General features: G+C 40.9%; 1 protein-coding gene, 1 non-coding gene and 1 pseudogene across 11 annotated transcripts; 1 reads left to right on the top strand and 2 right to left on the bottom strand.

The window, feature by feature from the left end:
• Nucleotides 1-24,810: 24,810 nt before the first annotated feature.
• SAP130 (Sin3A associated protein 130) lies at nucleotides 24,811-106,696 on the top strand. 10 transcript variants are annotated; one of them, XM_047871773.1, is made up of 21 exons: nucleotides 24,811-24,961; nucleotides 26,606-26,723; nucleotides 35,169-35,404; nucleotides 36,122-36,280; nucleotides 37,548-37,659; nucleotides 38,700-38,824; nucleotides 40,478-40,602; nucleotides 54,114-54,261; nucleotides 54,427-54,517; nucleotides 54,723-54,827; nucleotides 59,386-59,527; nucleotides 62,046-62,167; nucleotides 67,724-68,026; nucleotides 68,949-69,126; nucleotides 75,880-75,984; nucleotides 88,717-89,075; nucleotides 92,444-92,692; nucleotides 92,858-92,983; nucleotides 104,171-104,274; nucleotides 105,379-105,492; nucleotides 105,750-106,696. In XM_047871773.1, exons 2-21 carry the CDS (start codon nucleotides 26,612-26,614, stop codon nucleotides 105,906-105,908), a joined length of 3,174 nt encoding a protein of 1,057 aa, XP_047727729.1. In that variant the 5' UTR covers nucleotides 24,811-24,961; nucleotides 26,606-26,611; the 3' UTR covers nucleotides 105,909-106,696. The 10 variants fall into 10 exon arrangements, with proteins under 10 accessions (XP_047727729.1, XP_047727728.1, XP_047727735.1 ...); XM_047871772.1 differs by lacking the exon at nucleotides 24,811-24,961 and adding an exon at nucleotides 25,091-25,194; XM_047871770.1 differs by lacking the exon at nucleotides 24,811-24,961 and adding an exon at nucleotides 25,653-25,807 and having other exon boundaries at nucleotides 68,952-69,126.
• Nucleotides 82,019-82,172, bottom strand: LOC125174248 (small nucleolar RNA SNORA62/SNORA6 family). The gene has a single exon (XR_007155363.1). It is a non-coding gene; the product is annotated as a small nucleolar RNA SNORA62/SNORA6 family (small nucleolar RNA).
• Nucleotides 106,697-114,588: 7,892 nt separating the features above from the next.
• LOC125171665 (archaemetzincin-2-like) lies at nucleotides 114,589-116,485 on the bottom strand (annotated as a pseudogene).
• Nucleotides 116,486-144,179: the final 27,694 nt, after the last annotated feature.

Raw genomic sequence — 144,179 nt, 5'->3', positions numbered from 1 at the left:
GAACCAAAATAAATAGTATCAGTAATGAAAGAGGAGAAATTACAACTAACACTACACAAATACAAAGTTTTATAAGATATTACTAGGATAAATTGTATGCCAATAAATAAAAGCCTAGAAGAAATGGATAAATTCCTAGAAACACACAATCTTCCAAGACTAAATCAGGAAGAAATAGAAAATCTGGGGGCACCTGGGTGGCTCAGTCAGTTGGGCGTCCGACTTCAGCTCAGGTCATGATCTCGCAGTCCGTGAGTTCGAGCCCCACGTCGGGCTCTGGGCTGATGGCTCAGAGCCTGGAGCCTGCTTCCGATTCTGTGTCTCCCTCTCTCTCTTCCTCTCCCCCGTTCATGCTCTGTCTCTCTCTGTCTCAAAAATAAATAAACGTTAAAAAAAAAAAAAGAAAGAAAATCTGAACAGATTGCTACCGACAAAATTGAATCAAAATTGAATCAAAATTGAATCAAAAAACTCCCAACAAACAAGAGTTCAGTGGGGCACCTGGGTGGCTCAGTCGGTTAAGCGTCTGCCTTCAGCTCAGGTCATGATCTCACAGTTCATGGGTGCGAGCCCCACATTGGGCTCTGTGCTGACAGCTCAGAGCCTGGAGCCTGCTTTGAATTCTTTCTGCCCCTCCCCCACTCATGCTCTGTCTCTCTCTGTCTCACAAAAATGAATAAATGTTAAAAAAAATTTTTAAATAAAAAAACAAACAAAAATAAGAGTTCAGGACCAGATGGCTTCACATCTGAATTCTACTAAACATTTAAAGATTAGTTAATACCTTTCCTTCTCAAACTATTCCAAAAAATAGGAGAGTAAGGAAAACTTCCAAATTCATTCTAGGAGGCCAGCATTACCCTGATACCAAAACCAGACAAGGACACTACAAAAACAAAACAAAACAAAACAAAAAACTACAAGCCAATATCCCTGATGAGCACAGGTGCAAAAATCCTCAACAAAATATTAACAAATAAAATTCAACAATACATTTTAAAAATTCATCCACCACAATCAAGTGGGATCCATTCCAGAGATGCAAGGATGGTTCAGCATCAGCAAATCAATTAACAAATGAAGGATAGAAATCATATAATCATCTCAACAGATGCAGAAAAAGCTTTTGACAAAATTCAACATCTGTTCATGATAAAAAGTAAACTCGGGACAGCTGGGTGGCTCAGATGGTTAAGCGTCCGACTTCAGCTCAGTTCATGATCTCGGGTTTGTGAATTCGAGCCCCACCTCAGGCTCTGTGCTGACAGCTCAGAGTCTGGAGCCTGCTTCAGATTCTGTGTCTCCCCCTCTCTCTGACCCTCCCCTGCTCACGCTCTGTGTCTCTCTGTCTCTCAATAATAAATAATGTTTTAAAAAAATAATAAATAATAAAAAATTCAAAAATTCTCAACAAAGCACATTTAGAGGGAACAAGCTCAACATAATAAAGGTCATATATGACAAACCCACAACTAAAATCAGTGAAAAACTGAAAGCTTTTCCCCTAAGGTCAGGGACAAGACAAGGATGTCCCCTCTCACCACTTTTATTCAACATACTACTGAAAGTCCTAGTCACAGCAGTCAGACAAGAAAAAGAAATAAAAGTATCCAAATTGTTAAGGAAGAAATAAAACTGTCAGTATTTGTATGTGACACACTAGTATAAGTAGAAAACCTTAGAGACTCCACCAAAGAAAATTATTAAAACTAATAAAGTCATATGATACAAAATTAATCTATAAAAATCTGTTGCATTTCCAAATGCTAATAACAAAGTAGCAGAAAAGAAATTGAGAAAAAAAAATCCCAATAAGCCTAGTCAGAGAGGAAAATGGTGACAGACAAGGAGGACCCTAGGCTCACCTCATCCCACCAATGTAACTAGGTAACTATCAAATCATCCTAAATACCCCAGAAATCAGCCTGAAGACTGACAGAACAAGCTCCAGAACTAAAGGGAGACAAGAGTCCACATTGAAGAAGGTAGAAAGTATGGTGAAGCAGCTTAGAGAGGAGATGGATCCTGGCTGCTGTTGAGGGAGGGGAGCTGTGGTCACATAGAAGGGCGAGAGTGAGAAGCACACAGGCGAATACACAGGGAGAATATTTCCCCATAGCGATTGGCTTGGAAAGCAAGAGGGGCTGAATTTCATGCCTCCTTGCAAATAGGGCAGCTTAAAGCCTGAAGAAGTAAAGGTCCCCAGACTTGGCTGGGATTGAGCCCTGCAGGCACTGCACTGCTCTTACAGAGAAGGCAGGCAAACAACCCTGGAGGATGGGTGACAACAGCATGGAAACGTCCATCTGAAGAACACATGGGACACACAGTGGAGAGATTATTCATTCTTCTCTTCTTGGAGAGTGTCCCTGAGAGGCAGTGCTCACAGAGGCACCTCTCTGGGAACAAGGGAGCTGAATAGTGCCATTCTTCTCTGATGGCCCTCAACAGAAACGCAAATCCACCTGCAGGAAACAACACAGTGTAGACATTGGCTACCTAATGTGCTTACACCAAGTCCCACTGCCTTGGGCTCTGATAGAACTGCCCTGCTCAGTCCCAGCAAGGCAGGCCCCTCCTGTAGAAGACCACACAAACTCCTGCCCACAACACGTCTTCTAACAACAGAGTTTTGCAGGTCCTCAGTTCCAGGAGAGGTGGTAACAGGTCTCATTTCATAAGCAGACCATAGCATACCTAGTTAAAACTCACTACATCCAGGCCAGGAACAAGCATTGCCCACAGCAGGCAGGGAGAGACTCTGCAGATGACTGGCCTGGAGGACAGAGCAGCCAGAACACAACAGCAGAGCCCATGTAACACATGCTAGAGGCATTCCCTGAAGTGCCAGACCCTGCACACTACAGGCTCTCTTCTTCATAAGGCCATTACTTTCAGGAAGAGGAGACATAACTGGGATTTCTAACACAGAGAAGATGGCAGAGACTTAGACAAAATGAGAAGACAGAGGAATTTATTCCAAATGAAAAAACACTATAAGGTCACAGCCAGAGATCCAAGCAAAACAGATATAAATAACATAACTGATAGAGAATTTATTTATTTATTTTTCAAATGTGACATTTTAATTTGCCTGGTCAAACATTAGTTTACAGCCACAGGAGTAAAATTGCATTTACAACTCAAATTTGGTCACATTTAATGCTAGATATTGTGGAGCTAATATTTGGACATCAGTCTTTTGTTAAACATTAGCCAAAATAGGGGAGCCTGGGTGGCTCAGTTGGTTGAGCGTCCGACTTCGGGTCAGGTCATGATCTCGCGGTCTGTGAGTTTGAGCCCCGCGTCGGGCTCTGTGCGGACAGCTCAGAGCCTGGAGCCTGCTTCAGATTCTTTGTCTCCCTCTCTCTCTGACCATCCCCCGTTCATGCTCTGTCTCTCTCTGTCTCAAAAATAAATAAACATTAAAAAAATTTTTTTAACATTAGCCAAAATGATGCCTTATTATTTTTTAATTAATAGACCTTATTATTTAGTATAGATTTATTTTTAATATATTTTGTTATCTATTTATTGTTTAATTTACAGCCAAGTTAGCATACAGTGTAACGATGATTTCAGGAGTAGATTCCTTAATGCCCCTTACCCATTTAGATCATCACCCCTCCTAAAACCCCTCCAGCAACCATCAGTTTGTTCTTTATATTTAAGAAACTTTTATGTTTTGTCCCCCTCCCTGTGTTTATATTATTTTTGCTTCCCTTCCCTTATGTTCATCTGTTTTGTATCTTAAAGTCCTCATATAAATGGACTCATACGATATTGGTCTTTCTCTGACTGACTAATTTCACTTAGCCTAATACTCTCCACTTCCATCCATGTAGTTGCAAATGGCAAGATTTCATTCTTTTTGATTGTCGAGTAATACTCCATTGTGTAGATATACCACTTCTTCTTTATCCATTCATCCATTGGTGGACACTTGGGCTCTTTCCATACTTTGGCTATTGTCAATTGCGTTGCTATAAACATTGGGGTGCATGCGCCCCTTCGAAACAGCACACCTGTATCCCTTGGATAAATACCTAGTAGTGCAATTGCTGGGTCATAGGGTAGTTCTATTTTTAATCTTTTAAGGAACCTCCATACTGTTTTCCAGAGTGGCTGCACCAGTTTGCATTCCCACCAACAGTGCAAAAGAGACATGCTTTCTCCACATCCTCGCCAACATCTGTTGTTGCCTGAGTTGTTAATGTTAGCCATTCTGACAGGTGTGAGGTGATATCTCATTGTGGTTTTGATTTGTATTTCCCTGATGATGAGTGATGTTGAACATTTTTTCATGTGTCTGTCGGCCATCAGGATGTCTTCTTGGAGAAGTGTCTATTTATGTCTTTTGCCCATTTCCTCACGGGATTATTTGTTTTTGGGGTGTTGAGTTTGATAACTTCTTTATAGATTTTGGACACTAACCCTTCATCTGAAATGTCATTTGTAAATATCTTCTCCCATTCCATCTGTTGCTTTTTACTTTTGCTGATTGTTTCCTTTGCTATGCAGAAGCTTTTCATTTTGACGAGGTCTCAATAGTTCATTTTTGCTTTTGTTTCCCTTGCCTCCAGAGACATGTTGAGTAAGAAGTCAAGCCTAGGTCAAAGAGGTTTTTGCCTGCTTTCTCCTCTAGGATTTTGACAGCTTCCTGTCTGACGTTTAGGTCTTTCATCCATTTTGAGTTTATTTTTGTGTATGGTGTAAGAAAGTGGTCCAGGTTCATTTTTCTGCATGTCACTGTCCAGTTTTCCCAACATCATTTGCTAAAGAAACTGTCTTTATTCCATTGCATATTCTTTCCTGCTTTATCAAAGATTAGTTGGCCATATATTTGTGGGTCCCTATCTGGGTTCTCTATTCTGTTCCTTTAGATAGAGTTTTTGTGTCAGTACCATACTGTCTTGATGATTGCAGCTTTATAATACATCTTGAAGCCTGGGATTGTGATGCCTCCAGCTTTGGTTTCCTTTTTCAAGGTTTCTTTGGCTATTCAGGGTCTTTTCTGGTTCCATACAAATTTCAGGATCGTTTGCTCTAGCTCTGTGAAGAATGCTGGTGTTATTTCCAGGATATGTTTTTATGCGAAAAAAGAAAAAAAGCACAAAGTGCAACCTCAGAGCTGAGAGCATGGAGCCTGCTTTGGATTCTGTGTCTCATTCTCTCTTTGCCCCTCCCCCACTTGTGCTCTGTCTTTCTCTGTCTCCCAAAAATAAATAAATGTAAAAATAATTTTTAATTAAAAAAAAAGACTATCACAAGAGACAGAGAAGGGCACTATATAATTATAAAGGAGACAACCCAACAAAAACATGTAACAATTGTAAACATTTATGCACCCAACAGGAGAGCCCTCAAATATATAAAACAATTAATAGCAAACATAAAGGAACTAATTGATATTAACACAATAATAGTAGGGGGATTTAATACACCACTTATATCAATGGACATGTCATCTAAACAAAAAATCAGGGGTACCTAGCTGCCTCAGTTGATAAAGCATTCGACTCTTGATCTTCAGGTTGTAAGTTAAAGCCCCATGTTGGGTGCAGAGATTACTTAAAGTAAAATCTTTTGGGGCACCTGGGTGGCTCAGCCATTGGGCATCCAACTTCAGCTCAGGTCATGGTCTCGCGGTCCATGAGTTTGAGCCCCGCGTGGGGCTCTGTGCTGTCAGTTAGGAGCCTGGAGCCTGTTTCAGATTCTATGTCTCCCTCTCTCTCTGCCTCTCCCCCACTCGTGCTCTGTCTCTCTGTATCAAAAAATGAATAAACGTTTAAAAAAAAATTTAGAGGGGCGCCTGGGTGGCTCAGTTGGTTGAGCGTCCGACTTCACCTCAGGTCTTGATCTTGCAGTCCGTGAGTTCGAACCCCGTGTCAGCGTCTGTGCTGACATCTCAGAGCCTGGGGCCTGCTTCAGATTCTGTGTCTCCCTCTCTCTGCCCCTCCCCCCACACTCATGCTCTGTCTCTCTCTCTCTCTCTCTCTCTCTCTCTCTCTGTCAAAAATAAATGAACATTAAAAAAAATTTTAATAAAAAAATAAAAATAAAAAATTTAGAAAGGAAAATCTTTAAACCGAAAATCAGCAAGGAAACAATGGCTTTGAATGACACACTGGATCAGATAGACTTAACAGATACATTCAGAACTTCCTATCCCAAAACAGCAGAATGCACATTCTTTTCAAGTGCACATGCAATATTCTCCAGAATAGATCATATATTGGGTCACAAAACAGGCCTTAGGCAATATAAGAAGATTGAAGTTCTACCATGTTCCTTTTCTGACCACAATGCTATGAAACTAGATGTCAACCACAAGAAAAAATCCAGAAAGAACACAAATACATGGAAGTTCAATAACATGCTACTAAACAATGAATGGGTAAGCCAGGAAATAAGAGAAGAAATGAAAAAATACATGGAAACAAATGAAAATAAAAACACAACAATCCAAAATGTTTTGGATGCAGCAAAAGCAGCCCTAAGAGGGAATTATAGAGCAATACAGGACTACTTCAAGGAGCAAGAAAAGTCTCAACCTAACTTTACACCTAAAGGAGCTGGAAAAAGAAAAACAAAATCTAAAGCCAGAAGAAGGAAGGAAATAATAAATATTAGAGAAGACACAAATGATACAGAAACTAAAAAACAATAAAACAGATCAATGAAACAAGGGGTTGTTCTTTGAAAAAATTAATAAAGTTGATAGCCCTCTAGCCAAACTTATCAAAAAGGAAAGAGAAAGGAACCAACAGAAGAGAGAAAAGAAATAACAACCAACACCACAGAAATACAAACAATTATAAGAGAATATTATGAAATACCATATGCCAACAAATTGGACAAACTAGAAGAAATGGGTAAATTTCTAGAAACATATAACTTCCCAAAACTGAAACAGTAAGAAATAGAAAACTTGAACAGAATAATAACTAGCAAGAAATTGAGTTAGTAATCAAAAAACACCTAACAAACAAAAGTCCAGGACCAGTTAGCTTCACAGAAGAATTTTACCAAACATTTGAAAAGTCAGGGGCTCCTGGCTGGCTCAGTGGGTTAAGTGTCCAACTCTTGATTTCGGTTCAGGTAATGCTCTCATTGTCATGAGATCAATCCCTGCATCAGGCTCTGTGCTGTCAATGCAGAGACTGCTTGGGATTCTCTATTCGCCTCTCTTTCTGTCCCTCCCCCACTTGCATGTTCTCTCTCTCTCTCAAAATAAACAAATAAAAGCATAAAAAACAAAGAAGAGTTAATATCTTTTCTTCTCAAACTATTCCAAAAGATAGAAAAGGAAGGAAAACTTCCAAATTCATTCTATGAGGCCAGAATTACCCTGATACCAAAACCAGATAAAGACACACACACACATAAAAGAGAACTATAGGCCAATAACTCTGATGAATATGAATGCAAAAATCCTCAACAAAATACTAGCAAACAGAACCCAACGATACATTAAAAAAAATCATTCACCATGATCGTGTGGGATTTATTCCTGGGTTGCCATTGAGGTTCAATATTTGCTAATCAATCAATGTGATACATCACATTAATACAAGAAAGAATAAGAACTATATGATCATTTCAATAGATGCAAAAAAAAAACATTTGACAAAGGACAACATTCATTCATGATAAAAAAACACAATAAAGTAGGTTTAGAGGGAACATATCTCAACATAATAAAGGCCATATATGAAAAACCCACAGGTAACATCATACTAAATGGAGGAAAACTGAGAGCTTTTCCTCTATGGTCAGGAACAAGACAGGAATGATGTCCATTCTCACCACTTTTATTCAACATAGTGCTGGACGTCCTACCCACAAGAGACAACAAAAGAAATCAAAGATAGGGGCTTTTGCCACGATGGCAAGGATGGATGAAGCAGAGCAGCGAGTAAGTGACATAGAAGACAAAATTATGGAGAATAATGAAGCAGAAAAAAGAGGGAAACTAAGGCAAAAGAACATGATACAAGAATTAGAGAACTCAGTGACTTATTAAAAAGGAATAACATCCAAATCATAAGAGTCCCAGAAGATGAAGACAGAGAAAAAAGGGGAGAAGGTTTATGTGAACAAATTACAGCTGAAAACTTTTCTAGTCTGGGGAAAGACACAGACATCAAAATCCAAGAAGCACTGAGAACTCCCATTAGATTCAACAAAAAACAACCATCAACAAGGCATATCATAGTCAAATTCACAAAATAAACAGACAAGGAAAGAATTATGAAAGCAACAAAGAAAAAAAGGTCCTTACCATACAAGGGAAGACAGATCAGGTTCACAGCAGACCTATCCACAGAAACTTGGCAGGACAGCAAGGAGTGCAGGATATATTCAACTTGCTGAATCAGAAAAATATGCAGCCAAGAATTCTTTATCAAGCAAGGCTATAATTCAAAATAGAAGGAGGGATAAAGAGTTTCCCAGACAAGGGGTGCCTGAGTGGTTCAGTTGGTTAAGCATCTGACTTTGGCTCAGGTCATGATCTTAGTTTGTGAGTTTCAGCCCTGCATTAGGCCCTATGCTGACAGCTCGGAGCCTGCTTCAGATTCTATATCTCCCTCTCTTTCTGCTCCTCCCTGCTCATGTTCTCTCTCTCTCTCTCTCTCTCTCTCTCTCTCTCTCTCAAAAATAAATAAATTAACTAACAAACTTTTTAAAAAAATTTAATGAAAAAAAGAGATTTTCAAACAAAAAATAAAGGAGTTTGTGACCAAGAAATTTTAAGGAGGACTCTCTGAGGGAAGAAAAGATGAAACAAAACAAAACAAAAAGACCAAAAGCAACAAAGACTAGAAAGAACAAGAGAATACCACCAGAAACTCCAACTCTACAGGCAACACAATGGCAATAAATTCATATCTTTCAGTACTCACTCTAAATGTCAATGGACTAAACACTCCAATCAAAAGAGATAGAGTATCAGAATGGATAAGAAAACAAGATTCATCTATATGCTGTTTACAAGAGACCTATTTTAGACCTTAAGTCACCTTCAGATTGAAATTAAGGAGACAGAGAACCATCTATCATGCTAATGGTCGCCAAAAGAAAACTGGAGTAGACATACTTACTTATATCAGACAAACTAGATTTTTAAATAAAGACTGTAACAAGAGATGAAGAAGGGCATTATATCATAATTAAGGGGTCTATCCACCAAGATCTAACATTGTAAACATCTATGTCCCCAACATGAAGACACCCAAATATATAAACCAATTAATTATGAAACTCAAAATCAATGACAAGAAAAAATTCGGAAAAACCACAAATACTTGGAGATTAAAGAACATCCTACTAAAGAATATATGAGTTAACCAAGAACTTAAAGAGAAAATTAAAAAGTACATGGAATAAAATGACAATGATAACACCACAGCCCAAAACCTCTGGGATGCAGCAACGGCAATCATAAGAAGGAAGTATATGGCAATCCAGGCCTTCCTAAAGAGGAAAGAAAGGTCTCAGACACACAACAAAACTTTACACCTTAAAGAGCTGAAAAAAGAACAGCAAATAAAACCCAAAACCATCAGAGGATGGGAAATAATAGAAATTAGAGCAGAAATCAATGATATCAAAATCAAAAGATCAATAGAACAAATCAATGAAATCAAGAGCTGGTTCTTTGAAAGAATTAACAAAATTGACAAACCTCTAGCCAGATTGATCAAGAAGAAAAAGAAAAGGACCCAAATAAATAAAATCAAGAATGAAAGAGGAGAGGTCACAACCAACACTGTAGAAACACAAACAATAATGAGATATTATGAGCCAATATGCCAATAAATTGGGCAATCTGGAAGAAATGGGGTGCCTGGGTGGTGCAGTCGGTTAAGCGTCCGACTTCAGCCAGGTCACAATCTCGTGGTCGGGAGTTCGAGCCCCGCGTCGGGCTCTGGGCTGATGGCTCAGAGCCTGGAGCCTGTTTCTGATTCTGTGTCTCCCTCTCTCTGCCCTCCCCCTTTCATGCTCTGTCTCTCTCTGTCCCAAAAATAAGATAAAAAAACGTTGAAAAAAAATAAAAAAAAAAAAACAAAAGAAAAGATGTTCAACATCACTTTCATCAGGGAAATACAAATCAAAACCACAATAAGATATCACCTCACATCTGTCTGGATGGCTAAAATCAACAACACAAGAAACAGAGTGTTGGTGAGGATGTGGAGAAAGGGGAACCCTCATACACTGTTGGTGGAAACGTAATTTGCTTCAGCCACTACGAAAAACAGTATGGAGGTCCCTCAAAAAATTAAAAGCAGGGGCGCCTGGGTGGCTCAGTCGGTTAGGCATCCAACTTTTGATTTTGGCTCAGGTCACGATCTCATGGTTTGTAAGTTCCAGCCCTGCATCAGGCTCTGTGCTGGCAGTGTAGAGCCTGCTTGAGATTCTCCCTGTCTCTCTCTGCCCCTACCGTGCTCTCTCTCTGTCTCAAAATAAATAAATAAACTTTTAAAATATTAAAAATAGGGGCACCTGGGTGGCTCAGTCAGTTGAGGGTCTGACTTCAGCTCATGATCTCATGGTTTGTGAGTTCAAGACCCACGTTGGGCTCTGTAATGACAGCTCAGAGCCTAGAGCCTGCTTCAGATTCTGTATCTCCCTCTCTCTCTGCCCCTCTCCAGCTCATGCTCTGTCTCTCAAAAATAAATAAACATTAAAAAAATTTTAATAAAAAATTAAAAATAGAATATCTTATGACCCAGAAATTCTACTTCTGGGTATTTATCAGAAGAAAATGAAAACACTAACTCAAAAAGATACTTGCAACCCTATGTTCATTGCAGCATTATTTATAAGAGTCAATATATGGAAGCAACGTATGTGCCCATCAACAGATGAATAGATAAAGAAGATATGGTGTATATACACAATGGAATATTACTCAGCCATAAAAATGAATGAAATCTTGTCATTCATGACAACCTGGATGGACCTAGAAGGTATTATGCTAAGTGAAACAAATAAGACTGTAAAAGACAAATATCAGATTATTTCACCTGTATGTGGGAACCAAAAAACAAAATCACCACCGCCACCACCACCAAAACAGAAAAGAGATTCATAAATACAGAAAACAAACTGATGGTTGCCAAATGGGCAATAGGTGTATAGGTGAAGTAGGTAAAGGGTACAAACTTCTAGTTACAAAAATAAATAAATCTCAAAGATGAAAAGTATGGTATAGGGAATATAGTCAATAATATTGTAATAACTTTGTATGATGACAGATGGTAACTATATTGTGGTGACCATTTTGTAGTATACATAATTATAGCATCACTATATTGTATGCCTGAAACTAATATACTATATGTCAACTACACTGTAATTAAAAACTACGACATATTCTATATCCATGCATGATAGGTGAGTATTTCTTAAATGTCTTCTTCTTTGACACACAATATGCCATTAAATATGACACTGAGGCATTTTCACTAATATTTATATAACAACCAAGACATTGGAATAATAGTTTTATTTCATTTTTATTTCTTTGAACACATTTAAGGGGATTTTTTGTAAGTTCAGCATGAGTTAATTCTTACATGTACTTTCAGGTAAAAGTGAACATTCTTCTTCTTTCCATTCAAATATGCAACTGCTCTCACAACAGTTATTGAAAAGATAATTATATTCCCATTGAATTACCTTTGCACAATTTGGAAATGCAATTTATTGTGCAGAAGGGGGATTTGTTTCTACATTTTCTATTCTGTTCCATTGGATGACATAGCTATCCTTACTGCAATACTTCGTTGTCCTGATGACTGTAGCTTTACACTAAGTCTTGAAAGACTTGAAATCAGGTAGTATAGGTCTTCTGACTTTATCCTTTGTTTTTAAGATTGTTTTAGGTCTTGGGGACCCTGTGTGGCTCAATTGGTTAAGCATCTAAGTTTGGCCCAAGTCATGATTTTATGGTTTGCAAGTATAAGCCCTACATAGGCTCTCTGCTGTCAGCATGAAGCCCACTTTGGATCCTCTGTCCCCCTTTTTCTGCCCCTCCCCAGCTTGCACATGTGCATGTGCATGCTCTTTCTCCCTCTCTCTCTCTCTCAAAAATGCATATTTAAAAAAAAAAGATTGTTTTAGGTCCTTTGCATCTCCTGATTCTAAAATGTGTATATCCATTACATGTGTATACAAACATATGTATCTCTTTGTACACTTTACAACCAGCTTGTCAATTTCTGCAAGAGCTTGCTGGGATTTTGATTGGGATTATGTTGAATCCATAGATTGATGTGGGCAAAATTGTCCCTTTAACATTTAATCTACTAATCCAAACTCATGGCATGTATCTCCACTTATTTCATTTTTCAGTTTCTATCAGCAATCTTTGGAGATTTTTTATATACAGTGTTTTGTAAATACATATTTTGTTAAGTTTACCCATAAGTATTTTATTTTTGTTGCTATCATAAATGGTATTATTTCTAAATTTCATTTTCTTAAAGTTCATCACTATTATATAGACACAGAATTGATGTTAATATATTGACCATATATTCTATGACCTTGCTACATTCACTAACTTGGTTGTTGTTGTTCTCTGGTTCTCTAGCTTTCCAGGATATAGGCCCATTTGACTTTCCTTCGCTGTCCAAAGATACCTGAAAGAGGCAGATTCCTAGTCCCATTTGTGCTGACTTTACAGGCATCTCAGCTATTCAAGGCTGTAGTGGTAAAGTGGTTGCAATAGTGGAACAAGATGACAAGTCCAGTATTGTCACTTTTATTTGGGATCAGACAGGAATACCTGTGTTAGAACTGTTTAACTGCACAGAATTCATAAAATAAGAAAAAAATTTAATATCAACACTTGGAAATATGTTTAAATGTCTCTCTGACCCCTCTGGAATTTTCTATTTCCTTTTACTTCAGCTTCTCTATCCAGGAGACCCTGGGGAGCTGTGACTTCTGGTGTCCAGAGGTCTTCTCTGCCTCTCCCTCTGTGATTCCCTTGGTGCCACACTACCTCAGGGTGGCAACTCCAATCTGGCCAAGGACAAAACTGAAGTAATTTCCATTTCTTTCTCGCCAACATGGGACATATTCTCGCTCGTGATTATTCTGATAATTCTTCTTGCACAGAAGACTTGTCTGTCAGGTCCCTGCTCAGCTTTTGGGGGAGGGGTGGTGGAGTAAGGGCATAGTAGATGGGAGGGCCTGGGACATTGTCAGAGCTGCGGGAAAAAGAGGAATCAGAAGAGCATCAGGGATAATGAAGGAACAGTGAAGAAAGGAGAGACTAAGTCAAGAAGGGTAAACAGAACAGCTGACCAATGCCTGAATTAGCTGTTTATATCCACAAAAATGCTCTTATTGACATAGATTAAAATGTCATGATAAAATTTCAGACTTCCAGACAAAACTATAGTAGTTAAAACAAAATAGTATTGGCACAAAAAAAATAGATGCATAGATCAATGGAACATAATAATAGAAAGCTCAGAAATAAACCTACAGTTATGTGGCCAATTAATTTTCAACACAGCAAGAAAGAATATGCAGTGGGGGGAAAGGCAGTGTCTTTGGTAAATAGTGTTGAGAAAACTGGACAGCAACATGCAGAAGAATGAAACTGGACCACTTTCTTACACCATACACAAGAGTAAACTCAAAATGGATTAAGGGCCAAATGTGAGGCCTGAAACCACAAAAATCCTAGAGGAGAACACAAGCAGTAACCTCTTTGACATGGGCCATAGCAACTTCTCCCTAGATATGTCTTCTGGGGGAAGGGAAACAAAAGCAAAACAAACTATTGGGACTACATCAAAATAAAAAGTTCCTGCACAGCAAATAGTATCCCAAATATATTTTAAAGTTATACAACCCAACATCCATAAAACAAAGAATCCGATTAAAAAATAGGTGGGAGACATGAAGAGACATTTCCCCAAAGAAAACATCCAGATGGCCAACCGACACATGAAAAAATATTCAACATCACTCATCATCAGGGAAATGCAAATCAAAACTACAATGAGATTTCACCTCACACCTGTCAGAATAGCTAAAATCAACAACACAAGAAACACAAGTGTTGGTGAGGATGTGGAGAAATAGAACCCTCATGCATTGTTGATGGGAATGTAAACTGATGCAGCCACTATGGAAGATATTATAGAGGTTTCTCAAAAAATAAAAAAAAAAAGAACTACCCGGTGACCCAGTAATCATACTACTGGGTATGCACTCAAAGAATACAAAAACACTAACTCAAAGGGATACATGGATCCCTGTATTTATTGCAGCATTGTTTACGATAGCCAAATTATGGGAGCAACCTAAGTGCCCACCAATAGATGAATGGATAAAGAAGATATAGTATATATATGCAGTGTAGTATAATTCAGCCATAAAAAAGAAGGAAATCTTGCCATTTGCAACAACATGGATGGATCTAGAGAGTATAATGCTAAGTGAAACAAGCCATTCAAGAGAAAGACAAATACCATATGATTTCACTCATATATGGAATTTTAAGAAACAAAACAAATGAACAAAGGAACAAAAAGAGAGACAAACCAACACAGACTCTTACTGTAGAGAACAAACTGAGGGTTATCAGAGGGGAGGTGGGTAGGGGGATGGGTGAAATAAGTGAAGGAGATCAAGAATACACTTATCTTGAAAAGCTCTGAGTAATGTATGGACTGGTTGAATCACTATACTGCATACCTGAAACCAATATAACACTATATATTATCTATGGTGGAATTAAAATTTTCAACTTTAAATGATTAAAAGCAAATAGGGAAGTATACTCAAATGCTGAAAAGCAGGACTGCCAGCTCTAGAGCCATCTGAGGACTCTTCACAAGGATGCTAGACTCCAGAGAGTCAGGCCTCCAAAGGTGACCTCTATGGTGAAGAGTTCCTTTTCCCAAAGCAGATAGTTTTTCTCAAGGCCAGCTTGCTGGAAAAAGAGGCTCTAGAACAGAGGTCTTTGAGCTAGATGGCTCAATCTAGTGTGACAGAAAGCCAGGTGATTTCGAGATGTGTGGATCAGGAAGGAAAAAAGGGCCCAGACAGGTCTGGCAAGCCACCTGTGCTTTTCCCTATTCCAGATCCAAGAGAGGCTGCGGTGGCCCAGTAGATTTTGTGGATCACCTCCTTCCTGAAGGGGCTGGACTCCAACTGGCTTAGCTGATCAAAGGTATTATCAGTGGAAGTAGTTAAGCAGTGGGGACTCCAGGGGATTTGCCAAACAAAGCTTTGTAGAAGGGGCAGGAGGCGGGCCTGGAGCAAGTCTCCGCACCTGGAGAGAGTGCCCACTGGACTTTTTTATATGGCCCATGGCTTCTGTGTGGCAGGTGAAAGAGGCGGTAGGGAATGTGTCCAGGAATGGAATCATATGCCAACTTTTCAGAGGGTCTGAGGCCACCAAGAGTCAAAAGGGTCCAGACTGAGCATCTGAAAAAAAGGCCCATGGAGTCCACAAGAGGCCTTAGGGAGAGGGAGTAGGTATGAGATCTGATTCTGCAGCCTGTCAGGATGGCTATGCCCTGATACTGCTTGACTTCCCACTAACATTGTACTGGCACTCAGCATAGTAGCCTAGCATCTTTTTTTTTTTTTTTATTGAGATGCTCACTTTATTGAAGTGGTCTGGGACCAAACCCACAATGTCTCTAAGGTATGTTCCTATATGTATTTGTGAATTTGGTTTTTAAAAAATTTATTGGGTTATCATTGCCAATAGATATCAAACTAAAGTCGTTTTATAGCTTACTTTTTTAAAATTTAATTTATTCTTTAATTTACATCCAAGTGAGTGAGCATATGGTGCAACAATGATTTCAGGAGTAGATTCCTTAATGCCTCTTCCCCATTTAGCCCATCCCCCCTCCCACAACCCCTCCAGTAACCCTCTTTTTGTTCTCTATATTTAAGAGTCTCTTATGTTTCTTCCCTCTCCCTGTTTTTATATTATTTTTGCTTCCCTTCCCTTATGTTCATCTTTTTTGTATCTTAAAGTTCTCATTATGAGTGAAGTCATATGATATTTGTATTTCTCTGACTGACTAATTTTGCTTAGCATAATACCCTCCAGTTCCATCCACATAGTTGCAAATGGCAAGATTTCATTCTTTTTGATTGCCGAGTAATACTCCATTGTCTATATGTACCACATCTTCTTTATCCATTCATCCATCGATGGACATTTGGGCTCTTTCCATACTTTGGCTATTGTTGATAGTACTGCTCTAAGCATTGGGGTGCATGTGTCCATTCAAAACAACACACTTGTATCCTTTAGATAAATACCTAGTAGTGCAATTGCTGGGTCATAGGGTAGTTCTATTTTTAATTTTTTGAGGAACCTCCATACTGTTTTCCAGAGTGGCTACCCCAGTTTGCACTCCCACCAACAGTGCAAAAGAGATCCACTTTCTCTGTATCCTCGCCAACATCTGTTGTTGCCTGAGTTGTTAATGTCAGCCATTCTGACAGGCATGAGGTGGTATCTCATTGTGCTTTTGATTTGTATTTCCCTGATGATGAGTGATGTTGAGCATTTTTTCATGTGTCTGTCAGCCATCAGGATGTCTTCTTGGAGAAGTGTCTATTCATGTCTTTTGCCCATTTCTTCACTGGATTATTTGTTTTTTGGGTGTTGAGTTTGATAACTTCTTTATAGATTTTGGATACTAACCCTTTATCTGATATGTCGTTTGCAAATATCTTCTCCCATTCCGTCGGTTGCTTTTTACTTTTGCTGATTGTTTTCTTCTCTATGCAGAAGCTTTTCATTTTGATGAGGTCCCAATAGTTCATTTCTGCTTTTGTTTCCCTTGCCTCCAGAGACATGTTCAGGAAGAAGTTGCTGCGGCCTAAGTCAAAGAGGTTTTTGCCTGCTATCTCCTCGAGGATTTTGATGGCTTCCTGTCTTACATTTAGGTCTTTTGTCCATTTTGAGTTTATTTTTGTGTATGGTGTAAGAAAGTGGTCCAGGTTCATTTTTCTGCATGTCACTGTCCAGTTTTCCCAGCACCACTTGCTGAAGAGATTGTGTTTATTTCATTCGATATTATCTCCTGCTTTGTCAAAAATTAGTTGGCCATATATTTGTGGGTCCATTTCTGGGTTCTCTATTCTGTTCCATCGATCTGAGTGTCTGTTTTTGTGCCAGTACCATACTGTCTTGATGATTACAGGTTTGTAATACAGCTTGAAGTCCGGGATTGTGATGCCTCCTGCTTTGGTTTTCTTTTTCCAGATTGCTTTGGCTATTCGGGGTCTTTTTTGCTTCTATACAAATTGTAGGATTATTTGTTCTAGCTCTGTGAAGAATGCTGGTGTTATTTTGATAGGGATTGCATTGAATATGTAGATTGCTTTGGGTAGTGTTGACATTTTGACAATCTTTGTTCTTCCTATCCAGGAGCATGGAATATTTTTCCTTTTTTTATGTGTGTCTTCTTCAATTTCTTTCATAAGCTTTCTATAATTTTCAGTGTATAGATTTTTCACCACTTTGGTTGGATTTATTCCTAGGTATTTTATGGTTTTTGGTGTACCCCAGCTTCTTCCTTCCTCCATGGAGATGTCCCAGCTCCAATGCTTCTGCTCCTCTCTGGCTTTTCCAGTTGCCCCCATGGCTCCTCGGGAGCAACTCTGCTTTTACCCTCATAGTCAATGTACCCTGATTCCTCCAGGGAGCTGACCTGTTCCATCTGCCCTGTGTCAGCCTGTATGGCAGGTCTGCCAACATGGCTTACCAGAACATGAACTCCTGGTGTGACCTGAGAGCATAAAGATAGGAAATGTCTTGTCTGGTGTTGGACAGCTGACTAGAAGCAGAGTCAGGGTAGAAATCAGATCCCCAAACCCCAGGACTTAATTAGACATGTAGCGTGGTACATAGAATAATGGCCTACCAAAGATGCCCACCCTCCGATCCCTAGAACCTTACATGGCAAAAGGGGATTTGCAGATGTAATTAAAGGTATAAATCCTGAGATGGGGAGATTATCCTGCATTATTCTGGTGGGTACAGTTTAATCACATGAGTCTCTAAAAGCAGAGAGCTTCTCCCGGCTTGCTCAGAGAGATGAAATGGAAGAAGAAGAAGAGATTCAAAACATGAGCGGGACCCTTGTATTGCTGGCTTTAAAGATGAAGAAAGAGCCCAGACCCAAGAAATGTGAGCCCTCAGCTGACAGCAGCATGAAAAGAAGACCTTGGTCCTACCAACGCAGGGATCTGAATTCTGCCAACAAGGCACATGAGCAAGGAAAGCCTCCAGAAAACAGCCTGCCTGACACCAGGTGAGATTTACATTGGACAAATGAGCTGAGAAACAGTAAGACAATAAATGTGGGTTCTTTCTGTTTGTGGTAATTTTTTATAACAGCCACAGAAAACTAATTCAGATACATACTCAAAGGCACACAGCACCCAAATAAGAGCCCAAAGAGCAGACTCCAGAAAGGGTGGGAGCCCAGACATCTCTGGCATCCTGTGTACCAGAACCTTGAAGGGTGCCATGAGATGACTGGGCTCCATTCTCATTCAATGTCTGCCATGTCTCCACATAAGTTTCCAGTTCATGAGAGAGAATTCACTCTTCCAGCAGGGCCCATACCAATCCTGGTGGTCAGGGGACAGGACCATGTGATTGTCCTCACCATATGTGGGGTTGTGGAGATGAGTCTTTCCTAAGAGGAAGGACTATGGATTAGCCAAAACACCAGTTGCTCACTGGCAGTGTTCAGGCACATTCTTCTATAAAAAGTGTTTGAATGATGGTTCTTCACTGGGATTTCTATGGTCACACAGGCCTGGGAGTAAAGATATTGTCATAATAATGGTCACCACTTATTTTTTCTGTGACTCTGCCCCTAGCCTTCTGCAGGGAAGTTTTATTGTATTTATATAATGTTCTCTGAGGGTGGTGATGGAAGTGTTTCATTGGGCTCTGTGTAACTAGCCTCTGTGGAGTGCCTGTTACTTAGTCTATTGGTGGAATGAGTGGCCCATTCTTCCTGTCTGCTCCATAGGCCATTCTTCCTGTCTGTCCACATGTCCAATGGACATGTGCCATTGTCTTCTCCTCTGGCTGCCAGGGTGATCTCTCTTGTCCTTCGTAACACCACAGACAGTAACCTAGCCTCTAATGTGGGCACACTAACAGCTCTGCTCCTGGCAGCCACTGCGAGATCTCAGGGTTGGGGAGCCATGACATTGGCATTTGTTACTATGGAAACTATTCACAGCTGTGTTAGTGGTTCTTTGACATCTCAACCTCCCACAGAGGCTGAAATGAAAAAAACATTCTTTCTGCCTTTTGTGTTTCTCTCTACCCTTTGCATGAGTTCTGTGAAATACCACTAGTTGCCTACTGAATGACCAATCTTCCCTTCCTTCCTAAAAATGGTGTCTTCAATTTTTAGCTAGACACATTTCTGTCAAGGAAAACACCTGCAGTCCCCAGACTCTTTTGCAACACAGTGTCTGTGCTCCAGCCACTGAGATATTAGTGGAATAGTCCTGTGCAGCTTCCAGTAAAGATGGGGCCTTTTTTGCTCCTTACTCCTGGCTAAAATACAGATGTGATGGTGTGGTACAATAAATAATTTGTCTGGTCTTTGTGCTGGGTTCCTGGCATCAAGCTTCAAAAAAGCTTGGGATCTCCTGGATAAGGAGGGTGACTTTGTTATGTTAATGAGATGATTCCTGGTGGGCCTTTAGATAGCTCTAGGATGGGGGCAGAGGGCTGGGACTTTCAGCTCTGGTGTTGGAAAAGGGGCTGGAGATTGAGTTCAGTCATCTGGCCAATGATTTCATTGCTCATGCTTACATAGTGAAATACAACTATAGATTCTAGACATTGAAGTTCAGAGAAGTTTCCTGGCTGATGAACACACTGATGTGCTGGGAGGGTGATGCACCCCAATTCTGTGAGAAGAGGGCATCCAAGATCTGCACTTCCTCTCAGATCTCACCGTATGTGTGTCCTTGACAATAAAACTGTAACTATAGCGTTTTCCTGAGTTTCATGAGTCATTCTGGTGAGTTTTTAAACAAATTTGTGGGAACCCCCCAAATTTGTAGCCAGTTAGTCAGAGGTACGAGTGGCCTGGGGACCCCCTGAAATTTATTGCTGGGGGCAATAAGTGAGGGCAGCCTGGGGAGGACCCTGCCCCCAACCTGGGGAGGCCTACACTAATGGGTGGTTAGTGTCTCGACTGAATTGCAGTCCACTTAGCACTAGACCAGCTGGGGTGGAACCAGAGTAATAGATGGCTAGAGCTGGTGCTGCCAACTTGGATCATGAAATTTGGCAGAACAGGAGACAGCAACTAGGATCTTTGTAGATGGCATGGCCACTGTATCACCTCTCAACTGCCTGCCTTCAGGTTCACACCTCACCTTGACAGGGTTTGGCTGCTACAGTGAGACTCACTCAAGTTAATGTGAACTTATCAACAGGTTGGGCATGGCTGTAAAGAAGATGGGTTCACTCTGGCTCATCTGTATATGCAGATGCTGTAGTTGAAGACACACAAACCTCCTCTGGGTCAGTTCTAGAGACTGAGTCAGCTGGTTGCTCTGGCTGCTCTGGCTTTCTTTTTCTTCTTTAATGTTTATTTATTTATTTTTGAGAGAGAGAGAGAGAGAGAGAGAGAGAGACTGCAGGGAGGGGCAGAGAGAGAAGGACACAGAGAATCCCAAGCAGGCTCTATCCTGTCAGCACAGAGCCCAGTGCTGGGGCTTGAACTCAATGATCGTCAGATCACGACCTGAGCTGAAATCAAGAGTCAGACGCTTAACCAACTGAGCCACCCAGGAGCTCTGGTTGCTCTGGCTTTCTAAGAGGTAATTGTCTCCCACCCACTGCCTAATGAATTGGCCCTTATCTGTTTCTGCTTCTATGGTTTCTCCCGACTTCCAGTTGTCCTTGGGAACTCTATGCTGCTCTTTTCTGTCTATGGCTGCAGCCTGTTTCTGGCTCAGTTTTCTTATGGTTTCCATTAATGCTCAAGCTTTTCAGCTTCTGTTCCTTCTCTTCTTCTATATATTTCAAATTCTACTTTCAAATTCTGGAGTATTGAGAAGTTTGGTCAATTACATTCCTTCTAGTTTGGACAGTATATTCCTTCAGGACAGCCTATAGAATAGATGCCCTAGGATCAGATGCCACTCTACTCTGAGTGTATTAGTTAGCTATTGCTGAATAACAAATCACCACAAACTCAGCAGCTTAAAACAACACATGTATTATCTCAATTTCTGTGGGTCAGGAGCCCAGGTGTATCTTGGCTTCATTCTCTGCTTATAGTTTCAAAGTCTACAATTACAAGTATCAACTGGACTAAGTTCTCATCCAGAAGCTTGACTAAGTAAGAATCAGCTTCAAAGCTCACCCAGGTTGTTGGCAGAATTAATTCCCTTGGTGTGTAGGATTGAAGGTCTAAGCCCTTGCAAGTGTTTTCTGGAGGCCACCCTCAAATCCTAGAGGTTGCTTACAATTCCTACAAGCCACCTACAGTCCCTTGCCATGTTGCTTGGCTGTTTCATCAGCCCAGGTAGGAGCCTCTAGATCAGGTGTGGCAGCAAGACAGTCTCATAGAATATGACATGTCATGGAGTGGCATTTCGTCACCTTTGTCATATTCTATTGGTTACAACAAATCACGGGTCCTCCTCATACTCAAGGGAAAGGAATTATACAAGGGAATAAACACCAGGAGGAGGATCATGAGAGGTCATTCTAGTGTCTGCCCACCACACCTAGCATACATGCATTTGGGGTAGGGACAGTGGTACAGAATGTGGTGCCAGGCGGAGACAGATGCTGAGTCTGGCCTCAGTAATAAACAGATGAAGGTCATAAAGACAATGGATATAAGAAAGTTCAAAAACATCACATCCTTTATAGCTATAGTTCATTTAATCTATACAAAAAGATAGAGATAGGTAACGGTATTCTCCCTTTACAGATGAGCAAACCAGAAGGGACTAGGTTTCTCTGTATGAAGAGCTGGGCCAATGGGAGTTTCTGGACTTACAGGAACTGCAAAGAGTATCATTGGACCACTGAGTCTCTTACAGACTGAGAACCATTGGGGTCCAGTGCCAAAGGCATTGTTTACTTCACAAACACGTATAGGCCACCTGCTGACACTTGACTGACCACCACAGGACACTTGCATTGAGAACCTGTGCCCTTTGTTGGCAAAGGGGAGTAGTTACTTCACTTTCTTTAGATAACCACCTAGTAGATGCATACCTGTTGGTGTCTTTGCTCAATCCATCAAAACTCTCTTGTATGGGCAACATCATTTTCAAGAATCCAAGAGAGTAATGAGTCCCTGAAACTGACAGGGGGCTTGAATACCTGAGATATATGGAAGATTCATCCCAGCCAGGGCACCAGGAGGTTGTCTTCAGCACACCAAGCCCAGTAGATGGGGATTCTAAAACCTAGCAACACAACCATGGATTTTCCTTCAAGTGTACATGATATGAAGGATTGGAGATATGCATGAATACAGCAGCAGAGACTATCCCTAGTAACTAAAGAAAACTCAGATTTCACTCAGGTACTCTGACTTGTTTGTGACTAGACTCAGCAAACATTTATTGAATTCTTCCTGTTTATTGGAGATATAAAGATCAGTGGTTTCTTTGCCTACTCCAGGAGAAATACAGAGTAGACAGTGCTATATTAGAAGTACTGAAGAAGTTCCAGGAAGTATCCTGTGGAGGAGAAGGGAGGAGAGGAATTCAGGGAAGGCTTGTAGTAGATAATAAATCCTTTTCTTTCCAGTTAGGTAGCGTAGAATCGGCAGGACTCTACCGGATGATCACTGAAGGCCTTTATAGAAGGCATGTCAGCCTTGAGCAAAACTCTGGAAGTCAAACTGTATGGAAATTTGGTGGAAACTACTGTTGAGAGAGTATCCTATGTTTGGGTAGGAGGGATTAAATTATTAAGACCTTGAATACTGGATTTAGAGATTTATTCTGAAGTTACTGAACGGCAAGGATGGGAAGAATGGACTCAGATTAATGTTTTAGAAAAATAACTGTGGAGGACAGATTGGGGGCAGGATGAGATTCACATGGGGGCACTCATTACAGCACTGCTCTAATCCAGACAAGAAATAGTGAAAGCTTGAGCCAAGGCTATGGTAACCATTGGAAAAGGGGTATAGAGGTACATATGGTGATGTTAGGAGATGGAAAAGTGGAAAATAACAACAATAAAACCACAGGCAGAGAGGATGGTGATGCCATTCATCAAACCCAGAAATCAGGAGTACATACATGAGACAAATCAATAAAGGTGTTCTATTGGTTACTTTTCAGGGGGTTGTAAGACATATTTGTGGACCTGTAAGTGTACAACTATGAGAGAAGTCACATTGTGTAGATAAGATTTTGAGTCATTTTCAAGAATGATATTTGAAAGTGTGAGAGTGCATTAAACCAGTTAGGAAGATAGTATAAATCAGAAGATGGTTGGAGCCTTGGAGAAGGCTGTATTTGTGAGAAAGAAGAGGTACCATGGAGTTTGATAAGGATAGAAGTAGAACAAGGAGAAAGCGTGGTTATAGAGGCCAAGGGAAGAACACTTTAAGGAGGAATTACTGTCATCAAGGTAGAGGAGATGAGAACTAAGCAAGGACCACTGGGTGAAGTAGGTTACTGGCAACTTTTGGGGAGCAGTTTGAGAAGAGTGGCAGGAGCAGAATCCAACAAGGGGTAGAGACTGCCTAAGGAGAGAGCAGACTAAAGTATATCACATCAGTTACTTTCAGAAGAAATCTGAGAAGGGAAGAAAGTGAGAAAATGGCTTGAGGAAGGAGAGGGGTACTTGAGACTCATCTTTGTTGCCTTGAGCTACTATTCGTCCTACCAATCAGTTATCTTACAGAACTGTGCACGATAGAAAGGAGAGATTTAAGCCCCTCTTATTTCTAACTTGTCACAAAAGTCCAGGCCTAAATTACCATCTGGGAAAGGAGGAACATAATACAGATCCAAATTTTGCTTCCCCAGTTTTCGCTAAGACTTCTACAGGTGTACAAACTCCAATCTTCCACCCCAAACAAAACAACAAAGCAACACCATCCCCTTTGGCTTCTTTGTAATCTGGAAAAAACTGAGCAAGTGCACAGTGCTCGAGCCTTGCGTCAGGATCCCCCCTCCAGCCGGCCTGATTCAACCCGAGGGTGTACCGCTCTGGGGCGGCCCAGCCCGGTGCGCAGTGCCTGAGGCGGCGCGCTGGGCGCAAACCCCACCGAATAGCTCCTGTTCAGCGCACCCGATTCTCCCACGGTGCTTAGGCTTTGCTAGCCGTGGTTGGCCTTCGGTGGTGACATCAAGTCCCACACACCGCGCGGGGAAGTGAGCACAGTCAGGAAAACGCTCGGCCCTGCCTGCGGCCTCTTCGGCCCGCTGCAGTCGGCCTGCATTACCCTTTTCCCGTGCCGCACCTCCATGGGGAAAATGCAACCTAGTGCCATCAGCTGAGGCAAAGGGGTGGGATTCACTACCTTTTAACTAAGCAAAGAGAAAAGGCAGAATCTACTCTAGGCAGCAAAGGGGTGTGTTACACGGGCCGGGTCGCCCGGAGGTCCCGCCCAGGCCCGCCCTCCTGGCACCGGAGACTACATTTCCCACAGGACCCCGCGGCTCCGAGGGGCAGGCTCGTCCGCTCTCCGGCTCATACTGGGCGGTGACTGGCTTCCCCAGAGGGAGGCGGGGTCTACCCCAGCCAATAGATGAGAGGCTCGTTACGGCGGCGGAAGCAGCGGCGCTGGGCTGAGGGGTGGGGGGCAGAGTGCTAGCGCCCCGGCGGTGGCGGCGGGTCCAGAGCCTGAGGACGTCGGCCCCAAAAGCAGAGAGCGCACAGGAGCGAGCTCGAGGCGGCGCGGCGGCCCCTCGGCACAGCACCCAGGTAATGGCGGGACGGGCGCCCGGGAGGGGAGGGGAGGAGAGGGGAGGAGACGAGGGGGCGGGGCGGCTGAGCCGGGCTGCAGCGTCCGTCCCGCTGAGCGTCCCTGGGGAAGGGCAGCGGTGCCTCGTCTCCTGCGGCTCAGATCTACGCTTTTCCATGAGCTGGGCATGGCAGTTGGGCCGGCGGCAGGGACCCGGTGTCCTGCGGCAAGGAAGAGAGAGTCTCCAGGAGGGGTGGGCTGTTTCGAGCTTGGGGGCGTGGCGGGCGCGGGCCCTGGCGGGGAAGTAGAGCGGCTGGGGGAACGCCGGCGGGCGGGCGGCCCAGGGAGTTTGGCTCCTGGAGCAGTTTAAAGTGACTCTCCACATCCGGGCCCTGCGCCCGCCGCTTTCAGACCCCGACCGAGGCGGGGCCTCCCACCTCTCCGCCCCCCTCGCCGGGAGCGCTTGTCTTCCTCTGCCATTGGCTCAGCCTCGAGGGGTTTGGGCTGCCCCGGCGAGCCTCGCGCCTGATTGGCTGGGAGTCGGCGGGAGGGTGGGGCGGGATCAGAGCGCGCAGGCCTCTGCGGATTGGTGCGGGCCCTCGAATGACGCGCCCGGCGTGGGGCCAATGGGCGGGCGGGGGAGGTAGGGGCAGGTTCGGGGGCAGAGTACTGGAGCGGAGCCCCGGTGGGGTGGCGGGGGTGAGCGGGGCCGGCTGGGCTGGACAGCGGCGGGCCCGAAGTGGGCTCCGGTAGGATCCGTCTCCACGACTCCGGAGCCCAACGCTGCCACCGAGATGGGCCCTCCGCGGCACCCCCAGCCCGGCGAGATGGAAGCGGGAGGTGCGGGCGGCGGGCGGCGGCTGCAGGTAAAGAGGCACGCCACTGGTGCTAGGGATCCCTAGAATGCCGTCCTCCCTCTAACCCGAGAGTCTCAGACACCCGAAGTGTGTCTGGAAACCTGTGTTCTCCAATCTCAGCGGTGGGCTTTGGGGTGGGGGTGGGGTTGCGTGCGAATCGAAAGACCGGTAGAGCTTGGCTCTTGAGGGAAAAGTGGGGGTCGATTTAGAGAAAGTGGTGAAGGTCTCTGGTTCCTCTGGCTTAGTGGGGGGTGGGGGTGGTCTGTGAGAGAAAGGGGGAGGAAATCGGTAAACGGAGGCCTGTGCAGAAAATCATTTGAGAGTTCTTTTGAAGTAGGTCTTGATGTCAGGTTTCTGATTTCTTAGAACAAGGTATCTCCCCTCAGATTCCTCCTATGACACACATGACAGTTGTGGTCACCTTGGTGTAAGCTTCAGTCTTTAAAAGGACATGCTATTTTCCATAAAACTTTATACCGATGTATATGTATTGTGTTAATACCTGTCATATGGCTGTTGTACAGAATTCAGTGTTGATTTTTTAGAGTGGTAAGCTGTATTTATGGAGTGTCATAGTATCCCCCAACACCACACAAATGATTTTATTATTGAACCTATGTCCACTAAAAACTTAACAGAATTTAGTTTACTTCTGCACTGTATATTGATCACAAATAATTGTTCTAGGTGAATGATGCTGCATTTGCTTTTCTAAAGGAAAGTATAGGTACTGGAGATGCTTTAATTTCTCATTATTGATTCTAACGTGAGAATTTAGTAATAACCATATGACCGTATGCACTGCAGGTGGAAATGAGTTCTCAGCAGTTTCCTCGGTTAGGAACCCCATCCACTGGGCTAAGCCAGGCTCCTTCACAGATTGCAAACAGTGGTTCTGCAGGATTGATAAACCCAGCTGCCACAGGTGAGATATGCGATGTTCTCCTATATTGCTTCTTGTTTTAAGAATGTTGCCAGTTTTGGGGGGGTGCCTTGATGGCTCAGTTAGTTCATTATCCGATTTCAGCTCAGGTCATGATCTCATAGTTCGTGGGTTCAAGCCCCACATCAGGCTCTGCGCTGACAGCTCAGAGCCTGGAGCTTGCTTCCGATTCTGTGTCTCCTTCCCTCTCTGCTCCTCCTGTGCTCACACTCTGTTTCTCTTTTTCTCAAAAATAAATAAACATTTAAAAAAAATTTTTTTTAATTAGCAAATTCCTTGTGGGATTTTAGTAAATACTAGGTTATCAAATTTGAATAAAGGATATATTACAATTCTAATCTAAACAAGGCTTTTTAAATTCCTTTTTTAATTCTTTCACATGTACTAGAGTATACCAGAAACCTACATTAAAGCATTCCTACAAGAACGATATTTTTTTTTTTTAATTTTTTTTTTTCAACGTTTATTTATTTTTGGGACAGAGAGAGACAGAGCATGAACAGGGGAGGGGCAGAGAGAGAGAGGGAGACACAGAATCGGAAACAGGCTCCAGGCTCTGAGCCATCAGCCCAGAGCCCGACGCGGGGCTCGAACCCACGGACCGCGAGATCGTGACCTGGCTGAAGTCGGACGCTCAACCGACTGCGCCACCCAGGCGCCCCAAGAACGATATTTTTAATACAGTAGTGTGTTCTCCTTTAATTAACGCCCAGAGTATTAATAGGGCCATGAGAGAGTCCAAACTGTGTAAGGCATAGTTCTTGCCTTTTATGAGCCTATGAGCTAGGAAAAAGGTTTGAAAAATAAAAAGTACATTTGACCCTTGAAAAATATGGGTTTGAACTCCATGTGGATTTTTTCTGAAAAAAATAGTAAAGTACTGTAAATGTATTTTGTCTTCCTTATGATTTTCTTTTTTCAATAATTTTTTTTAATTTTTTAAAAATTTATTTTTAGAGATAGAAGGTAGGTGAATGTGGGGGAAGGACAGAGTGAGAGAGGGGAAAGAGAGAATCCCAAGCAGGCTCCACACTCAGTGTAGAGCCGGAAGCAGGGCTCGATCTCACAACCATGAGATCATGACCTAAAGCAAAGTCAAGACTGGGCTGCTCAACTGACTGAGCCACCCAGGTGCCTCTTCCTTATGATTTTCTTACTAGCATTTTTTTCTGTAGCTTCATTTATTGCAAGAATATGATATATGATACTTACAACATACAAAATATGTATTAGTCAACTGTTACAGGTAAGGTTTCTACTCAACAATAGACTATTAGTAGTTAAGTTTAAGGGAATCAAAAGTTATATGCAGATTTTTGACTGCAGGTGTGGCCATCACCTAACCCCTACATTGTTCAAGGATCAACGGAATATGCACACATATATGCACTTAGTTTTTGGTTGTATACCCTTTGAGTGCTATAGGTCCGTAGTCCTCAGCAGGGATGATTTTGCATTCCAGGGAATAATTTGGCAATGTCTGGATACATTTTTGGTTGTCACAACTAGGGGGTGCTATTGACATCTGATAGTTAAATGTCAGGGATGCTGCTAAATGGGCCTTAGAGCTTCCCCTGCCCCCGTGCCCCCAAGTCAGTCAGTAGTGCTGAAGTTGAGGAACTCCTTCAAGTGGTCTTTTCTCTAAATGTGTCAAGAAAAAAGTTGGCACTGCAAAGTGGAGTATTTCTTTTTCTATTCCCTTTTCTTCACCTCCTGCTTCCTAAGTTCCTTATCGTGGTAAATGGTACCACTGTCTGCTCATTGCTCAAACCAGGAACATGGCCTCATCTTTAATTGCTCTGTCTCTCTCTCTTATCTGTGAGCTATGGCCCTTTGTCTAGTGTTTCAACCTCATTATCCCTTTGCTTCCCTCCTGCCAACTTTTTTTTGTTACAAATTCATTTCAGTTCTCTTTAGACTTGAAATAACTTTAAGCTACTTTATGTCTCCTGCTTAATAGTAGCTACTCATTTTCTAAATGAATGACAAAAAGTTCCCAATTTTCTTGACTCTGAGACTTTATACATTCTGTTCCTTTTGCCACAATCTTCCTTCTTCCTTTTCACACTCACTTATCTGATTAATTCCTGTTCTTCCTTGAGGTTTCATCTCAGATGTCACTTTCTCTAGGAGGTGTTTACTGATTCCACCATCCGCAAGTCAGGGGTTGGACCTTCTGGAATGAGGGCTAGAACCACATCCACCTTGCGTACCTTTGTATTTGCTATACTTGCTACATCATAGGACACAAAGTAGTGGTCATCAAGTCCTTACAGAGCCACTTAAAGTTCTTTGCTTTTTAATAAATATTTTTGACAGTATTTTGTCTTTGATATAAATTCATAGAATAATTTAAAGAAACATAGCTTAGGGGCACCTGGTGGCTCAGGCAGTTAAGTGTCCAACTTTGGCACAGGTCACAATCTCATGGTTTGTGAGTTTGAGCCCCGCATCAGGCGCTGCGCTGACAGTGCAGAGCTGGCTTGGGATTCTCTCTCTCCACCCCTCTCTCTGCCCCTCCCTGACTTGCATGCGCGCGCGCGCTCTCTCTCTCTCTCTCTCTCTTAAAATAAATAAATAAATAAATAAATAAATAAATAAATAAGCATAGCTTAAAGGGAGTATTTTTGAATGTCTGTTTGCAGAGAATTATGCTGCTTATTAAAAATGGTGTCATTTAGGAATAATTGCCCTCAGATTTTGTTGAGGAAATCATTGACTTAAAATTGTCTGTAGTTTTACTTGTGAATAGTGTGTGTTTTTTCCTTCTATTGCTCTCAGAGAAGGAAACAAAAGTTTTCCATAAGGAGTTAAATATTTTCTTGATATTTCCTATCACTTTTATCAGAAGTAAAAGCATATCAGGATCTCAAACACGTTCAAATTTCAGAAGTGTAGACTACAACCAGTGTTCTTAACTACCCTTTCAGGATTCTTTTCAGGTAAAAATAAGCTGAAGTGAAGAACTCAGATATCTGGAAGGAAATGATAAATGGTTTCAAAAAGATCTTAACAGGAAATGGTCAGTAAAATGTATCTTAATGAAATTGTCAAAAATCAAAGTCTTCCTGGACAAATAGGTTTGGGGAAAGTTGTTAAATTGTCCATTCCTTCAAAAATTTAATTATGGGAAGATCTGTTTGGATAACAGGGAAGGTTCAAAACATCATATATAAAGAAAATACTAGGGTGCCTGCCTGGCTTAATCAGAATAGCATGTGACTCTTGATCTTGGGGTGGTAAGTTCGAGGCCCACATTGGGTATAGAGATTACTTAAAAAAAAATTTTAAAGCCCTTTAAAGAAAAGGGGGAGCCGGGTGGCTCAGTCAGTTGAGCATCCAACTCTTGATTTCGGCTCAGGTCTTCATCTCACACTTAGTGAAATCTAGCCCTGTGTCGGGCTCTGTGTTGATAGCACAGAACCTGCTTGGGATTCTCTCTCTCTCTCTCTCTCTCTCTCTCTCTCTTCCTCTTTTCCTCTCCCAGCTTGCATACATGAGTGCACATATACTCTCTCTCAAAATAAATAAACTTTAAAAAAAGAAAAAAGAAAAAAGCTGTTAGAACTAGTAAGTGAAATTAGTAAAGGTTTCAGGATAAAAGTTCAATGTATAAAAACCAATTATATTTTTAAATACTAGCAATTTTTTTGAAAAATGAAATTTTTAAAATGTCATTTGCAAGAGCATCAAAAAAAACAAAAAAACCCAGAAAATATTTAAGGATAAACCAACAAAACGTGTGTAAGACTTAGGGTTAAAAACCTATGAGAAACATGGCTAAGAATAATTAAAAACCTAGATAAAAGTGGGGCATCTAGGTGGCTCAGTCAGTTAAGTGTCTGACTTCTGTTCAGGTCATGATCTCACGGTACGTGAGTTCCAGCCCCTCATCAGGCTCTGTGCTGACTGCTCAGAGCCTGGAGCCTGCTTTGGATTCTGTGTCTCCCTGTTTCGCTGCCCCTCCCCTGCTCACACTCTGTTTCTCTCTCTCTCTCAAAAATAAATAAACATTAAAAAAAAATTTTTTTAACCTAGATAAATGAAATGATCAATCATGCCTATGGATTGGAACACTCAATATTTTTAAAATAATAGTTCTACCCAAGGGGATCTGTAGATTTTTAAAAATCCTGATGAAAATCCTTTCATGTCCTTTTGTAAAACTTGCCAGCCTGAATCTATATTTATGTAGAAACCAAAGGATCTACAATAGACAAAGCAATTTTGATCCCCCTAAAAAGAAAAGAAAGTTGGAAGACTCTACTACGTTATTTTAAGACTTGCTGTAAGCTTACACTAATCAAGACAGTGTAGTATTGGCATAAAGATAGAAATATAGATCATTGAAAGTGGAGGATCCAGAAACAGACCCATACATAATACTGGTCAGCTGGTTTCTGACAAATGTACATAGATAATTCAATAGGGAAATGATAGTCTTTTCAACAAAATAGTGCTTGAACACCAGAATATCCATATGGAAAAAATGAACCTTAACCTTTACTTTTGCCTTACACAAAAATTAACTCACAATGTATCATTATGGACCTAAACGTAAAACTTAAAATTTCTAAAAGAAAACATGGAAACTGCAGTGACCAAATACTGTTTAGGTCACAAAAAACACTAATTATGAAAGAAACAACTGATACATTGTACTTCATCAAAATTAAAAATGCCTGTTCTTCAAAAGACACCATTAACAAAAATGCAAGCCACAAAGACATTTGGATAAATATATCTGCAGAGGACTTACATCCTAAATGTATAAAGGACTCTTGTAACTTAATAGCTTTTGCTATTTGAGACACTCTGATTTTTTTTAATGGGCAAACTTTGAATAGACCGATCACCAAAGATGCTATAGGAATGTCCAATAAGCACATGAAAGATATTCAATTGTGTTATTTCCTCAAGGCTATGCAAACTAAACCACAGAAAATACTACATATCTACTATACTGACTAAAATTAAATACCAGCAATACCAAGTTTGAGGTGTTCATGGAGCAAGTAGAATCCATACCTTCTTGTTGGGAACACCAGATAATCTAGCTACTTTCGAAACAGTTTGGCAGTACTTCATAGAGTTAAATATAAACTTGACCATACAACCTAGCAATCCCATTCCTAGATATTTCCCCAAGATAAATGGAAATGTATGTTCAAAGACTCATACTTCAGTGTTCCTAGAAGCAATGTTCATACTTCAGTGTTCCTAGAATCAGTGTTCCTAGAAGCAATAGCCATAAACTGAAAACAACCCAGAATTTATCAGCTGGTGACTAGATAAAGTTTGGTTTACACATACAGTGGAAAACTACTTAATAAAAAGGAGCAGACTGCTAGCATATAGAACAACATAGATGAACCTTAAAAACATTATACAGTTAACCCTTGAACAACCTGAGGGTTAGGGTCACTGGCCCTCTGAGTCAATTTGAGTATAACTTTGACTCTCCCAAAACTTTACTAATAGCCTACTGTTGAGCAGAAGCCTTACTGATGACATAAACAATCGATACATATTTGTGTTTTATATATCATATACTGTATTTTTATAATGAAGTAAGCTAGAGAAAAGATAATGTTACAGAGAAAAGCTTAAGGAAGAGGTGCACCTGGGTGGCTCAGTTGGTTGAGGGTGTGATTCTTGATTTCTGCTCAGGTCATGATTCCAGGGTTGTGGGATCAGTGCCCGTGTCAGGCTCCATGCTGAGTGTGGAACCTGCTTAGGCACATGCATGATCTCTCTCTTTCTAAAAGAAAGAAAGAAAGAAAGAAAGAAAGAAAGAAAGAAAGAAAGAAAGAAAGAACAGCATATGGAAGAAAAAATCATTTACAGCACTGTACTGTATCAAAAGCCACGTGTAAGTACAGCTGTGCAATTCAAATCCATGTTGTTCAAGGACTGACTATACTAAGAGAAAGAAACCGACACAACAGACCAAATATTGTATGATTCTATTTGTATGAAATTCCAGGAAACACAAAGCTATAGTGTTAGAAAGCAAATTAATGGTTTCTAAGGAGTAGGAGGGGCTGAGGGAGGGAACTGACTGCAAAGGGGCATGAATGAACCGGTAAGAGTAATGGAAAATGTTCTCCATCGTGATTGTATTGTGGTTAGAATACTGTATACTCCTGCAAAAACTCATCTAATTTTATACAAAGGATTCGTGGATTTTCTATGTAAATTATACCTCAGTAAAGCTGACTGACTAAAAAATGGACAAAATATAGAAACATACACTTCATGGGGCATCTGCATGGCTTAATCGGTTAAGCATCCGACATCAGCTCAGGTCATGATCTCATGGCTCGTGGGTTTGAGCCCCATGTTGGGCTCTGTGCTGACAGCTCAGAGCCTGGCGCCTGCTTCGGATTCTGTCTCTTGTCTCTGCCCCTTCCCCACTTGCACTCTCTTGGTCTCTCAAAAATAAATAAATGTAAAAAAAAATTTTTTTTTTGAAAAGAAACATATACTTCACAAAGGAAGATATTTATGAATGGCCTGTGACCACATAAAAAGAAGTTGCACATCACTAGTCATCATGGAGATGCTAACTGAAATCACCATGAGAACCCCGCTAAACACCCACTGGAATGTCTGTGTATCAAGAATTGTGAGGATAAGGAGCTGCTAGAACTCTGATCCACTGGCTGATGGGACTATAACACGATACAACCACTTTGGAAGGTATTTTGGCAGTCTCCTATAAACATTTACTTACCATTTGACCCAGCAGTTCTACTCCTAGCCTGTTGGTTAAGAACGTAAAAAAAAAAACCAAAACTGTTGTTGAACTCTCTAGTCTCCGAATAGCCATTTTATTGTATGTAAATTGTACATCAATAGAGTGGTTTTAAAAATCAAAGTAAAAAAAATCTGAATGACCAGGGAGAAAAATCAACATATAACAAAATGTAAAATATACATCTGTCTTTTCACGTAACACCTGTACTCAGAGATTTTTTTCCTGAGGAAATCGCTGGACAAGAACTCAAAATACATATGGATGTTTATCCCAGAGTTGTTGATAATAGCAAAAATTTGGAAATAACCTAAAAGCCCATCAGTGATATAATGGTTAAAAAAGCTATGGTATATCCAATGGAATTTCATTTAGCTTTTTTAAAAATTTTATTTATTTATTTTGAGAGAGAGAGAAGGCATGCATGGGAGGGGCAGAGAGAGAGGGAGAGAGAATCCCAAGCAGGCTCTGCCCTGTCAGCACAGAACCCAATGTGGGAGTCAAATTCCCTCAATTTTTAAATTGTTTTTAAATAGTTACATGTTGTTCCGGTCCACAATTCCCAAAGAAAGAGTGTATAGCAAAAAGTATCTCTCCTATCCCTATTCTCTCAGAATCTACTTTCTTTCCCATCAAGAAATCAAGATACTTTGGGAGTTATGTTTCTACATAAGAAAATAAAGGCATGTATGATTACTTTTTCACTGTTCTGTACCTTGCTTTTTTCCTTTAGATATGTTTTTGCATAATGCACATTACCGATTTTTTAATAAGAATACCTAAAAAGCTTCCTTGTCTTATTTTTATAGTTACATGGTAGTCTGGGAGTATACCGGAATTTATACATCCAGTCACCTGTTGATAGATGCGTAGGTTTTAAAAATTCCTTTACTGGAATAAAAATGGTGAAACAAATAATGTACACAAGTCATTTTACACACGTACTATGTATTTTATAGGATACATTGCTGCAAGTGGAATTGTTGAGTTTCAAAAGGTGTACATAATGATGATAGGATTGTAATCATGATAGAGATCTCCATGTTTGTTTTGTAGGAAATTTGTTTTGAAAAGCTGTATGTTCTTGGGCTTAAGAATATTTATGTTATCTTTTTAATGTTAGGTTTTTGTAACTTTTTATTTTTTATTTTTTTTAATTTTTTTATTTAAAAAAAATTTTTTTAACGTTTATTTATTTTTGAGACAGAGACAGAGCATGAACAGGGGAGGGTCAGAGAGAGAGGGAGACACAGAATGGGAAGCAGGCTCCAGGCTCTGGGCCATCATCAGCCCAGAGCCCGACGCGGGGCTCGAACTCATGGACCGTGAGATCGTGACCTGAGCTGAAGTCGGACGCCTAACCGACTGAGCCACCCAGGCGCCCCTTTGTAACTTTTTAAATAAATACCTTAAATGAAAGCATCCTGTCTTGCATTGCTCTTCCAACTGTTTGAGATCTTTTTTTTTTAATTTTTTTTAATGCCTTCTTATTTTTGAGAGAGAGTAAGTGGGTGAGGGGCAGAGAGAGAGAGAGAGACACAGAATGCAAAGCAGGCTCCAGGTTCTGAGCTATCAGCCCAGCCGACAGCTGTATGTGCTGTTTACTTCATTAGTATTATTTAACACTGAAAGCATATGACATGAGGTTTCTCCCTTAATGCCCTTACTAGTCAATGATGAATCTAGTCGAGAGGCTGAAGTCACTGCCAGGGAGCACATGGGTTCCGGCGGCTCCCTCCAGTCCCGTGAAGAGAAGCAAGAGCCTGTTGTGGTAAGGCCCTATCCGCAGGTGCAGATGTTGTCTACACACCATGCTGTTGCATCGGGCACACCCGTCACAGTGACAGCCCCACCAGCACATCTGACGCCAGCAGTGCCACTCTCCTTTTCGGAGGGACTTATGAAGGTAATGGAGAGGTTTAAAATTTCACATTAAACCACAGCTAAGGACTGGCTCATGTTCCTGACAGTATTCACAGAGTCTTAGGCCGCATCCAGGATCACAGCGTTCTCTTTTTGACCCATCAGTTCAGCTCTTTTCTGTCGCTCAGAGCTCTGCTGTTCTGCAGTGCCTATCTTGTGCCGCTGGGCAGTTGGCATCACAGGATCTTTTCTAGTATCCATTTTGACATTGACTTTATTCAAGTTAATGGGCATGCTGACTTAGTTTTTATCTTGGAGTGGCACTCTTCTCCAAGGTTTGTTTTAAAGCTCACTAATTTGGGGGTATCTGAGAATATCGCCTTGTGTATTACCTTGTCGCAATGTTTTAGTTACTGGGAGTTTTGTTTACTTCCGCCCAAACTTGGGATGCAGCATTGTACAGAAGAAAGAATGTGGGCTGTGAGCCATCCAAGTCTGGGCTTCAGTCCCAGTTCCAGTTTTTACTGTCTGTGTGGCTTGGAGCAAGTGACATAGCCTTGCTTTGTATGCTTCCTCATCTGTAAAATGGAAATGCTGGTACTTGAATGGAAGAGCTGTGATGCTAAGAGATAAAATATATAAGGCTTCTGGATCTTTCCTGGCCCTCTCCAGGTTCGATTTGTGTACTTTTTTAACTATAGAAGGAAATGCATCACTCGTAAAAAGCTATTGATTGTTTCGTGTGGTTTTCTGTTCGCAGCCGCCCCCGAAGCCCACCATGCCTAGCCGTCCCATTGCTCCTGCTCCACCTTCTACCTTGTCACTTCCCCCCAAGGTTCCAGGGCAGGTTACCGTTACCATGGAGAGTAGCATCCCTCAAGCTTCAGCCATTCCTGTGGCAACAATCAGTGGACAACAGGTTTTTCTCCTCTTAATTTGCTGATTTTCAAACTGAGATGCCAAACTGTTGATCATTATTTATTGAATGCCAGCAGTACATTAGGCACTGTATTAAATTAAAAAATTAAATGGTCACTGGTATCTGCAAGGGGAGGATAGCAGGTTTGAGAGAGAAGGATATCTGCAGGGAGTAAAACCAACATGCACAGTGGTCTTTGTCATTTGGCCAGTATGTATTGAGCATCTGCTATGTGTGAGGCACCACCGTCCATGTGAGATACAAGCCTAGACAAGACCGTCCGTATCCTTGAGGTGCTCAGAGTCCACTTGTGCTGGTTAGCTTTGGGGGGTGGAGAACAGCCTCGTGGCAGTAATGCTTCTTTAGGATTTTTCTCTGAGGAGGGTGATGGTGTATGTCTTGGGCACCTAGCAGGTGCCCTCAAGCAGCTAATCAGTCGTGAACATTTATTTTGTAGTCTCATGTTTTAGCTTATGTTTTTTGGCTGAAATTCTACTCCTACTCTATAATATGTATATGATTTATTTAAATATTTTGAATTATTGACCAGTGAAAAAACCTGAATCTAAAAACTTTCCCTTCAAGTTTTTAAGAAAAAAATTGGTATTCCAAGAAGACACTATGTTTTTTGTTTTTTCTCTTGTCATACTGCTGAGTACTCCCAGAAATACTGGAACCCCCACCTGGGTATCACTGGCATCAGGGTTGGGAGCCTGTGAGGAAGGTCCTCTAAGGAGGGGAGGAGTTGAAGAACTCTTATGGGAGTACCTGCTGAGTGCTAATTGACATTTACTTAGAAGTCCTGCATAACATAAAGAGTGGATGAATGCAGTGGCACGTAAAAAAAATAGAATAGGAAATAAGAATAAAATAGAATAAGCTTTTGGCTTATTCTAAAATAGAATAAAATAAAATAGAATAAGCTTTTTGCCAACGCAGAGAGAACAAGTGTGAAAGACTAATATTGGAGATGAGAGTGTCCCAAAGTGGGCAGTCAAATGAGTCCATCTGTTAGAGATCTAGCACCTACTGTGGCTCAAGGCAGTTGAAGTGTCCTCACAGTCACTTACCCCATGCTTGAGGGCATGGGTCTTCATGTAGTATGTTGCATAAAAAAAACTAAACATCCTTTCCCTTGGGGTACTCACTGTCTAAAAGGAACACCCTGACCCACATTTGGAGGCAGCTGACCTCCTAGAAGCAATGGCTAAGCATCAATGGCTAAGACCAAGCACATGAAAATAACATTATGTCCTGTTTCTTGCAGGGACATCCCAGTAACCTGCATCATATCATGACCACAAATGTACAGATGTCTATTATCCGCAGCAATGCTCCTGGGCCCCCTCTTCACATTGGAGCTTCTCATTTACCTCGAGGTAAAAACTGTACGTTTTGCTTAAGTTCTCAAAATGCATTGGCAGATACACATTTGGTAAGAGATACAGTAATAAAAAATGTATCTAGAATCAGCTTATTAAAGTTATAGGACAGCAGGAATAAACTTAGAGCAATACACATTTTTGGCATGGTCAAATATGTGCTAATTACAGTCATACCCCAACAAGCATGTGTGTATGCTTTTGGGTATAAACTTTAAACAATTCAGATTTTTAGTAGGGTCTAAAGATTGTCCTTTATAATGAGGAACGCCTCAGACTTATGACAGTCCAAAATGATCTTGATGTTTAGAATAAAGTCACAAATACGAATACTGAATATTTTAAAGGTTTAGTGATAATGGTAACTCAATTAATACAGCTGTAAGATGGATTTATTCTTACAGTTAAATTCTGATAGGTTGTCAAGTATTAAATTCAGTGACTTTTCTCAGCTACTTCATCAGCCTTATGTTGGAGAGTGTAAAATCATTGTTGGCAAAATCAGGCTAACAAGTACAAAACCAGGTTTACTTGGTCATGACGTAATTCATTGGTCCCCAGAGCAAAGTTCACAGATTGCAAGGGCGTCTGTGTTAGATCGAAAGTACTTTCGTGAAAATACTAAGATGTCATTTGCCTGTATTTGACAATACAAAGGCAGAGGTAGTTCAGGTGAACCCTCACTGATGGTTAAACTGCTGGAGCCTTGCCCTAAATGAAGGCAGCAGCGCCGCGCTGTGCTATTCAGTGTGTGCCTCTCTTCTGCATCCTTGCAGTTAACAAAACAGAAAACAGTTTCATTTCATAGTGTCCTTGAAGAAGCAAAACAGTTTACTAATCTTAACAAATCACAACCCATGAGTGCACTTTTTAAAATTTTCTATGTGACAAAAGGGAAGTATACAATACGGCATGTCAGCTAAATTACTGACATACTGAGTTTTAGAACATATCTGCACTCTTTTCCTAGGGCATATGATTGGAATATTTAAATGGTGAGCCCATAAGCTATACTAATGACAAAAATTATTTTCCAGGTGCAGCCGCTGCTGCTGTGATGTCCAGTTCTAAAGTGACCACGGTCCTGAGGCCGACTTCGCAGTTGCCAAATACTGCTACAGCTCAGCCGGCAGTACAGCATATCATTCACCAACCTATCCAGGCATGTCAGCTTGTGGGTAGTCAGCCAGCAAGTATCAAGTACCTACTCAGAGTTCTTGACTCTGCTGGAGCCTGGGAGAGTCCTTTGACCTCACGTGACTTTTGATCTAGTCGCCAAGGTGTCCAGAAGGTTGAGTTCTATACGGTGTGAGATGATCAGCCACGGAGATTTAGAAGAGCAGGGCCAAGGGAAGCTGTCATAGGGATGGGTGTAGAGGGAGATTCAGAGAAGTGAAGAGGCGGTGAAAGGGAGTGAGACTATGCACAGTGGCAAGGAAGACCATGGCCCTTGTATACTGGGTTTAGTAAAGGTGAGCCAGAACGGAGAAGTTTTAGTTCAGATAGGGATGTATGAGCCCCTAAATACTTCGCGCACATTTTTATACACGTGTGTGTGCTTTTCAAGAAAGACAGTCTGTGTCTTTCAACTTTTTTCCAAGGAAATCTATGGCCTCAATAGTACTGAAGTATACTGTGTTATGAGGTGATACTGTGATGTCTCTGAATTCAGAGCTTGAAGATACAGAGTGTAAACTTGATTTTGTACACAGCAGAGAGCCACTAAGTTTTTTGAACATAGTAATATGAGATCACAGAAATCTCTTTGAAAGATTAATGTAGCTGAACCACAGACGGTAGATGCATGTTCAAATACTTTTGGGGGCCAGACTGGTCACATACATGGAACAGCTGGGTTTAACACAATCAGGAAGATTGCTGGGTAGGACACTGGGTAGTACATGTCCAGCCTAGAGTTTTCAATTTAAAACAAAATAAGAGGGCTTGCTGGCTAACAAAGCACATTTGGAGACTCATTTGGCCCCTGGAGTGTAAATGGTATACAGGAAGGACAGGAGAAAACCCAAACAGGGAGTTCTAAAGCTAGTGTGATGACCTGGTGTGAGACAAGCTGTAGCAGTAGGCGTAGGCACTGCAGATCGAAGGTCTGGAGATAAGAGGCAGATCCAAATGGGCAGCATTTGCGAATTGAACTGCATGTATCAGGGTCAAGAAAGGGACTACTCAGAAGAGCTCAGATGATTGAAAGAAATGACAGTGGACAAGCCAGTGAAGCCCAGGGTGGAACTTGTCTGGTGAAGATTTTATAGACAGATGTAGTATAAAGGAAGGTAAGAGAAGTACATCCATGTGAAAACAGCCAGAGAGCAGCTGGGCACCCTGAATCTTCCATAAGCAAATGCTGTTTTCACGTGTTTGCTGGCTTAGAGGGCCCGAGAGCCAGCATCTCCATCCGACGGCTTAGAGCCCTCTGTGGAAAGTGCTTGGTTGTGTGGGAGTATAGAATGTCTATGTCAGAACCAACAACAAATCTGTGGGCACTCTAGATCTGAAGGGTTGGATCCCAACTACTCCCCATAGGATAAAATGTTGAATCTAGTCATATTTGGAAAGGAGGAATTTATATACTCTATCCAGCCAAAATGGGAATTTTTTTTGTAATTCTGACTCTTGGTCTTAAAATTACCTATCTGAACATAGAATTCCTTAGTCAGAATGGTGAGAATTTCCTTTCATTTGAACAATATACTTGTTTGGAGGCCCAGGTTTTAAATTACACTTACAGTGTTTGGCTTACTGTATTTTATTTTGCTTTTTGTTTTAAATGAAATATTTTTTTCTCTTTTCTTGGTAGTCTCGTCCACCTGTGACCACCTCTAATACCATCCCTCCTGCTGTGGTAGCAACAGTTTCAGCCACCAGAGCTCAATCTCCAGTCATTACTACAACAGCAGCACATGCTACTGATTCAGCACTCAGGTATATTTGGGGCTTAAAGATCTAGCCCTCCTTCTTTACCTTTTTCTTTCCTTCATCCTTTCATTTACCTCAGTAAATACTCCTTGAGTGCTTTTCTATGAGCTCTGTAGTGTTCTAGATACTAGAGGTAAAGCAGTGAACAACGAGACATTCCTGCCCTCATAGAGTTTCTATTTTTAGGGGCTGGAGACACACAAAAACAAAGTGTCCTAGATGGTGCAAAGTGCTTTGGGGAAAAATTAGATAGGGTGAGATTTGGAGCGACAGGGTAGGCAGTGCAGGCCTACCACTTCATGTAAGGTGATCTGGGAGAACTGTTGATAACAGATTGGAGCCAACAGTTGAAAGATGTAATGAAGTGAGCCATATGGCTGTGTAGGATAAGAGCATTCTAAGCAGTGGGAACAGTAAGTGCAAAGGCCTGAGATTGTAGTGTGTTTGCCATGCCTAAGGAGAAGCAAGAGGCTGATGGGAGGAGAGCGGCCAGAGATTATTTTAGGAAGTAACAGGGTCTCCATATCACTTAGGGCCTTAGGAAGCCCTTTACAGATTTAGACTTTGCTGGGGTGCAGCGGGAAGCCTTACCAGAGTTTTGAGCAGAGCAGCATCCTGATCTGAAGTTTTTGGTAGATCAGCTGTGGAGAGGCAAAGTGGGAAACAGAGAGATGGTTTAGAAGGGTGTGTCAGGAATCCAGGAGAGAGGATTGCTGGAGGTGGAACCTGGTTAGAACCAGAGTAGAGGTTTGAAGTTGGTTGAGGACTTCTGAAGAATTATATAGGGGCAGTGAAAGAATAGGAAGAGTTAGGATTTTGGCCCTGCCAGTTGTGTAGCTAGGAAGGTTTCGCAGCAGTAATACTGCGTGGCTAGGAAGGTGACATCATGTGGCTAGGAAGGTGATGCTGCAGTAACGTGTGATGAAGAACAGTGGGAGGACTAGCTCTGGGGAGGAATCCCTGATTGGTTTTGAGCACTGGAAGATGGTGTTGACTTCTGAGCACTGAAGTGGAGATGTTGAGATAGGTTAATAGAGGAGTTTGGAGTCCAGGTAAGAGTTCTGAAGGAGATAATTCAGGAAGACCATATAGATGGGGAAGAGGTTTTTGAGAGAAAAGGTCTCCCAGGTGAGAGGGCTGAAGGGGGAAGGAGTATTCTCAGGGGAGAGCTGAGATTCATTAGGGCAGGGAGGTAAAGGATATATTCAGATTAGAGATTGCAGATTTGCTAGAGATAGACTGTAAGTCTCTAGGCTGTATTGGAAGGTTTGGGTATCTGAAAAGGGAGAGATCAACAGGGCCCTACAGGGATAAAGTCTGGTTGATGAGGAATGATCTGGGGTGCCTCTAAGGAAGTACCCCGTTGGGTGAAGACATGATGGTATTTGTCCTCCTGATCCCCAAGGCATATTGCATTGTATTGCATTGTGGGAAGGTTGTGAAAGTTGGGCGGAGACAATGGGATGTGAGCCTTGCCAGGAGGTCTTTCTTGATAAATACCTTTGGTTATCTGTTGCCTTTGGCAATATAAACAAGAAGTGATTCACTGAACAAAAGAAGGGGTAGTAGGCATGAAGACTAAAACAGTCAGAAGAGACCATCCATAAGTCTTGATTACCAGCTGGAGGCAGGGCAGAGTGGTGAGGAAGAAGTCTAGATGTCTCCTTGGTTTTTTTCCTTGTTTGACCAAGTAAGTAAAAAGGAAACAAGGGAAAGAAAGAGAATGTTAGAAATAATTTTGATTTTTGGGATACTGAGTTTATCCATGGAACAATCAAGTGGCTGTTGTCAGCAGGTGGTTGAAGAGATGTCAGAGCCAGAGATAATGGGTTTGGGAGTTATCAGCTTGTGGGCTACAGTTCAAGGTTGGGGGTATGAGTCTCACCAGGGGGAATAAATACAGTGAGAAGAGGGTCTGGAACAGAACTCTGAAGAAAGTAACTTTTAAATGTAGAAGAGTGCCTAGGACTTCTATTTAACCATTAGCTCTGTCATTCACTAGCTGTGTGGCATTAGGCAAGTTTCTCAACATTACTGATCCTCAGTTTCCTCTTCAGTAAAATGAGCATACTTTACCTTTTGGTAATTTAAAATATTACCTGAGGTATAGAGAGACACAACTGCCCAACATAAAACAGATTATATGTTGTTCATTTTAATTTTGTATTACCTTGAAGAAGTTAATGTATTCAGGGGTGCCTGGGTGGCTCAGTCGGTTGAGTGTCCCAACTCTTGATTTCAGCTCAGGTCATGATCTCACAGTTCATAGGATTGAGCCCTGTGTTGGGCTCTGCACTGACAGCACAGAGCCTGCTTGAGATGCTCTCTCTCCCTCTCCCTCTGCTTGCTCGCTCTCTTTCTCTCTTACTCTCAAAATCAGTAAACTTAAAAAAAAAAAAGTTAATATATTCAGATCGTATGAGGAAATTTGAAAGTTAGAAATGTGCAGACAATGAAAACTAGAGTTTTTTTTTTAAACCATGTTATCAAAGTATCTATCTTTTCCATTGTATTGAATTTTTAATAAAAAAATGGATGTTGAATTTTGTGAGATGTACTTTGAGCATTTTGCCAGTCTCAGTACTCTGGGCGCTAGAAATACACTAGTGAATTAAACAGGCAAAAACCCTAATGACCAGATGATTTTTCTACTTAAATCTGTAACAGTGATAGGGGCACCTGGCTGGCTCAGTCAGTTAAGTGTTCGGCTCAGATCATGATCTCATAGCTCGTGAGTTCAAGCCCTGCATCGAGCTATACATTGACAGTACAGAGCCTACTTCAGATTGTCTCTCACCCTCTCTCTCTGTCGCTCCCCTGCTCACACTATTTCTGTCTTTCAAAATAAATAATTTTTTTTAAGTTTAAAAAATCTATAACAATGATAAATTTCTAATATTTAGCTCCCTTTGAATTGAGCCAGAAAGTTTATTTATTTTTTTAATTTTGTTTATTTTGAGAGAGACAGAGAGCATGTGAGTGGGGGAGGGGCACAGAGAGAGAGAGAGGGAGAATCTCAAGCAGGCTGCGTACTGTCAGCATAGAGCCCAACGGAGAGCTTGAACTCACAAACTGTGAAATTGTGACCTGAGCCAAAGCTAAGAGCCAGATGCGCAACCAGCTGAGCCACCCAGGTGCCCCTGAAGCCAGAAAGTTTAAATAGACCAATTTCTATTGGAGAAATAGAAAAAAATTTCAAAGCAACATCTCCCAGAAAAGCACTAGGCCCAGACGGTTTCACTGAATTCTATCAAACTCTCAAAGACCAGATAAACCAATGATAATTAAATTGGTTTAAGGCATAGAAACAAAGGAAAGTTCCAAAAAAATTTTAAGTCTTACTCTTTTTGTTAAGTAGAGTAATCCTATCTGCCAATTTTTTAAATCATTTTTTATTGTTGTTCGTTGCTTGATTGAATGAACTCTATTACCTTCCTCAAAAAGAACTTATAGGACCAGTATTTTGAGTTTTCACATGTTCAGAATCATTTTGCAGTTATCACTATACTTAAGCAGTAGTTTAACTGATCATTCTTTTGTTTCTGTATTCTTTCTGTGAGTACTTCATCAAGTGTTTTTCCTCTGCCTTCCAGAGCTAGATGATGTACAGAAGTAAGGCCAGCTTGATTTCTTTTTGTAAACACCTTAAAAGGATCTTGATATTTTTGCCTGATTGCCTAAGATTTTTTTTCTTTGTTTTTTGTTTTGTTGTGTTTTGTTTTTGTTTTGTTTTTTTAGAGAGAGAGAGCATGAACAGGGGAAGGGGTCGGGAAGGGAAGAGAGAATCTTAAGCAAGCTCCATCCTATGCACTGAGCCCAGTATGGGGCTCAGTCTCCACTCTAGGATCATGGCGTGAGCTGAAACCAAGAGCTGGAAGCTCAACCAACTGAGCCACTCAGGTGCCCCTAAGGCTCTCTATCTTTGAATTTCGATGATTTAACTGGGATTTGTTTTGTAGCGACCACTGTGTATTGTTCTGTTCTGAAACATGGTGTATGTTTTTAATCTGCAGCGTGACACCATATTTATGAACAGTTTTCTTGGATTGTGTCTTTATTCTATTCCATTTTAGTGGGAGGGGGCACCCAGTTATGTGTTTGTTGGATCCTTTTTGCATGACTTCCTTATCTAAGCCTTATTAACTTTTCCCCCTTTTGATTCTGCTTACTTTTCTCACAATCTTCTCTGTTTCTTACTGAGTTTCTACCATTGTCTGGTATGCTCTACTTTTTAGTTTTTCTTTCAGTCCTGATGCAGCTGAATATTTTCTTCTGTTTTTCTCTTGAGCTATGCTTATTTTAGCCCCTTCTGTTGTCTAATCATTATGTCCAGTGAGCTCTTACATCTTTGCTTTGTGTTTTCATTTCTGGAAGCAGTTATTGCATCGGGTTTCTTCATTCATGGCACAATTTTCATCTGCTTAGTGAAAGTATTTCTAGTGAACTTCCCCTTTTTCTGTCCACCATTTTTCTTATAGCATCATGAGATAGATCCTGTGCTGGTTGCGTTCTGACTACTCATCTTTGAATGGAGTTGAATGTATTCTGCATCATCTATTTGTAATTGGTTCTTGTTGTAGGCTGGGCTGTGTACTGGATTAGGGGAGATTTTCCTAATGGCTCAGAATCCTGTGTTTGTATTTTCTTGGTCATTACTTCTCTCCTGCTAGTGAAGATAGTTGTCCCAAATGGCAGTTTCTCTCTTCCCTGCATGTCACCACATGCTGTTTGTTTGTTTGTTTGTTTGTTTGTTTGTTTGTTTTTTAAAGTAAACTCTGTACCCAACATGGGACTTGAACTCATGACCCTGAGATGAAGGGTCACATGCTCTACCAACTGAGCCAGCCAGGTGCCCCTCACCACACCCTGTTTTTCACATGGCACTTATTTGTGTGTGTGGTTAATAGTTTAACCCTACATCGTTGATTCCTGGATCTTGGAACTGGTCCGAGTCCAGGTTCTGCTTCAGTGACCCCTCTGATTGTTACAAACAAAAGATTATGGTTTCCTGTGTCAGAGTATGCTCCTCACTTTGGAGAATTATACTTGACTGGATCTTGTCCCTTAAATTATAGCCGCAGAAATCCTGTCTGTATTGGCTCATGTTTGAGTATCACTGCCTTGGCCGTTCTGCTACCCCTTCTGTGGTTTGAGTTTTCAGGTCTCGCCTAGTTTTGCCAAAGATGGAGACTGAATTCCTTTTTCTTTTCCTTGTTACTGTTTTCTGAGAGGTGAGAAAATCCCAAACCAGCAGTCTCTGCCTACAGTACTTCTTGTCCTCACTCTAAAGTGAAGCTGGGGCGCCTGGGTGGCGCAGTCGGTTAAGCGTCCGACTTCAGCCAGGTCACGATCTCGCGGTCCGTGAGTTCGAGCCCCGCGTCGGGCTCTGGGTTGATGGCTCAGAGCCTGGAGCCTGTTTCCGATTCTGTGACTCCCTCTCTCTCTGCCCCTCCCCCGTTCATGCTCTGTCTCTCTCTGTCCCAAAAATAAATAAACGTTGAAAAAAAAAATTTAAAAAAAAAAAAAAAAAAAAGTGAAGCAAACATCCAGTTTAACACTGGAGGATGCTCATTAGTCTACTCATTGTAAATTAACCACATATTTTCTGTATTTGTCTAAATTGGGTGTCTATTCCTAGAGCTGCCTCTGAGGCCATTAAAAAGAAATAGTATAGTGATTAAGACAACAGACTTGGGAGCACTTTCTAGCTGGCTGACCTTACTTAATCTCTTTGATCTTTTTTTGTATAGGAGGGTGTTGCTACTATGGATCAGGGATATTTTCTTAGTGTATTTTAATGAAAATCCCTTTCTTTCCTAGCTGCCCCAAATTTGGCTAGTGAGAACCCCTACAAACTGGCTTGAGTGTCATTTTGATATCTCCTTTTGGACTTCACATACTTTCCTATTTCTGGTACATGATAAATTAGGCCCTTTTTTATTTTTTCTGCTTCCCTGGTCTTGAAATCAGCCATTTCTGCAAAGATTCTTGGTTCTCTTTAGTGGAGAATGGGAATTAGAACCCAAGATCTGGTTGCTAGGGGTACACATTGTTCTTGAGGTATCATTCCTTTTGGGCTCTTTCTGTGGACAGAGGTAATCAATATAGTAAACATAGTCATGGCTTCATGCTGATAATCTCCAAATGAAATTTAACATTATAAGTTTTTTCTTTCCTCGATTTTATATATATATATATATTTTTTTTTAATTTTTCTAACATTTCTTTATTTTTGAGAGAGAGAGTAAGCACAAGTGGGGGAGGGGCAGGGAGGGTGACAAGAGGATCCAAAGCAGGCTCTGTGCTATGAGTGCAGAGCCAGATGCGGGGCTCAAACTCACGAACTGTGAGATCACAACCTGAGCTGAAATCAAGAGTTGGCCACTTAAACAACTGAGTCACACAGGCGCCACATATATATACACATGTACATATACACACATACATATACATACATGTATACGTATATGTATGTGTGTATGTATATATATATATGTATATATTTTGTTTTTTGTTTTTGTTTTTTTTAGCTTTATTTATTTTGAGAGGGTGAGAGAAAATCTCAAGCAGTCTCCACGCAGTCAACGTGGAGCCCCTCCTCAGGCTCAGTCTCACAAACTGTAAGATCATGACCTGAGCCAAAATCAAGAGTCAGACACTTGACCAACTGAGCCACCCAGACTCCCTCCTCATTTTTACACTTGTGCATCTTTCATACTGAAAACCTTGTGTCCTCAAGACATTAGCATAACTAGTTGGGTTTTTTGATCTATAATATTAAAAACATAGTTTCATAGTAATACTTCACAGTCCCAAGTCCACCGTCGAAAATTAACCTCTTATTTTCTGTAGATTATGCTCACAATAAGACTGAATGAAGTTTAAGACTTCACAGTTCTTTTGTCCTCAAACTGGATCCCACTAAAAGTGAGAATGTGTTCAAAAGTCACTTGATTATTTTCTCTGTGGGATATGTAGTAACATTTTCTTTCTATTCACATATGTCCGAAATGTAAATATATAAAAAGATATACAGTGAGAAGTATCATTCTCTTCTCTGTCCCTCAGGTACCAATTTCCCATGTTCCTATCCCTTTGCTTTTTAAGATAACCTGTTCCTAGTTTTTTGGTTATCTTTTTAGTGCATGTTTATTATAATTTAATACATAGTTAGGACTGTTTGTTTAAATTTGTTTTTTAATTTTAAGGATTTAGTTTTTTTTAAGAGAGAGAGCATGCATGCAAGCATGGGAGGGGAAGAGAAAGAGGGAGAAAGAGTCCCAAGCAGGCTCTGTGCTGTGAGCTTCGAGCTTGATTTCACGAACTGTGAGATCATGACCTGAGCCAAGATCAAGAGTTGGATGCTCAACTGACTAAACCACCTAGGCGCCCCTAGAATTTACTTTTTGATTTAACTTTTTAAAAAACATGGAAAATATTTATTTGGTTCAAAAGTCAAAGCTATATAAAAAGATGGGCTCTTAAGTGTCTGTGGCTCCACCTAATTTGCCATTTGCTCTTTAGTGAGTCCCCATTTTATTACTCTCTGATTTGGTGTCTCAGGGTTTCTTTTTATGAAGTAAGTATATGCATAGATAAACCCATACATTTTGTTTGTTTCTTTGTTTCCACTCCTTTCTTACAGAAAATCGAGCACGTTGTATTTATATATACTGTTTGTATCTTGCATTTTTCTCTTAACAATATATTCTGGAGAGGACTCCAAATCAGTACCTAGAGATATCTTACTCATTCCTTTTATCTTTGGCTGCATTGTACCCCATCTTATGGATGTTGTGTTGGACATTTTGACACATGTGCTGTTCCATGTTTTAGATGGTGTATTTTCAAACTCTGTTTATGGAAGTGAGAGTGCTAGTCAAAGAGTTAATACCTCAATTTCCTCACGTAGAAAATGGCAATAATATTAGCTACCTCAGAGATCATTATAAAAAGTGATTATAGGGTACCTGAGTGGCTCAATTAGTTAAGCATACGACTTTGGCTCAGGTCGTGATCTCGCAGTCCATGAGTTCGAGCCCCACGTTGGGCTCTGTGCTGACAGCTGAGAGCCTGGAGCCTGCTTTGGATTCCGTGTCTCCCTCCCTCTCTGCCCCTTCCTCGCTCGCACTCTGTCTCTCTCTCTCTCTGTCTCAAAAATAAATAAACATTCAAAATATTTTTAAAAAATTTTTTAAATAATCATATTAATATATGTAAAGGACTTAGAATATGCCTAGCATGTAATATATGTTATAGAAATGTTAATATTTATCGTTTTTTATTAAGAGTACACGAAAAGGGGGCGCCTGGGTGGCGCAGTCGGTTGAGCATCCGACTTCAGCCAGGTCACGATCTCGCGGTCCGTGAGTTCGAGCCCCGCGTCGGGCTCTGGGCTGATGGCTCAGAGCCTGGAGCCTGTTTCCGATTCTGTGTCTCCCTCTCTCTCTGCCCCTCCCCCGTTCATGTTCTGTCTCTCTCTGTCCCAAAAATAAATAAACGTTGAAAAAAAAAAAAAATTTAAAAAAAAAGAGTACACGAAAAGTCAAAGATTACTATACACTATAGTCTGTGCTTTCAAAACCACTTAAAACCATATTTGAATCCTTAATACAGATACTCTTTTTTGGGTATTTTTTGCATGTGCTGGACCTCTTAAATATCAGTGCATTCAAGGTGAATTGAGGAGACCCTTTCCCAGTTATCCAAATGTTGGCATTATTCTTTGTTATGAGGTTTTTCAGAATTACTTTTATAATTAAGTTCATCCATCCTAAAATTTGTCCTTATTTTAATTATATATACATGTATCTCTCTGAATGGTTTTCATTATAAATGCTAGGAGCAAGTATCTTATGTGATGCTGTATTCAGCACATTATGTTGTCAACTATTAAAAATCCAGTCTCCAGGGCGCCTGGGTGGCTCACTCAGTTAAGTGTCTAACTTCGGCTCAGGTCATGTGAGTTTAAGCCCCACATTAGGCTCTAAGCTGACAGCTCAGAGCCTGGAGCCTGCTTTGGATTCTGTGTCTCGTTCCTTCTTTGCCCCTTCTCACCCCTCTCTCTCAAAAGTAAACATTAAAAAATCCAGTCTCCAAAATGGATTTTTACCTGATAAAGCTGCAGAGACGTCCTGATAGCTGGAGCAACAAGTTTATGCAGGTGGTCTGTGTCCCCAAATATCTGCTCTTCTCAGGTTATTCTAAAGTCACCTTCGAAGAGGGTGTGAAAGCCACGTAGGGAAGAATCCAGGCTGTAAAACAAAGTCATAATTACTGTTCATTCACTGGACCAGTGGTGTTCAGAATCCTGTTAATTTGAGCAAAGACTGAGTCTCCACTTGCTGCATCAAGAATAATATCTTTAGGCAGATTCAGCAGAGATTGTACCAAACATCTGACCCTGCAGCCCGCATTTGGACCCTCAGGACAGTGGGTCCAAATGGTCATCGTCGGTCATGTTAGGACCCACAGAAGTACTTCGGTTCGCAATGTGGTATCTTGCGCAGTGTGGATCTCTACATCCTGGTCAGAATTGGTCTACCATGTATGTGCTAATCTAGTCCAATATTCCCACCAGCGTGCCATTTCTCCAGTGGTGACTAACCAGGCTGTGAAATAGGCACAGCTTGTATTTTTCTTCTTTGTGTTTCTGGATATAACTTTTGGGCTCTATGACTTATATAAAAAATTGGATTCTACCATAATAATGGAGAGAGAAAATGAAACGGAAACAAAATCTCAAAGTGGTCATTTAAATTATCAAGAGAACATTCATTTCTCATTCCCACCCTTTTTTAGATGACTAACAGAAAAGGCATAATAAAGGCTTGAAATGAATAACCAAAAGACTTTTCAGGGCTATCCAGGTTTTTATGTTTCTAGTTTTTTTTTTTTCTGGCTTGAGAACATGAGAGTCACTTAAGAGGAAATCTTTTGGGGTCCTTTACATCTTGGGTGAACATAGGGAATGGGTTTGGGGAAATGGCTCATCCTGGAAAAAACAAAAATCCAAACATGAAAATCCAGTCTCCGGTAGTAGGCTTTCTCTTCAGTGAGTTCTACCAAGTTGTGTAGTTGTGTTTGTGGCCAGTCTTTTCAGCTTTCCTTTAAACTCGAATGATAGGCATTTAGTTTTCTTTTCAGAAAGAAAACCATCCTTCATTCAGTTTTAACACTTTATATACACTAATATCCCCCATGTCTGTTTTTTAAGAATTTTGAGATAGGATCCTTATGATGAAATTAACCATTGCTTAGTTTAGATACATGCAGTCCTGGGGCGCCTGGCTGGCTCAGTTGGTTGAGTGTCTGACTTCAGCTCAGGTCATAATCTCACAATTCATGAGTTCAAGCCCCAGCTGTGCTGACAGCTCAGAGCCTGGAATCTGCTTTGGATTCTGTGTTTCCCTCTCTGTCCCTCCCCTGCTCATGTTCTGTCTCTCTCTTTCAAAAATAAATAAACATTAAAAAAATTTTTTTAGATATATACAGTCCCAATCAAGTCTACCCTTACAGCTCAACTAACCAACTTCTTTTTAATTTGTAGTCACATGTTTTCATAATATAAAAGCATAAAAAAACATGTGTAGTAAGGAGTGTTGTTCTCTCATCTGTCCCCTGTCCACCAAGATCCTATGTTCCTTTCCCTTTGCTTTTCTAAATTACCTGATAATAACTTACTGGCTATCCTTCCAGGGTTTCTTAAATATGGTCAGATTCAGGGGCACCTGGGTAGCTCAGTTGGTTGAGCACCCGACTTTGGCTCAGGTCATGATCTCCCAGTTCAGGAGTTCAAGCCCCACATCAGGCTCGCTGCTGTCAGCCTATCAGCGCAAAGCCTGCTTCAGATCCTCTGCCCCCTCTCTCTGCCCCTCCCCGCTTGCGCTCTCCCAAAAAATAAATATGTAAATAAAATGTATATAGTCAGATTCACATACAGTTCTTACTTCTGTACTTTTTAACCAAAAATTAACTCATAGATTCTCTTTGCTTTCTTTTCATATAGGAATATACATCGAAAGTTTCCCACATTCATAGACCATTTCATTGTTCTCTTAGTAGCAGTATAGTGAGCCATTGTATGTATGAACGGGTTTGAGGTTGTTTCCAATACTTTTCCTATCATAAGTAATACTGCAGTCAATAATGTGTGCAAGAATATCTATATTCCCAAAGTATAGATAGATTCCCAAAAGTAATCAGCAATTATATACAGTTATAATTTTGATATCTACTAATTGCCTTCCTTAGGGTTTATACCAGTTTATACTCCATCCAGAATGTTTAGAAGTGTCTGTTTCCAGGCACATGAAAAGATGCTCAACGTCGCTCCTCATCAGGGAAATACAAATCAAAACCACACTCAGATATCACCTCACGCCAGTCAGAGTGGCTAAAATGAACAAATCAGGAGACTATAGATGCTGGCGAGGATGTGGAGAAACGGGAACCCTCTTGCACTGTTGGTGGGAATGCAAACTGGTGCAGCCACTCTGGAAAACAGTGTGGAGGGTCCTCAAAAAATTAAAAATAGACCTACCCTATGACCCAGCAATAGCACTGCTAGGAATTTACCCAAGGGATATAGGAGTACTGATGCATAGGGGCACTCGTACCCCAATGTTTATAGCAGCACTCTCAACAATAGCCAAATTATGGAAAGAGCCTAAATGTCCATCAACTGACGAATGGATAAAGAAATTGTGGTTTATATACACAATGGAGTACTACGTGGCAATGAGAAAGAATGAAATATGGCCCTTTGTAGCAACATGGATGGAACTGGAGAGTGTTATGCTAAGTGAAATAAGCCATACAGAGAAAGACAGATACCTATGTTTTCACTCTTAATGTGGATCCTGAGAAACTTAACAGAAACCCATGGGGGAGGGGAAGGAAAAAAAAAGGTTAGAGTGGGAGAGAGCCAAAGCATAAGAGACTCTTAAAAACTGAGAACAAACTGAGGGTTGATGGAGAGTGGGAGGGTGGGGAGGGTGGGTGATGGGTATTGAGGAGGGCACCTTTCGGTATGAGCACTGGGTGTTGTATGGAAACCAATTTGACAATAAACTTCATATATTGAAAAAAAAAAAGAAGTGTCTGTTTCCTTGCACCTTGTTTCCTATGCTATCCATTTGGGGGATTTTTTTTGGCCATTCTGATAGGTGAACAGTGATGTCTCAGTGTATTTTAAATTGTATTTCTCTTCCTATGAGTGGGGGCGAGCGTCTTTTCTTTATTAAGGGGCCGTTTGCATTTTCTGTTAGTGAAACGGAACTGGCTATGCGTATCCCTTGCTTGTTTTCTTTTGGGGAATTATTTTTCTCATTGACTACAAGGAGATCTTAGTATATTAAGATTACACTTTCATTTATGAGTCTTTTGACTATGTTTATAGTATGTTTTGCTCTATGTAGGTTTGCTTATTCACAGAGTAAAATTTATTGATCTTTTTATAAGTTTTGGATTTTCAAAGCTTCTAGTAGTTAAAAAACTCTCTTCCACTCCAAAGTTATGAAAGAATTCTTTTTTTTTCACATGCTTTTTTAAAATTTCTTATAAAATCTTTGATCCTTTTCCTATGTATCCTGGTGTAATGTGTGAAGCAGGGATCCAATTTTATTTTTTCCAAATGGCTACCTAGTCTTCCCAACATCATTTATTATCAAGTAGTCCATTCTTCCCCCTCTGACTTGAGATGCCAACTTTGTTATAATGTCAAGTTCTCCTGCCACTGTTGGAATTTCAATAGCTTATTGCCAGTTAATTTGACCTGCTCTGTGTGTGGATATCCCTTTCATCATTAGGCACTCATAACTAACACTTTAAGAATGACATGGAAAGGAATAATACAAAATTGGGAGCAGGTCAGTGCTTCAAGGGCCCTGACATAGGCTGCTGTTAATCGAGGTTGTCTGTAATCCTCCCTCATAACGTAAAAAACTTAGTGTGTATCTCCAGTTTTGTCCACAGAGTGAAGTGTATTGATTATAATAATGCTTACCTAAGATTGTCCTAGAGTGTTGATTAGCTACACTGAGAGTACTGAGAAGGACTAAGAATTAATTGATTTGGTTCATGGTGCATATCGATACCTTTGGAAATGAGGTTTATGGGACTCTCAGGAGAGAAACTTAACAGGCCATTTATGTCCTAGGTTCATCTGTACACTTTACAGACCTACAAAAAATACAACTGTATGACAGTGGTCTAGTACAAGATAGTAAATGGAGTCTCCTGGGTGGCTCAGTCAATTGGGCATCCAACTTTGGCTCAGGTCATGATCTGGCGATTCATGAGTTCCAGCCCCACATTGGGCTCTGTGCTGACAGCTCAGAGCCTGAAGCTTGCTTTGGATTCTGTGTCTCCCTCTCTTTCTCTGCCCTTCCCCTGCTCACAGTGTCTCTCTCTCAAAAATAACATTAAAAAAAAAAAAAAAAAGTAAATGGCCTTGACTGCCTGCATCGAGTCTAGAGGCAAGTTAGAAGTCACAATGTCTTTTCTTCCCTTTTCAGTCGGCCAACTTTGTCTATCCAGCATCCACCATCTGCAGCAATTAGCATTCAGCGTCCTGCCCAGTCACGGGATGTAACAACAAGAATCACACTGCCATCTCATCCTGCATTAGGGACGCCAAAACAGCAGCTTCACACCATGGCTCAGGTAAAACCAGAGGCAAAACCACCCATGTAGGCTGTGGGTTAAAACCAGAGTTGTGCAAAACTTGATAAGAACCTCGCAGCAGTATGGAAGGCAGCAATTGCTTTTAACTGCATTGAGGTTGAGCTGTTCTTGTTTATAACTGTGTTGTGGATCTCCCCCCGCCAGAAAACTATCTTCAGCACCGGTACACCAGTGGCTGCGGCCACAGTAGCACCTATTTTGGCAACCAACACCATTCCTTCAGCGACTACAGCCGGTAAGTTGGCAGCCCTGCTCTCCTGCTAGGGAAGTGTGAGTCTTAAGTGTTGAGTTAATTTTTCATTTCTCAGCTTCAGTCAGAGGAAACGAATAGGCTAGAAGAATTTTCTTATCTTTTCCTAAGACCTTTTGTCAGGTTTTGGAGAATCTGTAGTGTGTGTAAAGAGATCATTGTTGAAAAGGTTTTTTTTCTCCAATTTCAGGCTCTGTGTCACACACACAAGCTCCCACAAGTACAATTGTTACCATGACAATGCCCTCACATTCGTCCCATGCTACCGCTGTGACCACCTCAAACATCCCAGTCGGTAAGTGTCCTGCAACCTTCACACAGAGCTTGAAAGGGATTTTTCTGCCCCTCTGACCAGGTCTTCATATACAAGGCTAGTATTGGTAGGGTTTTTTTTTTTTTTTTTTCTAATTATTGTTGTTGATTTTCAAGGCAATGCTGAATTTAACTCTTAAATGTCTTTGTCATACAGATTTGGCATTGAGAGTAAGGGGGAAAAAGAGGATAATAATGTTTGAGAGCTCAAAGTAAACATTTTAACACAGCTTTGACTTCCTCATTCATCAGACTTTACCTTTTCTGTGTGTACCTATTAAGAAATAAGTTAACTTCACAGACAGACAAGATTCACAGGAAAAACAGGAAAGAAGCACGGATCTGGAATGAAGAGAACTTGTACACGGCTGGATTGTTTAGGACAAATCTCTGGATGATGCACAGCAGGAAGGGTGATAACCCTCAAGTTGATTACCTTAGGTTCTCATCTGACTGCTACCTCAAGATACTTCACAACTGTCATAAAATTTCTTCTAAGCTTTGTTCCCCTTTTAAATTTGTATATGCCTTGAATATTAAGAAGCAAATCTATGAGGGACACCTGGGTGGCTTAGTCAGTTAAGCGTCTGACTTTGGGTCAGGTCACAGTCTCATGGTTTGTGGGTTCGAGCTCCGCATTAGGCTCTCTGCTAACAGCTTGGAGCCTGGAGCCTGCTTCAGATTCTGTGTCTCCCTCTTTCTCTGTCTCTCTCCCACTCATGCTCTTTCTCACTTTCTCTCAAAAATAAGCATTAAAGAAACTTTTAAAAAAGAAGAAGAAAAAATCTTTGAAACATTTCTGGCAGCCAAACTTTAATCATTAAGAGCAGGGATCAAGCATCTTTCTGTGTAGCGCCAGATTATAAATATTTTAGGCTTTGTAAGCTTCATAGGTCTGTGTCACAACTGCTGAGTTGTGGATAATATGTAAACAAATGAGTGTGACTATAGTTCAGTCTTTTTATGGACACAGAAATTTGGATTTCATATAATTTCCATGTGTCATGAAATGTTCTTTTGATTTCTGCCCTCCCCGCTCCACCATGACAAAGTATGAACCCATGTACAGCCCATGGGCCATACAGAACCAGCATCAGGCGGGAGTTGCCCACAGGCTGCCAACACCTGTCCTGGGGGCTGAGGTCTCACCGTCACAGCTTCCAAAGCAGAGACTGACCTGTGAGGCAGAGCACTGCTCTGTTTAATTCACAAGCCGCAGGTTTAGTTTCCAGGGTTAGCTTTGATTTGGTTGTATGAAATTAAGCATGTCATTTTACTGTTTATTCCCAGAGACATGGGACAGCTGCCATGTTTTTCATAAACTTTTGGAAGAGTGCTTTCTGTGAGATGACACACTGACATACTTACCTGGCAGAAGTCTGGTGAGCAGACATGGAAGAATGGCTTCCCTACTGCTACATTCCAGTGTTCCTTCCCTCTGTGCTTCCTTCCTTTCTTCCTTCCCATGTCAGACAGCTTCACATTCCTCTGGGAAAACTTGGAGGACACTTTTCCGGAATGATAGTGGGACCCAGGAAGTCCTTCCCCCTCCCTTAGATAATTTGGCCACGCCAGTCCTTAACTTGGTAGTAAGTCCCACAGTAGGCTTTTAGCAGTGAAAAAACACTGCTACTGCCTTTTTCTCACGTTACCGCTCACTGCATCTTGGCGTTGGAGAGACCATACTTCTTTCACACCCCTCTGAATTTAATTCCCTCCTTTGAAAAGAAGTTCGGAGGGTATGATTTTAGCATTGACACACTTTTATTGGAAAAGAACGTTGCTTATTCCATATTGTCACCTCACACCATTTTCTGATTGTGTCTCTTCAGCACTGTAACAACAGATCCAGGTTTATTCTTGCCATCTTTATAGTCAAGAGCCTCACTAGCATATCTATAGCTACGAAGAAAGTTAGACCAGTGAAGAGAGGACAGTGTGCCCTATAGGGGCTCTCTGGTTTCATCTTGAATCCTCTCTGTAAAGAGTTATTTAGAGATTAGGTCCTGTTAATGTCACTGTATCTTCCCAAGCGGTCACACTGTGGAAGTAAACTCAGAGTACCAGGAGAAAGAAATATGTGCATTCATTTGGCTAAAACAATTAACTTTTTACCTGTCTTAAGTTACAGGGCAGTATTCTACATCTTCCAGCTGTTTAATCTTTGATTTTTAGCCATTTCGTAAATTCTAGATAAGAAAATCATTTGACACAAGTGTCCAGATTTAATATCTGCTACTTAATGTGACTGATTTTGTCTAAGTCCCACTAGGCTCATATTCTAGTTTTCTTTTCCTTATTTACGGTAAGCCAAATACTTTCCTGTTACATTACTAGATGATCCCTGTGCAGAGGTACCTCAGTTGAGAAAGGAAACCTGATATTAACCCTACAGCATTGGTTTTCAAGTAGTTAGGGGATATATTAAAATCACTTAAGCAGCTTTTTCCAAGTCACACTTGCTTTCTCCAGGTGAGATTAAATACTGAATTCAACCATTTTTACTAATAGAAATGTGTTGAGTCAGGGGGGAAAAAAGCCTAATTAACCATGAGCATAGTTTCTGCCTTTAAGGAGTGCTCATTTCCAGTAGAATACTGTCTTTATTTTCTCCATGCTCTGGCCTACATATGACAGAGGTGTTGGAATTATAAAAAGCAGAATCGGATGATCACAGCATTCAGAAAACCAGGGATTCTCTTTGGAGGTGGCATTATGTTCAACTTATGATTTTTGCATTATGTTTTTCCTGAAGTGTTTGGGTGTTTTTTTGTTTTGTTGTGTTTTGGTTTTTAGATAATTGAGAATATGTGGCTTATTTTAATTTTTTGAATGTTTTGTTTATTTTTGAGAGAGAGAGTGGGGGGAGGGGCAGAAAGGAATGGAGACACAGAATCTGAAGCAGGCCTCAGGCTCTGAGCTGTCAGCACAGAGCCCAATGCAGCACTCAAACCCATGAACTGTGAAATCATGACCTGAGCCAAAGATGAACCCTAACCGACTAAGCCTCCCAGGGGCCCCTGTAGCTTTTTTTAATTAGAAACAAAGGTACAGCAGTAAATTTATGGGTGTGTGTATGGTTTACCAACCAGTGGTTAGCTGCTCTGCCTAATGACAACTGCATTCCTATTGGAAGCATTCTTTTCTCCTACCTTTTATGGGCACAGTGGGAAAACAAGGCTTGGTTGCTCCCCCTCTCCTTACCACCAGTGGAAGATGTGTCATGCCAGCTTCTCCGTTCATTAGCCATTAGATGTCATCATCAGTGGTTGAACTGGGCATTCCAGTATCCTCCTGCAGAAATTTCTCCAGCTGCCTTCCTTGGGAAATAGCTGGGGATCATGGTGGGTTTGTGCTGCTTACTGTTGGTGTTCAGTGCACTGCACTTTGGCTAATGTAGTGGCATCATCCTCATCACCAGTGTTTATGTGCCAGTCACTGCTGTGACTTGGGTCTTACACGGATGGTAGCTGTCCTTCTGTCTCTCTGATGTAGCCTGCAGCTCTCCTTTCCAAATTCCCTCACATAGAGTTAACAGGTCTGTAAGAACACTAAAGTAGGTCCCAGTTCAGCTGTACCTTCTAAACAAAACTTGATTGCAAATACTAGAGGAGAGCAAACTTTGAGCCTCACATTAGATTTGAAAACCGTATGTAGTCATCTTGATTTTGCTGTAAAGCATTATGGAGGGGCGCCTGGGTGGCTCAGTCAACTAAGCATCCAACTTAGTCTTGGCTCAGGTCATGATCTCATGGTTTGTGAGTTTGAGCCCCGAGTCAGGCTCTATACTGACAGCATGGAGCTTGCTTGGGATTCTGTCTCTCCCTCTTTTTCTGCTCTTCCCCCGCTCGCTCGCTCGCGCTCACTCTCTCTCTCTCTCACTCACGTGTGCGCGCTGTCTCTCACAAAAAAGAGAGCATTATGCATTTCTTTCTAAAACGAAAGCATTATGTAAAATCACAGGATGTTCAGAGGACCTAAGAAATAAAGTGATTATCAGGGTGTTTGGGTGGCTCAGTCAGTTGAGCATCTGACTCTTGGTTTTGGCTCAGGTCACGATCTCACGGTTTGTGAGTTCAAGCCCCACATCAAGGCTCTGTGTTGTTAGTGCAGAGCCTGCATGGGATTCTGTTTGTCTCTCCCTCCCTCTCTCTCTGCTAAATAGAAGCTAAGATCTTTGCCATGTCTGTATTCAAAATTTTGTTGATTTTTTTTTTTTTCCTAATTAAAATTTGTTCTCCTTTTAAAAAAAGGCCTCCAAGAAGCCAGGTCTAGGGGAAAGGACCTGATTACTGGTATTTTTGTTAAAGTACTGATGATGTTGAACCCTGTTTGACAAATAAATATATGAATGTATCAGTGGAGTATTGTATTGAAATAACTCAGTTGAATTTTATGTACTCCTCTTCTTTTATTATGAAAACTAAAAAGCCAGGCTTCTTATTACTGTTTGCATTCTTAAGATTGTTGCTGGCCAAGAATGTTTTGGCATGCCAATAAAAGCATATGAGAGGTAATGTGATTGGATTTTGCATTTGTAGCTAAGGTGGTGCCTCAGCAGATCACACACACTTCTCCTCGGATCCAGCCTGATTACCCTGCGGAGAGGAGTAGCCTGATTCCCATTTCAGGTCATCGGGCCTCTCCAAATCCTGTGGCCATGGAAACCCGAAGTGACAATAGGTAGGAGGGAATGTGCTGGTTACACTGCCCCATTGTGTCATTAGTTGGTTTGATTTTTCAGTAACAAAATGTCTCACAATATAGTATATATACACTTATTTTCAAATTTGCTCCTGATAATAATATGTTGTACAATTTATTTTTTCATTTTGTGAAAATGTGCTGTGTTTATTTAGCTATTCTCCTTTTGATAGATATTCTGCTAGTATCTGCTTTTTTTGTTTGGTGTGTTTCTGTGTTTGATTTATTTTGAGGCAGTCTGACCGTATGGATTGCAGCATCGTGACCCTTTCTCCCTAAGTACTTTCCTTTTCAGCCCCAAAGAACAGAGACCTTCTCATAACCACAGTGCAATTACCCAAAATGATTCTTTAGTCTTCCATTCCCGTTCAGTGACATTTTTTAAGACTATGGACAGGCCAGTTGTTTTTGTAGAACGTTCTTCAGTTGGGCTTGTTGGATACTTTCATCATTAGATTCAGGTTATGCATTTTTGGAGCAAATACCACTTAGGTGATGCATTCTTCTCACTGTCACCGCAGCAGAGAGCTTATGACGCCCTTGTGTCTCACCATTAGCCATGGCAATGCTGGTTATGTAATGAAGGTGGTGGTTGCCAGATTTTTCCATAAAGGTATATTTTTCTCCTTTGTAAACCACTGATCCATGTGGAAATACTTTGAGACTGTAAATACCCTGCTCCTCAGTAAACTTCGTCTCAGTGGTGTTAGCATCTGTTGATGCTTGGCTGAATCACTTGATGCTTGCAGTATGATGGTTGCAAAAAAGTGACTGTTTCTAACAGCCATTTCTTCCACATTTGTCAGTTGACATTCTTAGGTAAATAAGTTTTCTCTTATTTACACCCATTTATTTGTTTTGTTGTGCATCTTATTTTTTTAAATCAGCATGTGCTCATGGATTTGGTCTATTCACTATTATAATCCTTTGCTGTCCTCTGTTTTGATGCTCAGATTTTCTCTGGGAGCTTCTTGAGACCAGTTCCTGTGGGTTTTGTCATGTCCCATTCATTCTAGCCCTTCCTTACTTTCCACTGTAACAAGATACTCCATGCTCCTCAATAGTGTCTGAGCCCTGGCATCTCCCATTTCCCCAGGGAGACCTGGCTCCTTTTCATCATTTAGAAATCTGGATCTAGGTGGTAGCTCTGTTCATTGCTACTGGATTGTAATGATAGGCCCTTTTAGCAGACAGAAATAGGAAGTATATGATGTTGTAAAAATTCTTTAGTACACGTTGATACTTCTAGTTCAACCCCATTTCTTCCACCATTCCGTATTTGTATCTCTTCTTCCCCAGTGAGAAGCTGGTACATACAGTGCTTATGAAGTAATTTCAGAATTGGATCATTTTTAAGTGTTCTTGTTTGAGGACTGTGTGTTCTTGTGTGTAGGAATGCTTATAGGTTTTAATATGTTGGTCTTCTGTCCCATTCACCTTGCTAAACACATCTGTTAGCTCTAAAACTGGTAGATTCTCTTGGATTTCGTATGTAGGTGTATGAGGGATTTTTTTCGTTTCCATTTCACATACCTATTTTTTTCTCGTTAACTAGAGCTTCCAATGTGGTGTTGAATAGAGCAGAGATAGTGAACATTCTTAACTTATTCCTCACCTGAATGGGAATTCTTGTGAAATTTCATTATAGATTTTGGTAGATGCTATTTTCAGGTTGAGGAACCAAGTGTTTTCCTATTCCTATTTTTTAGGTATTTATATCATAAGTATCGAATGCGATTAAAATTTGGAGGGGGAGTATTTTTTAAATTCTATTCTAGTTAACATTTAGTGTTATCTTAGTTTCTATTAAATATTTTTTGTGTATCTTTTGTGATACTTCAAATGATTGTCCTCTTAATTTTTTAATAGTATCTAAAACAGTAGTAGAAATTCTGATAGTGGGTCATTCTTCCTGTGATAAACCTTATTTGATCATGATGTATTTTATTTTACATAGTACTTTATTGAGATTTAGAAATTTTTGTGTTGATGTAGAGAGCGAGATTTGTTTATCTTTTCTACTATTCTCCCTGTCCAGTTTTGGTATCAGGACTACATTAAGCTAAAAAAAAGTAAGTTAGATCTCGTTTCTTCTTTTTCTCGTCTCTGAATCAGTCTGTAGAAGTTTGAGGTTATCTGTATTATGTGTGTTTGATAAGATTTCCAGTAAAAACAGTCTGAACTTAAGAGTCTTTCAAATGGAATTGAGCTGAGCAAACCTTTGATTGTGAGTTTTTCTTTTGAGTCAGTTTGGTAATTAGTACTCTGTGTACATTTTTATGTTTGTTGATAATGGTTATTTATAGTACCCATGTATTTTTAAAAATCTTACTCTCTTGGTGTGTATCCTTTGATCTGACAGTTTATTTGGTACACAATTGGGGAAATGTTGGTATGGCATATAAGGGTATGAAGATGATCTGGGGGATAGGATCATTTGAAAGTGAAGAAGAAAATAGATCCATTTTGGCTCATATTATCTGTCTTCCACCTATAGACCGTCTGTTCCCGTTCAGTTCCAGTACTTTTTGCCAACATACCCACCTTCTGCATACCCACTGGCTGCGCACACGTACACCCCAATCACCAGCTCTGTGTCCACCATCCGACAGTATCCAGGTACAAGCCCTGCTAGGGGACTTTTAACTTGCCAGTTTTTGTAAGCAATGAAGTGAAAGTTGCCCAGTGAGTATTTCTAGAATGGGTTTTCTTACTCCACCTTCTCTTTTCAGATTCAGATAAGGTGATAATCTCAGGCTTTAAGGTTTTAGATCACATCTGTGTGATCTATAAAAAAGTTGCTGCTTATTAGTATATTTGCATGGTTTTATCCCACCTTGAGGATAATTATGTTAACAGTTTATCTTAAAATGGCAGTATGGTTAAAATGGTAAAAGCTGTACTTTTATGGAGCTTCTTTTGTTTTGTGGGATATCTGTTGTGTTTGTAATATCAGTCCAGTTATGCTCAACACTCACCATCCTCACTTGTAAATAGTGTTCTTTTTGCTAATCCAGAAAAAATAATACTTAATCCTCAGGGTTTGTGTTTTCTTTTCGCATGAGACCCTCAGCTTGCTTTAGGCATAAGAGACCAGACTGTGGGTGTTGCCTTTCTACTGTGTGACCCGGGACTGCAGCCAGGGCTACATGGAGCCATTGAGCACTTGAATGGGGACCCAGCACAAATGAAAAACTGATTTTTTTTCTGTTTTACTTAATGAAAATTAGAGAAATTTTGAATATGTTTGGAACAATTTAGCGATCATGAAACTACTGTTTCAAAACTGTAGATTATATTGAATCAAAATACAAATGAAATATTTTTGATAAAAACTTACCTGATAAAAATTGAAGTCAGTATCTGATTTGAGATGTGCTTTAAGAACAAAACATACCCTGGGGCGCCTGGATGGCTTCAGTTCAGTGTCTGGCTCTTGATTTTGGCTCAGGTCATAATCCCTGGGGTCATGGGATCAAGCCCCATGTTGGGCTCTATACTGAGCGTGGAACCTACTTAAGATTCTCTCTCTTTGCCCCTCTACCCCTCTCACGCTTTCTCTCTCTCTCTCTCTCTCAAATAAAAATGTTTTAATTTAAAAAAATGTTTAAAAAGTGAAACTTACCTGGGGCGCCTAGGTGACTCACTCGGTTAAGGGTCTGACTTTGGCTCAGGTCATGATCTCATGGTTCGTGAGTTCAAGCCCCTCATCGGGCTCTGTGCTGACAGCTCGGAGCCTGGACCCTGCTTCAGATTCTGTGTCTCCCTCTCTCTGTTCCTCCCCCCGGCTCGTATTCTGTTTCTCTCTCTCTCAAAAATAAATAAAGATTATGGGGCGCCTGGGTGGCGCAGTCGGTTAAGTGTCTGACTTCAGCCAGGTCACGATCTCACGGTCGGCGAGTTCGAGCCCCGCGTCAGGCTCTGGGCTGATGGCTCAGAGCCTGGAGCCTGTTTCCGATTCTGTGTCTCCCTCTCTCTCTGCCCCTCCCCCGTTCATGCTCTGTCTCTCTCTGTCCCAAAAAAGTAAATAAACGTTGAAAAAAAAAATTTTTTTTTTAAATAAATAAATAAAGATTAAAAAACAAATTTTTTTTTTAAAAGTGAAACTTACCCTGAATTTTGAAAACATAGTATGGAAAAGAGAATGTAAAATAGCTTATTAATTATTTTATAGTGATTATATTTTGAAATCGTAATATTCGGGGCATATTGGTTTAAACAAAATATATCATTAAAATTAATTTGGCCTGCTTTTTACTTTACTAATGTAGCTACTAGAAAATTTATAGTTGCAATGGACTTAACATCTCCATTGGACAACATTGGTCTAAAACTTTCAGATTCTCAGGTTTAATTTAAATAGCTTTGAAAACAGGTTCCTCAGTCTCTGCTTTGGGTTTTTTATTGTTTGTTTTTTTCTTTCCCCACAAAACTTTCTCCAAGGCTTATTTTAATGTGGGGAAGTAGCTGATGAAATGTTCTGAGTTTTCTGTCCTATTTTGCTGTACATCAAAGTAATAACATCTTTTTTTTAACGTTTATTTATCTTGAGAGAGAGCACGAGCAAGGGAGGGGCAGAGAGAGGGAGAGAGAGTAATAACATCTGTTCAAAAGAAACTTCTAACTATTCTTTATTAACAGTTCTATAAAGATAAAATGTGTTTACCTGATGTCAGAATAGGATGCAAGGGGCGCCTGGGTGGCTCAGTCGGTTAAGCGTCTGACTTTGGCTCCTGTCATGATCCCATGGTTCGTGAGTTTGAGCCCTACATCAGGCTCTGTGCTGATAGCTCGGAGCCTGGAGCCTGCTTCAGATTCTGTGTCTCCCTCTCTCTCTCTGCCCCTCCCCTGCTTGTTCTTTCTCTCTTTCTCTCTCTCTCTCTCTCTCTCTCTCTGAAAAACAAACGTTAAAAAAAAAGTAGGATGCAAAAAGTATGGTAGAATCGTGTTGACAGTTAAGTAAACTTCGTGTGTGTGTGTGTGTGTGTGTGTGTGTGTGTGTGTGTGTGTGTTACATTTAATGCTGAGAATTCTTAAGTCTCCATTAGTAACAACACTTAAAGTTTTTTCATCTACCTCAGCCAGTTGATACTTCTGTAACAGTGCAGTCATGGTTGCCTTTCTGGAAAAGATAACTCATGACCAATATGTATTTTTCTGAATGCTATCCAACTGTAAAGGGCATGCAGAGTCCCTCTTGAGCTAGAACCATCTCTGCAGACACTATCATTTTATATAAATGTTTATTTGTAAACATCCATCAGAAGAGGACTGTCAGAAGTATCAGGGATCCTGCCAACCATCTGTTTCTCTACATTATTATTTTTCCAAGTGTCTTCTTTTACCACTGCAGTATTCCTGATGGATACAAACACAGAAAAATGAGTAGTCCAGTCAACAGCACTTACTTCTTCCAGTATCAGTGCTGTCATTGTTGGTCCAGAGGAGGGGTAATATATTATTTCTCAGACATGTGGATCTTTGCATGGGTGGACACAGCTGAAGGAATGATTTATTAACCAGCTTACAATATCGTGTTTTCAAGTGGCTCCTTTGTAAATGATTATAAAGAAGATGTTTCCAAATCAGGAAGAGAACAGGAAAATTTGTGTATAATAGCCTCCGATCTTGCAAAATATGAGATTACTCTAATACGTAGTTTATGATAGATTAGTTCGTGGGCTCTGGTTGTGTATAAAGATAGAATCTTTTTGGTTATTTAGTTACTAGGTATAGATACAAATATGTAATTATGAATATATACACATAATCTATATACTCTGTAAGTAATTGATCCATCTCAAATTGTTCCCGAAATTTCACTTGTTGTAGAGATGTTTTCCATTTCATTCATTTATTCATTCATGCGTTAATTTCACAAATATTTATTGAACCCTATTGTTGTATGTAAGGTCCTATTCTAGGCTCTGTTTTTAAAGGTGACTCTTAAACATCTTACTTTGATCAAGCTTAGAGCCACATGGGGAGATAAGACATGAAGAACCATTACTGGAGAGAATGTGCTAATCCCAACAAAAAAGGCTTGAGCAAAGCCAGGCTGCTTCTGAGCTAAGGTTATTTCTACTTTGAGAGGGTAGGCTTAGAGATCAGGAGTGACTTCCTAAAAGAAGTGACATTTGGAAAGCATCTCTCAGAATGAGTAGCACAGAGCCACGGTGGGACTGGGGGAAAGCACTTTTCTGTCTGTGAAGAAAGTGCACAGAATATGCGCTCAGAACAGAGTGGTTTGGTGTGGGTAGGAGTGTAGTGTGAGTGAGGATGCTGCATGTGGAATGAGATCAGCCCTTGAAAGGGTTGGGGTGGTGACTGGACTGCATGTTCAGGCAGGAGACCACAGCCGTCACTGAACAGAAACAACAAAGGTTCACTCACTTCTCAAGAAGAAACTAATAATTTGGTGGGTGTTGATTTTTTCTTCTTTCTTTTACAGCAAGGGAAGAATTGCAATATAGCAATGATTATAAATTTATACGTCCTAACATTTTGCTGTGATTTTCTCATTCATAATAATAATCTCCTTTTAACCAGTCTGTGGTTTATAGAACTTAAATTACATTGTTTCCTTTTTTAATTGGTATATAATTGACATGACATTATCTTAGTTTCAGGTGTACAACACCTGATGATTTGATATTTGTGTATTTATGAAATGAGCACCATAATAAGTCTAATTAATTAACATCCATCACCTCAAATAATTACAAATTATTGTTTGTTATAAGGAGAACTTAAAGATCTACCCTCCTAGTAACTTCCAGTGTACAACGTAGTATTGACTCTAGTCACCATGCTGTGCATTACATCCTTGTGACTTATTTATTTTATAACTGGAAGTTTGTACTTTTGACTCCTTCACATATGTCTCCCACCCTACATTCCCTGCCTCTGGCAACCACCAATCTGTTCTTCATATCTGTGAATTCGGTTTGGTTTTGTTTGTTTTTAGATTCCACGTGCAAGTGACATCATAGCGAGTTTTTTTCTGTTTTTGTCTGACTTACTTCACTTAGCTGAATATTCTCAGGGTCCACCCATGTTGTCACAGATGGCAAGATTTCATTCCTTGTAAGGCTAAATAATTTTGTGTGTGTGTGTGTGTGTGTGTGTGTGTGTGTGTGTGTGTAGATATAGATATCACATTTTATTTACCCATTTATCTGTCAGTGGAACCTTAGGGTTGTTTCTATATCTTGGCTATAATAAATAATGTTTCAATGAACATGGGGTGCATATATTTTTTTCGGGATTGTTTTGATGACTGAGAAGAAACATCTTTTTTTTTATGTTTTATTTTGAGACAGAGAGGGCATGTGGGGGGAGGAGGGGCAGAGAGAGGGAGAGAGAGAGAATCCCAAGCAGGCTCTGTGCTGACCCAATGTGGAGCTTGAACTCACAAACCGTGAGATCATTACCTGAGCCAAAATCAAGAGTCAGATGCTCATCCATGAGCCACCCAGGCACCCCAGAGAAGAAACATCTTTTGTATTTTTCTTTTCACGAAACATGAAAAATCCCTTCTCTGTGGTTTCCTGGGAATGCTGTTGTTTTCATTTTTATGTTACAGAGTTTGTTCTTATTATCAGAAATGCTTGTGATGGTGGTTCTGTCAATTAAAGCAAAGATTCTTGACCTGGGAGCTACAGATGTATTTCAGAAGGTTTATTTTAATTATTTAGCACAGTTCCCTAGCTCACGTTTGGAACTTAATGGATGATTGCCTTTCCTGCTTTTAATGCTATTTCTAGTAGTTACCTGCAGCAAGATCAAATCAAATTGATAGGAAATGAGGGGGGAAACTCCAATATATAGAGCTTTATGTAGTGCTTTTAAAAAAAACAAAAAACAACAGAATTTGGGAGCATCTGAGTGGCTTAGTCAGTTAAGCATCTGATTCTTGATTTAGGCTCAGGTCATGTTCTCAGGGTTTGTGGGATCGAGCTCCCTGCCTGCTTGGGATTCTCTCTCTCCCTCTCTCTCTGGCCCTCCCTCATTTGCTCTTGCTTTCTCAAACTAAATAAATAAACCTTAAAAAAAAACAGGATTTAGAAATTTTACAGTGGAAAATTCTGTTTTCATTTTAGTGTTTTTCTCTTTATGTGGACTATGTCTAATCAGAGCTAACATTCGTATAGTCACTTTCTGTCTCATTTTCAGTTTCTGCTCAGGCTCCAAACTCTGCCATCACAGCCCAGACTGGCGTTGGGGTGGCATCCACAGTCCACCTAAACCCCATGCAGTTGATGACCGTGGATGCTTCTCATGCTCGACATATCCAAGGGATCCAGCCAGCACCTATCAGTACACAGGGGATACAGCCAGCCCCCATCGGGACTCCAGGAATACAGCCGGCACCAATGGGCACACAGGGAATTCACTCAGCAACCCCAATCAGCACACAGGGACTCCAGCCTGCTCCGATGGGTACTCAGCAGCCTCAGCCTGAAGGAAAGACTTCAGGTAATATGAGTTTTTTGCAGGGAGGTTGGTGTGGAAGAAAGATATACTGGGTTTAAAATCCTGGTTCTGGGGCACCTCAGTGGCTCAGTTGGTTAAGTGTCCAACTCTTGGTTTCAGCTCAGGTCATTATCTTGCAGTTCATAAGTTCAAGCCTTGCATCAAGCTCTGTGCTGACAGTGTGGAGCCTGCTTGGGATTCTCTGTCTCCCTCTCTCCCTTGGTGTCTGTCTGTCTGTCTGTCTCTCTCTCTCTCTCTCTCTCAAAAAAAAATAAACTTTAAAAAAAATTGTTTAAAATCCTGGTTCTGCCTCTTGCTGGCTTGGTGGTTTCAAGTAATTTCTCTGTGCCTTAGTTTCCTCCTTATAACATTGCCTAGAACTTATCTGTCAGGGTCATTGTAAACATTAGCAACTATATACATAAACAGCCTAATATGTATTTGCACATGTTAGGAAGCACTCTGTAAAGTTGAGAAAGCCGATTCATCTTTCCACAGTGTTCTCATTCTGCTGTTTCTTCCGAGTTGTATGTAAAGTTGTAAAATTAAAGTGGACTGATATGTTGGTATCATTTTTAGGGGTTGAGAGGCAATGGTATTTCACAAGAATTGTAGGAGACCATTTCTTAAAGTCTACCATGTACTTTATGTATTTTATCTGATTCATTAGTAATTATGATTCCAAAGCAAAGAGAAGTTGTTACTGATCATGCATCAATAGACTTAGTAACCTCCCACTTTGCCATCTGCTTTTAGGCAGATGAACATTGTGCTCTAAACCTTACTTTCTTGAAATTGATCAGTTATAACACAGGTACTCTAATTCTGGTGGTCTGATTGTTTTTGCCTTATGTGACATTTTAGTAATGTTTGCTTTTGTTTCCCTTTCTTCGTTGTTCTCTTCTGCCCTCTCCCTCTCCTCCAGCAGTGGTATTGGCGGATGGAGCCACAATTGTAGCCAACCCTATTAGCAGTCCATTCAGTGCCGCTCCAGCAGCAACAACTGTGGTGCAGACCCACAGCCAGAGTGCTAGCACCAACGCTCCGGCCCAGGGCTCGTCCCCCCGGCCAAGTATCCTCCGGAAGAAGCCCGCCACGGATGGGTAGGTAGACCCAGTAGTGCCACATGACACCTCTAGTTCTGAGTATAATTGGTAGAAACATTAGGCTCTCTATTGTGCTGGTAGCAAACTCTAAATCTCTCATCTTCTGTGACATTTTTAATCTCTTTCAAAATAACCTCACCCCAGGCTTGTTCAGTAGAGCCTTGCCAAGCCCAGACTGTGGGACGGTAAGAATCCAGGAGTCTGTGGGGGGTTAGTTTATAAACAGCCATTGCATACTACTTTAGGAGTTCTCTCTATTTTGTGGAGTTTAATCCTAGACTCCCTAAGTCACTTCTAACAGACCCTTCAGGCTTGTCTAGGTAAGCACATTAATGTGTACTGCGTTTGTTTTTTTTTTGTTTCCTCATCAGCCAGCATGCACTGTTGTTCAGGACAAGCAGTTTCCCAGGTGTGTTAAGTAAGGGTCCTATTCAGCAGCAGAAGTGTACTGTGTTGCCATAGAACCTGAGTTGGTGGGTGATGGGCAGGAAAGTATGTGCTGTGCTCTGAAACTTAACTTGAAAACTTGGGAGGTGGAAGATGGGCAGTCACACTTCATAGAGCAGAGTTTCTGTGGCTGCACTGAGCTGATGTGTGTCTACAAAAGATTATAAAGGTTAAAGCATAGTGAGAACATAAGCTGCTGGGTCCATACAGGGTTTCCTGACGTGTGGAGCTTTCCGTAGACCAGACTCTCTTTTAAGGATAAATCAGTTGTGGCAAAGGAGCCTTATCAATGAAAAATGTAGGGCAAAGCTTGTACTTAACATGGCAGGTTGAACATGCACTTCTAAATTTCTTATCCTCTCAAAACCCTATAGAACTTTTAGCAAAGAGGCTTTTTAGAAAGATATAAACACATAAGAATGAGAGAATAGAAGACTGGGTTAAACAGAAGCAGGATTGAAATGTGTTTGAGAGAATCAGAGCCCTGCATCCCCTTCCCTACCCATACTTTGCAGTGCACTGCCCTTCCCAACCCCAGCATGCACCTGGAGAGTTTAACACTGCAAATGGTCCACTGAGATCAAGTAGCACAAGGGGGTGCCAGGAGTATTATACCAGAAACAGATTTGCAGAGTGCTGAGACTTACCAGTCCCCTTCTCCCTTTTAGCCGGCAGAACCCTGGCGGTTGAACGCTGTTGACAAAAGTGAGATGTTGACTCCACTTTCTTTCTGGGCTTGTCCAGCCGAAGGGAAAAGATGCAGATACCAGCACTAGGGGTTTCCTAAGGTCAGGAATCAGATCCCCCTTACGTGAAATTTAAAGTAGGCAAGTTCTTCCATGAACTCAGAGCTTCCAGCCAACGTTAGTCCCCCGTTCCTAATCATGAACACACATCCAAGCAGGTTTCTGAGGGCCTTCTGGCAAACCACTAGACATACTGAAAAACGCAGCTTGGAGCATAAAGCAAGGCAAGGAGAACAAAAACAAAAAGTGAAAGCAAATAAAGACCAAAACTGAATGCTGTCTTCAAAGGACAAAAAAAGATGTATCTGTGCAACAAGAAGGCAGTGCTATCAAAAAGGAACATTTAGAGAACAAAAGAGTGTGTCCTGAAATTTAAACTACAACAGCAGAAATTGAACTCAGAGGAGTTGGAAAATATAGTTGAGGAGGAGCTCTTGGGTGGCTCAGTCCGTTAAGGGTCCGACTTGATCTCAGTTCAGGTCTTGGTCTCAGGGTTGTGAGTTCGAGCCCTGCATTTGGGCTCCACACCCAGCGTGGAGCCTACTTAAAATTGAAAAAAAAAAAAAAAAATACAGGAGTGCCTGGGTGGCTCAGTCAGTTAAGCATCTGACTTATCAGCTCATGATCAGGTCATGATCTCATGGTTTGTGAGTTTGAGCCCCTCATCCAGCTCTGCTAACAGTGCAGAGCCTGCTTGGGATTCTGTCACTCCCCCTCTCTCTCTGCCCTTCCTTTCCCCTGTTCTCTCTCTTTCTCAAAATAAATAAACTTAAAAAAAAAACTTAAAAAAAGTATAGTTGAGGAAATCTCTCAAAAGTAGATTGAAAAATAAGAACACAAAAATAAGATAGAAGAGGAAAGACAAGAAAATCAAAGAATCAGCTCAGGAGATCCCGCCTCCAGGTAATGTTTCAGTGAGAGATCTGAGAAAAGAAGGAAGATCACTTAAAAAATAACTCCTAGAAAATTTCCAAACCTAAAGGGCATGAGTTTCCTGATTTAAAGAACCGCAACATGCCCAGCACAAGTAGATGCAGTGCGTGTTAATAAACCAGCACTGAGAGGGGCGCCTGGGTGGCTCAGTCAGTTAAGCATCCGACTTCAGCTCAGGTCATGATCTCACGGTCCATAAGTTCAAGCCCCGTGTCGGGCTCTGTGCTGTCAGTTCAGAGTCTGGAGCCTGCTTCCGATTCTGTGTCTCCCTCTCTCTCTGCCCCTCACCTACTCACTCTCTGTCTCTATCAAAAAATGAATAAACGTTAAAAAAAACTTTTTTTAAACAGTTACTTAGATAAACATGTTGAAATCTCACAACCCTGGAGACAAAAAGATCTGCCCCCTTCTCCACTTGGCTGCCTCCCTGTGACCTTTCTGCTGTGCCCCCATAGCTGAGTTGTCATCATCGGAATTCCTTCCTCTTTGAGTGTGTCTGCTTTCTCTAAGTGGAACTTGGCTCTTCCTCAGGATCTCGACTCCTGCACTCTCCCCAAAGTAATGGCTGTCTCTCTTCCTGATCCTCCTGTCACTGGGCCTGGTGCTGGGGTCCATGTCCTCTTGGTGCCTCACTGCCACTTTCAAGCCATCCTTCTTCGAAAGCACTCAGTTCGTATTCAGATTTCATAAAATTTGCACTTGAAGAGTATACTTTCACATAGCCAAGTCATTCCAGGCCCACTGAAAAGTTTTCTAATAACTGAATCAAATATCAGTTTTAAATTCAAATTATTTAAATGAAATACCGGTACAAATTTTGCTCCTGGTTGCACTTGCCCATCATTCCAAGTACTTAGTAGCCCCGTATGGCCAGAGACTACCTTGTTGGTCAGAGCAGCTCAAGATCAGATTCCAGTTCAATTTGGGGGTATGTTTGTATGTCCTTCAGAAGGTACCTAACATCTGGCTGTCATTCTGTCTGAAATGATATCCCAGGTCTCTGATTTCTCAGTTGCTTAAATGCCTCTCCATCTTCCCCCATCCATCAGCACAAACCCACAAGCACAAGCCTTCCTTGACCTTTTCTTCTGTCCTCCGGTGTCCCACAGCCTACCTTCTGTCTTCCTACCTCACCAGCAGTGGTGAGCATACTACCCACCAGGGAGCCTTCCACCCGTTGATGCTACCCCCTTTCATGACCTTTCTCTTCCTCTCCTTGACTCAGTTTTTGGGGTCTGCTGCAATCACTTCCTTGCATATGGCCCCCACTTCCTTGCACCCCTCTTCACTTTGTCAAAACCAGACTCAAATCCAACTTTCTGCTGAATTTGCGCAGCAGATTTTGGTGGGGTAAACAACTGTGTTGACTGGCCTTGCTTAACCTCAAAGACCTTCACTAGGATCTTGAAGACCAGCATAGGATGCTGTCCTAAGCCACTCTCCTGGACAGTTGCCCCCTGCTCCTCTCAGAACTCCCACACTTCCTTACGCATGTTCACTACCAGCTAATGAACTTGATCCCTACTTTTTTGAGAAAAATGGAAACACCCAAAAGAGAACTTGGTCAACTGTAGCTTTCAATCTCCCTACCTGCCGGCATCTGTATCCCACACTCTACTCATCTCATCTTTTACTGTGGACAGACTCTCAGCCCTTCGCTCTGGAGCCCCTGACCTCTGCCTTTCTAGCCTGCTGAGAACAGTGCTGTAGCTCTCCTCCCTCTCACCTGTTTACCAGTGTGTTCTCGCTGGTGTTTCCTTCACATAGAAAGCAAAAATATATGCTCTCATGGGTTTTTTTGCTACTATTTCCAAAGAAAATAAAGGAGTTTGCTAACTCCATTTTTTCTTCCAGTTTCTTTCTCTCTCCACGTTTTCACTGAGGTATAGAAAACTGCATAGATAATGCAGGTATGGGGTAATTTAGCACCGAGTGAACACAGCATGCAACCACTATCTCGGCAAGAAACAGAATACTACCAATACTTTCTCCCAAAGGGAATTAAGCAGTTTATCTTTTGACCTTGTTGACTTGCTTTGCTTCTTGTGGCATTTGTGTTGAATCATATATTACGTGTTTTTGTATGACTCCATCTTCCTTCCCTTTGTTTAGTTCATCCACGTTAATTGTATGTGATTGTAGTATTTTTATTGCTATGTGAGATGCCATTAAATAACAGTACCATAGTTTATCCATGGATATTTGGGTTGTTTCCAGTTTGGGGCCATATGTTATCCTGAACATTTTTGTGCATGACCTTTGACACATAGCTAAATGTATTTGTTACATACCTAGGAGGGGATTGGCTGGGTTGTAGGCTATGCTTTATGTGCAACTCTGGTAGGTACCTGCGTATGCTCCAAGCAGGCAGGGAGGGAGGGGGGGGGGGGGTCATCGCATTTATCATCACCGGCACTTGTTGTTGACACTCTTTAAGTTTGGTTAGTCTGTGGATATAGAGTGGTGTATCTCACTATGTTTAATTGTTTTCTTCGTTTTCTGTGGGGGTAGTTAGTGGAATTGGTCTTATGTCTTACTTTTTATTATGGGAAACTAAACGTAATAAAATTTTGAACATATGAATGTTATACCCATCATTCAATTTCAGTTATCAGCTTATCACCTCATAGCCAACCAATTATGTTTAATCTAGATGCCTACCCACCCCCTTCTACCAAATTATTTTGAAGCAAATCCTAAATAGTACATCTTCTCATTTGTAGACATTTCGGCATATGTCTATTGAGAGATACTTATGAAAAAGTATAACCTCATAATATCAAATATCTAGTTCAGATCTCTAGGGGTCTCAGAGGTCACAACTTTTTTGTTTTAATTTATTTGAATCAGTATTCTGATAAGGTGCCCACATTGTATTTAGTTGATATGTCTCCTAAGGCTCTTCTATATATAGATTTCCTTCATCTCTTTTTTCCTTGCGATTTATTTGTTGAAGAAACTTGGTTTTTTGTCCTGTAAACTTTTTCCTCTCCTTCCCTGTCTTTCCCAGGGTTTTGTCAGTTACATCCCCTTTGTGTTTCTTAGAACTGCTATAACAAATTACCACAAATCTGGCGGCTTAAAACAACAGAAATTTATTCTCACAGAGCTGCCTGGCTGGCTCAGTCGGTGGAGCATGCAACTCTTGATCTCAGGGTTGTGAATTCGAGCCCCATGTTGAGTGTAGAGATTGCTTAAAAATAAATCTCTTAGGGTGCCTAGGAGGCTCAGTCATTAAGCATCTGACTTCAGCTCAGGTCATGATCTCACGGTTCATGAATTCAAGTCCCACATCGGGTAAGCTTGAGCCCTACTTTGGGTGAGCTTGAGCCCCACTTCTCTCTCTCTTTCTCTCTGTCCCTCACTCACTTGTGCCTTCTGTCTCTCTCTCTCTCTCTCTCTCTCTCTCTCTCTCTCTCTCTCTCTCTCAAAAATAAATAAAAATCAAATCTTTAAAAAAAAACTTATCCTCACAGTTCTGATGGCTAGAAATCTAAAATCAGGATGTCAGCAGGGTGTTCCCTTGTGTATGCACCCAGGGAGAATCCATTCCATGCCTCCTTGCTAACTTCTGGTGGCTATTGGCAATCCGTTGGCTGTGGGAATATCACGCCAGTCTCTTCTTCTGTATTCACATGACCTTTCCTGTGTCTCTCTGTCTCAAATATCTCTCCTTTCCGTGATAAGGATACCAGTCATTGGATTTAGGGTCTACCCTCCACACCAGAAAGATCTTAACCTTGAGATCTCTAACTAAATTACACTCACAAAGACTCTATTACATTCACAGGTACAGGGATTAGGACTTGGATATCAATTTAGCCCACTACCCCTGTAGTTTGGTTTTGCTGTTCTTGTCCCCGCCACGTTGTCTCTTGTTACTTGAATCTAAAGCTTGAATAGATTCTTTTTTTATTATTTTTTATTTTTGGCAAGACCAGTTTATAAATTAAAATGTCTGGTAGTCCCCCATTTTGAGATGTTAGCAGACTTGGTGATCACTGTCTGGATCCATTAATTAGGCTTTGCAAAATGGTGTATTCTGGTTCAAGCCATTTTCTCTCAGCCCGCTCATCTGGCATTTGCTTCCAGCACTCTGCCGACACTGCCCATGTCACACTTACAGCTTCCACATTGCTGAGCCCGCTGGTTCCCATCTGAGCCACACATGGCCTCTACTGGATGGCACAGTGACACTAACTTGGTCACCTTTCTTTCACTTGACTTCCAGGAACTTTTTCTCAGGTCAACATAAACATGTAAACACAACAGTGATCGGGAGGAACACTTAATACGGATGTTAAGTTTGATAATAAGTAGAAAGGAGATGTGGCGTGGTCGAAGCAGCAGCTAAAAGAGTCACAGTGGTTGCTTCCTGGAGAGAGATGGGCAGGAAATGGGGAGAGATGGAGGGGACCTGTGTTTTGTTAAAAGCTTTTTAGTGCAATTTGGCATTTTCAATAACATATCTATAGTATTTGGATAAAATTTTAAAAACCATTTTAAAAAATGCCTAGCAAATGTAGTGTTTTTATTTTGTCATAGTTATGCCTAGCAAATATTTACTTCTTATCCTTTAATGCCCTCGGACTGTTGTTTTCTGGGTTTGTCTGGTCTCTTTCAGAATGGCAGTTCGGAAAACCCTCATTCCTCCTCAGCCTCCTGAAGTGGCTAGCCCTCGAGTGGAAAGCTCTATGCGGAGTACATCTGGGTCACCTAGGCCTGCAGGGTGAGCACATAAATGTTATCACTCTTGGTTCCAACTGCACACAATTGAGGAGGAAAGAGTCTAACGTGTGACAAATTTTACATAATTTGCCTGTGTGCATCTTTTTATGTCCACATTCTAGCTGTGTGACCTGGACATATTTCTCAGCCTCTCTGATTCTTATTTATGAAATAGCCATACTTATAATATCTGCTTCATTGGATTCTTGTGTATTTAAATGAAATGATGCATTTAAAGTGTTTAGAACAGAGCCTGCCTCATAGTAAACACCCAGTTATGATTGCTGTCAAAAATGGCATCATGTCAGTAGTTAATACATGCTGCTTTCTTTGTTCTTCATTCCACCAGTAACACTATTTTGGGAAAGAGAGGCAATGTAAGAACATTTAAAGTATAAAGTTAAAATCATTGTCCTGTTCCCCACCCACCTTGCCAGTCCCACTAGCTAGAATTAATATTGATTGGTAACAGTATTAAGTATCTTTGTGCATCTTTTGTCTGTGTACACAGGTAGATAGATTGAGTCTTAAAAACAGAATCTTGCTGATTAGAGTGTTCTGTATCTTGCCATTTTTACTTCTGTCAGTAACAGCTTGCCATGTTAATGTATTTAGATGTACTTCATAAAACTTCATTCAAGAAGAAAATTATGAATGCCTTGTATGTGCCAGATACTATTTTAGAATCTGGGAATATAGAAGAGTGACTAAGACAAAGTGTCCATTCTCCTTAAGCTTATTTTCTAGTGGGTGTAGAGAAACAAATATGTGAAGGGAAAGGAGGCAGTGTGAAGGGAACGTAAAGCGATGGGAGGCAGAGGTGACACCATCCAGAAAGCCTTCTCTGAGCAGAGGTTGAAGGGCAGGAAGGAAGCGCCACATGCTGCCTGATGTCCAGCTGCATGAGTCAGAGCAAAGAGCGGGGCCAGGAATTATGTGGGAGGACATGCAGTCGTTACTTTACGCAGTAGTGCAGAAAAGTACAAATAACCATTCAAGGGGCAGCTGTGAAAAATAATCATAATTGTAGGGGGTGGGATTGTACTTACTCTAGGATCTTTAAAAACACTGAAAATACTCAAAACTCTCTCATTGTCAGTTATATATAAGGAAGTGAAAAAAGTAGTAAAACTAACACTTACTTGGTACACTGTAATTTAAACATGAGAAACATTGAGAACTAAAGTGTCTTCTAAAAACTAATCAAGAGTAGTTTGAACAGTGCTTACCGCCTTCACATTGTGTAACTTGACGCAGAGCGACAGTCTTTCCATGTGTTGGTGAATTGTCATACTCCTTTCTGAGTTTCGGTCTGCTTCTAACATTGTATCCTGTATCTTTTCAGTGTTGGCAAATTGTCTCCAAGAGTTCGTTTAACGTGAAATTTTTTGCCAGCCTCACTTCTAGGGATATCTTCATCCTTTTTATCAAAACCCTCTGCTGTAACTAACACGTGGAGTACAAGTGCACATTTCAAAGCAGAATCTTTTCACTGTGCTAGCAGCTTCATCAGATAGCTTAACATTAATTCGTTAAATTAAAGTTAATTACTTAACTTTGAAGTAAACCAGCCTTTATTGGCCAGGAAAGGATTTGTTGTTTTGTTTTCATGGGTTGTTTTTTTTTTCCCATTCTCCTTGAAATTGGCCTTTTTCTTTCATTGTGCCAGCTAACTTTACCACTTAGACCTGAATAGGATTGAATAGTCCTCAGTCCAAAGTAGAAGTCAATACTACATTTTGCCACAGCGGCTTTCTGTGCCCAGTGCAATTTAAACTAAAAGATGATAAGCAACTTTACCATCTTTGTTGGTAAAGTCAAAGTCCAATTCATTGGATTCTGTCTGTGTGGTCCATGCCGTATCTTCATACAGGCCTAGCGCTCGTCCTGTCTTCTCTGCTGTTGCTGGTTTCAAATCTTCTAATCACATCCAATTTCACTTCCAGAATGACTGTTTTTTTCTCTGCATTTTTATCTGTGTTGGCCAGTTTTTGCTCTCTGTCATCCATTATTATAAAACTTCACCTGGGTTTGTCTCTGGGAAACAAGAGACTGCACAGCTCCACACTTTGCTGTCCGTATAAACTGAATAACAGATTCAGTAACCAGTCATGGACATATTTCGAAGGAAGTGATGTGATTGGTCATAGATCCTGATACACATCTGTTAGTTACATAGTGATTTATGGACTGAGGAGGCAGCAGCAAAGTTTGCATAAAATTGCTTAAAGTTTATATAACTACTCACAGTTAATATTATAGTGAGTGGTAGCTCAAATTTGAACTGCGTTGGTTGGAGGCTGGTATAATGTAGTTACACATATATACGTACGATTCACACACTGCACAAAGTCAGGACTATCTATGTTAGGTATATACAAGGAACAGCAAGAGAAACCAGCCTAGAACGAAAGGAGAGTTGCACAGCATGGTTCAGAGATATAACTGAGGGCCAGATGATGTAGGGCTTTGTGGACCATTCAGTGTCCTTTCGATTTTATTCTGGGTAAGACTGAGAGCCATCAGAGGTCTTAGGCATAGGAGTGACATGATTTGACTTTTTTTTACAAGAACTGCTCTGGCTACTGTGCTGGGAATAAACTGCAAGGAAGTAAGAGTGGAAGCAGGGAGACCAAGTGAGAAATAATACAACCTTAGACTATCATAGAGGCATTGACCACTGTGGAGGTAATAAAAGTCTTCAAAAGAGTTCAGATTCTGGTTGTATCTTGAAGGTACAGCTGACAGAATTTTCTGACAGAAAGGGAGAAGTCCGGCTAGGAGGTTTTGCCTGAGCGACTGCAGATAAGGAATTATTCTTTCTGAAGTAAGGAAGCCTATGGGAATAGGAGAGAAAAAACTTTTTTCTTTAAAAAAATTTTTTTAATGTTTATTATTGAGAGACAGAGACAGAGCGTAAGCAGGGGAGGGGCAGAGATAGAGGGAGACACAGAATCTGAAGCAGGTTCCAGGCTCTGAGCTGTCAGCACAGGGCCTGACGCGGGGTTTGAACTCACAAACCGTGAGATCATGACCTGAGCCGAAGTCAGACACTTAACCAACTGAGCCACCCAGGCACTCCGAGAGAAAAAACTTTTTAAGTTTAGTTCTAAATATTTTACTCTTGTGATCTCTAGGTGGTTAGACACAGCCAAGTGGAGATATCAAATGTATAGTTGGATATAAAATTCTGAAGTAGATACAGCCCTAGAATTGAAGATAGAGGTCTATGCTGGTGATTAAGTTTTGGCAGATACATGTTTCTAACACCGTGAGAGTGGAAGAGAGCCCATCAACAGTGAGTATAGAGAATAGACCTGGTACAAAGACCACGTGTTCAGACATGTCCTCTTAGGAGATCAGAAAAATGAAAAACCAGAAAAAGAGACTGTATTCCTATTCCTTTACTGTGTGATGTTTTCAGAAGTGTTGGTGCCGTAATTAGTCCTCCATTAATGAACACTTAAATTATTTCCATTTATCACTGTAATAAATACTGCAGTGAATCTTTATCATTGAGCCCCTTCGCAAACATTTCTCTGGAATACATTTCTGGAAGTAGCGTTACTGGGTCAAATTAAATGTGGAGATTAAATTCTGATTTCCAGTCACTGTATCTGTTTATATCCTCATGAAATGTGTTCCCATTTTCTCCACATTGTTGCCAACATTAGATACTGAACTTTACAAATTTAATACATTATCTTTTTTTTCAAGTGTTTTGTTTGTTTGTTTGTTTGTTTGTTTTAAGTAGCACTAGAGTTAACTTTTAAAGCGCTGGGAAAAAAATACAGTAACTGAAGCGTCTACGACATACAAAAGTACATTCCTTGTAAGCAACTGTATGTGCAGAAACTTAGGTGAGCAGGGGCTATTTGCAGAGTCTTTCCCGGACTTAATATGGTTCCCAGGTAGATTGTGGAGGTAGGGCCCTGCGCATGCAGGCACCCAGATGGCCTTCCTTGCAGTGGGCAGTCTGTTTCTGTGCCACCTGAAAGAAGGGAGCATTTGGATGGTGAAAAATAACTAGCTGAAACCAGAGCAGTCTCCCCACACTCCCACGCCCAAGTGAAAGGAATCTCATGGAAATTGCTGCTTTTAGGAATAGCCCACCTCATTCACTGATGAGTAATAAAAGGATATTCATGTGAAGATAACTAAAATTAAAACGTAGGAAAAGAGCAACAAAATATACTCATTTGTTCAGTAAGAACATGCACCAGAAAAGTGTTACAGAATAAGTGTGAAACTTATTTTAAAATTCTGACTGTGAATTTAAATTACTTAATGACGTTAGCACCACCTCACTGATGGAAAACACACAAAGGATGAAACGCAGACTAAGTGACAGGACATAAAGGGATGACATGTGAAGGGATAGAACTCAGTAAAGATTTAGAAGAAACCACAGAATGAAGGTAAAATTAAAATAGAAAACAGTGTAGACATAGAGGATAGAAATGGAAGAAGCAAAATTAAAAAAAAATTGTTTTAATGTTTATTTATTTTTGACAGAGAGAGACAGAACATGAGCAGGGGAGGGGCAGAGAGAGAGGGAGACACAGAATCCGAAGCAGCCTCCAGGCTCTGAGCTGTCAGCATAGAGCCTGACGCAGGGCTCAAACTCACAGACTCAAACTCAGATTATGACCTGAGCCGAAGTTGGACGCGCAACCAACTGAGCCACCCAGTTGCCCTGAAAAAGCAAAATTTTTAAAAGAAATAAATATAAAACAAAAACCATACAAAATATACTATGATACAAGATCAAACATATACATGTCAACATCTCAGAAACCAATATGTGAGTTAAAAGTAAGGATGTGTTAATGTTGTCATTAATTATTTTTAAGTGCTACACGAGATTCAGTGAAACACTGCAGTAGAGTGGTGTTGTGTGGAGATAGTGGAGGGTTAAGGGAGGGAACAAGAGTTCCCAGTACATCCTTTGAAACATGAACGTATCACTGGGGCGCCTGGCTGGCTTGCGCAGAGCCTGTGACTCTTGATATTAAGATTATGGGTTCAAGCCCTACATTGGACATAGAGCTTAAAAAAAAAGAAAATGAAACATGACTATATTACCAATTCCAAGCCAAAAGATTAAGGAAGATTAAAATATAAAATGGGGGAGGGGGTAGCACCTGGGTGGTTCAGTCAGTTAAGCGTCTGACCAGCTCAGCTCATGATCTCTTGGTTCATGAGTTCGAGCCCTGCATCAAGCTCTGTGCTGATGGCTCAGAGCCTGGAGCCTGCTTCGGATTCTGTCTCCCTCTCTCTCTGCCCTTCCTCTGTTCACACTCTGTCTCTCTGTCTCTCAAAAATAAACATTAAAAAGTTTTCTTTTAATAGAGAGGCACCTGGGTGTCTGAGTCAGTTGAACGTCTAACTTCAGCTCGGGTCATGATCTTGCGGTTCATGGGTTCAGGCCCTGCATCTGGCTCTGCTAACAGCTTGGCGCCTGGGTCCTGCTTCGGATTCTGTGTCTCCTTATCTCTCTGCCCCTCCCCCAGTCATGCTCTGTCTCTTTCTCTCAAAGATGAATAAACATTAAAAAAATTATTTTAATGTTATAAAATAGAAAACAGATTTAGAAAGTAAATCCAAAAGCTGTTAAAATAAATTTAAAATATGAACTTTAAAACAAATCACATAGTACTAATTCATCCTCAGACTCTCCCCGAAACCTATAGAAATTCTCCAAATACAGGCAGACCTATCAGATCTCTGTCAGTTCCATTTTTTTCTAGTTTACATCCCTCCCTCCTTAAAGCCTTGCTTCCACCTACTCCAATCTTCACTGGTTGCTCTCTGGACTCGGTGCCCAGCTGTTATCCCTTGTGTTTCCTTTGTCCTTCACGGTCTGAATTCCCTTCATCTCATCCCTGGTGACGTATATTTCCTTTTTTCTTGATTTACTTTCTGATTTGTTAGAGCATCTCTTTTGCAGCAGACAAACAGTACGTAAGATGTCAATTTTTGACCCTTTGCAAATCAGGAAATGTCCTTTTTCTGCCCTTACTCTTTTTGTTTTTATTTGTAGCAAGAATTACTATCAAACTCCATTCACTGGGCCACGGACCCTTGTGGTGGTAGCGAAAGACTTGCCCCTCATGTGGCACACTACCTACACTTATGAGTTCATTGGCCAGCCAGTGGCCTCAACTCCAAGCTCTAACAGTGGGCAGGGCCATCACTCTGGAGTCTAAGTCTCCTTTCTCTCTGTTGTTGAGGTTAGGTAAATTATATTGATCTGTCCTCAACCCCACTGATTCTATCTCCACTGGGCTCCTGAGAATGTCCAGTGAGTATGTTTGGTCAGTTATTGTTTTTCACTTCTGTAATTTAAATTTGGATCTTTTTATAACTTTGATTGCTTTGCTGAGATTTTTCTGGTTTTTTTATCTTTTAAATTTGTTTTTCATCTTTTGAATTTGTCATTGCTTGTTGAAGCATTTTTATGATCTCTACGTCCTTGTCAGATGCTACCCGACATCATTCATCTCCTGTTCAAGTTGTGATTTTCTTGGCTCTTGGTTAGACGAGTGGTTTTCTGTTTGGACCTGGACCTTTATGGTCTTAGAAGACCCTGGAGTTTATTTCTAGCTTAATGTTTTGGCAGTCCTCCTCTCACATGGCCGCAACTGGGGAAGGGAAAGCATTGCCTTCTCACTGCCAAGAGGAGAGTTGAAGGCCAGGTTCCCTGCTTGACCTCTTTTGACACCACTTCAATAGTGAGATGGCGGAAAGAGAATCACGCTGCCTCATTACAGCCTGGCAAGTGTGGAAGTCTAGGTTCTCCACAGCCTTTGCCGGAGAGCGTGGGAATTGGGACCACAGTCATTTCTGTGGTGTTTCACTGGGAGAGCAGTTATTGTCTAGAAGTCTCCTGTCTTGCTCAGCTGCTCCTGCCTTGGTTCCTTGAGCAGACTTTTCTTGGGATTTTTGTCTGTGCCCTTTGACATTTCTGTATTATGGCCTTCCAGGACCCAGACTGGAGCACAATCAGAAAGGAAACCCAGGGAACTCACTGCTATGTCTTCCTTTGGTCCTGAGCGCCCTAGCCAGTCTGCCTTCATCTCTCAGCAGCTGTTTTGTTGCTTTTATATGTAATACTCATGATTTCAGCTATACTTAACTAGGAAGAATATGGAAAAGTATGTCCAGGCCATCTTTCCATAAACAGAATTCCTGCTTACACTCTTAAATAATACAATGGCTGGGAGAAGTTTAAATTGAAAATCTCTTTTTCTTTGCAGGCGATATCTTCAACTTTATCTCATAGCATTCTTTTTTGGAGTTCTTAATATGAAAACCTGTAAATGTAGAACAAAATAGAGAACACAGTATTATTCAACTAGATTTAACTTTTAGTATTTTGTCATATATTCCCTTTTTTGTGCGATCAAATTACAGAATTTCACTTTTAAGTAATTCCTTGGGGGGTACCTTGACTGGCTCAGTTGGTAGAGCATGTGACTCTTGATCTCTGGGTCATGAGTTCAAGTCCCACATTGGGTGTGGAGTCTACTTAAAAATTTTTTTTAATATATATATTCGTGCATTTTGACAATTTAATTATGTGTCTAGGTGTGGGTTTTTTCAGCTTTTCCTACACAAGTTGGTTGATTGATGTTTTTCATCAAATCTGGGGAGTCTTTGGCGCAGTTTCTTCAGATATTGTTTCTGCCCCATTCTCTCTTTGCTTCTGGGACTCCCATTATGTATGTGTATGTTGGTATAGTTATTGCTGTCCCAAAGGTCTCTGAGGCTCTGTTTATTTTTCCTCCTGTGTACCCCCCCTTTTTTTAAGTTTTTTTTTTTTTTAATGTTTATTTATTTTTGAGAGAGAGAGAGACAGAGCATGAGGAGGAGAGGGGCAGAGAGAGAGGGAGACACAGAATCCGATGCAGGCTCCAGGCTCCGAGCTATCAGCACAGAGCCCAACACAGGGCTCAAACTCACGAGCTGTGAGATCATGATCTGAGCTGCAGTCAGATGCTTAACCGACTGAGCCACCCAGGCGCCCCCTTACCCCTTTTTATAGTTTCTCAGACTGGATAATCTCAATTGATGTATGTTTGAGCTTATTGATTCTTTCCTATGCCTGCTGAAATATAGTTTTTTTTTTCCAACTGCTATATATATATGTGTGTGTGTATATATATATATACACACATATACATATATATATATATGTACATATATACATATATATATATATTTTTATAAATAATCTCTTTGCCCAATGTGGGGCTCCAACTCATGACCCCGAGATCAAGAGTCACATGCTGTACCAACTGAGGTAGCTGGGTGCCCCAGAAATACACTTTTGAGTCTTGTTAGTGATTTTTTGTTTTCTTTTCAACTCTTATATTTTTCAAGTGCAGAATTGCTTTTTGGTCTTTTTTTTAATAATTTCTGTCTCTTTATTAATCTCAGTTTGCTGAGACATGATTTTTAGGCTGTTCTTATAACCATGATCTCCTTTAGTTCTTTAAACATATTTACAATAGCTAACTTAAATTCTCTGACTAGTAAGCCTAACACCTGTGCATCCTTAGTGACCGTTTTATTGCTTCCCCCCCACCACGTTCAAACATTGCTTTGTTTCTTTACATACCTCAGAATTATTGTTGAAAACTTGACATTTTAAACAGTGTGTGGCAACTCTGGAAATCAGATTCCCACACGTCCCTGGGGTTTGTTGTTGCTGCTGGGGTTTGTTGTTGGGTTTTGGTTGTTTAGGGACTTTTGTAAAATAATTCTTTAAAATCACTGTCTTTGTCTAGAGTGGCCACTGAATACACTCTTAGCTTTGTAGTCATCTAATGATTAAACCGATTTCCTTGAATGCCTGAATGCCTGGAACCAGTAAGTCTCTGTGTTTGCTAAGGGCCTTGTGTGTCTTGGGGTAGCCCATCAACACTGAGGCAGGCGGTTTTACATCTCTTTTTTCTTTTCGCTTACACAGAGCCAGAGGTGAGAACCTCTGTCCTTCTTGGTTCTTTCCTGGGCTCTGCACAGCCCAAGGTACGCACACAGTCCTACATGTATATATATTGCTTCCTGAATTTGCCAGAAATACGTTGGAGCTTTTTGAAGCCCCTGTGGACATTTCATTCTCCAACTTTTCCTTTAAAGCTTTTTGGGTAGCTTATTGTTTGCCCCACTTGTTACCATCCTATCAGTTAGCTGGGAAGCTGATCACTTGTGTCTGATTTGTTCCAGTACTCTAGAAGGAAAAGGTGTTCACACTGAGCAGGTCTGGTAGATAAGACAGTCTTGCAAATGGGAGCAACCAGTTTGTATAATGATAGTTCTCTGGTCAAGAGGGTTTGAAGGGCCTCTAGCCCCTCTGGTAGCTGCCAGGCTGCTGGTTTTTGCTGTAAGCATGGACTGGTGGTTAGCAAGCCTACCATTGGCGGTGGAAAGGGAGAGAGAGAAATAGGGCAGGGGCGCCTGGGTGGCTCAGCGGATTAAACATCCGACTTCAGTTCAGGTCATGATCTCATGGTTCGTGGATTTGAATCCCGTATCAGGCTCTCTACTGTCAGCACTGAGCCCACTTCAGAACCCACTTCAGATCTGTCCCCCTCTCCCTCTGCCCCTCCCCTGCTTGCACACATTCTCCTACACGCTCTCCCATTCTCTCTCTCTCTCTCTCTCTAAAAAAAAAACCAGTTAAAAATAGGGCAAGTTAAACACCACAGAGTTTATTGGTCTTACTGAGGTTTGGCTGATTTTCTTGAATAATTTTGCTACATTGTTCATTTCCAGAGTTCTGAAAACATTGTAATGCCAAGTTTTTGTTGCTTTTATGAAAGAGAATTTTCAGAGATCATTACTCCCACATTAATTCTCTTTAATTCCAGAATAATCTTTTCCTGTACCCCACCTTTGTTTACTTATTTTGAAATAATTTAAGACTCACAAAAAGTTATAAAATAGTGCAGAAAGTTCCCATGTACCCTTACCCAGCTTCCCCCAATGATTACGTCTTACATAACCCTCGTATTTTTTTCAAAGTGAAAAAATTGGCATTAGTACAATGCTGTTGACCAACTACAGACCTTATTAAAATGTCACCAGTTTTTTCCCCCCCTTTGGTGTATATTTGAAATCTCATCCATGAATAGATTTATATAACCATTATCATGATCAGATTGTGAACCTCTTTTGTTGCCACAAAGATATTCCCTTATTCACAGTCATACCTTTCCCGCAAACCTAATAATACCTTGCCACTTAGCTGTGCCCCACCAGAATTTTTTCATTTTGAGAGTTTTATGTAAATGGAATCTCAAATTAAATATATACTCTATATATGTAATATATATTTTTTCATACCTAATGATGCTGGCTTATTTTTTCACCAAATGTTGTACTTTTGAGATCCATCCAAATTGTACTATGTATCAGTAATTTCTTCTTTTTAGGGTGAGTAATGTTACATCACATGGGTATACCCGTATGCTTATTTACCCGTTTGCTTATTGAAGTTCATTGGGATTGTTCTGGTTTGGGGTTATTAGAAATAAAGCTGCTATGAACATTCAGGTACAACTTCCTTGGTAGACATATATTTTCACTTCTCTGGGATAAAAATCCCAAGAGTATAGTTGCTAAGTTACATGGTCCATGTATTTTTCATTTTATAAGGAACTTCCTAACTGTTTTGCAGACTGGCTGTACCATTTCAAATTTCCACCGGCAACATGTGAGATCCTTGTATCCTAAAACCTTGCTAACCTCATTTATTAGTGCTAGGAGGTTTTTGGTATATCAAGTTGCTCTACATCCTTTCCTGTGCTTTCTATTATAAAATCTTAAGTTTTATTTTCACCATCTGATTGGGGTGTGGTAGGATATCATTAAGACTTTAATTTGCACGACTCTAATGGCTGATGGTATTGAACATCTTTTCATGTGCCTGTTTGCCTCCTGGATATTTTCTCTAGTGTTTGTTCCTTATTCATATAAGTTTGTTCCTTATTCATGTTGTCTTCTATTGAGACTGTATGTTTTCCCAATATTGAGTTTACAGAGTTGTTTATATATTGTGAATATCATTCTTTTATCATAGATAATAATGTGTTTTGGTTTGTTTGTCTTAACCATTTTTAAGTGTACATTTCATTGGTGTTAAGCATATTCTCACTCTCGGGTAGCCCTCTCCAGATCTATGCAGAACTGCAACTCCCTATGCCCATTATTCAGCCACTTCCATTTTCCCTCCTCCCAGCCCACGGGGCCACTGTTGTACTTTTCTTTTTTCAGTGAATTTGACTACTCTGGGTACCTCATGTAAGTGGAATCAACATAATGTGTTTCACAAATATTTTTTTTTCAGTCTGTGCCTTGTCTTTTACTTCTTAAAGTGGTCTTTAGCAAAGCAAAAGTCTTAATTTTATTTTCTTTTTTTTGGCAAAAGCCTTTACTTTGCTAAAACTCAATTTATCATTTTTTTCTTTGGAGTGTACTTTTGGTATCATGTCTAAGAACTCTTGACTAAATCCTGGGGGGAGGGAGTTGTATTTTTATAAAACTTTTATAGTTTTACATTTAAACTCAGATTTATGATCCATGTGGAATTCAATTTTGTATATGGTATGAGATTTGGTTTGATGTTGAATTTTTTGCCTATGGAAATCCAGTTGTTTTTGGCCTTGAACTTGAGGGGGTACTTTTCATACCTTGAAAAGTACTGCTTTTCATATCCTGAATTTTCATCATTAGTATGTAAACCTTTACAGCTATTAAATGAAATATTTTACTGGGACACCTGGCCAGCTCTGTCGATAGAGCATGTGACCCTTGATCCTGAGTTCGAGCCCCATGCTGGGTGTAATGATTATTCAAAAATAAAGTCTTTAAAAATATTTTTTTTACTTTAAAAAATGTTTAAGAAGAATTTGTAATGACATGAGGAACTACTTCTGATAAAACTGAAAAAAATAGGATATAGTTTTTTTTCTAATTTTTTTTTTAATGTTTATTAATTTTTTGAAAGAGAGACAGAGCATGAGCAGGGGAGGGGCATAGAGAGAGGGAGACACAGAATCTGAAGCAGGCTCCAGGCTCCAAGCTGTCAGCACAGAGCCCATTGTGGGGCTCAAACTCATGAGAACCACAAGATCATGACCTGAGCCGAAGTCGGACACTTAACCGACAGAGCCACCCAGGCGCCTCAGATAAACAGTTTTAAACATTAAACGTATAGCTAATTTAGAGGCCTGAAGTATTCTGGTAAAATAGCTGGAAAGTTGTGATGCCTCTGGGTAAGGGGCTGGGTATGTGAAGTGGAAGAAAATTATCTTCAATTTGTATTCTTTTGAATCATTACCATGTGTGTGAGCTTCCTCTTCTATAAGAAATAGGTTTACAAGAAACTACAGACAAAGTGAATATGATTGTGATTTCAAAACAAAACTTCGTAAGGCAACATGTGCATTAAGGAATTAGGGGAAAAAAAAGACTAATGTAGTAAAAGTTCTTTGACTTTTGATGATGTGACTTTAAGTGAATGCTATTTTCTAAGTTAATTTTATCACTGCTTATAAAATTTGGTAGGGTGGGCCCAGGTGGGGATATTTTTAAAACTTACCTTAAAGTTCAATATCTAGAATCAAACTAATAGAGTTAGGGTTGTGCTGTGCATTGTACAAAAAGAACTGGACAAACACCCATCCTCCGAGATGTTTGCTACATTATCTTCATTTTCGTGTTTCAGTGCCAAGCCTAAGTCAGAAATCCACGTTTCAATGACCACTCCAGTCACTGTGTCCATGGAGACCGTGTCCAGTCAAAGCAATGACCAGCCCACCATTGCAGTCCCTCCCACGGCTCAGCAGCCTCCACCGACCATCCCAACCATGATCGCAGCCACGAGCCCCCCATCACAGCCAGCCGTCGCCCTCTCAACCATTCCCGGAGCGGTCCCCGTCACTCCTCCTGTCACTACCATCGCAGCTGCCCCTCCACCATCAGCCGCTGTGGCCGGCAATCTCTCCTCTGTGTTGGGCCCTCCGGTACCTGAGATAAAAGTTAAAGAAGAAGTGGAGCCAATGGACATCATGAGGCCGGTCTCTGGTAGGTTCATTCCCGGAGCACTCTTCATTGGCACGTGATACTCCTTGGGCCGGACTCCTGGGACCCTCAGCTGCAGAGCCCGATCCCTTGGGGTACACTGTTTGCATTTCATTCCTTTTAAGAAAGAGAAGACTCCCTAACAAGGCTCCTTTTGGAAACAACCTATTTTTGCTTCCCTTTTAGCACTAATTTTCTTTCTTCAACAGAATCATGAAAAGGATTAACATTTCTCCAAGAATATCCTGAACTAGAGCTTCTGTGGCTATCTGTTGTATTTTCTTTTCCATTTCTCATTTTGGTTTCTGAGTCTTATCTCTTTTTTTTCTTAATGTAGTTAAAACATTGCCAGTGTTACTTGTTTATTTATTTTGGAAAAACTGATCATTACTTTCAGTAATGTTACTGTTTATCTCTTTCGGATTTTTCTTTGTTATCTCCTTCCTCTACTAAATTTCAGATTAGTTTCTTTTTTTTTCTAGTTTCTTGTGGTATAAGGTTTATTTGAACTTTTTTCTTAATACAAACATTTATAGCATTAAAAAAATAAAAATAGAAAAAAATAAAATAAAATAAAAAAATAAAATTAAAGATAGAAAATAAGGGTCAAGATAAATCAAGCCAAGGGCTAATTATCTAACAGTTTATTCCCTGCCAGTTTGTGTTGCCTTATTATGCAGTGAAGTAAGATCTATGTTGTTGAAAATACTCTCTTGATAAACTTACATGTGATTAGTTAAATCTTGAAATTACTCGCTACTTTCTTTCCCTCCTCTCCTTGACTCTGAACTTCCAGTGTGTGAAATGCAGGTCACTTTGGAGGTTTTCTGATTGTTTGTATACTTGTTAATAATTTATTGAGGAACGTTGCTTCCCCCGACTGCAAAAATAACATATCATGTACAGAATTTACGAAATGCCGATAAACCCCAGGTGGAAGGCAAGTCATTTTGTACTCCCGTTACCGGGCGTTGCCCTCTTAGCATTTTGGCATAAAGGCCTCCATCCCCCATGCTGTTTGTTCAGTAAGGGGTGTGGTTGTGCTGTGTCTGCAGTTATTAAACCTGCTGTTTATTTGTATTTAGTATGCCATGAAATATTCTTCTTACCCATTATTTTATATATATAATACCCACAATGTTATTCTTACCCACATTCAGCCTCAGTACTCCCATTGAAAGACACCGTGGATAACCCAGCATGGGAAATTAAATGTTTTCCATTTTACTGTTCTCTCTTGATTTGGATAGTTCCTCTTACCTCTCTGTACTGGAAAACTGATGGTAATCCTGCCTCAAATTGTAGGGCTTGACACCAGGTACGGTGACACATTCTTGTACAAAACAAGTACATCTCCATCCTCTTGGAGCTTACGTTTTAGCAGGGGAGAGAAACAGTTAAGAAAAGCAATGACAGATACAGGCATACCTCAGAGAAATTGTGGGTTCATATCCAGACCACCACAATAAAGCAAGTATTGCAGTAAAGTGAGTATCACAGCGCCTGGGTAACTCAGGCAGTTGAGTGGTTGACTCTTGATTTCAGTTCAGGTTATGATCTCACTGTTTGTGAATTCAAGCCCCACATCAGGCTCTGTGCTCACAGCACCGAGCCTGCTTCAAATCTTTTGTCTCCCTCTCTCTGCCCCTCCCCTACTTGCATGCACGGTCTCTCAAAGAAATAAATGCTAAAAAAATTATTTTTGATTAAAAAAATAAGAGACGCGTAGGTGGCTCAGTAGGTTAAGTGTCCAACCTCATGATCTCGAGGTTCATAGGTTCAAGCCCCGTGTTGGGCTCTGTGCTGACAGCTCAGAGCCTGGAGCCTGCTTCAGATTCTGTGTCTCCCTCTCTGCCCCTCCGCCACTTGTACTCTGACTGTCTCTCAAAAATAAACATTTAAAAAATAATAATAAAGTAAAATGAATATCACAGTAAATCAAGTCAAATGAATTTTATGTAAAAGTTATGTTTACACAATAAGTGTGCAATAGCATTAGGTCTTTTTTTTTTTTTAAATGTTTATTTATTTAAGGGAGCGTGCACTCACAAGCAGGGAAGGGGCAGAGTCAGTGCAGAGCCTGACACGGCGCTCCATCCCAGAAACCATGAGATCATGACCCAACCCAAAATCAAGAGCCAGACACTTCACCAACTGAGCTATCCAGGCACCCTGTGATAGCATTATGTCTTTAAAAACAATATACGTACCTTAATTTAAAAATACTTTATTGCTGGGGCATATGGGCGGCTCAGTCATTTAAGCATCCAGCTCAGGTCATGATCTCACCATTTGTGAGTTCAAGCCCCACATGGGGTTCTCTGCTGTCAGCATGGAGCCCACTTTGGATCCTCTGTCCACCCTATCTCTTTGCCGTTGCCCTTCCCCCACTCATTCTCTCTCTCTCTCTCTCTCTCAAAATAAACTTTTTTTAAAAATACCTTATTACTAACAAATGCTAACCATCGTCTGAGCTTTCAGTGAGTCATGATCACTGATCACGATCACCATAACAAATATAATAATAATGAAAAAGTGTTAACAAAATGTGACACAGACACAAAGCAAGCAGATGCTATTGGGAAAACGGTGCTGGTAGACTTGTTTAACACAGGGTTGCCACAGAGCATCAATTTTCGAAAAGCACAGTATCTGCAAAGCACAATAAAGTGAGGTGTGGCTATGTGAGGGAAAGTCGGAGCTATGAATTTAAGAAGAGTTTTAAAGGGAGGGCCTCACTGAGGAAGTCATCTTTGAATAGAGGCATTAAAAAGATGAAGTGCCAGCTGTTCGGATATCTGGAAAAGGAGCACTCCAGGCCTGAGGAACATGCCTAGTGTCCTCCATAGCAGAGACGGTTCAAGCAGACAGTCCAGGGATAGTACTGGACTCCATAGGATCAGAGATCCAAGGTCCTACCACCCCTAGTTTGACCCTCATGCTTTAGATTCAAGAGAGCTGCTAGAACTCCAGCTATCGTATCTGAGTTCCAAGGTGACAGAAGACAAGGAGTAGAAGGTCACACCTTCATTTAAGGACACTTATAAAAAATGCTACAAAACACTTCTGTTTTCATTTCATATGGCCACACCCATCTCTAAAGGAGGCTAGTAAATACTCTTTCAGCTGAGTGGCAGAGTGCCCGTCTACAGGTCCTCATTTAAGGATGGTGAAATCATGATGTATTAGGGAGCAGTCGGCACCCTGTGCCACAAGTAGGGTGCTTAGCACACTACCAGCCACATAGGAAGATTCAGTAAATGTTACTTCTCTTTTCTGTCTTAGCCATTCTCATTGGTTGCAAATCCAGTGAAGCTACCCATAATGCGTGGGTTCTCTCACACATGTATGTGCTCTTTTTCCTATGACAGCAGTTCCCCCCCTGGCTACCAGCACTGTGTCTCCATCTCTCGCATTGCTGGCTAACAACCTGTCCATGCCTACAAGTGACCTACCACCTGGTGCCTCTCCAAGGAAAAAGCCTCGAAAGCAACAGCACGTGATTTCTACAGAAGAAGGGGATATGATGGAGACGAACAGCACTGACGATGAGAAGTCCACTGCCAAGAGTCTTTTGGTGAAGGCTGAGAAGCGCAAGTCTCCGCCCAAGGAGTATATTGGTAATGGTCACTTGGGCTAGCTATTGTCACGTGAAGCTTTCCCACTTAAGTCGGGAGTCCATCCCCGAGGCTGTTCCCATAATCCTTCTTAAAGTTACATCTTGAGGATTCTTGACAATATATAATAAGTTATTTAACGTCTTCCTTTTCTTTTCTTCTGAATAGATGAAGAAGGTGTGAGGTATGTCCCAGTGCGTCCGAGACCTCCCATTACTTTGCTCCGTCACTATCGGAACCCTTGGAAAGCTGCTTACCACCACTTTCAGCGGTACAGTGATGTCCGGGTCAAAGGTTAGTTTCCCCAGAAACATCCATTGTGAATGCATGAAATTGGTCTCACTTGACTGTATGGTAATCATAGTAGAGTAGAAAGACAGAATTACAGTTTTCTAGTTTCCAGAAAACCCAGGGGGTGACACAGTGACCTCCTTAGCCCCCAGGGTAGTTACGGAAAAGCTTTATTGTTATTGGACATAGTCCACATTAGTCCCTAGGATGCTGAGAGATACATTGGAAGCCCCAGGAAGTTTATTTTCCAAAACACCTTTTGTTTAACATGTGAAGCTCCTGAAATGGTCTAGGGCAAGCCTTCAGTAAATGTTTTGTTGTGGTTGTACTTGAGAATTACATTTTCATAAACCCACATATAGTAAAAATAGCCGATAGTACTTGCAAATATCTGCAAATATTTCTACGAGACGGTAGACTAAAAGCATCATTAATCTCCGGTATAATCATGGCACAGAGAAGTGTAAGTTTTCAGAGAATTGATCACATTTCCCCTTCCCTCAAATAAATTCTACTTGGAAACATCTCTGATGGTTTCCTTGAATCCTCAAGATGAATCAGATGGTATGGACTATAATGTCTGCGAGCAGGGGTAAAGCTTCTGATAGTTCAGTCTCTGAAGGGAACTCCAGAGGTGGCTGCATGTCCAGCAGTTCTTATGAGTGGACTTTGAGGTCTGGAAAGAGGCTCGATTTCCAGATACCAGAGAGTGGTGGCCTTTGGTGGAAGCAGGGAGTGGCCCAGTAATAAACATCTCTTCACGGCACAGGAGTTCCATGTCATAGCAGGAAAATATTGTAAAGTATAGCCTGATAACATTTATGCCATACGGAAGGATTGTTACTACTGCCTGGGACTCGCTGTGCAAAAATTTATCTCAGGAAAGGTAATCTGACCACTGAAAGTGTTGATCCAGATGGTCTCTTGACTATTAAACTTTATTGATCTACTTTGCCCAAGCTTTAAAATCATGTTCATATAAATAAATCAAGATGGAATATTGAAAATTGGTCAGGTAATTCACAGGAAGAAGAAAAAAAAACAGAACAATAAACAACACAAGAAACAAACTCACGATTAGTAGTGGAAGTTCTAGACACACCATAAGTCAAGGAAGAGATAAAAAGACTATATGGGTTGGAAAAGAATAAATAAAACTATCTCTGTTTGCAAGTGACATCATTGTCTACATAGAAAATCTCAAGGATTCCATAAAAAAAACTCCTGGAAGTAGTAAATGAGTTCAGCAAGGTCGCAGAATACAATGTCAACACACAAATCAATTGTAATTTTAGATACAATTTTATACTAAAATTGTAATTTTCGTATAAATCTAGCAAAACATACATGTTTGCTAATAACTATGAAATGCTGACTAAAGAGATCTGAGTATCTGTGGTTTGTGAGTTTGAGCCCCACATTGGGCTCACTGCTGTCAGCCTTTCAGCGCAGAGCCCACTTTCGATCCTTTGGCCCCCTCTCTCTGCTCCTCCCCCACTTGCCCTCTCCCAAAAATAAATATTAAACAAAAATGATCTAAATAAATGAAGAGACATGCAGCATTCATGGATTTGAAACTCAACATAAGATGTCAGTTTTCCCTAGATCACTAGGTTTGTTTGATACAGTTCCTAACAGACTCACAGAAAGATTTTTATAGACATAGTAAATCTTATTCTCAACTTTACATGAAAGGTATAAAAAGTAGAATAGCTAAAATAATCTTGAAAAATAAGAGAAATCGTTTTTTCTGCTATTAAAGCATATAGTTTATCTATAGTAGTTTAAACAGGGTGGTATTTGCAGAGGAATACACATGTAAGTGCCTGGAATGGAATAGAAAATGCAGAAATAGACCCACACAAATATGCTCAACTGATTTTTGACCAAATGGAAAAATAATTAAGTGGAGGAAGGAGAGTCTTCTTATTTTTAACAAATGGTGGTGGACATCCATAAGTGTAAAAAAAGAGAGAGAAATAGCCTCAACTTAATCCTCACACCTTATACAAAAGTTAACTCAAAATGGATAATAGATTTAAATATTAAATGTAAAACTATAAAACTTTTAGAAGAAAACCTAGGATAAAGTCTTCAGGACCTAGGGCATGGTGAATAGCTCCTAGACACGACACCAAAAACACTGTCCACAAAAGGAAAGGAAAATAAATTGGACTTAATAAAAACTTCTTATCACTAAAAGACTGTCAGGATAAAAAGATAAACTATAGACCAGGAGAAAATACTAGCAAACCACATATCTGATAAAGGGTTCATATCTAGAATATATGTATTAGGAACTTTCAATACTTAACAGTAAATAAAAACAATAATCCAATTAGAAAATAGACAAAGGCATGAAGAGACACTTCACCAAAGAGGATAACACGGATAGCATGCACAAAACGATGTTCAAGGGGACAGAAATTTCCAGTCTTTAAGTGGGATCTGCACATAGAGACTTTATTACAAAGTGTACTTTGGTGGGGAAAAGAGTAACTTTACAGTGGACACACCCTACAAACACCACCTCAGTCAGGTGTTCAAGGTCAACATGAATAATGACGCATCATGCTAACAGTATGCACTCTTCTGTTCAAACATAAGTGACTGTCAGTGTAGACTGCTGTATGCATTAGATGTTACATATAAAACTGATGATAACCACAAGTCAACAGCTAGTAGTAGATATGCAACAAATATAGGAATCCAAGTATATCACTGAAGAAAGCCAGCAAACCATGAGAGAAGAGAGCAAGAGAAGAAAAGGAACAGAGAAAAACTACAAAAACAACCATAGAACAAGTAACAAAATGGCAAATAGATATCTGTCCATAATGACTTTGAATGTAAATGAACTAAATGCTCCAACCAAAAGACATAGGATGACAGAATAGATTAAAAGGCAAGACCTATTTCAGACCTAAAGACACATGCAGATTGAAAGTGAAGAGTTGAAAAGGCATTGATCATGCAGATGGAAGTGAAAAGAAACCCAGAGTAGCAATGCTTATATTGGACAAAAACGACTAAAACAAAGAGACAAAGAAGGACACTATATAATCATAAAAGGGAACAATCCAATAAGAAGATATGACAGTTGTAAATATTTGTGTACGCTGCATGGGAGCACACAAATACATACAGCAGCTAATAACAAACATAAAGGAAATAGTCAATAGTAATACAATAATAGTAGGGGACTTCATCCCACTTACATCAGTGGATCGTGCAAACAGAAAATCAACAAGGAAACAGTGCCTTTGAATGACACATTGGACCAGGTGGATCTAACAGATACATTCAGAACATTCCATCTCAAAACAGCACAATACACATTGTTTTCAAGTGCACATGGAACATTCTTCAAAACAGATCACATGTTGGGCCACAAAACAAGTGTCAACAAAGTAAAAAAGATTGAAGTCATACCCTGTATCTCTTCTGACCACAGCGCTGTGAAACTAGAAATCAACCACAAGAAAAAAGCTGGAAAGAATATAAATACATGGAGGTTAAATAGCATAATACTAAAAAAATGAATGGGTCGACTAAGAAATGAAAGAGGAAATCAAAAAATACATGGAGACAAATGAAAACAAACACAATCCAAAATCTTTGGAATGCATTAAAAGGTGTTCTAAGAGGGAAGCTCATAGTAATACAGGCCAACCTCAAGAAGCAAGAAAAATCTCAAGTAAATCTTACTCCTAAAGGAGCTAGAAAAAGAAGAAAAACCTGAAACCAGTACAAGGGAGGAAATAAAGATTAGAGCAGAAATAAATGAGAAGCTTAAAAAAAAAAGAAAACCACCATAGAACAGATTAATGAAACCAGTAGCTAGTTCTTTGAAAACATCAACAAAATTAATAAACCTTTAGCCAGAATCATCAAAAGAGAGGATTTGAATAAACAAAAACAAATGAAACAGGACAAAGAATAACCCAACACCACAGGAGTATAAGAATACAAAGGCGTATAAGAGAATATTATGAAAAATTATGTGCCAACAAATTGGACAACATAGAAGAAGTGGATAAATTCCTAGAAACCTATAACTTCCCAAAACTGAGTCAGGAAGAAATAGAAAATTTGAACAGACCGGTTACCACCAATGAAATTGAATCAGTAATCAAAAAACTGCCAACAAACAAAAGTCCAGGACCAGATGCCTCCACAGGTGACTTCTATTCAACATTCACATTTTAAAATTTTTTTTGTTTTAAGTAGACTCCATGCTCAATGTGGGACTTGAACTCACAACCCCGAGATCAAGAGTTGCATGCCCTACCGACTGAGCCAGCCAGGCACCCTCTACCAAACATTTAAAGAAGAGTTAATACCTATTCTCAACCTATCCCAGAAAATAGAAGAGGGAAGAAAACTTCCAAATTCATTCTATGAAGCCAGCATTACCCTGATACCAAAATCAGATAAAGACACCACAAAAAAAAAAAGGATAGGCCATTATCTCTGATGAACATAGACGCAAAAATCTTCAACAAAATACTAGCAAGCCAAATCCAACAATATATTTTAAAAAGTCTTTCACCATAATCAAGTGAGATTTATTCCTGGTTTGCAAGGGTGGTTCATTATTTACAAATCAATCAATGTGATACATCACCTTAATAAAAGAAAGAATAAGAACCGTGTGAATATTTTAATAGATGTAGAAAAAGCATTTGGCAAAATGCAACCTCCATTCATCATAAAACCTTCCAACAAAGTAAGTTTAGAGGGAACATATCTCAACATAATAAAGGCCATATATGAAAAACCTATAGCTAACATCACAGTCAGTGGTAAAAACTGAGTTTTTCCCCTAAGAACAGGAACAAGACAAGGATGTCCACTCTCACCACTTTTATTTAACATATAACTGGCAGTTCTAGCCACAGCAGTCAGACAAGAAAAAGAAACAAAAGGCATCCAAATTGGGAAGGAAGAAGGAAAAATTTCACTAATCACAGATGACATATATAGAGAAAACCCAAAAGACTCCACCAAAAAACTATTAGAACTAACAAATGAATTCAGTGAGTTTTCAGGTTACAAAATAATTATGCAGAAATCTGTTGCATTTCTATGTACTATTAATGAAATACCAGAAAGAAAAATTAAGAAAACAGTTCCATTTACTGGTGTACCAAAAATAGTAAAATACCTAGGAATAAACTTAAACGAGGAGGTGAAAGACCTGTACTCTGAAAACTATAAAACATTAATAAGAGAAATTGATTTTGACCAAAATGGAAAGATGCTTATGGATTGGAAGAACAAGTATTGTTAAAATGCCATTACTACCCAGGGCAGTCTACAGATTTAATGCAATATCTATCAAAATAAAACAGCATTTTTCACAACTATAACAAATAATTCTGAAATTTGTATGGAATCGCAAAAGACCCTGAATACCCAATGCTGTCTTGGAAAAGAAAAACTAGAGGTACCACAATTCCAGATTTCAAGATAGAATACAAAGCTATAGTAATCGAAACAGTATGGTACTGGCACAAAAATAGAAACCTAGATTAATGGAAAAAAATAGCCCAGACATAAGTCCATAATTATATGGTCAATTAGTCTTTGACAAAGGAAGCAAGACTATCCAATGGGAAAAAGACAGTCCATTCAACAAATGATGTTGGGAAAACTGGACATCTGCATGCAAAAGAATGAAACCGTTGGAGCACCTGGGTGGCTCAGTCAGTAAGTGTCTGACGTTGGCTTAGGTCATGATCTCATGGTTCAGGAGTTCAAGCCCCATGTCAGACTCTGTGCTGACAACTCAGAGCCTGGAACCTACTTCAGATTCTGTATCTCCCTCCCTCTGTCCCTCCCCTACTCGCTGTGTCTCTCTCTCTCTCTCAAAAATAAATAAACATTTTTTAAAAAATTTTTTAAAAAGGAATGAAACTGAGCCACTTTCTTAACACCATACACAAAAATAAACTCAAAATTGATTAAGGATCTAAATGTGAGATCATAAAAATCCTAGAGGAGAACACAAGCAGTAATTTCTCTGACATGGGCCATAGCAACATTTTTCTAGATAGGTCTCCTGAGGCAAGAGAAGCAAAATCAAAAATAAACTATGGGACCCTATCAAAATAAAAATCTGCACAGTGAAGGAAACAACAAAACTAAAAGACTGTGTACTGGATGGTAGAAGATATTTGCAAATGACCTATCTGATAAAAGGTTAAAAGCTTTTATAACTCAACACCAAAAACACCTAAATAATCTAAGCAACAAATGAGCAGAAGACATGAACAGACATTTCTCCAAAGAAGACATCCAGGTGGCCAGCAGACACATGACAAGATGCTCAACATCTCTCATCACCAGGGAAATGCAAGTCAAAACCACAGTGAGCTACCACACCTCACACCTGTCAGAATGGCTAAAATCAAAAACAAAAGAAGCAAATGTTGGGGAGAATGTGGAGAAAAAGCAACCCTTGTGCACTGTTGTTGGGAAAGCAAACTGGTGTAGCCATTGTGGAAAATAGTATAGAGGTTCCTTAAAAAATTAAAAATAGAAGGGCGCCTGGGTGGCTCAGTCGGTTGAGCCACTGACTCTTGATTTCAGCTCAAGTCTCATCTCATGGTTTGTGGGTTCAGGCCCTACACTGATGGTGCAGAGCCTGCTTGAGATTCTGTCTCCCTCTTTCTCTCTGCCCTTCCCCTGTTCACACACGCTCGCTCGCTCTCCCGCTCTCTCAAAAATATATAAACCTTTTTTTTTTTTTTTTTTCAATTAGAAATAGGGCGTCTGGGTGGCTCAGTCAGTTAGGCATCTGACTTCATCTCAGGTCATGATCTCATAGTTCCAGAGTTTGTGCCCCGTGTTGGGCTCTGTGCTGACAGCTTAGAGCCTGGAGCCTGCTTTGGATTCTGTGTCTCCCTCTCTCTCTGCCCCTCTTCCACTCGTACTCTGTCTCTCTCAAAAATAAACATTAAAAAAAATTAGAAGTAAGAATTATCATATCATGTAATTCCACTATTGGGTATTTACCCAAAGAGTATGAAAACACTAATTTGAGAAGATTTATGCATTCCTATATTTATTGCAGCATTATTTACAATAGCTGAATTATGGAAGCAACCAAGGTGTCCATTGATAGAGGAATGGATAAAGATGTGATATATATACCCAAGGGAATATTACTCAGCCATAAAAATGATTGAAAGCTTGCCATTTGTAACAACATGGATGAATCTAGAGGGTATAATGCTAAGACAAGTGCCATATGATTTCACTCGTGGAATTTAAAAAAACAGGGGCGCCCGAGTGGCTCAGTCGGTTAAGCATCTGACTTCAGCTCAGGTCATGATCTCACAGTTCGTGAGTTCAAACCCCGCATCAGGCTCTGCGCTGACAGCTCAGAGCCTGGAGCCTGCTTCAGATTCTGTGTCTCCCTCTCTCTCTGCCCCTCCCCCGTTCATGCTCTGTCTCTCTCACTCTCAAAAATAAATAAATGTTAAAAAAAACAATAACAACAAAGAAAGAGACAAACCAAGAAACAGACTCTTAATTATAATTCTAGAACAAACTGATGAAACAGATTGTTACTACAGGGAAGTTGGGGAGGAGGGATGGATGAAGTAGGTACAGGGGATTAAGAGTACACTTCTGGGCTGCCTGGGTGGCTCAGTCGGTTAAACATCTGACCTCAGCTCAGGTCATGATCTCATGGTCTGTGAGTTCAAGCCCCGCATAGGGCTCTGTGCTGACAGCTCAGAGCCTGGAGCCTGCTTCAGATTCTGTGTCTCCCTCTCTCTCTGCCCCTCCCCCACTCATACTCTGTCTCAGAAATAAATAAACGTTAAAAAAAAAAAAGTACACTTCTGATGAGCACTGAGAAATGTATAGAATTGTTGAATCACTATACTGTACACCTAATACTAATACAACTGTATGTTAATTATACTGGAGTGTGTACCCCTCATAGTTTTTGATGAGCGTTGTCACTTCCCCTCTGTATCTCCTCTCATAACTGCATTCTAATCAGACATATTAGAAACATCAGACAGATCCACATAGAAAGGCATCTTTCAAAATTCCTTTACCAGTACCCTTCAAAACTGTCAAGGTCATCAGAATCAAGGACAGTCTGAGAAACTGTCAAGCCAAGAGCTGTCTAAGGAGACATAATATTTTCATTAGGTCCTAGAATGGAAAATGACCATAAAATGTGTTTGTTTGTTTGTTTATTTATTTTGAAAGACAGAGTGTGAGTGGGGAGGGTCAGAGAGAAAGAGAGAGAGGGAATCCTAAGCATGCTTCACACTGCCAGCACAGAACCCACAAAGCATGAGATCATGAGACCTGAGCAGAAACCAAGAGTCAGACGCTTAACAGACTAAACCACTGAGACACCTCCATAACATTTATTCCTATACTATGGGAACCCACTGTTCCTAGGAGTGCCTTTAGGTTTCAGCTTCATAGTCTGTGGCACATGGAGCCTGTTGCTTTGGAAAAAGATTAGAAACTACCTGTTTTATGGCCAATTCCCCACCCCCTGCCCCAGGTTGAATCTCTGAGCAAGGACTCTGGAGGTGGGGTGGGGACAATGGCAACCTTCTCTCTGAAGGTGAGCAACCTTCTCTAGGAGGTGAGCATCCAGTGGAGGGGAAGAGGAGTGAGCAGCCTGGGGTCCTCTTGGCTTGCTTCTCCTAGCATAAAACCATCACTTCAAAAAACGGGAAAAGGGTTCCCAGGGCCCCAGTGTTCTTAGCACACTTGCCTTGGGTACAGTCTCCATTCTGGACTAGGGATTGAACAGAAGAGAACCCCTGCATCTCAGTTGTACACACCTAGTACTTAGCCTCAGCAGCAGGTAGCAGGGGTCAGGATGGGAAATCCTGATGACCTGCTTCTCCTGGGAAGATCGCCTTCCACCTGGCAGCTGGAGGGAAGGGAACCCCATGTTCTGGGCTGCTGCAGTCCACATGGGGTATCCACCTCACTGAGCTGGGAGAGAAACAGAGAAATGGTCTTGATTCAGATACCATGGACTCTCTGTTCTTACTGCAGATGTGCTTAAATATATGTTGCATGAGTAGAGTTGCATTTCTGTTTTCCCTTAATGTGCCTTCCCAGAGGTTTAAATAGTTACTAAAATTTTCTCTTTCACTGGAGAGATCAGTGGTGCACTGTCATTCCACAAGTAAGTTGTCTTGCACACTTTGCCCAGCTAGCTGCTCAGAAAGGCAATTTGCCAGTGTCATAAAAACCGGAACATACACTTACCATATGACCTTACACTCCTGGGCATTTACCCAGAAAAGTGAAAACCTGTGTCCACACAAAAATCTGCACAGCTGTTCATAGCAACTTTTGTTGGAATAGCCAGAAACTACAACGTACTTATTGGCCATTTGTATATCTTTTTCGGAGAAATGTCTGTTTGGATCCTTTGACTTTTTACACGATTTATCTCTGTATTATGGAGTTGTAAGAATTTTTCGTATGTTCTACATACAAGTCTCTTATCAGATGTATCCCTGTACCATCTTTGCAGTTTCCTCTGAGGCTATCATTATTTCAAAGTAAAGAGTTTTTTTTAATGTCTAAAATGAAATACCCAAGTACAGTACACCAAGTACTGGTGAAATCTAAATAGGCTGCATCATCATCATGGTTGTGGCATTGTACTGTGGTTTTAGAAGATGTTACCACTGGGGGAAACCAGGTAGAGTACTTAGGATCTCTGTGTTATTTCTTACAACTTCATGTGAATCTCCAATTGCCTCAAAAGTTTAAAAAGTCTTTAAATCATATGCACGCTAATATTTACCTACTAGGTAGGTTTTTTTTTTTAAGGGTTATTTTTGAAAGAGAGTACAAGTGGGGAAGGGACAGAGAAAGAGGGAGACAGAGAATCCAAAGAAGGCTCCAGGCTTTGAGCCATCAGCACAGAGCCCAATGCCGGGCTCGAACTTGTGAACCGCAAGATCATGAGCAAAAGTTGAATGCTTAACCCACTGAACCACTCAGGTGCCATGGGGGGGGGGGGGGGGGGGTTGGTTAATTGATAAACTTCTTAAAGCAGTTTTAGGTTCACAACAAAATTGAATGGAAGGTACGGGGATTCCCATGTACCCTCAGCTCCACACATGCATAGCCTCCTGCACTATCAACATCCCCACCACAATGGTAGATTCGGTGTGTTTGATGAACATACATGAACACATCAATATCACCTAAAGTTCATCACTTACATTAAGGCTTAGTATTGGTGTTCTACATTCTGTGGGTTTTGACAAATACATAGACAGTCTTTTCAAGAATATTTTTTTAAATAATAAAGTAAAATTTTAAAAATATTTTAAGGGGCGCCTGGGTGGCGCAGTCAGTTAAGCGTCCAACTTCAGCCAGGTCACAATCTCGTGGTCCGTGAGTTCGAGCCCCGCGTCGGGCTCTGGGCTGATGGCTCAGAGCCTGGAGCCTGTTTCCGATTCTGTGTCTCCCTCTCTCTCTGCCCCTCCCCCGTTCATGCTCTGTCTCTCTCTGTCCCAAAAATAAATAAACGTTGAAAAAAAATTTTTTTTTAATTTTTTTAAATAATTTTTAATGATCTGTTAATCTGTAAATACATTTTAAGTTATAGCTAAACAGTAATTAAAACTTCACATACACAGCTAAACTCACCTTTGACAAGTACCCCTCTATCCTAGTTTATCCCTCCCCAGTCCAGATGATACGTTTCATATTTATTTTACTACAGTTCTGGTTACTGGACTTTTCTATCCAAATGTGAAATGTTATACAAATTTGATTCCTTTCATTTCTCCAACATCTAGATAACAGCAAAACTCTTCTAAAACTTCATGCCCAGTTCTCCACAGTCTTGGAAGCATCACACATGAGCAAGGGCTCTAAGCAACCACAGACCAGTTCCCTTCCTTTAAGAGATTAAAACATTAATTTGCTCTCTTTTGAACTCTCTAGATTAGCAGAGTACGTCATTATGGCATTCTTCGGGGATGAACAAAAGGAGAAACTTTGATTCATGTTGTGACCTCTATTCCTAATGACTTCAATGCAAAGGAGTTATTTAAATAAAGATACTTAAGTGAAGACATTCTTGATAACATAGTAGCACCTCAGCAGCTTGAACCCGAATTCTTTTAGCTTTATAAAAATTGAAATACACTTTTTATTTTTTTATGGCTCCAGAAGAGAAGAAAGCTATGCTGCAGGAAATAGCTAACCAGAAAGGGGTGTCCTGTCGTGCTCAAGGCTGGAAAGTTCACCTCTGTGCCGCTCAGTTGCTACAGCTGGTAGGTGGAGTTCTAGTAAAGTTGTTATGTCCTGCTGACATGAGGAACAGGTGCCAGAGGCATCCGTATTCATAGTGTTTCCTTTTGAGTAATTCTGAAGCATTTCCATCTGGGTGATGGCAGAGTTTTTATGTCTAATACGTAATATTATAATTATTATATCTATCCCAGAGATACAGTTCAAACATATCTTAGTCTGATGGCCGGATCCAAAATATATTGAACAACTGTGGGTGTAAGACCCACAGTTAAGCTTCAGTATTTTGTGTTGCCATGAATCTGAAACAGAGAGCCTCAAGTGGCCTGACTATAAACCCTTGCTGCCCACAGTGCTCCTTATCACGGGAACCCAGGCTCAGCTCCCACCTCTTCCTGATTAGTGGGATTTATTTCCCTGCCAGTTTGCAATATTGTTCAAATAAGCTGTCCCATCCTCCCATGGGAACTAGGGGACACCTCTCCCTCTTAATACTACAAAGCCTGCCTCCTACAGCCACTGCTTGTTCACTCTGTTCCTGAGTGCAGCCCCTGCGTGGCCCTGCATGGTGTGCGGTGTCCTCCTCCCCTGGGCTGTGAGTATATCGACTAGTAAACTGCTGTTGATCTCATGTGTGTACAATGTTGGCTGGTGTTACATGTCTGTTTCCATCACCCTAGGGTGGGAGTCCTTCTTCACCAAGAAGGTGAAGGGGCACCAGTCAAAACAACCTCATGAAGTTTTCCATCTTTGGAGTAGCACTGATGTGAAGAACATGGTCTATTATGAGTATCTAAAAATAAAGTAGTGCCGTGGCTACTTTTTGTACTTTAGAAAAGCATATTCTCTGAAACCTTCAGACTTTTTTTTTAGAGCAGTTGTGAATTCAGGGCAGTATTTAAAAGTTATCCTTGAAGATGGACTCTGTGACGCAGTGTTCTGTTAATCGTTGTTGAACAGTTTCCCTTGCTCTACGTTAGCGCCCTAGTCCTTGGGAGAAAGGATCCTATCACCCACACAGTTCTCACACCAGTTTACAGAAGTGATTCAAGGTGGGTGCATCTGCCTGACGTTACTCAGGAAAAGTACCTCTGAGGTCATGATGCCCTTCCTCTTGTGTGTTGCAGACAAATCTGGAGCATGATGTTTATGAAAGACTCACCAACCTACAGGAAGGGATTATCCCAAAGAAAAAGGCGGCCACTGATGATGATCTGCACCGAATAAACGAACTGATACAGGTTTGATTGAGCCCTTCCCTCTGACCATCCAGTTTAAGGGGTTATCCCTACGTAATGGTCTTACTTCTCCCATTTCCCTACCTCTTTCACTAACTTATTTAGTAAAAACCTACTGTTTACTTCAACCTGCAATACCAAGAAAGACTAAAACATTTTTTTATATGATAGCCTCAGAATGGCCTCAGTCCAAAGGTGAAGTTATTTAAAAGCCTTGTGGTCTCCTGATTACCAATTGGTGATGATGTCTTCTGTTGCAGGGAAATATGCAGCGGTGTAAACTTGTGATGGACCAGATCAGTGAGGCCAGAGACTCCATGCTTAAGGTTTTAGATCATAAAGACCGTGTCCTGAAGCTTCTAAACAAGAATGGGACTGTCAAGAAGGTGTCAAAATTGAAGCGAAAGGAGAAAGTCTAGACCCAGAAGAATCAGGACTTTGGAAACAGAATTTATGAAGAATGATGGTGCGGGTGGGGGGAGGGTTTTGGTTCTTTTCAAAATGGAACATTGAAAAAAAGGAAGTGTTCCTTAATTCACACAAGAAAGCAGAGGGACCCATGGTACCCAATGGCACAAACAGATCAGAGCTGTTCTGATGCAGTGAACTCCATTCTCTCTTTCAGGCATATCCCTCTTAAACTCGCTGTGTCACAAACGACTCCTGATGCATCGGTGTCTGCCAGTGAGAATCAGTGACACAAATGAGTGGCTGGCAGTTTTCAGCCTTCTGGTTTATAAATTGTATTTATCTGACGGATTCCTGCAGGACCCATACTGAGCCTGGACTGAAAGTATCCACTTGGACCATCTGTTATCTCTCTACACTGAAAAATCAAACCTCTTCCCCTCAGCCCAGCCAGTTCTTATCTGTCTGACCTTCAAATGCCTGAGCTGGCCTTTTACAGCAGTGTCATATGGCACCAAGAGACTTGCCACATCTCACACTCTAAAGGGTTTGAACTATTAATTCTTGTCATTTTTTTAAAGAACCATTTCAAAGTGAAATTGTTATATTGTCTGTCCTGCGTGTGTCAGAGTTGGGTTTTTGTGGAGGTTCCGAGCAAGCAACATCTGAAGTTGCTCTGAGATCCTTGTTCTGAAGTACATTCTCAGTTATCTGTACTTCGCGTAGCTGGTGTGATGCTGTTGATTGTATGTACCGCACATCTCCCAATGTTAATAAAGGACTCAAAGAGGTTTTTGTACATGAGCAGTTTGCATCTTTTTATCAAGTGAATCAGGACTGTGCTGTCCACCATGTGTGTATCCTACCGTAATTTCTCACACATTGTTGAGAGTTGACTCTGCTAAAGTTTTGTTCTTCCGTATGAGTGAGTTCCGCTTATCCTGGTGTTTTGAAGAGGTCACAATGGCTCTTGGTTATCATAAATACAAGACTGTATTTTGTCCCATTGCAGGCACAAATTGGTCAAATTACAGGACCGAGGCTGCAGGAGTGGGGGTGGGGCTGCCAACGATGGTGGATTTTCTTCACACGTTTGTTCTTGCTTCCTCCGAGCCACCTGAGTGGTGTAGTGGCTAGGCCTGCTTCCTTTGAGCACCAGCCGCCACCTCTGTCCCTTCCAGCTGGATGTTCTTCCTTAGGACATGGGTTGCCAACTTGGGCCTGAAGCTCACCTCTTTGCCCCGACCCAAATAGATTTAAGATGGGGAGTCTGTGCCAGGTCTGCCCTGGTCTTTGGGACTAACACTCTGCCTCACCTGCAACAAGCTTCCTCCGGTTGGAACGGTAAGCTCCCATCTGCTATGGCACTGGAGAAGAAACAAAGCAGGCTTCTGGTTAGGCCACATAGGCCTGGGTAGCCTAGGCCAAGAAGCCCTCAGAATAATCAAGGCTATTCCACTAGAGGTATGGAGCCAACTTTAAAAGGTATTATTGGTTGCTTGCTAGACACCAGTGCTGGAAGAATGTTCCTTTGCCTCATTTTCTCTTCTGTGCACACATTGCCCCCATGGTTTCATGTGGTGTGCTGGCTGTGATTCACGTACTTGGGATCCTGCATTACAGACCTGTTCTGTCTAAAAGTATTGTCACCTCACTTTAAACAAAACTTAACCCTGGTCAAAGGAGCTTGTCAATGCAGGTTAGAACAATAGTGTTTTTAGTACTTCCTTGCCTTATACTGTCAGAAGTTGGGAGAGGCAGGGGGATGAGTCTTGTCACGTGTATTTGCCCATTTCACCATCCCCACAGTCAAGGTCCTATCCATCAGACCCAGTAGTTTCTCCTCATGCCTCTGATTTCTTCCCTCTCACCCCTACCTGCCTCCCTATCTTCAGACAAACACGAGTCTGCCCTCTTGTCACTGGATTCGTTTGTATTTTCTGGAATTGTATATGAGTGAAATCATACAATATATTCTTTTTCGAGGGAGGGCGTCTGCGTGCTTTACTCAGCATAATGGAAATTTATCCTGAAATTCATCCATATTTCTATAGGTCATTGCTTTTTGTTGCTGAGTACCAAGCTCTCCACTGCATGGATGTTTCACAAGTTGTTTTATCCGTTCACCTGTAGGAAGACTTTCGAGTTGTTAGCAGGTTTTGATATTATAGATACAACTGTTCTGTACATTTCTTTGTATGGACATATGTTTTAATATTAAAGTACTTCTGCTTTCCAGGGGTTTATAAGCAAGAGATAATCCAGAGACCAGGCTTTTGTTCCAGAAAACTATCATTCACAAACTTAAAGATTAGAAAGAATTGGAAATATATTTGGGGTAAGGCTTGGATTTGGCTCCTGTTCTCTACATTGGAAAATCAAAGAAACATAAAATGGGAAAAAAAGTTTTAACCTATCTGCTTTGTCTAGAAAATCTTTCATATATATTTTTTTAACGCAGATATTTCAAAACCCCGTTAAATAGAAATATGCCTTATACTATTTTCATTTTCAGTAGTTTTTATCACAGTAATAATATAGAATCACACAATTTTAGAGTTTTAAAGCTATTTAAAGATTCTCAACCTGGGAAAAAAGGGACACCTTTTGAAAGGATTATTTTTTGGTACTTTTTTATTGTAAAATACAACACAGATAAAGAAAACTACATGAAACAAGTGTATAGCTTCATACATTTTTTTAAAAAACAACTTTGAAATTACCACCCAGGGTAAAAACTAGAACTCTGTTGGTCACCTCAGAAGCCCCACCACTGCCCCATCCCAGTCACAACCCTCTACTTCCCCGCAAACAGCCACTATCTTGACTTTTTCAAATAACCAATGTTACTGTGTTACAATTATCTGGAGTAAAATACCCAAATATTAGCTTTATAGTTTTATGCATTTTGACAAATATATAAACGTTTAGCTAACATCTGAATACAGGTATGTGTGACATCACCATAACCCCAGAAAGATGACCCCTTTGTAGCCAACACACCTCTGCCCCTCGCCAAGGTAAAGAGCTCATCTGTACATTATCACAGATTAGTTTTGTCTGTCCTTGAACTTCATATAAATGCAGTCATAGAGTATGTGCTTATTTGCGTCTTATTTTGAGATTCATCCATTTGTTGTACGTATCATAAATCGTTCCTTTTTACTGCTGAGTGGTATTCTGCTGTGTAAATATGCAAGTTTACTCATGTCCCTATTGAAGGACATCTTGCTTGCTTCTAGTTTTTGACCATTGTGAATAAAGCTGCTTGCTATAAACATTTGCACACAGGTTTTGTGTGGAAATAAATTTTCAGATCAGTTGGGAAAAAAAAGAAGAATGTGATTGCTGGCTCACGAGGTAAAACTGTTTATTTTTGTAAGAAACTCCCAAACTGTCTTCTAAAGTGACTGTCCCATTTTACATTATCATCAGCCATCAGTGACAGTTCTTGTTGCTTGGCATCCTCTCCAATGTTTAGTGTTGTTGCCTTCTGGATTTTAGCCATTCTAATAGATAAATAGTGGTTTCCTGCCTTTATGCATAATGACATGATAATCACTTGTCATATGCTCATTTGCCATCTTTATACCATTTTTGATGAGGTGTCTGTTCAGATCTTTGCCCATATGTTAATTAGGTTGTTTTCAGATTGAGTTTTAAGAGTTCTCTGTATTTTTAGGATACCAGTCCTTTTTCTGAAAGGTATGCATTTTGCGAATAGTTTCTTGCTATCTACAGCATGTCTTTCCATTTACTTAACAGTGCCTTTAGAAGAGCAGAAGTTTTCAATTTTAATAAAGTACATCAGTTTCTTTTTGTGTGTGTGGATCATGCTTTCGGGTTATATCTAAAGACTGCCAAACCCAAGGTCATCTAGATTTTTCTCCAATATTTTGTTATAGGAGTTTTATAGTTTTGTGTTTTACATTTTAGGTCTGTGATCCATTTTGAGGTAATTTTTGTAACAGTGGTAAGGTCTGTGTACATGTTTGTGCTTGTGTATTTCCAATCCCAGCACCATTTGTTGAAAAGACCATCCCCATTAAATTACCTTTGCTCCATTTGTCAAAGATCACTTGACTGTATTTGTGTGGCACTGTTTCTGGGCCCTCTCTTCTGTTCTTCTGATGTACTTGTGTATCATCTCACCACCAGCACCGCTCTGTTTCAATCACCATAGCTTTTTTTTTTTTAATTTTTTTAAATTTTTATATATTTTTTAAAATGTTTTAATTAATTTATTTCTGAGATACAGATAGAGACAGAGCATGAGCAGGGGAGGAATGGAGAGAGAGGGAGACACAGAATCCGAAGCAGGCTCCAGGCTCTGAGCTGTCAGTACAGACCCCAATGTGGGTCTCGAAGTCATGAACCACGAGATCATGACCTGAGCCAAAATCGAGTCAGACGCTTAACCGACTGAGCCACCCAGGCACCCCTTAATCACCATCGCTTTATAGTCCTGAAGTTGAGCAGTATCAGTTCTCCAACTTGGTTCTTCACTGTTGTGTTAGCTATTCTGGGTCTTTTGTCTTTTCATATAAATTCTAGAATCTGTTAATATGTATGGAATGCTCTGCTGGAATTTGGATTAGGACTACATGGAATCTATAATCCAATTGGGAGAGAATTGGCATCCTAATAATGTTGGATGTTCTAGTCCATAAATACGGATTAGTTAGGTGTTTTATTTTTTCATAAGAGTTTTGTAATTTTCCTCATATACATTTGTACATATTTCATTAGATTTATACTTAAGTATTTCATTTTATGTGTATGCTATTATAAATGGTACTGTGTTTTCAAATTCTAATTGTTCACTAGTAGTGTATAAGAAAGCGATCAACATCTATATACTATTAACCTTATATGCTGTGGTGTTCCTATATTAACAGAAGTGCTTTTGCCAACTTTTTGGGACTTTCTACATCAACAGTGCCATCTGTAAACAAATACAGTTTTATTTCTTCTTTCCCAATCTGTATAAGTTTTCTTTCTTTTTCCTGTCATATTGCAGTAGATAGGACTTCCAGCAAGATGTTGAATAAGAGTGGTAAGAGGTCCAATAAAGACTGCATTGGCTTCTTCTGCCATTAAAAAACAAAACAAACAAACAACAACAACAACAACAAACAGTGGTAAGAGGGAGTATCCTTCTTTGTTTCCAATCTTAGGGATAAAGTGTCCAGTTTCTCACCATTAAGTACGATGTGAGAGAAGGGGCTTTTCTAAAAGTTCTTGATTAAGTTGAGGAAGTTCTTTGTTTCTAGTTTTCTGAGAGTTTTCAATCATAGAATGGATGGTGGGTTTTGTCATATGTTTTCCTGCATCACTGATACAATCATATGAGTTTATTTAGCATGTTGATTTAATAGATTACATTAATTGACTTTTTAAATTGCTGAACCAGACAATCAAACCAGCATACCTGGAATAAATTCCACTTGGTTATGATGTATAGTTCTTTTTATTCATTGTTAGTTTCAACTTGCTGACGTTTAGTTACATCTATGTTCATGAAAGAACATATGATTTATTTTTTATACTTCTCTTTATCAGTGTCAGGGTGATGCTGACGTCCTAGAAGGATTTAGGAAGTGTTCTCTCTGCTTCTGTTTTTTGGGGAGAAGTGTAGAGAATTGGTATAATTTCTTCCTTAAATGTTTGGTCAGATTCACCGGTGAAAACATCTGGATCTGGTACTTTGTTTTTTGGAAATTACCAGTTATTGGTTCAATTTTTAAAATAGATATAGGCCTATTTCTCCTTGTGTGAGTTTTGGCTATTTCTTTCAAGGAATTTTATCATTTCATCTAAGTTAGTAAATTTGTGGGCATGGAGTTTTTTGTAGACATCCTTTTTGGGTTTTTGGGGTTTTTGTTTTTGTCGTTTTAAGATTTCATTTTTAGAGGCACCTGAGTGGCTCAGTCAGTTAAGCATCCAACTTCAGCTCAGTTCATGATCTCACAGTTTGTGAGTTCAAGCCCAGTGCGGGCTCTGTGCTGACAGCTCAGGGCCTAGAGCCTACTTTGGATTCTGTGTCTCCCTCTCTTCCTCCCCCTCCCCTGCTCACACTCTGTCTCTCAAAAATAAACACTAAAAAATTTTTATAAGATTTTATTTTTAAGTAATCTCTGCATCCAACATGGAGCTTGAACTCACAATCCTGATATCAAGAGTCACATGCTCCACCAACTGAACTAACCAAGCATTCCTTTATTATCTTTTTCATGTCCATGGGATCAGTAGTGATACCTTTCCTTTTTTGTTGTTTGGATTTTGAGGGGTGCCTGGGTGGCTCAGTAGGTTAAGCATCTGACTCTTGATTTCAACTCAGGTCATGGGATTGAGCACCATGTTGGGCTCTGCACTGGGCATGGAGCCTGCTTAAGATCCTCTCTTTTTCCCTTTGCACCCCCCTTCTCAAAAAAAGGTTTTTTTTGAGATGGGGCATCTGACTGGCCTACTCAGTAAAGCATGTGACTCTCAATCTCAGGGTTGTGAGTTCAAGCCTCATGTTGTGTGTAGAGATTACTTAAAAATAAAATCTTAAAGCTTTGAATTATAACTCACATAACATACAGTTCACCTACTTGAAGTGTATAACTCAGTGACTTTCACTATATTCGGAGTTGTGCATCCATCCCATAATCAATTTGAGAATATTTTCATTGCCCCCAAAATCAGCCCTGTACCCAGAACCACTACTCCCATTTAGGAGTTGAATCCATTTTTGAGTTAATTTTTTCATCTGATGTGAAGTAAAGGGTCCAACTTCCTTCTTTTGCCTATGGCTTACCAGTCTTCCCTGCCATGTATTGAAAAGGCTTCTTTCACCTCATTGAATTGTCCTGGCAGTTTGTCAAAAATGAGTTAATTATATATGTGAAGAATTACTTCTGAACTGTCAATTTATTTCTTAAGATTTTATTTTTAATCTCTATACCCAATGTGGGGCTCGAACTTACAACTCCAAGATCAAGAGTTTTATGCTGTACCCCACTGAGCCAGCCGGACGCTCCTGATCTCTCAATTCTATTCCCTTGATCTGTATGTCTAAACCTAGGGCATGCTATCTTATTTACCTCAACTTTTTAAAAAAATTTTTCAATGTTTCTATTTATTTTTGAAAGAAAGCATGCACACAAGTGGGGGAGGAGCAGAGAGAAGGAGACAGAGGATCCAAAGCAGGCTCTGCACTGACAGCAGAGAGCCCAATGTAGGGCTTGAGCCCACAAACCATGAGATCATGGCCTGAAGTCAGACGCTTAACTGACTGAGCCACCCAGGGGCTCCATTGTTTACCTAAACTTTATAGGAAGTTTTGAATTTGGAAAGTGTGAGTTCTCCTTTTTGTTACTGTTTTTCAAGATTGTTCTGGCTATCCTAGGTCCTTTGAATTTCCAGGTCAATTTTGGGATTAGCCTCTCAGTTTCTGCAAAGAAGCTGTCTGGGATTTTGATAGGTACTATGTTGAATCTGTAGATAAATTTGGGAAATTTTGCCACATTAATATTAAATCTTCTCATCTATAAACATGGACTGTCTTTCCATTTATTTGTACTAATTTAATTTCTTTCAACAGTATTTGGTAGTATTCAGAGTAAAAGTTTTTCATTTGTTAAACTCAGATACAACTGATTTTTTATAGTATTAATTATTTATATTAAAGCAGCTTGACTGAAATATAATTCACACACTGTATAGTTGACCCATTTAAAAAGTACAATTGCGGGGCGCCTGGGTGGCGCAGTCGGTTAAGTGTCCGACTTCAGCCAGGTCACGATCTCACGGTCCGTGAGTTTGAGCCCCGCATCAGGCTCTGGGCTGATGGCTCAGAGCCTGGAGCCTGTTTCCAATTCTGTGTCTCCCTCTCTCTCTGCCCCTCCCCCGTTGAAAAAAATAAATAAAAATAAATAAAAATAAAAAGTACAATTGAGGGGTGCTGGGGTGGCTCATTGGTTAAGCTTCCCACTCTGGATCTTGGTTCAGATCATGATCTCACGGTTCATGAGATCAAGCCCCATGTTGGGCTCTGCACTGACAGTGCGGAGCCTGCTTAGGATTCTCTCTCTCCCTCCCTTTCTGCCCATCCTCCCCTTTCAAAATAAATAAACATTAAAAAAAATTAAAATGTACAATTAAGTGGTTTTCGATATGTTGCATTATGTATATGTATATATCACATTTTATCCATTTACCTGTTGAGGGACACTTCATTGTTATTTGTACCTTTTGGATTGTAAATAACTTCCTAGTTTGTTTTTGTTTCTGTTTTTGTTTTTGTTTTAAGTAGGCTCCATCCCCAGGGCTTGAACTCACAACCCTGAGATCAAGACCTGAACCAACTGAGCCACCCAGGCTCCCCGTGGATTGTAAATAATGTTCTAGTGAACACTGGCATACAAGTATCTGTTCAAGGGCTTTACTTCACTTTGGATATATATTTAGGAGTGGGATTTCTGAATCATATAAAAATTCTGTGTTGGGGCACCAGGGTGGTTCAGTCGGTTAAGCCTCGGACTTCGGCTCAGGTCATGATCTCACAGTTCGTGAGTTCGAGACCCATGTCGGACACTGTGCTGACAGCTCAGAGCCTGGAGCCTGCTTCTGATTTTGTCTCCCTCTCTCTCTGCCCCTCCCGCGCTCACACTTTCTCCATTAAGGTTTCCTCAAGTTTTGCCAAATTCACGTTATCCTCCTGACTGTGTTTTGGAGTGATTCACCATCAGTCCACCTCACCAGCACTTTGCATCTTTCTACAATATGTTGAAACCAGCAAACTGCAACTTGTGCAAACTGATGGGGCAAAGATTTAGGAGAGGTAGTTGGCTTTTTCTAAGTGGCTGGAGCCTCACATTAGACATACAAGGCCCTGACAGTGTTTCAGTCCATATTTGTGTGTAATCTCATTGGCTAAAGTCTTACAAGACTGACGCAGCAAAATACTAGTCCCTGTAGGTATAGAAGAGTTATCAGAAATTGAATCGTCACTTGATGTTTCCTGGATCTCTTTACTTTGTTCTTCCTATCATGAGCTATAAAAAGTCACTGCCATAACCTGGCAAAGCTGAATATTCCCACACCATCTGTCAAAGAGGCCTGTCCAAAGAAAAAATTCCAGGAATCTCTTGAGTAAAGATCAATTGTTGTTTTCCCCACGACAGAATGCATCTTCGGGTTTCTTTTTTGTTAAACCTTCACAATGTGCCCTGCGTACATTTGTGGATTTTTTGCACTATCGTTGACTCTAACAATGCAGAAACAGGAAGTGTTTCTAGGAGTTTTACTGTGAACCCATAGAAAAGTTTCCACTGTAACGCTTGAGCCATGTAATACATTCTTAACTTGTAATTCTGGTGTTTCCTGGAGATCCAGTATATACCAACGGACTGTATGTAAATACTGCATTTCTTTGGGGAGGGTGTCTTTCTACAAGGATCACTGAAAACCTGTTCAACATTGTCAGGAGCTTCATGATGGGAAGAGATCCGATCTGATTACAAATGCAAGGTGATGACCTATCAGAATGGCTAACATTAACAACTCAGGCAACAACAGATGTTGGTGAGGATGTGGAGAAAGAGGATCTCTTTTGCATCGTTGGTGGGAATGCAAGCTAGTGCAGCCACTCTGGAAAACAGTATGGAGGTTCCTCAAAAAATTAAAAGTAGAACTACCCTATGACCCAGAAATTGCACTACTAGGTATTTATCCAAGGGATACAGTGTGCTGTTTCAAAGGGACACATGCACCCCAATGTTTAGAGCAACTCTATCAACAATAGCCAAAGTATGGAAAGAGCCCAAATGTCCATTGATGGATGAGTGATAAAGGATGAATGAATGGATAAAGAAAATGTGATATATATATATATATACATACATATATATATGTATACACATACACACAATGGAGTATTACTCGGCAATCAAAAAGAATGAAATCTTGCCATTTGCAACTACGTGGATGGAACTGGAGGGTATTATGGTAAGTGAAATTAGAGAAAAACAAAAATCATATGACTTCACTCATAAGAGGACTTTAAGATACAAAATAGATGAGCATAAGGGAAGGGAAGCAAAAACAATATAAAAACAGGGAGGGGTACGAAACATAAGAGACTCTTAAATATGGAGAACAGAGGGTTACTGAAGGAGTTGTGGGAGGGGGGATGGGCTAAATGGGGAAGAGGCATTAAGGAACCTACTCCTGAAATCATGGTTGCACTATATGCTTGGATGTAAATTAAAAAACTAATAATAATAAAAGAAAAAAATGCAAGGTGATGAGTCCAAAGAGAGCACTGTCTCTGGCTGGAAGGATTCACTCACCAAATGCTGTTCCCCAGCATCTAAGTTCTCATACTGTTACACAGTGCTGGATTCTTTGAGATGAGAGCTATTTTTAGTGTCTGTTCAGGTGGTCACACTGTTTCCATCTTTAGAGACAAAGTTTCCCATTGAAGTTTTTGCCTTGGACAGAAGTGTCTACACCTGGCCATAGAATTGTGTAGGATGCCTTCCCCACATCAGGCCTCAATGCCGCGCACTCACCTCCCATGGCAACACTTGCACACCTCCATTTCTTCTTGCATTAGTTTGGGTAGAATATCCTTTTTATTTCCATAAAATTGATAGTAATGTCCCTACATTCATTTCTGATTTCTTTTTAATTTTTTTAATGTTTATTTGTTTTTGAGAGAGAGAAAGACAGAGAGTGAGAGGGGGAGGGGTAGAGAGAGGGAGACATAGACTCAGAAGCAGGCTCTAGTCTCCAAGCTGTCAGCACAGAGCCCGACGCAGGACTCGAACTCACAAGCCATGAGATCATGACCTGAGCCAAAGTTGGACACTCAACTGACTGAGCCACCCAAGTGCCCCATCATTTCTGATTTTAGTAATTTGAATCTTTTTTTATTCTTAGTCAATCTAGAGAAAGGTTTTTGTTAATTTTGTTCATCTTTTCAAAGAACCAACTTTTAGTTTTGTTGATTTTCTCTTTCTGTTCTCTTATCTCTATTCTGTTTTTATTTCCTTCTGCTAGCTTTGGGATTAGTTCGCTTTTTTTCCCTAGCTCCTTAAGATGTAAAATTAAGGTTACTGACTTGAAATATTCCTTTTTTCAGCATATACATTTACAACTATAAATTTCCCTCTGAGCACTGCTTGTGCTGCATTCCTTAAGTTTTGCCGTGTTGTGTTTCCACTTGTCTCAAGGTGCTTTCTAATTTCCCTTGTTAGTTGTTCTTGTGGTCAAAGAGTGTTTGTTTACTTCCCACCTGTTTGTAAATTGTCCAGTTTTATTTTATTCATTTCCAGTTTCATTCTATTGTGATTGAAAAAGATATTGTATATGGTTTGAAGCTACTTAAATTTATTGAGACTTGTTTTGTGGCCTAACATATGGTCTCTTCTGGAGAATATTCCACATGTACCTGAGAAGGATGTGTAGCAACTCCTGTTGCCAAGTGTTCTGTATCTGTCTGTTACATCAGCTCAGTTTATAGTGTTGTTCACATTCTTGGTTTCCTTATTCATCCATCTGGTTGTTTCTATCCACTGCTGAGAGTGGCAAGTGTAGTCTCCAACTATTATTGTTGAACTATTTCCCCTGCAATTCTGTCAATTTTTCCTTCATATAGTTTTGGTGGTACTTATTTCTGGATATGTTTATAATTGTCATGTCTTCATGTATTTTATGAAATGTATTTTTTGCAGTGTACCATTTGGATTCCCTCCTTTCAGTTTCTGTATATGTTATTTTCCTAAGAGTTACCTTAGGGATTACAATCAACACCCCAAATTTATGGTGTGCTTGGTGGTGTCCCACAGCTCTTTCTTCATTTTGTTTTTCTTTCTACTCTTCTGGATAATTAATGTCTAATCTTCAAGTCCAGTGATCCTTTCTTCTACTTGCTTAAATCTACTATTGAATCCCTCTAATGAGTTTTTCATTTCAGTTATAGTACTTTTCAGCTCCAGATTTTTTTTTTGGTTGCTTTTTATAATTTCCATCTCTTTACTGATATTCTTATTTTGTTCAGACGTCGTCTTACTAATTTCCTTCAGTTCTTTGTCTATGGTTTGCTTTAGATTATTAAACACGCTTAAGGGGGCGCCTGGGTGGCTCAGTCGGTTAAGTGGCCGACTTCGGCTCGGGCCATGATCTCGCGGTCCGTGAGTTCTAGCCCCGCGTCGGGCTCTGTGCTGACAGCTCAGAGCCTGGAGCCTGCTTCAGATTCTGTGTCTCCCTCTCTCTCTCTGCCCCTCCCAAGCTCATGCTCACACTCTGTCACTGTCAAAAATAAATAAACTTAAAAAAAATTTTTTTAAGAATTTGTATTAATTCTTCCTTAAACATGTATTAGAATTCATCAGTGAAATCATCTGATCCTGAGATTTTCTTTGTGGGTAGTTTTTTTTTATTGCTATCTCAGTTTGCTTACTTACTATTGATCTATTCAGATCTGTTTCTTCTTGAGTCAGTATTGATAGTTTGTGTGTTTCTAAGAATTCATCCATTTACTCTAAGTAGATTTTTTGGCTTAAAGTTGCCTCTAGTATTCCTCATGATTCTTTTTAGTTCTGTAATGTTGATACTTTAACGTTTCCTCTTTAATTTCTGATAATAGTAGTTTGTGACTTCTGTTTTCTCCTTGGTCAGCCTAGTTAGAGTTTTATCAATTTGATTGATATTTTTAAAGAACCAGATTTTGGCTCTGTTGATTTTCTCCATTGATTCCCTGTTGTCAATTTCATTTATTTCTGCAGTGATTTTAATTATTTCTATTCCTTTAGAAACTTGCTTTAGAAAGTTGCTATTCTTTCTCTGGTTTCCTAAATTGGAAGTTTATATTTTTTAAGTCTTAGATCTTTCTTTTTGTCTACTAATATGTGTTTAGAGCTATGAATTCCCTTCTAAACATTGCTTTCACTGAATTCCACAAATTTTGAAGCTTTGTATTTTCATTTATTTCAAAATTCTTACCTTCTCTTGAGACTCTTTTGACCCACGTGCTATTTAAAAGTGTGTGGTTTAATCTCCCAATATTTTGGGATTTTCCAGCCATCTTTATGTTACTGATTTCTACACTATTAAATTTGTTAAGATGTATTTTATGGCCCAGAATGTGATTGCTCTTAGTAAATCTACTCTGCCATTAATGGATGTCCCTATCTTGACAGTTATGGTAATCACATTTTTTAAATTTCCCCATAGTTTTAAGAACCAGTGTATATCTCTTAACATTACCGTCTGTCTTATCTGTTCTCTGTCTTTGATATACCTTTTAAATTTTTAGTAGGTGGCCCTTGTTTTTTTTCTTAAAATTTATTTGTAAAATTTTTTTTAATGTTTACTTATTTTTGAAGGAGAGAGAGAAAGACAGAGCATGAGTGGGGAAAGAGCAGAGAGAGAGGGAGACACAGAATCTGAAGTAGGCTCCAGGCTCTGAGCTGCCAGCACAGAGCCTGACGCTGGGCTCTAACTCACAAACTGTGAAATCATAGACACGAGCCGAAGTCAGATGCTTAATGGACTGAGCTACCCAGGTGCCCTTCTTACAATTTATTTGTAAAAGCACTCAATCCTTTAAGTTCCCCGCATTTTGATTTTTTTGATTGTACTTAATACTATAGTTCAAACATGATTTTCTGTCCAATGGATACAGAGTCTTGGTCAGTTCATATATTTTTTTTTATTTTGAAAGACTACTTATCGTATTGTGTTCTTTCATTAGGAGTTACTTATTGTCTGATTGTATCTTTTTATAGGAGCATCCTTAGGTTGGCTCTTGATTCTTTCTGATATGATTTTGCTATCTGGTATGGCAAGATATTCTAGACACATCTTATGTATATCCTGCTCTTTAGTCATTCTTCCAAGAATCTCTGGTTTTATTTACTGGGAAGCAGTATTTTCATAGCATAATCTAGGTAGTGTGGCATGACCATTGCTTTTGGGTTTGTAATTATTGCTAGGATCTTTTAGTAGACAGATACACAAACATGTTTAAGTAGTGTTTACTAGGTCCGTCTACTGTCAAGTTATCCCTCCCTCCCTCCTTTCCATAATCGACTCTGTGGAAGCAAGTCTCTAAACATAGCTCACATTAAGGGGGTGAGGAATTAATCTCCATCTCCTTTAGGGGTCTCCTCTGACTTTTTAAATAGTTGTGCTGTACCTACAATGTCAGAACGTACTGACAGCAGGTAGCATACTATACTCTCCCTTTTAACCCGTGATTAATATTAATTTCTAGGGGAAAAAACACAAATATTTAATGCTTACCACCAGTCTTATGTCCATATCTCTCTAGTCATTTTGTTGCCTGAAACTTCCTCTCTAGTAGATTTCTCAAGAAGTCCTCATCGAGGGGCACCTGGGTGGCTCAGTTGGTTAAGCGTCCAACTTCGGCCCAGGTCATGATCTCACAGTTCGTGGCTGAAGCCCTGCATCGGGCTCTGTGCTGACAGCTCAGAGCCTGGACCCTGCTTCGGATTCTGTGTCTCCTTCTCTCTCTGCCCCTTCCCCACTCATGCTCTGTCTCTCTGTCTCTCAAGAATGAATAAACATTAAAAATTTTTTTTAATAAAAAAGTCTCACTTATAAATTAACTTTTACCATTTCAATAGCATGAAATTGGTTTTTTTTTAAGGTTCCATGCTGTTTATTTTTTTTAAGTTTATTTATTTATTTTGAGAGAGAGAGAACCAGGGGAGGTGGGGCAGAGAGAGGGCGACAGAGGATCCAAAGCAGGCTCTGAGCTGTCAGCACAGAGCCCAATGCGGGGCTCAAACCCACAAATCATGAGATCATGACCTGAGCTGAAGTCAGACGCTTAACCGACTGAGCCACCCAGGCGCCCCACAGTTGGTATTTTTAAAGCACTGTCAGGGATTTGGGGTAGCAAGTTGCTGCAGTTATTGCCTTCAGGGTACAGATCATTCCTGCTTTCTCTTCTCATTACACCTATCTATATTCTCCTAGTTAGTTTTCCAAGCTGTACAACAAATTACCGCAAAGTTAGCAGGTTAAAACAACATTTATCATTTCAGTTGCCATGCTTCAGGAGTCTAGTATAACAGAACTACACGGCCTTGATCAGGGTCTCGCAAGGCTGCAATCATGGTACCAGCCAGGGCTGGGAGTTCATCTGAATCCTCCTCCAGCCTCACAGGTTTTTGGCAGAATTCATTCCTACGGAACTCAAGATGGCTTGCCCTTTCAAGGCCCAAGGAGTGTTTTTCTGGCTGTACAACATAAAAGGGAAGGTGGGTGTGGTAACCACAAAGGACTGCAGAATCAAAGCAAGCAGAATAGTCTGACTCACAGAGACCCACGGCACTAGCCGGTTAATCATCGTGTTCCTAGAAACGAAATAAATAGGAAGCCTATGAAATTCTTACTTGGTCTGTATAAGCAGAAAAGTTCTAGGTAAAGTGAACAAAAGTCTAACTCAAATCATAAAATAGATCAATTCCCAGACTTGAGCCAGTTCCCAGACCAGGAACCCCTTGAACGAACCAGGGAAATGGGTCCCCTTGACCTTTACCAGATCCTTTACAGCCATTTACCTGGATAACTGTGCAGTGGGTAAAAGGAAACAATCAGACCACTCATGGATTACTGGACACTGGCTGTGAATAGGCATTGACTCCAGGAGGCCCAAAACGTTACTGTGGCCCTCTGGTCAGAGTAGGGGCTCAAGGATCAATGAGATTTTAACTCAGGTCCATGTCACTGTGGGCCTAGTGGGTCCCCAAGCCCATCTTGTGGTGATTTCCCAGTTCAGAATACATAAATGGAACAGACATAGCTAGCAGCTGGCAGAATCGCCACATTTGCCCTCCAGCCTGTGGAGTGAGGGCTACCAGGGTGGGAAAAGCCAAGTGAAACCCTTAGAACTGTGCATACCTAGAAAGCACATCAGAAGCAACTCAGGGACACCTGGGTGGCTTAGTTGGTTAAGCATCTGGTTCTTTTTTTTTTTTTTTTTTCAATGTTTTTTATTTATTTTGGGATAGAGAGAAACAGAGCATGAACGGGGGAGGGGCAGAGAGAGAGGGAGACACAGCATCAGAAACAGGCTCCAGGCTCCTCGAGCCATCAGCCCAGAGCCTGATGCGGGGCTCGAACTCACGGACCGTGAGATCGTGACCTGGCTAAAGTCGGACGCCCAACCGACTGCGCCACCCAGGCGGCGCATCTGGTTCTTGATTTCATTCAGGTCATGGTCTCAGCGTTCATGAGATTGAGCCCCACATCGGGCTCTGTGCTCACAGCACAGAGCCTGCTTAGGATTCTCTCTCTCTCTCTCTCTCTCTGCTCCTCCCCTGCTCACATTCTCTCTCAAAATAAATAAACATTTAAAAATATTTGTTAAAAAAAGCCATTCAGCATTGCTGGAGGTACTGCAGACATCTGTGCAAGGACAAGAAAGGTGACTCCCAGCTCACCCTCACCCCCATTAAGCCCCCCTATGTGGCCCTTGCAGAAGACGGGTGGGTCTTAGGAAATGATACCAGATTATCACAAGCTAAAGCAGGTAGTGATTGGAAGCTGCTGTCCCAGCTGTGGCTTTGTTGCTTGTGCAAATTAACATCCCCTGGTGCCTGGCATGCAGCTATTGATCTGGTAAATTCCTTTTTCTCCACAACCTGTCCATAACGCCCAGCAGAGCAAAGCAGTTTGCTTTCAGGTGGCAAGACCAGCAATACACCTGCACTGTCCAGGAGGACATCAACTCTCCAAACTCCTTGGATTTTGGAGGCAATGTACTCCTCATTTGGGTGTGTTACTCTGGCCCATCTGCCAAGTGACCCCAAATGCTGCTAGTTTTTAATGGGGCCCAGAACAAGAGAAGGTTCTGCAACATTCCAGGCTGCTGTGCAAGCTGCTCTGCCACGTGGGCCACGTGACCCACAGATCCCGTGGAAGTACTGGAAGTGTCAGTGGCACTAGGGATGCTGCCTGGAGCCTTTCACAGGCCCCTGTAGATTTATTGCATTACAGGTCTTTAAGATTTTGGAGTAAGGCCCTGACATCCTCTGCAAATAGCAACTCTCCTTTTGAGAAATTGCTCTTGGCCTGCTACTGGCCCCTAGAAGAGACTGAATGCTTGGCTGTGGTCCATCAGATTACATGTGACCTCAGCTACCTATCATGAACTGGGTGTTATCTGACCCACCGAGCCACAACGTTGGGCGTGCGCAACCACACTCCATCATCAAATGACAAGTGGTATATATGTGACCAAACCCGGGCACCTGAAGGTGCAAGTAAATTACGTGAAGAAGTGGCCCAAATGCCCATGTTCTCCACTCCCGCTGCATGGCCTTCTCCCTTCCTTCCTGCACCTGTCACCACACGGGGAGTTTTTTGTGACTAGTTGACAAAGGAAGAAAAGACTCAGGCCTTGTTTACAGATGGTTCTGCGTGATATGTAAGCACCACCTGAAAGTGGATGGTCGTAGCCATGCAGCCCCTTTCTGGGCCATCCCTCAAGAACAGTGGTGAAGGAAAATCCTCCTAGTGGGCAGAACTTCAGGCAGTATGCCTGCTTGTCCACTTTGCTTGGAAGAAGTGGCAAGATGTGTAATTGTATACTGATTCATGGCTGAGCCAATGATTTGCTTTCATGATTGGGGACTTGGAATATGGTTGGAAAATTGATGACAAAGAAATTTGGGGAAGAGGTATTTGAATAGACCTCTTTGGGTAAAAAAAAAAAAAACATGAGTATATTTGCATCCTATGTTCACCAAATGATGATCTTAGCAGAGGAGGATGTTAATAATTAAGCAGATAGGATGACCCATTCTGTAGACATCAGTCTGCCTTCCCCAGCCAGCCCTAGCATCGCCTAACTGGCTCATAAACAGAGAGGCTATGATGGCAGAAGTAGTTATGCATGGGCTCAGCAACATGGCCTTCCACTCATCAGGACTGACCTGGCTATGGCCACTACTGAGTGCCCAATCTGCCAGCAGCAGGGACCAACACTGAGCCCCCAATATGGCACCATTCCCCTGGGTGATCAGCCAGCTACCTGGTGGCAAGTTGATTACATTGGACTGCTTCCATCATGGAGGGGACAGTGTTTTGTTCTTACTGGAATAGGCACTTACTCTGGATATGGATTCGCCTTCCCTGCATACAAAACTTTTGCCAAAACTACCATCCATAGAATTACAGAATGCTTTATTCTCCATCATGGTATTCCACACAGCATTGCTGCAGTTCAAAGAATTCACTTCACAGCAAGAGAAGTGAAGCAGTGGGCTTATGCTCATAGAATTCACTGTCTTACCATGTCCCCACCATCCTGAAGCAGCTGGCTTTTGAAGACTCAGTTACAAACAGCCCCGAGCTGGGTGGCAATACCTTGCAGTGCTGGGACAAGGTTATCCATTAGGCTGTATGTTCCATAAAACAGCAACTAGTATCTGGTGCTATTCCTTCCATAGTCAGGATTCAAGAACCAAGGGGAAGAAACGGGAGTGGAACCACTCACTGCTACCCATAGCAACCCACGAGCACATTTGCTTCCTACTCCTGTGACTTTATGCTCTGCTGGCCTAGAGGTCTTAACTCCAAAGGAAGGGAAACTTCCACAAAGAGACACAACAGTGATTCCATTGAACCAGAAGTTAAGACTGCCTCCCAGTCACTTTGGGCTTCTCATGCCTCTGAATCAACAGCCAAGGAAGGGAGTGACTGGCGGATTGGTCCTGACTACCATGGGGAAATTGGACTATTACATGATGGAAGGAAAGAAGAGTGTGTCTGGAGTACAGGACACCCCCAGGCCATCTCTTAGAAGTTCCATGTCTTGTGATTAAGGTCGGTGGAAAACTACAACAACCCAATCCAGGCAGGACTAGTAATGACCCAGACCCTTCAGAAATGAAGGTTTGAGTCATCCCACCAGGTAAAGAACCACAACCAGCTGAGGTACTTGCTGAAGACAAAGTGAATACAAAATGCTTAGTAGTAGAAGGTGTTATAAATACCAGCTGTGACACATGATTGGTTACAGAAACGAGGACCGTAATTGCTATGAGTATTTCCTCTTCATTTTGTATTGAATACACTTTTGTTTAGATATATACATATATTAAGAAAATATCTGTTTCCTTTCCTCTCTTATTCTCTCATATAACATGAGATATACTGACTTTATATCATGGTGCTTCATACTGTTAATTTTAAATCGTGTTATTTGAGCCACAGAATATCAAGAAGAAGAAGAAACATCACTCAGGGACTTGGCCTCCTCTTCCAGGAAAGGGGTTAGCAGGTTTTGGGTTGTATACAAGATACTAGTAGCACATTAAGGAGAATTATAACCTTGTTACTATCTTTCTTCGGAGATTAAGTATGGTTTAAGGAGATGTGTATAGCTGACAAGGGGTGGACTTGTGATGGTTAATTTATGTGTCAACTTTACTGGGGTAAGGAATACCCAAATAGCTGATAAACATTTCTGATTGTGTCTGTTATGAGTATTTCTGGAATAAATTACGTGATTCAGTAGAGATCCACCCTCACTAACGTGGGCAAATACCACCCAATCCATTGAATGCTCAAACAGAACAAAAAGTCAAAAGAAGGGTGAATTCACACTTCATCTTGAGCTGGGCCATCTTTTCCTACCCTTGGACGTTGGCCTGATTTTTACACCTTCAGACTCTGGAACTTACACCAGCAGCCCCCTGGTTCTCAGGCCTTTGGCTTCAGAATAAATTATACCACCAGCTTTCCTGATTCCCTAGCTTGCAGATGGCAGTTTGTGGGACTTCTTGGCCTCCATAACTACATGAGCAAATTCTTACAATAAATCTCCTCAGATACATAGATAAGCAGATGGATGGATGGGTGGATGGATAGATAGATAGATAGATAGATGCGTTTATTCAAGTACCCTGGATGAGCTAATTAACATCTTGAAGTCTCAATTGCCACATCTGTCAAATTAGGATCATAGTTCCTATTTCTGAGGTGTTAATGAGATGATTAAATGGGACATTCTATTCAAAGCCTTTAAGACAGCAACACAGGACCAGGCATTCAGACAGCGATGAACATTCACTGCTTTCATCAGAAGTGAGGGATCTCTAGATCAGAAATAAGTGTTAAAGGGTAGGAGAAATGGGTGTAGGTGGCCAAACCTTCCAGTTATAAATGAGTCTTGGGGATGTAATGTACAGCATGGTGATTACAGTTAGCAACACTGTATTGTACAGTTGCTAAGAGTGAAGATCTTAAAAGTTTTCGTCACAAGGGAAAAAATGTAGAACTATATGAGAAGATGGGTTTACCTAGACTTACTGTGCTCATGATTTTGCAACATATGCATATATCAAATCATTATGCTGTATCCTCGAAACTAACACAATTTTATATTTCAATTATATCTCAATAAAATTGGGAAAAAAGATTAGTAAAGTGCAACATTGCAGTAATATTAAAGAACGAAATTGCTTTGATAGCCATTTAAAGGTGTTTGAAAAATTTATGATGAATTTTTGAACTCATGACTTTACTTTTATATAAAAATGATACATTCTCATTATTGTTTTTAATTAACCCACGCAGAGAGAGATAAAGAAGAAATTAGTAAATGTGCCCAAACTCTACCATTTAGGAAAAAATTAGTGTTAACATTCAGTGATTATATTTCTAGACATTACAATAAGAGGGAGATAATTGAGATGAAAGGCAGATAACACTTTTATATAATGGATTGTGCTATGCAAACTATTTTTTTATATGAACAGCATTAAACTTTATTTTGCTTAAATTTAAAGGTGAAAAAACTAAAATGGAATGGAGGGAATTACTGAATTTTAGTATAAGAGGTGTCAATTTTTTTTGGAGCTGCCCTTTGAAGGGGAGCAGAATACATGACTCTGTCACTTTGGCATGTGGATTCTTTTGAGCTGAAGTCAATCAAGACCCTCCGGAAGACCTATTTACTTCCCCTTTAACTACCTAGAAGAATTTAGATGGAGAGTGTGGTTCAGGAAAAGGACTGTCGCCAGGAATCGCTACAAAGAATATGGGGTAGGCATGTTAAACTGGGGGGGAAGCTGGCAGGGCCTGGAGATCAAATTCTTCTGTGTCCCACCTCTCTGCAAAACATGGCAAATATGTTTACCAAACATTTGTTCTTCCCAACTTCCAATAAATTGTCTTCCTCTCCTCTCTTTGAAGTCCCAGATCCCTACCCCTTCTCCTCTGCTCATGATCCCATAGTATATTCAATTGCCTGACTGCCTGTAGGGCTCCTATTATTATGAGGCTCCTGTACACATATAATTAAATTTGTTTTTCTCTTGTTAGTCTATCTCATGTCAATGTAATTAGTAAGCCAGACAAAAAAACTGGAAGGGAGGAAAGAGAAGTTTTCTTCCCCTACCCTCTTCTAGTATACAGGCAAACCTTATTTTATTGCACATAGCTTTTTTTTTAATGTTTATTTATTTTTGAGAGAGAGAGGGAGAGGGAGGGAAAGGGAGCAGAAGTGGGGGAAGGACAGAGACAGAGGGAGACACAAAATAGGAAGCAGACTCCTGGCTCTGAGCTGTCAGCACAGAGCCCAACGTGGGGCTCAAACCCACTAACCATGAGATCGTGACCTGAGCCAAAGTCGGATGCTTAACCGACTGAGCCACCCAGGCACCCCTATTGTATTTAGCTTTACTGTGCTTCACATATACTGCATTTTTTACAAATTGAAGGTTTTTTTACAGCCCTGTGTGGAACAAGTCTATTGGTGCCATTTTTCCAACAGCATCTACTCACTTCGTGTTTCTGCATTTGTTCACATTTTGTTAATTCTTGCAATATTTCAAACCTTTTCATTGTTATATTTGTTATGGTGATCAGTGATCTTTGTTGTTACTATTATAATTGTTTTGTGGTGTCATGAACATCCCATGTAAGATAAGATGGCAAACTTAATAAATAAATATTGTATGTGTTCAGACCACTCCATCAACCACTAGTTCCTGTCTGTTTCCCTCTCAGGCCTCACTATTCCCTGAGACAAAACAATATTGAAATTAGGACAATTAATAACACTACAATGGTCTCTAAATGTTCAAGTGGAAGGAAGAGTCACACATGTGTTACTTTAAATCAGAAGCTAGAAATGATTAAGCTCAGTGAGGAAGGCATGTCAGAAGTCAGTACAGGCCAACAGCTAAGCCTCTTACACCAAAGTCAGCCAAGATGTGAATGCAAAGAAAAAGTTCTTGAAGGAAATTAAAAGTGCTACTCCAGTGAACACATGAATGATAAGAAAGCAAAACAGCCTTGGGGTGCCTGGGTGGCTCAGTTGGTTAGATGTCCCACTTTGGCTCAGGTCATAATCTCATGGTTCATGGGTTCAAGCCCCATGTCGGGCTCTGTGCTGCCAGCTCAGAGCCTGGGGCCTGCTTCGTATTCTGTGTCTCCCTCTCTCTCTGCCCCTTCCCCACTTATTCTCTGTCTCTCTCTCTCTCTCTCTCTTTCTCAAAAATAAATAAATGTTAAATTTTTTTTTTTTAAAAGTGGATCCTGAAGATGGTATTGAGTTGCGGCAGTCTCATAAAACTTGAGCAGATGAGAAGTTGCTTCTTATGGATGAGCAAAGAAAATGGTTTACTGAGATGGAATCTACTCCTGGTGAAGATGCTGTGAAGATTGTTGAGCTGACAACAAAGGATTTTGAATATGACATAAACTTAGTTAATAATGCAGTGGCAGGGCTTGAGAGGATTGACTTCGATTTTGTAAGAAGTTCCGTGGGTAAAAAGTTATTAAACAATATCGCATGCTACAGAGAAATCATTTGTGAAAGGAAGTGTGGATAGATGCCACAGACTTCACTGTTGTCTTACTTTAACAAATTGCCACAGCCACCCCACCTTCAGCAATCAGCACCCTGGTCAGCAGCCACCAGCGCTGAGCCAAGGCCCTCCACCCCCTAAAAGATTAGACTCAGTGAAAGCTCAGATGATAGTTTGCATTTTTCAGCAATCAACTGTTTTTAAGTATGTACATTGTTTTCTAGACATAATGCTATTTCACACTTAATATACTAAAATATTGTGTAAACATAACTTTTTATGCACTGGGAAACCGAAAACTGCATTGGCTTGCTTTATTGCAATATGTACTTACTTTATTATGGTGGTCTGGAACCAAACCCACAATATCTCCAAGATATGCCTATATAGCATAGTTTTCCCTGAAATGAACATACTTAAATTAAAAAAATTTTTTTTACATTTATTTATTTATGTAATCTCTATACCCAACATGGGGCTCAAACTCATGACCCCAAGATCAAGAGCCACATACTCTCCCAACTGAGCCACCCAAGCATCCCTGTAGTGAATATACTTTTTAAATATATATATTTACACGATTACTTTGTTTTAAATTTTTTTTAATGTTTATTTAGTTTTCAGAGACAGAGAGAGCACGAGCAGGGTTGGGGCAGAGAGAGAAGGAGACACAGAATCTGAAGCAGGCTACAGGCTCTGAGCTATCAGAACAAAGCTTGATGTGGTGTTGGAACTCACGAACCACGAGATCAAGACCCGAGCCGAAGTCAGATGCTTAGCCTACTGAGCCACCCAGGAGCCTGCACATGATTACTGTTTTTAATGTTTATTTTATTATTTCTTTTGAGAGAGAGTGTGTGTGCACAAGTGTGCACTGGCAAGGGAGGGGCAGAGAGAGAGAAAGAGATAGAGAGTCTCAAGCAGGCTCCGCGCTGTCAGCGTGGAGCCCGACCTGGGACCAGACTCAGTCACAAACTGTGAGATCATGATCTGAGCCAGAATTAAGAGTTGGGACACTTAACCCACTGAGCCCCCCAGGCGCCCCTGTAGTGAACACACTTAAATTGCATGTCAAAGAGACATGCACAAGAAAAAAGCGATAGAGAACAATTGCCATAAAGACCCTACTTGGCATGCGTGACTGGCTCAGGTGGTGGAGTGTGCAACTCTTGATCTGGGTGTTGTAGTTTCAAGCCCCATATGAAGTGTAGGAATTACTTACAAATAAAATCTTAACAACAACAAAAAGACCCTATTGGTTACATTTTTGAACTTTAAGGATAAACATTTTTTCAGACAACTAAGCAAAAGGCCAAGTGTCCATGCAAAGACAATTCCATGGGAAAAGAATAGTCTTTTCAAAATGATGCAGGGCAACTGGATGTCCACATGCAAAACAATGGTTTGGGATACTCACTTCATACTACATGCAAAAATTGGATCCAGATGGCAGAAAAACCCATATGTAAGAGCTAAAATTATAGAACTCTGAGAAGAAAACAGTGTATCTAGGTAGACAATAATTTCTTAGATGTAAATCCAAGCATAAGTGACAAGAGAGAAAAATAAGTTGGACTTTATCTAAATTTAAAATTTTTGTGGGGCACCTGGGTGGTTTAGTTGGTTAAGCGTCCAACTTAAGCTCAGGTCATGACCTCATGGTTTGTGAGTTTGAACCCTGTTTGGGGCTCTGTGCTTGTCAGCATGGAGCCTGCTTTGGATCCTCTGTCCCCCCCTTTTTGCCCCTCCCCTGATCTCTCTCTCTCAAAAATAAAATAAAAACATTAACAAATTTTTTAATTTAAAACTTTTGTGATTCAACCCCGATATCTATAGCAGCGCTATCGACAATAGTCAAAGTATGGAAAGAGCCCAAATGTCCATCAACGGATGAGTGAATAAAGAAGATGTGGTAGGGGCACCTGGGTGGCGCAGTCGGTTAAGCGTCCAACCTCAGCCAGGTCACGATCTCGCAGTCTGTGAGTTCGAGCCCCCCGTCGGGCTCTGGGCTGATGGCTCAGAGCCTGGAACCTGTTTCTGATTCTGTGTCTCCCTCTCTCTCTGCCCCTCCCCCGTTCATGCTCTGTCTCTCTCTGTCCCAAAAAATAAATAAATGTTGAAAAAAAAAAAAAGAAGATGTGGTATACATATACAGTGGAGTATTACTCGGCAATCAAAAAGAATGAAATCTTGCCATTTGCAACTATGTGGATGGAACTAGAGGGTATTATGCTAAACAAAATTAGTCAAAGACAAATATCATACTACTTCACTCATATGAGGAATTTAATATACAAAACAGGGGTGCCTGAGTGGCTCAGTCGGTTGAGCGTCTGACTTTGGCTCAGGTCATGATCTCACGGTCTGTGAGTTCGAGCCCTGCGTTGGGCTCTGTGATGACAGCTCAGAGCCTGGAGCCTGCTTCAGATTCTGTGTCTCCCTCTCTCTGCCCCTCCCCCACTCATGCTCTGTCTGTCTCTCTCTCTCTCTGTCAAAAATAAACATTAAAAAAATTTAAGATATAAAACAGATGAACATAAGGGAAGGGAAGCAAAAATAATATAAAAACAAGGAGGGAACAAAACATAAGAAACTCTTAAATATAGAAAACAAACTGAGGGTTGCTGGAGGGGTTGTGGATGGGGGGGATGGGCTAAAGGGGTAAGGGGCATTAAGGAAGACACTTGTTGGGATGAGCACCAGGTGTTATATGTAGGGGGTGAATCACTGGATTCTACTCCTGAAATCATTATTGCACTATATGCTAAGTTGTATGTAAATTTAAAAAAGAAATTTAAAAAAAGAAATAAGGGTGCCTGGGTGACTCAGTTGGTTAAGCGTCTGACTTCGACTCAGGTCATGATCTCACAGCTCGTGACTTCGAGTCCCACGTTGGGCTCTGTGCTGACAGCTCAGAGCCTGAAGCCTGCTTCAGATTCTGTGTCTCCCTCTCTCTCTGTCCCTCCCCTGTTTGTGCTCTGTCTCTTTCTGTCTCTCAAAAATAATAAATAAACATTTTAAAAGAAATAAATAAAAATTATAAAATAAAAAAAAACTTTTGTGTTTTTTTTTTTAAATTTTTTTTTTGAAATTTTTTTTTCCAACGTTTATTTATTTTTGGGACAGAGAGAGACAGAGCATGAACGGGGGAAGGGCAGAGAGAGAGGGAGACACAGAATCGGAAACAGGCTCCAGGCTCTGAGCCATCAGCCCAGAGCCCGACGCGGGGCTCGAACTCACGGACCGCAAGATCGTGACCTGGCTGAAGTTGGACGCTCAACCGACTGCGCCACCCAGGCGCCCCAAAACTTTTGTGTTTTAAATGACATCACCAAAAAAGTAAAAATGTAATCCACAGAATAGGAGAATATATTTGTAAATCTTGTATCTGCTAAGGATTTGTATCTTGAATATTTGAAGAACTCTTGCAACTCAATAATAAGACAAATAACTCAATTTTTTAAGGATTTTAAGGGCCAAGGATTTGAATAAACATTTATTCAAAGAAGATATGAAAATGGCCAGTAAGTGCATGAAAAGATGCTTAACATCATTAGTTATGCAAATAATCATAAGAAGACACCAATTAGCATCACTGTAATAACAGCATTGTTCACAATGTGGAGAAACTGGAACCCTCATATACTGCAAGCTGGAATGTGAAACGGTGCAGCCACTCTGGAAAACAAGCAGTTCATCAGAATGTCAAACAGTGTTACCATGTGATCCAGCAATTATGGTCCTAGGTATATACCCAAAATAATGGAAACGTATGTCCACACAAAAACTTGAACATGCATTGGGGCACCTGGGTGGCTCAGTTGGTTGAGCGTCCAACTTCAGCTCAGGTCATGATCTCACAGCTTGTGGGTTTGAGCCCTGCATCAGGCTCTGTGCTGATGGCTCAGAGTCTGGAGCCTGCTTCAGATTCTGTGTCTCCCTCTCTCTCTGCTCCTCCCCCACTCATGCTCTGTCTCTCTCTGTCTCAAAAATAAATAAACATTAAAAAAAATTTTTTAGGGGTGCCTGGGTGGCTCAGTTGGTTGGGTGACCGACTTCGGCTCAGGTCATGATCTCACAGTTTGTGAGTTTGAGCCCCACATAGGGCTCTGTGCTGACAGCTCAGATCCTGGAGCCTACTTCAGATTCTGTGTCTCCCCCTCCCTCTACCCCTCCCCTGCTCACGCTCTGTGTCTCTCTGTCTCTCAATAATAAATAAATGTTAAAAAAAACTTTATACAAAAAATTTTTTTAAAAAAGCTTGAACATGAATGTGCATAATAGCTTAAAAGTGGACACGACCCAAATATCCATCAACTGATGATTGTGTAAACAAAATGTTATATGTCCTTGCATAGATAGGAATATTACTTGACCCTAAAATGGGATGAAGTACTGATACACGCTGCAACATGGATGAGCCTAGAACACATGCCGAGTGAATGAAACCAGACACAAAAGACCAAACATTGCATGATTCCATATATATACACAAAATGTCCAGAATAGCCAAATTCATAGATCAATGGTTGCCAGGGGCTGGAAGGAGGAGAGAATGGGGAGTGACTCCTCATAAGTAGCAGGTCCTTCTTTGCAGCGATAAAAGTCTTCTAGACTATGGTGATGGTTGCAAAACTCTGCAAATATACTAAAACCCATTAAGTTGCACATTTTTAACCAGTGAATTTTATGGCATGTAAATTATATCTCTGTAAAGCTATATTTTTAAGAAAAGGTTTCTTTAGGGCACCTGGGTGGCTCAGTCAGTTAAGCGTCCGACTCTTGATTTCAGCTCAGGTCACGATCTCACAGTTTGTGGGATTGAGCCCCATGTCGGGCTCTGCACTGTCAGTAGAACTGACTTGGGATTCTCTCTCTCCCTCTCTCAGCCCCTCCCCTGCTGGTGTGTGCTTGTGCTCTCTCTCTTTCAAATAATAAACATTAAAGAAAAAAATGTTTCTTCAAGAGGTCAAAATGTAAGACTCACCTGACTTCTCTGTACCAAATTCAATGACTATACGGCAATATCTAAATTTTAAGGGAAAGTTTGACCTATTTTCTTATAGGAACAAAAATCCTAAAATCCAGTGGCTTAGGGCACCTGGGTTGCTCCATCCGTTGGGTGTCTGGCTCTTGACTTCAGCTCAGGTCATGATCTCACAGTCCATGGGTTCAAGCCCCTCATAGGGCTCTGCACTGACAGTGTGGAGCCTGCTTGGGATCCTCTCTCTCTCCCTCTCTCTCTGCCCACTTGTGTGCTCTGTTTCCCTTTCTCTCAAAATAAATAAATAAACTTAAAAAAAAAATTTTAAATCCCAGTGGCTCAACAGCACAAGTTTATTCCTTGCTTAAGTTACATATGTAATACCGGTTGTCCCAGGACTCTGCACTGCACACTCCCCTTGCAACCCAGGCTGACAGAGCTTTACCATCTTGTAGCTGGAAATAACTGGACCCTCCCTGTCAATACCCCAGAGGAATAGACTGCTGGAGAGGGGTCACCGGGCAATAAAATGCTTCCGCCCTGAAGTGAGACTTGTCACTTTGACTCACACCCCTTTGGCTAGCCCATTTGACTTACAGCCCATTGCCCTCTCTGTCTTACTGCAAGAGGACAAGAAGATGTAACACTTAATGTCCCTGGCAGGAAAAGAGGACTAGGTGTGGCAAGCTCTAGAAGGGTCAACCACGGCATAGGATGTGAGTCTGGCTGTCAGATCTGTCTCCCCCGGACTTGAAGTAAGTCCCTAAGATACGAAGGGTCCAGAATGATAGGGAGTCTTCCACCACTAGTCATGGCAAAATAAACCTCCCCTTCTGGGGTGCTAACGCCAGGAGCACTATGCCCGAGGCTTGGCTTCTGAACCCTGTACTGCTCAGCAGCAGCCTTGCTGTCCTCGCAGGACCTGTGGTAAGGTTCAGTTTTGACTGTGCTTTTCATGCACGGCCTGGGAACCAAGCTGCTTCATCAGCTCTCCAAAGAAGTCCAGGATTTTCCATAAATTCTTCATCTCCTTAAAGCAGCCAAAATGGATTTTTGTCATCTGATACTGAAAACCCTTCCTGATTGGGGACAGCTATGCATACAGCAATGAGGACAATCACATGACTGGGAAACCTACCCATTGTCATTAACTTGTTCTGTGCTTATGGATGAGACTTATGATAGAAAACCCAGATTTATGGGTTAGGCACAAAAGGAGTTTACTCCTCGGGCGCCTGGGGGGTTCAGTCCGTTGAGCGTCGGACTGTTGATTTCAGCTCAGGTCATGATCTCACAGTTTTGTGGGACTGAGCCCTGAGTCGGGCTCTGTGCTGTCAGTGCAGAGCCTGGTTGGGATTATCTCTCTCTCTCTCTCTCTTTCTCTCTCTCTCTCTCTTTCTGTGTGTGTGTGTGTGTGTGTGTGTGTGTGTGTGACCCTCCCCTGCTCATGCTCTTTCTCTCAAAATAAATAAACTTTTTAAAAAAAGGAAGTACAAATCTCTCTATGTCACTTGTGCACACACCCTCTTATTTTCAAAGAGCAGGTAAACACAGGCAGAATTCAGGCATCCACTCCAATGTCCCTTCCTTTGCCGCACATTTGTCTGGCTATCAGCTTTAGATGCATCTACTCATTCTTGATCTTGGATGTGTATATTCTTTGAGTGTACAATACCAAGAAAACTATACCAAGATACCAAGAAAACTATAATGTGTGGCCTTTTAGCCCTTGCAAAGAGCCAAGGTGACATGAGAGAGAGACTGTAGGAGATGAGGGTCCTCCTCACCTTTGATGGGTAAGTAAACACTGGGAGTGTTGTTGATGCCTGCGTCATATCTGGGCTGTAACAAGAGCCTGAGGAGGGTAATAGTGACCATTACCATGCATGTTAAAATACTTGTTAAAATCATGTTTCCACAAGCACCTAATTGTATGCCTTTGTCTCCTAAAATTCACAGTACAGCTAAGAGGCATCTTAATCTGCACTGATATACTTTCCTGCTGGGTTTCCTGAAGTGTCCAGGCTGAGATAGAGGCACAAGACGCCAGGATTGGCTCTTGTTGGCAGTTAGTAGACAGGAAAAGCTTCCATAAAACATAAAATTGCCATTAGCTTAATTTTTTTTAAGGTCACTCAGGAAGGCTGTATTTGGCACCCGCTGTCTTGGCTCAGTCATCGCCAGCAATAACCTCAAAGCCAGCACACAGCAGCTGCATCTGCAAATGATTTCCTTGAAGGTCAATTGCGAACAGCGTTTCTTGGAAAGTTTACCTTTTCTAGAGCAACACTGAAAGCTTTAGCCTACAGCCGCTTAGGGGTTAATGGCCACCAGAGAATCTGCATTTAAAGCCGCCTGCTGATTCTGCCTGCAGGAGCCTGGGGACTTTGCCACATCAAAGCTTCCCATTCCTCACCATCAAGCTCAGCACTCCTCCAGCTGTGAGAGTGCAGGGAGCAGAGCTTGTGAGGACAGGGTCTTTATGTACAGTGCTTAATCTTGGCAACTCACCTGTTGGGCAGTTACAAAGCTGAGCCTCAGAGAGCTTAAGTGACCCTGCTCCCAGGGGTGAGAAGCATAACTACAAACCCCAAATCTGTGCAGTTGCTCCTTGCACTCTTTTGCGGGGTGGGGGGGGCGGGGAGGGCGTGGACCGGTGATGCTTTACTCACACAGTTTGGTCATTTGCATATTTGTTTGGTCTTTCACCTAATGAGCTGATGAGAGCTGGCAAATACGTAATGAGTATATCCTGTATGCTGAAAATGGTCAGGCACCTTACATAGGTGCTCACTTAATCCTCACCGTTCTAAGAAGCAAACCTTTGAAATTTTTATTTGAATATTGTCTTTTTTTTTTTTTAAGTAGAAGTACACACAGGAAAGTACGCAAATCCTAAGCCTAACAAGGTTTCACAAAGCACACGCGTCTGTGTAATCACACCCTAACCAAGAAACAGAGCATTGCCAATATTTCAGGAGCACCCTTGTGCCCCCTTTCAGCCACTGGTCCCAGCCTCCAGCCCGCTAACTGCTACACCTGGCTTTTCACACCAGAGACTTGAGATCTAGAATGAGGGTCCCTTCTTTGTAGCTGACAACAGACTGGCATTTTTTGCCCCCGAATCTGCCTTAGCCAGCTCAGCCTGCTACAACAAAGTGCCACAAAACCCTGGTGGCTCAAAGCACAAAAATTTATTTCTCATGGCTTTGGAGGCTTGAAGTCCAAGATCAAGGCATCCACCAATTTTGTTCCTGGTGAGAGCTCTCTTCCTGCTAGCACACCTGCTCCCTGACGATCTCATTTGACCTTAATGTGTCCCAAAGACCCTATCTCTATAATGTCTATATACAATCACATTGCGGGGGTTAGAGCTTCAACATATGAATTTGGGTATTGGGGGAAGCACAATTCAGTCCGTACAAGAAATCAATGCTTCTCAAACTTTGACGGCTTTAGAATTCCCTGCGGAATGTGTTGATTGCGATTACAGATCCTGTCCTGCAGTCACTGACAGAGTAGGTTTAAGCTGGAGAACTTCTTCTGACCCATTCCCTTGTCGACACTTGCTGTACTTGGTGGAAAACTGCTGTCTCGAGCCATCAAGCAGAAACAGCCTGCTTTGAGCTGTCTTCCTCACTTTCCTCCTGTTCATTCGCCCTCTTTCTGGCAAACACATTTATCTCTAAGCAGGTTACATGAGGATTTTTGTGTATGATTTGGAGAGGGCTGCCAATAATCAAGGAAACAGCATTTTTCCTAATACAGGTTTTATATTTTACAAACTCAAGAGTGAGACTGGTAAACTGGGCCCCTCCTGGCCTGAAGGACTAACCTCAAGGTGAAGAGCATAGAATTATGATTTCAAATCAGAATCTGGAGGGGCATCTGGCTGTCTCCGTTTGATCTCAGGGTAGTCAGCTCAAGCCCCACACTTGGGTATGGAGATTACTAAAAATAAATAAATAAACTTGAAGTAAGAATCTTTAGTAAATGTCCCATAGCTTTTACTAGAATATTCCAGATGTCCCCATATTGCAAGGCATTTCAGCATTCAACTTACTTTTAATAACTATTTTTTCTACAGGCAATGAGTTCTTAATATGCACCAGATACACTGAGCTTGCCTGCCTGCCCAGTCTCCTTTTCCACAGATGCCTCCTTTTGGAGCCAGAGAAGATGCCCACCTGTCATTACAGTTCTGGCATCAACTCTCAGATTCTCTGTGACAGCGACCTGATATCCAACAATTCAATTCAATTCAGTTCTGACAGTAAGTACCCAGAGTTAGTGGCAGAACCCCACAGGTTTAAGGATTTAGTTCCACATGACCACCCCCACTGCAGGTGCCAATTGCAAGTCCCGGAGGGGCCACCCATACTTCTGATGGAGCAGCTATAGATCAGGGGTCCTGTGACTCCCCTCTTCAGGTTCCATGCTTGGCTAGAATGACTCATGGAACTCAGGAAAACACTTTACTTCTGTTTACTAGTTTATGGTAAAGGATACAATTCAGGACCAGGCAAATGGAAGAGATGTATACAAGGCAGGAATAGCCAGAAGATATTTGGAGCTACTACAGAGCAACCTATCCTCTCCAGGCACACCTCCCCCCAGAACCTCACTGTGTTCATCCATCGGGAAGCTCTCTGAACCTGCTGCTTAGAGATTTTTATAGGATTGTCATCACAAGGGCATGACTCATTAAATCACTGGCCATTGGTGATCAAATCCAATCTCCAGCCCCTCTCCCGCTCCCCACAGGTCAGGAGCTCTAAGCTCCGACCATCTAATTCTATGGTTGTTTCGGTACCCAGGATGCATCCTGAAGCCATCTAGGGACCCACCAAGGCCACCTTATTAGCATAAACTCAGATCTGGTTGAGAGAGGTTTATTATGAACAAAAGCGCTCTCGTAACTCTTATGTCCTACGATATCCTACGGGCTTTAGGAGCTCTGCACCAGAACGGGGGATGAAGATCAAATATATATTTATTACACCAAATGGTAATTAAGAGTTGCTAGTGTGTTTTTGTTTTTTTAAGTTTATTTATTTTGAAATACAAAGAGAGAGAGAGCACACGCACGAGTTTGAGCAAGGGAGGGGCAGAGAGAGAGGGAAAGAGAGAGAATTCCAAACAGGCTCCAGGATGTCAGCACAGAGATCAATGCAGGGCTCAATCCCACGAACTGTGAGATCATGACTTGAGCCGAAATCAAGAGTCGGATGCTCAACTGACTGAGCCACCCAGGTATTTTCCATTTTGATTTTCCACAGGGAAGGTTATCATGTTTCAGTAGAGTTTTCCACGCCTCGCTCAGTCCTTGCTCACACTCTGTCTCTCTCTGTCTCTCAACAATAAACAAATGTTCAAAAAAAATTTTTTTTAATGGTGACAATGAACCATTTTGTTATGTGTTTTTTGCCACAATTTTTATTTTTTAATTTTCTAAGATTTTGTTTTATTTTATTTTACTTTGTTTTATTCATTTTTAATTGTTTTTCAATGTTTATTTATTTTTGAGAGAGGGAGACAGAGCATGAGCAGGGGAGGGGCAGAAAGAGAGGGAGACACAGAATCCGAAGCAGGCTCCAGGCTCCAAGCTGTCTGCACAGAGCCCGACCCAGGACTTGAATTCACAAACCGCAAGATCATAACCTGAGCTGCAGTCAGATGCTCAACTGACTGAGCCACCCAGGTGCCCCTGAAACCAGTATATTGTTATTAAAGAGAAATTAAAGTTAAAAAATCAAGTACCATTTTTATCACCTAAAAAAAAAAAAACCTTTTCATTGAGTGAATTAATGAATTAACAAACAAGTACACGCTGAGGCCTATCTTCAGTCCCCTCCTTTGTCTCCGTTCAGGCTGCTGTAACAGAACCCCACAGACAGGGTCTTCAACAATAGATACTGATTTCTCACAGCTCTGGAGGCTGGGAGTCCAAGATCAAGGCACCAACAGATTCGCTGGTAAGGGTCTGTTCCTGGTTAATAAACACCCATCCTCTGGGGCACCTGGGTGGCTCAGTCGGTTAAGTGACTGATTTCAGCTCAGGTCATGATCTTGAGGTCTGTGGGTTCAAGCCCCACATCAGGCTCTGTATTGGCAGCTCAGAGCCTGGAGCCTGCTTCATATTCTCTCTCTCTCTCTCTCTCTCTCTGCCCCTCCCCTGCTCATGCTCTCTCTCAAAAATAAACATTAAAAAAAATTTTTTTTAAATAAACACCTGTCTTCTGGCTGTGTCCTCACATGGTAGAAGGGGTGAGGGAGCCCTATGGGGTCCCTTTTATATGGACACTAATCCCATTTGTGGGGGCTCCACCCTCATGTCATAATCACTTCCATAAATATCACCTCCACAAAGGCCCCACTCCCAATACCATCACACATACGAATTTTGGTCTCAACATATGAATTTTGGGGGACACAAACATTCGATCTATGGTACGTCTATGGCAATAAAGGAATTCATGTAGTCTTTTTTTAAAACACTTCCTTTACAATTATTCAAAAGGCATTTAGTTAGGATATCTTGGGGTCATTTCCTTCCTTCTGCCAAGGTTACTGAAATATCTCACAAAAAGTGTCACTTCATAATGAGAATTTGGCAGAAATTTTCTACTAGAGTAGTTGAAGTCTATGGGCCTTAATTATAAAGTTGGCTAATATAGCTCATTATAATACAGTAGTTTTAATGTAGGGGCCAGTACTAAGTTTCACATGGATAAAAGGGATTGACTTTCAGCCCAGGTGATTGGTGGGTTCCTTATGTTTTATTCTAGCCCCATCCCTCAATGTCTCACTCTTCTTGTTAAGAGCCTGGACCAGATCAGGTGACCTGTCACATGAGGGCACAATGGCCAACCCCTCAGATAGAAAGGAACAACAGCCAGGCTCCTGGAGCCTGCTACTTCTTTGCTATCTGTGGATGGAAATGCTGAGCTGGTAAAGAAGAATCAGTTTCCTTGAAGCTGCTAAAATAATATTCATGTCGCTTCATCAGTGAACTCTGTTTGGACTGTGAGAAACTATAACCTCTCTTAGGCTGGGGTACCCCCCCCCCCGCCCCCGCCATCACACACACTTCTTTCCCTCACTGGTTTCTAGCAAAGGGAGGAAACATTACACATTGCTGTCTGTTACTTGTATTTTGTAAGCTTTCTCTTTATTTAAAAAAAGTTTTTTAATGTTTATTTATTTTTGAAACAGAGACAGAGGGTGAGTGGGGGAGGGGCAGAGAGAGAGGGAGACACAGTATCCAAAGCAGACTCCAGAGCTGTCAGCACAGAGCCCGACGCAGGGCTCCACCTCACGAACCATGAGATCATGACCTGAGTCAAAGTCAGATGCTTAACCAACCGTGAGATCATGACCTGAGTCAAAGTCAGAAACTTAACCGACTGAGCCACCCAGGCGCCCCATGAGCATTCTCTTTAGAGGAAAAAGAAACTGATTCTGGCTCCACTCCTGGAGCTAAAAAGTTACTCCTTGGGGCGCCTGAGTGGCTTAGTCAGTTGAGCGTCCAGCTTTGGCTCAGGTCATGATCTCGAGGTTTGTGAGTTCAAGCCCCATGTTGGGCTCTGTGCTGACAGCTCAGAGCCTGGAGCCTGCTTCAGATTCTGTGTCTCCCTTTCTCTCTGTCCCTCCCCCACTCATGCTCCCTCTCTGTCTCTCAAAAGTAATAAATAAACATTAAAAAAATTTTTTTAAGTTACTTCTTAATGAGACTGTCACAAAAGTGGGTCAGAAAAACGGGTAGCTGCTTGCACAAAAATCTTCTGACTTACTGAGGGATCTTCCATTTTTGTTGACATGGAAGACGGGGCTCAGGTAACACAGGAGAATGTTTCTCTAATCTACTTATTCAGAGTAGAGGCATCTTGTCCACTGTTACTTGAATTGTCCCAGGGACTCTATAGTTTGTTCCTTTAATAGAAGATACAATTTATCACATGAGTCTGGGGTAGTTTTACCTGCAGGCATGGACTCTTTCAGAGGCTCAAACAATATAATCAGCGTGGTTCCTTTCCAGCTGCTCCAGGTCATGTGCTGCATAGTAGTAAGACACCCAGGGGCAGAGCCTGGAGAAAGGCATCCTGTGGCTCACGCCCAGGCCCTGTCTTTGGCCTGAGTTGTGTCACATGGTCATGCTTGAGCCATGTGCTAGGACAAGAAGGATGAGATGTTAGGCCTGAGTTCCATCCTGTCCATGCAGTGGAGAGTGAAGTCGAGCTGCCCTAAGTGCAGGCTGGGGAGGGGCAGAGCTGTGCCCTGGGGGACCTCACATCACATCCTGCTCCTTGAGCTCCATCCAGGTGGGTGCCTTTATCAGTAGTTTGTTCATTTTTACTACCGAGTAGTACTTCATGGTATGGACCTATCACAATTTATTTCCCCCACTGAAGGACATCTGGGCTGTCTATAGTTTTAGGCTGGCATGAATAAAGAGGCTGTGGGCAATTGTGTCAGAGTTTTTGTGAAGACACAAATTTTCGTTTCTCTAGGAGAAATGTCCAGTGGTATAGACAGGCCATAGGGTTAGGAAACTGCCAAACTATTTCCAAAGTGGTTGTACCAGGTTACATTTCCAGCAGCGAAGTACAAGGCATCCAGTTCTCCCCACATCCTTGCCAGCATTTTGTATTACCGCTGCTTCTTACTTCAGTTGTCCTGGTAGATGTGTAAGAGCGTCTCAGTGTGGTCTTTACTTGCCTTAACGTAATGGCAAGTGATATTGAGCATCTTTTCACATGCCTGTTTTCCTTCCATCTATCCTTTCCAGTGAAATGTTTATTCATGCATTTTGCCCATTTTCTTTTTTTGTTAATTTTTTTTAATGTTTATTTCTGAGAGAGACAGAGCACAAGCAGGGGAGGGGCAGAGAGAGAGGGAGACGCAGAATCCGATGCAGGCTCCAGGCTCCAAGCTGTCAGCACAGAGCCTGATGCAGGGCTCAAACTCACGAACTGTGAGATCATGACCGGAGTTGAAGTCGGACGATCAACTGACCGAGCCACCCAGGCGCCCCACCATTTTCTAATTGGATTGAGAGTTCCTTATATTTCTAAAAATGAGTTCTTTACCAGATATGTGGTCTGCAAGTGTTTTCTCCCAATCTGTAGCTTGTGCTATTACCCTCTTAAGAGGGCATTTCACAGAGACAAAGGTTTCATGAAATCCAATTGATTGATATTTTTCTTTTATGGATAGTGTTTTTTGGTGTCATATCCACAACTTCACCAAGCCCCAGGTCCTGAGTGTTTTCTGCTGTTTTCTTCTAAACGTTTAATAGTTTTACACTTTACTTTAAAACCCACGATCTTGGGCACCTGGATGGCTCAGTCTGTTAAGTGCCCAACTCTTGATTTTGTCTTAGGTCATGATCTCACAGTTCATGAGATCGAGCCCTGCATCGGGCTCTGGGCTGACAGGGTGGAGCCTTCTTAGGATTCTCTCTCTCCCTCTCTCTCTGCCCCTCCTCCAGTGCACACATGCATGCCCACCCACTCTCTCTCTCAAATTAAATAAAATAATTTATGATCCATTTTGGGGTGCCTGGGTGGCTTGGTCAGTTGAGTGTCCGAGTCTTAATTTCAGCTCAGATCATGATCCCAGGGTCCTGGGATCAAGCCCTGTGTCAGACTTTGCACTAAGTCTGGAATCTGCTTAATATTCTCTCTCTCTCCTTTTGCCCCTCTCCCCTGCTCACTCTCTCTAAAATAAAATAATAAAATAAAATTTAACTTAATTTAATTTAAAAATCTATGATCCATTTGAGCCAATTTTTGTGAAAGGTGTGGAGTTAAGCCTGGTTTTTGGGTTTTTCCCATGGATGTCTAATTACTCCAATGCTATTTGTTGAAAAGACTCTCTTTTCATTCACTGAACTGGTTTTTATCTTTGTCAGAAGCCAGTTGGTTAGACTTGTGTTGACTATCACTTGGTTCTCTGTTCTGTGATCTATGCGTTTATCCCTCAGCCAATATTGCAGTCATGATTACTGTGGCTATATAAGGAAGCCATAATATCAGGTAGAGTGAGTCTTCCTACTTTTATTTTTTTCAAAATTCTTTTGAGATATTCTAGTTCTTGTTTTTTCTATATGAATTTCAGAATAAACTTTTCTATGTCTACCCAATCCTTGGTAGAATTTTGATAGGAATTGCATTAGATGTGTAGATAGATCAATTTGTATAGAACCTTTATTATGTTCAGTCTTCCAATTCATGAACGCAGTATGTCCCTTCATTTTTTTTTTAGATCTTTTTGTATTTCTTTCATTAGTCGTTTTCATTATACAACCCCTTACATATTTTGTTGGGTTTACACCTAAGTGTTTGGGGTTTTTTGAGCAATTGCAACTGGTATACACCTTTAATTTGAGCCTTCACATGTTTATTGCTAGGATATAGACATACAATAGATTTTTGTGTTTTAATCTTGTGTTCCAT

This window comes from Prionailurus viverrinus, chromosome C1 (genome assembly GCF_022837055.1).
Source record: "Prionailurus viverrinus isolate Anna chromosome C1, UM_Priviv_1.0, whole genome shotgun sequence".
NCBI classification, from domain to species: Eukaryota; Metazoa; Chordata; class Mammalia; order Carnivora; family Felidae; genus Prionailurus; species Prionailurus viverrinus.
Note: the sequence above shows the minus strand (reverse complement) of the source record. Positions and strands in the feature narration are given on the sequence as shown.

Excerpts from the sequence above, each read along its gene's own strand:
- SAP130 (XM_047871769.1), top strand. The coding sequence starts at position 25,736 with ATGGGCCCTCCGCGGCACCCCCAGCCCGGCGAGATGGAAGCGGGAGGT. Across the intron at positions 54,828-59,385 it reads CACCTCAAACATCCCAGTCG|CTAAGGTGGTGCCTCAGCAG; the intron begins GTAAGTGTCCTG and ends TTGCATTTGTAG. Across the intron at positions 69,127-75,879 it reads AAGAAGCCCGCCACGGATGG|AATGGCAGTTCGGAAAACCC; the intron begins GTAGGTAGACCC and ends GGTCTCTTTCAG.